The sequence below is a fragment of the Tamandua tetradactyla genome, chromosome 13, assembly GCF_023851605.1.
Source record: "Tamandua tetradactyla isolate mTamTet1 chromosome 13, mTamTet1.pri, whole genome shotgun sequence".
NCBI classification, from domain to species: Eukaryota; Metazoa; Chordata; class Mammalia; order Pilosa; family Myrmecophagidae; genus Tamandua; species Tamandua tetradactyla.
The window spans coordinates 94,764,577-94,905,810 of NC_135339.1; the positions used below are offsets into that span (position 1 = coordinate 94,764,577).

The 141,234-nt window shown below is 54.9% G+C and overlaps 2 protein-coding genes and 1 non-coding gene across 4 annotated transcripts; 2 read left to right on the plus strand and 1 right to left on the minus strand.

The window, feature by feature from the left end:
* The first annotated feature begins 24,574 nt into the window (after positions 1 to 24,574).
* DPYSL4 (dihydropyrimidinase like 4) lies at positions 24,575 to 40,951 on the plus strand. Of its 2 annotated transcripts, XM_077126430.1 has the most exons (14): positions 24,575 to 24,681; positions 27,907 to 27,995; positions 28,590 to 28,774; positions 32,370 to 32,534; positions 33,867 to 33,928; positions 34,011 to 34,091; positions 35,470 to 35,538; positions 35,814 to 35,934; positions 36,533 to 36,689; positions 36,882 to 37,023; positions 37,603 to 37,773; positions 38,364 to 38,543; positions 39,386 to 39,551; positions 40,163 to 40,951. In XM_077126430.1, exons 1-14 carry the CDS (start codon positions 24,643 to 24,645, stop codon positions 40,252 to 40,254), a joined length of 1,719 nt encoding a protein of 572 aa, XP_076982545.1. In that variant the 5' UTR covers positions 24,575 to 24,642; the 3' UTR covers positions 40,255 to 40,951. The 2 variants fall into 2 exon arrangements, with proteins under 2 accessions (XP_076982545.1, XP_076982544.1); XM_077126429.1 differs by lacking the exons at positions 24,575 to 24,681; positions 27,907 to 27,995; positions 28,590 to 28,774 and having other exon boundaries at positions 30,791 to 32,534.
* A 2,465-nt stretch (positions 40,952 to 43,416) lies between these two features.
* STK32C (serine/threonine kinase 32C) lies at positions 43,417 to 112,679 on the minus strand. Its single transcript, XM_077124441.1, has 12 exons — positions 112,457 to 112,679; positions 70,562 to 70,617; positions 55,705 to 55,856; positions 52,001 to 52,174; positions 51,141 to 51,178; positions 50,972 to 51,061; positions 50,405 to 50,508; positions 49,782 to 49,898; positions 48,332 to 48,457; positions 48,130 to 48,261; positions 44,872 to 44,939; positions 43,417 to 43,980 (listed from the first exon to the last, which is right to left on the minus strand). The coding sequence occupies exons 1-12, from the start codon at positions 112,677 to 112,679 to the stop codon at positions 43,848 to 43,850; spliced, it is 1,413 nt and encodes a 470-aa protein (XP_076980556.1). The 3' UTR covers positions 43,417 to 43,847.
* Positions 112,680 to 117,924: 5,245 nt separating this feature from the next.
* LOC143654679 (U7 small nuclear RNA) lies at positions 117,925 to 117,986 on the plus strand. The gene has a single exon (XR_013161875.1). It is a non-coding gene; the product is annotated as a U7 small nuclear RNA (small nuclear RNA).
* The last annotated feature ends 23,248 nt before the right edge of the window (positions 117,987 to 141,234 follow it).

Genomic DNA, 141,234 nt, shown 5'->3' on the forward strand with positions numbered 1-141,234 from the left:
CGGTGCCCCCTGTCCTGCCTGGTACCTCCTGTCTTGCCCGGTGCCCCCTGTCCTGCCCGATACCTTCTGCCCTGCCCAGTGCCCCCTGCCCTGCCCGGTGCCCCCTGTCCTGCCTGGTACCTCCTGCCCTGCCCAATGCCCCCTGCCCTGCCTAGTACCTCCTGCCTTGCCCTGTGCCCCCTATCCTGCCTGGTACCTTCTGCCCTGCCCAGTGCCCCCTGCCCTGCCCGGTGTCCCCTGTCCTGCCTGGTACCTCTTGCCCTGCCTCGTACCTCCTGCCCTGCCCAGCTGCCTGGTCACAGCGGCTTTGTTGGCCTCCATGCCAGCCTCGGGGGCTGTGAGTGGACGTGTGGCCTGTCACATCCCAGCATTTCACTGTCCTCGCCGCCTGTGATTCCTCGTCGCCTGGAGCCTTGGCCGCCACGTTGCATCTGCGTTCAGAGTCGACGACCCGAAGCTGCCTCTGGGTCGCGTGGGAGACATGCATGTCCCCGCAGAGCGGTGCCCTGTTGTTGCCAATCGCAGGAGTTTCCTTCCTCCTGCGCTCCTGGGTCTCAGCTGCACGGATGCAGCCATGCTAACGCCGCCTGGGGCATCTCTGCCTCAGCCTGCGCGCGGCCCCTCGGTCACTTGCGCTGTCATTTCTGGGATGTCGGTGCCGCCGGCAGCCACGACCAGCCCCGCCGTGTGGTCGTCCCCTTGCCCACCCCCACCCCAAGGGAGACGCCACCCTGAGCCCCTGCAAGTGGCTCCCTCTGCACACGGCACACACAGGATGGCCCTAAATAAACAACTGTTGTGGTTGCTGTGATCTTATTTCAACAGGTTCCATCGGTGTGTCTTTTAGCTGCGTGGTTCCACTCGATGCCATCGGGCCGAGATGTCCCACGCCATGGCATCGTCGCAGGCCACTGTGGGTCGTGGTCTTGTGGACTGCCCCTTCCCCGCAGATGGACATTTGGGCTGTTTCCGGATGTGTGTGTGTGTGTGTGTGTGTGTGTGTGTGTGTGTGTGTGTGTGTGTGTGCATGGTGCGTCTGGAACATTCTTTTTCCTTTTTTTCAATATTTTTATTGAGAAATCTTCATACACATATGCCACCGCCCCTTCCATTCCTCAGTCATTGCACCTGTGGCCGCCTCCACCCACTGTGGATTGTGCACACTCCCGCCACAGACGCCGGTGCACACGTGTCTGCTAAGGCCACACTCTCAGCTCCTCCGGCGTGCACAGAACAGCGGGTATCAGTAGCCCATGGCAGCCCCACCCCCGGCCCCCTGTGGAGCCCCCACACTGCCCTCCGAGAGGCTGCGCCTCTCAGTGTCCCTATCAGCAGTGAATAGGTGCATCTCCTTCTCCACATTTCCTCTAACTCTTGGTTCTCTGCTTAGTTTTAAGGAGTTTTATTTGCACATCATACAATCCAACCTAAGAAAATAGCCATGCATTTGCCACCATAATCTGTATGAAGACATTTCCTTTTCTTCTGCAACAAATGCATACCCCTCCTTCATATCCCCCACTTGTTGACATTTAGGGTTTTTTTTGTTTTTCTTTTTTTTTGCATGGGCAGGTTTTGGGAAACGAAGACGTTTAGTTTTTTTTTTTTATTAATTAACGGAAAAAAAGAAATTAACCCAACATTTAGAAATCATACCATTCTACATATGCAATCAGTAATTCTTAACATCATCACATAGATGCATGATCATCGTTTCTTAGTACATTTGCATTGGTTTAGAAGAACTAGCAACACAACAGAAAAAGATATAGAATGTTAATATAGAGAAAAAAATAAAAGTAATAATCATAGTTAAAAAAAAAAACCTATAGCTCAGATGCAGCTTCATTCAGTGTTTTAACATAATTACAATACAATTAGGTATTATTGTGCTGTCCATTTTTGAGTTTTTGTATCTAGTCCTGTTGCACAGTCTGTATCCCTTCAGCTCCAATTGCCCATTATCTTACCCTGTTTCTAACTCCTGCTGGTCTCTGTCACCAATGACATATTCCAAGTTTATTCTCGAATGTCCGTTCACATCAGTGGGACCATACAGTATTTGTCCTTTAGTTTTTGGCTAGACTCACTCAGCATAATGTTCTCTAGGTCCATCCATGTTATTACATGCTTCATAAGTTTATCCTGTCTTAAAGCTGCATAATATTCCATCGTATGTATATACCACAGTTTGTTTAGCCACTCGTCTGTTGATGGACATTTTGGCTGTTTCCATCTCTTTGCAATTGTAAATAACGCTGCTATAAACATTGGTGGCAAATGTCCGTTTGTGTCTTTGCCCTTAAGTCTTTTGAGTAGATACCTAGCAATGGTATTGCTGGGTCGTATGGCAATTCTATATTCAGTTTTTTGAGGAACCGCCAAACTGCCTTCCACAGTGGTTGCACCATTTGACATTCCCACCAACAGTGGATAAGTGTGCCTTTCTCCACATCCTCTCCAGCACTTGTCATTTTCTGTTTTGTTGATAATGGCCATTCTGGTGGGTGTGAGATGATATCTCATTGTGGTTTTGATTTGCATTTCTCTAATGGCCAGGGACATTGAGCATCTCTTCATGTGCCTTTTGGCCATTTGTATTTCCTCTTCTGAGAGGTGTCTGTTCAAGTCTTTTTCCCATTTTGTAATTGGGTTGGCTGTCTTTTTGTTGTTGAGTTGGACAATTTCTTTATAAATTCTGGATACTAGACCTTTGTCTGATGTGTCGTTTCCGAATATTGTCTCCCATTGTGTAGGCTGTCTTTCTACTTTCTTGATGAAGTTCTTTGATGCACAAAAGTGTTTAATTTTGAGGAGCTCCCATTTATTTATTTCTTTCTTCAGTGCTCTTGCTTTAGGTTTAAGGTCCATAAAACCGCCTCCAATTGTAAGTTTCATAAGATATCTCCCTACATTTTCCTCTAACTGTTTTATGGTCTTAGGCCTAATGTTTAGATCTTTGATCCATTTTGAGTTAACTTTTGTATAGGGTGTGAGATGCGGGTTTTCTTTCATTCTTTTGCATATGGATATCCAGTTCTCTAGGCACCATTTATTGAAGAGACTGTTCTGTCCCAGGTGAGTTGGCTTGAATGCCTTATCAAAGATCAAATGTCCATAGATGAGAGGGTCTATATCTGAGCACTCTATTCGATTCCATTGGTCGATATATCTATCTTTATGCCAATACCATGCTGTTTTGACCACTGTGGCTTCATAATATGCCTTAAAGTCCGGCAGCGTGAGACCTCCAGCTTCGTTTTTTTTCCTCAAGATACTTTTAGAAATTCGGGGCGCCCTGCCCTTCCAGATAAATTTGCTTATTGGTTTTTCTATTTCTGAAAAGTAAGTTGTTGGGATTTTGATTGGTATTGCGTTGAATCTGTAAATCAATTTAGGTAGGATTGACATCTTAACTATATTTAGTCTTCCAGTCCGTGAACACGGTATGCCCTTCCGTCTATGTAGATCTTCTGTGATTTCTTTTAACAGTTTTTTGTAGTTTTCTTTGTATAGGTTTTTTGTCTCTTTAGTTAAATTTATTCCTAGGTATTTTATTCTTTTAGATGCAATTGTAAATGGGATTCGTTTCTTGATTTCCCCCTCAGCTTGTTCATTACTAGCGTATAGAAATGCTACAGATTTTTGAATGTTGATCTTGTAACCTGCTCCTTTGCTGTACTCATTTATTAGCTCTAGTAGTTTTGTTGTGGATTTTTCCGGGTTTTCGACGTATAGTATCATATCGTCTGCAAACAGTGATAGTTTTACTTCTTCCTTTCCAATTTTGATGCCTTGTATTTCTTTTTCTTGTCTAATTGCTCTGGCTAGAACCTCCAACACGATGTTGAATAATAGTGGTGATAGTGGACATCCTTGTCTTGTTCCTGATCTTAGGGGGAAAGTTTTCAATTTTTCCCCATTGAGGATGATATTAGCTGTGGGTTTTTCATGTATTCCTTCTATCATTTTAAGGAAGTTCCCTTGTATTCCTATCTTTTGAAGTGTTTTCAACAGGAAAGGATGTTGAATCTTGTCAAATGCCTTCTCTGCATCAACTGAGATGATCATGTGATTTTTCTGCTTTGATTTGTTGATATGGTGTATTACATTAATTGATTTTCTTATGTTGAACCATCCTTGCATACCTGGGATGAATCCTAGTTGGTCATGATGTATAATTCTTTTAATGTGTTGTTGGATTAGATTTGCTAGAATTTTGTTGAGGATTTTTGCATCTATATTCATTAGAGAGATTGGCCTGTAGTTTTCTTTTTTTGTAATATCTTTGCCTGGTTTTGGTATGAGGGTGATGTTGGCTTCATAGAATGAATTAGGTAGCTTTCCCTCCGTTTCAATTTTTTTGAAGAGTTTGAGGAGAGTTGGTACTAATTCTTTCTGGAATGTTTGATAAAATTCACATGTGAAGCCGTCTGGTCCTGGACTTTTCTTTTCAGGAAGCTTTTGAATGACTGATTCAATTTCTTTACTTGTGATTGGTTTGTTGAGGTCATCTATTTCTTCTTGAGTCAAAGTTGGTTGTTCATGTCTTTCAGGAACCCGTCCATTTCATCTAAATTGTATTTATTAGTGTAAAGTTGTTCATAGTATCCTGTTATTACCTCCTTTATTTCTGTGAGGTCAGTGGTTATGTCTCCTCTTCCATTTCTGATCTTATTTATTTGCATCCTCTCTCTTCTTCTTTTTGTCAGTCTTGCTAAGGGCCCATCAATCTTATTGATTTTCTCATAGAACCAACTTCTGGTCTTATTGATTTTCTCTATTGTTTTCATGTTTTCAATTTCATTTATTTCTGCCCTGATCTTTGTTATTTCTTTCCTTTTGCTTGCTTTGGGGTTAGTTTGCTGTTCTTTCTCCAGTTCTTCCAAGTGGACAGTTAATTCCTGAATTTTTGCCTTTTATTCTTTTCTGATATAGGCATTTAGGGCAATAAATTTCCCTCTTAGCACTGCCTTTGCTGCATCCCATAAGTTTTGATATGTTGTGTTTTCGTTTTCATTCGCCTCGAGGTATTTATTAATTTCTCTTGCAATTTCTTCCTTGACCCACTCGTTGTTTAAGAGTGTGTTGTTGAGCCTCCACGTATTTGTGAATTTTCTGGCACTCCGTCTATTATTGATTTCCAACTTCATTCCTTTATGATCTGAGAAAGTGTTGTGTATGATTTCAATCTGTTTAAATTTGTTAAGACTTGCTTTGTGACCCAGCATATGGTCTATCTTTGAGAATGATCCATGAGCACCTGAGAAAAAGGTGTATCCTGCTGTTGTGGGATGTAATGTCCTATAAATGTCTGTTAAGTCTAGCTCATTTATAGTAATATTCAGATTCTCTATTTCTTTATTGATCCTCTGTCTAGATGTTCTGTCCATTGATGAGAGTGGTGAATTGAAGTCTCCAACTATTATGGTAGATGTGTCTATTTCCCTTTTCAGTGTTTGCAGTGTATTCCTCACGTATTTTGGGGCATTCTGGTTCGGTGCATAAATATTTATGATTGTTATGTCTTCCTGTTTAATTGTTCCTTTTATTAGTAGACAGTGTCCTTCTTTGTCTCTTTTAACTGTTTTACATTTGAAGTCTAATTTGTTGAGTATTAGTATAGCCACTCCTGCTCTTTTCTGGTTGTTATTTGCATGAAATATCTTTTCCCAACCTTTCACTTTCAACCTATGTTTATCTTTGGGTCTAAGATGTGTTTCCTGTAGACAGCATATAGAAGGATCCTGTTTTTTAATCCATTCTGCCAGTCTATGTCTTTTGATTGGGGAATTCAGTCCATTAACATTTAGTGTTATTACTGTTTGGATAATATTTTCCTCTACCATTTTGCCTTTTGTATTATATATATCCTATCTGATTTTCCTTCTTTCTACACTCTTCTCCATACCTCTCTCTTCTGTCTTTTTGTATCTGACTCTAGTGCTCCCTTTAGTATTTCTTGCAGAGCTGGTCTCTTGGTCACAAATTCTCTCAGTGACTTTTTGTCTGAGAATGTTTTAATTTCTCCCTCATTTTTGAAGGACAATTTTGCTGGATATATGAGTCTTGGTTGGCAGTTTTTCTCTTTTAGTAACTTAAATATATCATCCCACTGTCTTCTAGCTTCCATGGTTTCTGCTGAGAAATCTACACATAGTCTTATTGGGTTTCCCTTGTATGTGATGGATTGCTTCTCTCTCGCTGCTTTCAAGATCCTCTCTTTCTCTTTGACCTCTGACATTCTAACTAGGAAGTGTCTTGGAGAACACCTATTTGGGTCTATTCTCTTTGGGGTGCGCTGCACTTCTTGGATCTGTAATTTTAGGTCTTTCATAAGAGTTGGGAAATTTTCAGTGATAATTTCTTCCATTAGTTTTTCTCCTCCTTTTCCCTTCTCTTCTCCTTCTGGGACACCCACAACACGTATATTTGTGCGCTTCATATTGTCATTTCAGTTCCCTGATTCCCTTTTCAAATTTTTCCATTCTTTTCCCTATAGTTTCTGTTTCTTTTTGGAATTCAGATGTTCCATCCTCCAATTCACTAATTCTAGCTTCTGTCTCTTTAAATCTACCATTGTAGGTATCCATTGTTTTTTCCAGCTTTTCTACTTTGTCCTTCACTCCCATAAGTTCTGTGATTTGTTTTTTCAGATTTTCTATTTCTTCTTTTTGTTCAGCCCATGTCTTCTTCATGTCCTCCCTCAATTTATTGATTTCGTTTTTGAAGAGGTTTTCCATTTCTGTTCGTATATTCAGCATTAGTTGTCTCAGCTCCTGTATCTCATTTGAACTATTGGTTTGTTCCTTTGACTGGGCCATATTTTCAATTTTCTGAGCATGATCTGTTATCTTCTGCTGGCATCTGGGCATTTAATCAGATTTCCCTGGGTGTAAGACCCCGCAGGTTGAAAGATTTTTCTGTGAAATCTCTGGGCTCTGTTTTTCTTATCCTGTCCAGTAGGTGGCGCTCGTGGCGCTCATCTGTCTGCGGATCCCACCAGTAAAAGATGCTGTGGCCCCTTTAACTTTGGAAAACTCTCGCTGTAGGGGGGGTTCGCGAGCTGAAGCGGCTTGGGAGAGTGCCAGTCCGAATCTCCCAGCCGGCCCGGGGATCTGTGCGCGGGAGGGTCGCTGACCTCCGCAGCTTGGGGGTGCGCCTGACCAAATTTCCCAGCCGGCCCGGGGCACCAAGCGTGGCCGGGGGGCGCCAGCTACCGCGGCTTGGGGAAGTGTCTAACCACCATTCCCAGCCGGACCGGGAAGCCACGTGTTTGGAAGGGACCCCGGTCGCCGTTCTCCACGGCTTGGGGATCTCCGATCCAATTCTCCCAGCTGGTCTGGGGGGCTGCGTGTGGGGGTGGGGGCGCCAGCCGCCACAGCTTGGGGGAGTGCCTGTCCACCGTTCCCAGCCGGACTGGGAAGCCACGTGTTTGGAAGGGACCACAGTCGCTGTTCTCTGGGGCTTGGGGATCTCCGATCCAATTCTCCCAGCTGGTCCGGGGTGGTGCGCGTGGTGAGGGGGCGCCAGCCGCCGCGGCTTGAGGGGACCGCCTGTCCAATTCTCCCAGCCGGCCCGGGAAGCGGGAAAGGAGGGACTGCGGCCGCCTGCCGCCCTGGCCCGGGGAAGCCCGCGCCCCTCAGCGATCTCACCGGAGCGGGTTCTCCCAGCCAGTCAGCCGTTCCAGAATGGGGTACACTGTCCTCTTGGTCTCTGTCGTGGCTCCGGGAGCTGTTCTGTACCGTTTCTACTTCCCTAGTAGCTGTTCTGGAGGAGGAACTTCAGAGGATTCTCCTAGTGAGAGCAAGAAAGCAGTTTTTCTGATCCCATTGTTTATCCCATCTTCAGTGTGCCTGAAATGTATTCATTTCTGCTAATCTTGGGAAAAGGTAGAAACTATGAAGCCAGAGAAGGGGAAGTGTACTGAAATTCTGTCAGTTCATGGTTCTTGGACCACTGATGTTCTCTCCCAACACTGGTTACTGCTGCAGCATTTCTCACGACCCACGCTGAGCACCGCCCCTTCCTCTGCGGAACCCGAGGCGCCACTGCCTTCTGTCACGTTTAGTTTTATCACAATACTTTTCTTACATCAAGTGGAAGCATATTACAATGCTGCTGTCAACTACTGCCCCTAGCTTGTATTAATTGTATTTTCCCTTGTATACCATCCCACTTTTCAACACCTTGCAGTGTTGACATTCACTTGTTCTCCCCCATGCAAAAATACCTTTATATTTGTACGTTTAATCACCATCATTGTCCACTCTGCACCTTCCTAAGTGATACTGTCCCAGTCTCTGTCCTGTATCTGTCCCTCTGGTGTCATACGTGTTCCCAGCCCTTCTCCTTCTATCCTATGCACACTCAGCTTTGTTCAGTGTACTTCCATTGTTGTGCTACCATCAGGTAGTATTGTGCTATCCATTTCTGAATTTTTATAATCAGCCCCATTGAGCATTCTGTATTTCTTCAACACCAAATGCCCAATCTCTACCCTCTTTCCATCTCCTGATAACCTGTGTACTTAACTTTAACTCTCAGAGTTCACTCATTAATATTAGTTCATATTACCGAGACTATACAGTATTTGTCCTTTTGTTTCTGGCTAATTTCACTCAGCATAATGTTCTCAAGGTCCATCCACATTGTTACATGCTTCTGAACTTTATTCAGTCATACAGCTGAATAATATTCCATCGTTATGTATATACCACAACTTGTGTAGCCACTCATCTGTTGATGGACATTTGGGCTGTTTCAATCTCTTGGCAATTGTAAATAATGCTGCTATAATCATTGGTGTGCAAATGTCCGTTTGTGTCCTTGCTCTCAGGTTCTCTGAATATATACCTAGTAATGGGATTTCTGGATCATATGGCAATTGATCTTTCATTTATTTAGGTCTTCCATGATTTCTTTTGGCAATTTCCTATGATTTTCTGTATGTAAATCTTTTGTATCCTTAGTTAAATTTATTCCTAAATATTTTATTCTATTGTTTGCTATCATAAATGGAGTTTTTTTTTCTTGATTTCCTCCTCAGATTGCTTATTACTAGTGTATAAAAACACTACTGATTTTTTTGGTATTTATCTTGTATCCTGGCCCTTTGCTATACTCATTTATTAGGTTTAGTAGCTTTGCTGTAGATTTTTCAGGATTTTCAGCATATAGTATCATGCCATCTGCAAACAGGGAGAGTTTTACTTCTTCCTTTCCAATTTGGATGCCTTTTTGTTTCCTTTTCTTGTCTAATTGCTCTGGTTAGAACTTCCAACACAACATTGAATAACAGTGGTGACAGTGGGCATCCTTGTCTTGTTCCTGATCTTAAGGGGGAAAGCTTCCAATCTTTCCCCATTGAAGATGATGTTAGCTGTGGGTTTTTCACATAGTCCCTTTATCATGTTGAGGAAGTTCCCTTTGATTCCTATCCTTTGAATTGTTTTCATCAAGAAAATTTTGTCAAATACCTTTTCTGCATCAATTGAGATAATCATGTGGTCTTTCCACTTTGACTTCTTGATATGGTGTGTTATATTAGTTGATTTCTTGTGTTGAACCAGCCTTGCATACTTGGAGTAAATCACATTTGGTCATGGTGTATAATTATTTTGATGTGCTGCTGGATTTGATTTGCAAATATTTTGTTGAGGATTTTGCATCTAGACTCATTAAAGAGATTGATCCGTGATTTTCCTTTCCTGTAGTTTCTTTGACTGGCTTTGCAATAGGGTGATGTAGGCTTCACGGAATGAGTTAGATAACTTTCCTTACTCTTCAGTTTGTTTTGAGAGTGTGAACTGGATTGGTACTAATTCTTTCTTGAATGTTTGGTAGAATTCACATGTGAAGCCATCTGGTCCCGTAGTTTTCTGTTTGAGGAGCTTCCTGATGGCTGATTCAATCTTTTTACTTGTTATTGGTTTGCTGAGGTCATCTTCTCCTTCTCGAGTCAATGTTGGTTATTCATGCCTTCCTAGGAAGTTGTCCATTTCATCTATGTTGTCTAGTTTATTAGCATAAAGTGGTTCATAGTATCCTCTCATTACCTCCTTTATTTCTGCAGGATCAGTGGTTATGTCCCGTCTTCCACTTCTGATTTTATTTATTTGCATCCTCTCTCCTTTTTTGTCAGCCTAGCTAAGGGTTCATTGATTTTATTGATTTTCTTAAAGAACCAACTTCTGGTTTGTTGATTTTCTCTGTTGCTTTCATATTCTCATTTTCATTTATTTCTCCTCTAGTCTTCGTTATTTCTTTCCTTTGTTTGTTTTGGGGTTAGTTAGTTCTTCTTTCTCTATTTCTTCCAGGTGAACCGTTAATTCCTTGGTTTTTGCCCTTTCTTCTTTTTTAAATATAGGTATTTAAGGCAACAAATTTCCCTCTCAGCACCACCTTTATTACATCCCATAAATTTTGATATGTTGTGTTTTCATTTTCATTTGTCTTGAGATATTTACTGATTTCTTTTGTAATTTCTTCCTTGACCCACTGGTTTTTTAAGAGTGTGTTATTTAGCCTCCACATATTTGTCAATTTTCTGGCCTTCTGCCTGTTACTGATTTTCAACTTCATTCCATTATGATGTGAGAAAGTGTTTTGTATAATTTCAATCTTTTAAAATTGATTGGACTTGCTTTGTGACCTAGCATATGATCTATCCTTGAGAATGATCCATGAGAACCTGAGAAAAAAGTGTATCCTGCTATTGTAGGGTGTAATGTTCTATAAATGTCTATTGAGTCTGGTTCATTAATTGTATTATTCAAAATCTCAGATTCTTTATTCATCTTCTGTCTGGATATTCTGTCCATTGATGAGAGTGGGGAACTGAAGTCTCCAACTATTATGGTAGAAGTGTCTACTTCATTTTTCAGTGTCGTGAGTGTTTGTCACATGCATTTTGGAGCACTCTCACTCAGTGCATAAATATTTATGATTGTTATGTCTTCTTGTTGAATTGTTCCTTTTATTATACATAATGCCCTTCTTTGTCTCTTTTAATTGTTTTACATTTGAAGTCTAGTATGTCACATATTAGTATAGTTACCCCTGCTCTTTTTGGATTGCTGTTTGCATGAAATATCTTTTTCCACCCTTTCACTTTCAACCTATTTTTGTCCTTAGGTCTAAAGTGAGTCTCCTGTAGACAGCATATAGGGTTCTGTTTTTAAATCCATTCTGCCAGTCTATGCCTTTTGATTGGGGAGTTTAATCCATTAACATTTAATGCTATTACTTCAAAGGCAGAACTTTCTTCTACCATTTTGTCTTTTGGATTTTGTATGTGATATCTAATTGTTTTCTTTTTTCGTCTTTATTGATAGTCTTCATTTCTACACTCTTTTCTCTTCTGTTTTTTCTTATTCTGCCTGTAGTGCTCCCTTTAGTATTTCTTAGAGAGTTGGTCTCTTAGTCAAAATTTCTCTCAGTGACTGTCTAACAATATTTTAGTCTCCCCCTCATTTTTCAAGGATGTTTTTACTGGGTATAGAATTCTTGGTTGGCAGTTTTTCTCTTGCAGAATCTTAAGTATGTCATACCACTGCCTTCTCAACTCCATGGTTTCTGCTGAGAAATCCACACATAGTTTTATTGAGCTTCCCTTGCATGTGATGGATTGCTTTTCTCTGGTTGCTTTCAAGAATTTTTCTTTGTCTTTGACATTTGACAATCTGATTAGTATCTTGGAGTATGTCTATTTGGATCTATTCTGTTTGAGGTATGCTGCACTTCTTGGATCTATAATTTTTTTGTCTTTCATAAGAGATAATAAATTTTCAGTGATTATTTCCTCCATTAGTCTTTCTGCTCCTTTTCTCTTCTCTTCTCCTCCTGGGACCCTCATAACATGTATATTCTTGCACTTCATGTTATCATTCAATTCCCTGAGAACCTGCTCATATTTTTCCATTCTTTTCCCTATGTTTTCTTTTGTGTGTCAGATTTCAGATGTCTTGTCCTCTAGTTCTCTAATACTTTCTTCTACCTGTTCAAATTTATTGTTGTAAATCACAATTGTTTTTTTCATCCCCTTTCATTCCCATAAGTTCTGCAATTGGTTTTTTCAAACTTTCAAGTGCTTTATGTTCACCCAATGTCTTCTTTACATCCTCCCTCAACTCATTAATTTGATTTTTGATGAGATTTTTCATGTCTATTCAAACATCCTGAATTAGTTGTTTCAACTCCTGTTGGGCCATATCTTCAATTTTCCCAGTATGACTCAATACTCTTTGCTGCCATTCAGCATTTGATTTCCTTAATTAGTTTATCCTGGAGGCTGTTTTCCCTCTTTTACCAAAGGTTTTCTTGCTGGATGGCTTTGTCCTCTCTATCTGTTCTTTGGAATTCAGTTCAACTTATTTTAGTCCTCTAGTATAGGCTCTGTTGAACTGATCAGAATTTTTCAGCTCTTGTTTTCTTGTTTCTTGCCCTGTTTGTATGGAGTCTTTTTTTGAGAAGGAAGAGGAGGGTCTCCTCAGATATGATGACCCCAGATTTTCCCAGAGCAGACAGGCCTGTGACTCAGGAGGAGGGAGTAATGAGTATCAAGTTTCCCTGTGTGAGATCCAGCAGGTGGTCAGACTTTTCCTGTGAAACCTCTAGACTCTGGGCTCTTCCTGTTCTGCCAGCAGGTGGCACTTATCACTTATCAGTCTACAGCTCCCCACCAGCATTAAGTGATGTGGTGCTTTTAATTTTAGTAAACTCTCCCTGCTGGAGGTGTGATTGAGACAGAGGTGAGAGAGTAGTGGGCTTTGATTGCTTCTGTTTTCCAGCCCTTGGGTCCTGAGTTCCTTAAAAAAGGGTCATCGCTTGTGCTGGGCCACACACCCCTTTGTTGGAGAAGACAATCCCTTTAGGAAATTCACCCTTTCACTTGTCTAGTTACTTTGTCTCTCAGACCTGCCTTAATTCTGCCCTTGCCTGGGACAGTGCTGGGGCCTGAGAGTGCCTGCAGTTCTGTCTAATGAGCTGTTAAGAAATTGGAAGAAAAAAAAAGCTAAAAACGGCCTTTTCAGAGCTGGACCACCTGCTCCCCGGGCTTGCCAAACAAGAGCTTGAGTTGATATGAGGCTGTGTGTGTTCTTAGGCTCTATGTGTCCCCTTTTCTTTGGGACCTGCCTTTTTCCAGTATTTTATGAAGTCCAGCTCAAAAAGCCTCTGGTTTGTTGTTTTTTTCTGTTAGTCCAGCCTCCTCTCTGCCAGGGCAAAAACTCTGGTTCCTTTCGTGCTTATTCCAGGTTTATCCGTGCTCAGGGCCTGTTTTCAGTAGTCAGACTTTGTTAATTAATTCTGCAATTGGCACTTGGTTTAGCTAACTCCTTGCCACCAGCAAAGTCTGTCTCCTTTTCCTTCAGGGAACCAGCTACTGTGCCTGTTGGCTGTGTGTTGGGGGGGGCAGCTTCCATGGCTTGGGAGACACAACTCTGTGTGGGATCGCCACCATTCCATCTATTCCAGACTGGCTTACACTGTGTTTCCAGTAGCTGACGTCTTCTCAGCAGTCGTTCCACACAGTTCCTGCCCATTTACTAGCTGCTTTGGAGGATGAACTACATTTCACACCTCACTGTGCTGCCGCCTTGTCCCGCCTCCTGGAACATTCTGGCAAAGTCTGTGAATGTGCTCATGCCAGGGCTTCTCTTGGGTGTAGACCTAGGAGGCAGAATGCGGTTTCTCTCGGGTGTAGACCTAGGAACCAGGACAGTGGTTTCTCTTGAATGTAGACCTAGGAGCCAGAATGCTGGTCCTGGGCATATAAGTATTCCCCTTTGCAGGCCATGCCAAATGCTTGTCCACTTACATTGAATTTGGGGCCACTTATTTTTACTCTCTGTTTAGAATCCTCCTGTTTTTAACTTACTACATGATATTTCTTAAATGTTACTGGGTGATTCACCAAAAATGTGAGAGAGGAATTGAGTGATTGGTTTGAAACAAAGAGCACCCTGTCCATTTGGCAGCATGGCTGCCTCATTTCTGCTTTTCAGGCAGAGCTTGTGGCCTGGGGCGGCCATCCAAACTCTGTATGTGACCATCGTGACTAAAGCGGTCCTGGATCATTTTACCAGCAGACCATGAAGCCATTAATAAGAGATGTCATGGGGAAGGCAGCGGTGGGAAGGACAGCTGGACGTCCTCTTGCAGGCTCCTGAGCAGACAGGAGGGCAGCAGAGGCCCACCGGAGATGGGCAGACGTGGCGTGGGCATGGGGGGTGTGCCTGTGCATTGGCTGGGCGTGTGTATGCGTGTGGTCTGTGTGGCTGTGTGTGGTGTGTGGCCATGTGTATGTGCCCGTGTGTGGTGTGTGTAGTGTGTGTGCCTGTGCGTGGTGTTGTGCTTGTGTGTGGTGTGTAGTGTGTGTGCCTGCATGTGTATACCTGTATGTGGTGTGTGCCTGCATGTGTCTGTGTGTGGGTGTGCCTGTGCGTGGTGTTGTGGTGTTGCGCCTGTATGTGTTGTGTGTGTGGTGTGTGTGTCTGCATGTGCGTACCTGTGTGTGGTGTGTGTGTCTGCATGTGCATACCTGTGTGTGGTGTGTGCCTGCATGTGTGTGTCAGTGCATTCAGCTGGATGTGTGCTGTCTGTGTCTGTGCACTCACCAGTACAACTGGAGTGTGTGCATGTGTGTGCCTGTGTGCGTGTGCTCACCTGTGCACCTGGCTGTGTGTACATGTGTGTGCTCACCTATGCACCTGGCTGCATATGTATGTGTGTGCTCACCTGTGCACTTAGCTGTGTGTGCATGTGTGTGTGTGAGTGTTCACTGTGCTCCTGTGTGTGTGTGTATGTGTGCACGTGTGTGTGTATCCTGTATCCCCCACAGAGTACCCGGCTGGGGTGCTGCGGGTGTGGGAGTGAGTGGCCCTTCCACTCAGGGGCGTGGGCTGTGTGGCCTCCCTGGCACGGCCGTGCCTGCCCTGGGGGAGCGTCCCTGGGGCTACCTGCCCCTCCCAGCCCACCCCTCAGCTCAGTGTCCTCTGGGAACCCAGGGCTGTGGGAGCCTTGGGGACAGGACACATTGATACACCCCTCCCACCCCACACATACTCCATGCCAGTGGAGGAAGCAGGCATTCTGCTTTTGCTGCTAGGCTCAGGGGCCAGGAGCTTCCTGGGCCTTAGGGCACATCTGTGTCTCTGCCCACCAGCTCAGGAGCAGGGGCATGAGTTGCCCAGTGGGGTGGGCAGCCTGCCCCCTGTGCCTCTTCTGCAGCACCCCTGCTGGCCACACCCTAGCACCTGGGTGGGCCTGGCTGTGTCCCTTTGCAAGAGGGCTTGCAAGAGGGCTCAGGGGTCATCTGCCTAAGGAGCCAACTGAAGGGCTCTATGGGGGGCAAGAGGCAGAGCCGGGCAGGGGGGCAGGAGGGGTGCAGGGCAGACAGGGGCAAGGAGAGGGGAGGGGCAGGGGAGCAGGTGGGCAAGGAGTGGGTGGGAGGAAGGAGGCTTCAGAGGTCTCTCCCTCGAGAAGGAGCTCCTTTGCCCCCCAGCCCCAGGGCCCTCCTGCCCAAGGGCTCACACCACTCCTTATGGCTGGTGCTCCAGCAGGAGGGGGCAGGATGGACATGCCCTGAAGGCAGAGCTCACGGGAACACTTCCCAGCTGTCCCCAGCCTTCTCTCCTGCCGAGAGCTGTCCCCAGCCTTCCTGGGGTACCAGTGGTCTTGAGGTGCTGCCCAAGGGCAGGCGAATTTGGGGAGCAGTTTGGGAGAGGATGGCTTTCCCAGTGTAGCCCCCTTCCAGACATCAGCCCTCCCCATTTGGCCCTGAGTGGGTAGGCACAGAAGGGAACGTTCTGAGGCATGCAGGGACCCCGGGGATCATGGGGGTCAGGACAGGCCATGAAGTCCAGGAAAGGACACAGTTCTGTGTCAGGACAGGGGGCTGCCATCCAACCAGTCCTGGGAAAAAACTTCCCAGGTGAGCACGGGTGCTGCCAACCGAGCTTCTGTGGCTGGACCCAGGCTGCTTGGCTCCCTCCCAGGGGTTCCTCACTGGGCCACCATGGCTGCAGCTGTACCTACCTGCTCCCAAGCAGCAGCCATCCCACTTCACAGCCAAAGAGGGCACAGCCACGGAGAGAGAAGCTCTGTGCCAGCTTGCGCTCCCCTTGGGGCTGGGTGGGGACCCTTCCAACTCCTTGCTCCATGTCTTGGTGGGTCCAGGTGGAGCTCTGGCCACGGCCACAGGTTGGATGGAGGGCAGGGGAGGGAGGGGCTTGGAGGCTGGAGGCCGGGCAGGGGCGACACCTCCCCTGGTGGACACTGAGTGGGTGTCCTGTGACTTGGAAGAGATAAGTGACCGTTGCAGGAAATCCTCCAGCCTCTAATTCCCAAACCACTGGAGGGAACCAGCAGAGGCCATGAGGTCCATAGTGATGGTCCTCTCTTTAGAAACCGGTCAGGTAAAGAGATTTTGTGGAAACCCAGGAGCACCTCTGTGGTTTGGGGGCATTTGCAGGGCTTTGTGAGGTCGCCGCGGGGGAGCTGGTCGGAGGGGCCGGCCTGGGAACCTGCATTTCTAGCACGTCCCCAGGAGATGCAGGAGCCCCCAGTCCTGGCCCCCGTGAGGAAAGGGCCTCAGCGGGGCTCTTCATCCTCTCTCTGGGGCGCGCGGTCCCTGGAGAGACCCCTTTCAGCTTGGCCAGAATGGCAGGCGTCCTGGGTTTGAACGTCTTTAAAGCCATGTTCTGAAGTGCTGTGGGGCTGGGCCCCCATGCCCCTCTCCAGCTGTGCTTGTCATCTCTGAGAATCTGGGTTGAAACTCGCCGCGGGGGCCGAGGCCGGCAACCAGGACACTGCGGGGAGCCCATCCCTGCCGCCACCGGGCTGCCCTGTCCGCGGTCCTCCTGCTCTGGAAAGGGCCTGGCTGGCCAGACTCCTCGGCACCCCCCCGCCGCCCACCCGGAGAGGCCACTGTGGAGGCCAGCGGGGCCGCTCTGGACCCAGAGCCTGCCCCAGCTCCCCGTGCGCCCCAGGCGCTCTCCCCGGCGGGGGCTGGGTGAGGCACCCCCGAAGGCGGCCCTGGGCGGACACCCCTGAGCCCTGCAGGGCCGAGGGCAGGGGCGACTCAGAGCTCGGGGGAGGCGGGGGCAAAGCCGGGGCCCAGGTGAGGCCATCCACGTCCTGATCTCTCAGAATCATGGCTTTGGGAACAAGCCCCCAGCCCCACGTGGGCTTGGCGCTCCCAGCTGTTTCTGTTTTGTTTGGAGGCTCGCAGAGCTTTGGGAGAAGGGCTTGTCCTCAGGCCCTCCTCACTGCCCCGTAAGCTTGTGATACATATACTTGTGGTGGGTCCTCTTTTGGGGAGTGGGGCTCAGGACGCGGGGGGCAGAGAGCCAGGTGACCCCGCCCCCCACGCATCTGGGTGATCTGAGCTCTGTGACTTCAACCCGGCTCACCCCTTTTGGGAATCTGTCTTCCACACACTTCTAGAAACCCCCAGCGAGGCTGAGATTGGTCCATGGAACTTGCTGGTGCAGTTGGGTTGAGTGTGATGCAAGCAGAGGCTCTTCAGGCTCCGAGGAGGGGGCCTGTGCCCCCCGCCAGTAGTTTTCGGTCTGCAGACATTTGCGGATGTCGGAAGTCCCCCACGCAGCAGGCGCCAGGGGCCGGGCTGGCTGTGCGTCCCTGATGGCACTGTCCTGCCGTGCCCCGTGCTGGCCTGTGGGCGCCCCCGCCCCCCTCCCGCCCCACCCCGTGCCCTCTGGGGAGACCCAATTCCTGATTTTGGTTACGGCGTATTCCCGTCCTTGAGGGTCCCGCTCCAGGCAGCTCATGTAAAGCCACCCCGAGACAGCCCACCCCGAGACAGCCCACCCCGTGACAGGCCACCCACGACAGCCCACCCCGCGACAGCCCACCCCACGACAGGCCACCCCGCGACAGGCCACCTGCGACAGGCCACCCCGCGACAGCCCACCCCGCGACAGTCCACCCGAGACAGCCCGAGACAGCCCACCCCGCGACAGCCCACCCGAGACAGCCCGAGACAGCCCACCCCGCGACAGCCCACCCGAGAGGAAAGGCCGAGCAGCCGGCATCGCGGCTTCCTCCTGGGGACTGGCGAGGCGGGGCCCCCACTCTCCTGGCCCACAGGGCTCGCCCCCCTTTGCAATCAGGCATCTTCCCTGCTGCCTGGAAGCTCCCGGTGAGCCTGCGGGCAGGGCGGGGCCAGCTTGCTCAACCCAATACACACCCGAGTCAGTATTTGCCACGTGAATGACCGAATGAGTGAATGAACAAACCCCTGAGGCCAGGGCTGGCACTTATCCGTTCTGTGACCTCACAGCAGCCCACAGCTCCTGGCACAGTGGAAGCAGGATGTTCCCCAGCTCCCGGGGCCAACCCTACATTTGGGGACTCGGCTGCAGCCATGCCAAGGCCAGGTTTATCGTAGCGAAGCCAATGGCAAGGGGAGACCGTGCACAGGAGCCCTGGTGCGCCGCCCCCCGTAAAGGCTGCAGGGAGCACAGCCTTCCTCCAGGGAAAAAACACAGCCCCAGGTGGGCAGTGTCTCTGCCCAAGGCCGCCCGTTAGAGACTCAGAGCTCAGAGGTTCTACCTGGGGCTACTCAGGTGGGCGCCTCCTGCCCACTGGCATCCTGGACCCCACCGTGGGTCCAGCTTTGAGGAAGCTTTCCCGGCACGGCCTCCTCCCTAGGGACTGTTGCGAAGGCCGGGTTCCCAGAGGCCGGCCTGCTGGCTGGTAGGCAGCCACCGTGTCAGTGTCCCTTCACACGTGTGTGACGTCCACCTCCTGTGGCTTCATGGTCCAGCTCAGAGGAGACCTTGAACTGCGGGTGTGGGGCAGTCAGACGTCAGGCCGGGGCCAGCAGGGATGGGACTAGAGGTGGGGCGGGAGACAGGCTTGGGAAGACAAACCGTGGCGGCAGAGTGCTGCCCCGGGGGTCGTGTGCCCGGGCATGCGCACACGGGTCATCACCACGGATGGGGCAGACAGGTGTCGATCCTGGAAACTGCAGCAGATGGAGTGTTAGCAAAGCGGGGGGATGCCCGGCTCGGGAGAGGGCCAAGGCTACAGATGACAAGATGCCTCTTCAATTTGCAGAGTGATTTTTTTTTAATTATGCAAATCATTTCCAATAAACTTGTGAGTGTGTTTATTTCATACCCATTCGGTGGGTCATGCTGACCAGAAGAAGCCGTGCGTGGCGTGGGCTGGCAGGGAGGACCCCGGCAACCTTGGAAAATGACCTTTCTTCTCTGGGCCTCAGCTTTTCCACCCGCACAGTGAGAGCCCTGGCCTGGGGGCACTGTCATCTCTGACACTCTGAAGTAGGCACGTCTGTGGAGACCTACTTAGAAATGAATCAAATTCAGGAACAGTGTGTTATTTTTAAGTTGCAGCAGAGATATTAATGATGATGTGGAATATGTATAATTTTACCAAATTTAGTTGAGGTAATATCATCTTCCGGAGAAGTTAGGTTTAGGAACATGCCTCTCCTGGATTAGAGAACGGGGGTTTCGGATGCCTGCGGCCACTCCAGCACGTCCATGCTTCCACCCCTGCAGCCCCTCCCCCACCGCGCCGTGCCCCCCCCCCGCTGGTCCCAGGTCCACCTTCCTCATAACGAGAGGCTTAGCAGTTCCTCCATGTTTTCTTGTTCAAAACATTAAACATTTACAAGGTAATAAGGAAAAATGCATACTTAACAGAGGTGCACTTTTTGGGAGGGAGAAAAAATGGAAATTGGATAGAAAAAATCATGGGCGGCTCCTGCAGGCACTGGGCAGCCCAAGGCCGAGGTGCGGTGGCCAAGCTGGGGCACTGGTCAGGGGGCACGGGGGCTCTTGGGAAGGGCGGAGAGCAGCCCCTGGGCAGGAGGTGGGAGCGTGGTGCCTTGGTTGGCGCCAGACCCTCGAGGGAAATGCCCCTGGGAGAGCCTGACCCTCCTCAAAGTTCCCAGCTCACCCACAGGGCGCTTCCTCCCCCCATGCGCCTCCCATAGCCCCACTAAGCAATACTTGTTCCCACTGTTTTTCAGGGAGAAGCTGGAGCACCCATGGAGCCGGTGTGGAGTGAGGTTTCCATCGCCAAGCCCCCAGTCCAGGGACGCCATCATTGGGGCTCCCCCTGCCCCGCTGCTTGGGAGGTGTTGCTGTGCCCACACGCTGTGCTGAGTGCATCACTCTCGATGCAGAATTTACAAGGGGCACGTGTGCACGTGTGCGACCGGAGGACGATGCACAGGAACCCAGCTCTCTCGGGGCCCTGGAGGTCGGCATGCTGGGCAGTTAGACACACAGTGGAGTGTGGATGTGACGGACACAGTATGTGACAGGAAAGCAAACTGCATTAGGTGGTGACTGGAGAGAGGAGGGAGCACGTCGTCTGGAGGTGTCAGGTTCATTTTGTGTTTGTGTCGGAAGAAACGTCAACTCCAGTACAGATGGAAGCGGCTGCTTCCCCAGGTTGAAATCAGGGACAGGCTTACAGGAGCACATAGATCAGCTTTTCTTTGGTGGGCGCAGGATTTTTGCAAGGAAATGCACCATGAAAGCACTTGTCGGAGAAGAGCCGTCCCCTTCTGCTGTCACTGAAGCCACAGTTATATATTCACTTGGACAAGCTGGCCAGTTGAATGCTTCTCTAGCCGAGCCTGATATCAGGGCTTGTGTCTCAAGTCCAAAAGCTTGTTTGATCCTTCATGATTAGTTTTATCTTGTCTTAATGACTGCGTTCTCCTGGCACGTTTGTTGCATCTGGAAGAGTGAACAACAAGCCATCTTCTCTCATCAGAAGCTGCCTCGGGGCTGCGGGTGAGCCGCTGAGCTGAAGTCTGGTGGACTGATCTACGCGGACATCTAGAAACACGCCTTAACTCAACGCCCCTGGAAGCTTCAGGCTCCACCATGTGTGCGGAGCAGCCGCTGCAGGCTGGCCCCAGGGATCTAAAGTCGTGCGTTTGAAGCCAGCTCAAATCGACATCCCTCGTGTTCATCTGCGTCACCCTGATTTTGCAGGTGGTATATACGTGTGGAGTACTTCCTGTGCCCTCCCACACCCCCCAAGGCACACTTAACCATAGCGTTGTAGTTCTGAAAAACACAAACGACACAGGAAAGGGAAGCATGTAAATATGTAGCAATGCTAGGAAGCCATCACCATTTATATGTAAGCATTCATGTACATCAAAAGGGAAAATGGCATCCCATGTACCAAGCCACAGCCATAGCCTGCCATGTTCCAGAAAGCACAGGCTTAGTTGCAATGTCAGTTCCTCTCTGTAGCTATCAGACACTGTTTTTATTCAGGTGTCATATGCATCCTCTTTTCATCTCATTAGAAAATCTAGCACTGCAGGTCTGGAATTTAAACATGAAAAAATAAATAGGCAAATATGAGCCTTTTTAACCGATTAAGACATTCAAATGGCTGAGATCTTCTAGATCCTAGAGTAAACCTTGTTTTCAAAACTGGTGGGCTGGGTTGAATTCCTTGCAGGTTTTTGGGCTCTCTTACTGCTGGCTCTTTAAACTGGCAAGTCTGTGGATACAGGCACCCCTTGCTACTGGGGCATGGGGAGGGGCCCCGAAAAGCTGCCACAATGTTTACTGTGTAACAGAGACGTGGGCATTTGTGTCGCACAGTAATTATCAACATAACCACGCTGTGTGCACGGCCTGCAGAACGAGGCAAGGGCTGGAGTGGGTCTAAAAGGAAAACCCCTATAAACTGCAGATTCCCGTGCGGACACTGACGTGCTGTGCACACCTGCCCCACATGTGGCGGTTGTGTAGATTCTGCCCTCGCTGCATCTGTAGCCTTCAGGATGCCCCGCGTGCCTTACACGGCTTGTGAGCGTCCACACTCGGAGCAGGTGTGTGTGTGTGTGTGTGTGTGTGTGTGCCTGAGAGTGGGTCTGGAGGCATGTTTGCATTAATCGACATTTACCATCACTCCACCACTGAAACCTTTAGATGGGTTGTGTGTTTTAACACAGCAATGGATTTAAATACAGGCTCAGGAAAATCATATTATGAATATATGTATTGAACTATGTATTTGTTTATATTTTTAAAAAGCTTTACTATAAATGTATGCAAAAGCAAATTAGAACTTGTTTCCTCACGGCCATATGCCAGGCAGGATTTGTGCTCTCAGTCCTGAATAATCACATTCTAAACACGTGACGCTCCGCTCCGTGCTGCGCTGTATTCCCAGCCTGAGCTAGGTTTGTATGGTGATTAACTACAAAGTTTTACACTTATTTTTGTATTGTGATTCCTATGATATATTCCAGAGAATTTTTACTCATTTGTAAATTATTGTACAGTTTTAATAAAAAATTGTTTTAAATCTTAGAATACCCATGTTCCTTCCCCCATAAGGTGTGGAAGTGTGACCGCACCATTTGATGGGCCAGCTCTGTGCCCCTCGTTGGTTCTCTGGACAGCAGTGCCCTGTTACACACCAGAAGGGCATTGGGGGTGCACGCCCATGGAAGGGGGCCTCCCTGCAGCCTCATCCCAAAGTCTGTGCAGTCACCAGGGGACAAGCTGAGTCCCGGTTGCGGGCAGCCCCTGGTGAGGTCTCCTCTTGTAGCTGTTTGTCAGATGCGAACCCGAGGAGAAAGAATTGGAATAATTCAGAAAAGTGGAAGCTTTCTGCCATGAGCAGGAACATTTGGTGGCAGATTTCTCATTGCAACAGATCCAGGTGAGTAAAAAGACATTTCACTGATCAGTTTGGGAGAGTGGAATCAAGAGTGGGGTCAGTGTCCACCGTTCGGAGACCGGAAGGCAAGAGAGAGGGCCCCAGCATTGCCAGCCATGACCTCTGCTGCCCACCTGTGTTCCCTTGGGGCTGGCAGTGAGTCTCCCGCGGTCGTGGGGAACTGTGCTGTGGGGTGCCGGCTGAGCTAATGAGAACCAGAGGCTGGGGCATCTGTTGGTAGGCTAAGGCTCTCTGTGCAGCAGAACAGAGTGACAGCATCCTCCTTGATGCCTGGTCCGGCTGAGAGTCCCTTTTGTCTTACCCAGTAGCAGCAGCAGCTCACTGGCACATCCCCCTGGCCCTCCCACTTGACGTGGGGTCTCCCACAGCCAGGACATATGCCTGGATTTCCACAGAGTAGTTACTCGCGCCCTTCCCGCGGGTTGAGCCGAGCTCGGAGCCCAGGAGCGCACTCAGGACACACTGAGGGTCAGCTCCTCCCGGTCACCTGCGCCCTCCGGCCGGGCCTGAAGTGTTCAGCACCCGCTGCGTGACCAGCGCTAGCTCCACGCAGGCCGGGGAGCCGGGGGAGGAGGCGAGGAAGGGGCGAGGCCACCTGATCCCACCCACCGGCCCGCGCAGACCCGAGCGCAGGAGGCCCCACGACGCCCAGAGGTCCGTCCCCGGTGCCGTCCATGGCCACGCGGCAGCCCGAGGAGACGCTGCCCACGGGCCTGGAGCCTCTGCGTGCAGGCAGCCCGCGGGCTCGGCCCAAGCTGGGCAGCGTGTTCCTCTGCGTGGAGGGCGCCTTCGAGAGCAAAACGCTGCAGCTGGGTGCGCCAGACGGCAACCGCGGGGTCCCGGGGTCAGTGAGCCCTGCCACCCGCCGCAGCGACTCGGAGGGACCTGGCGAGTGGGCCGGAGACGGCCAGGAGGCAGCGGCAGAGGCCGAGGCTCGCGGCCCACGACAGGTAGTGGGTGCAGGGCGCGAGGCCGCGGGCGGCGTGGCCGTGTCCGGGGGAAGCGCGGGCCCGGGGCTCCCCAGAGGGGAGGGTGGGCGCTGGGGCGGCGCGGGGGGCGCGGGGGCCCGGCCTCTCCCCACAGCCCTCCCCTCTCCGAGAGAACGCGCGGGCGCGCGAGCTGCGTGGCGGGGCCGGTGAGAACTTTTTCTCGCCCTCGTTTTGGGTCTCTGTGTGTCCCCGTCTCCGGGTGGCTCGCGGCTTTCCGCGTGCGTTTCCGTCTCACTGGCTCCTTGTCTGCGTCTCTCCGGCTTTCTCCCCGCTCCTGCCCCTGAGCTGTGCGCACCGGGCTGTGGAGCGGCTTCGCGGGGAGGCGCTGGGGACGGCGCAGGGGCGCCCCCACCACCTAGTCCTTCGCCCTAGGGCACTGGGCGAGGGATCTGGGCTTTGGCCAGGACCACCTTCCTGGATGGGGGCCGGGGTGCCGGAGAGCCCAGGCCTGGGCCTGAGGCCGGTTTCCATTCCACGGCTCTGGGGGTGCCTGGGGTCTGCACGGGGTGGGCGACGCGCCCGCGGCTGGGCCCGAGGCGCAGGCAGGGCTGGCAGGACAGTGCCAGACCTCTCTCCACTGCACCCGTGCTCTCCTGGGGGCGACAGCCGCACACAGCGGCCCCGACCAGGCCCCAGGCCCCTCCCGCATCCCACCCCAGCCGCTTCCCCAGGTCCACACCCGGGCCTGGCGCGCTGGGATCCCGGCCTGCAGCGGCCCCTAGGGTACAGAGCCGGGGGAGGGGGCAGTGAGGACGGCATGGGGTGGGGCGGGGCAGGGCGGGGCGTGAATGCAAATGAGCGCTGCGGGGGCGGGGCCGGGATCGGGAGCTTCGCGGCCCTGCGCGCTGGATCGCAGACGCCCGGCTCCCCCACGCACCCCTTCCGCCCGCCGCGCTCACGCCGCTGCAGGGCCCGGGAGCTCCGGCTGAGGAGCACGATGGCCTTCCAGGGCAAGAAGAGCCTGCCCCGGACCACGGTGAGCGTCCAGCCCAGCCGCTCTCGGCGGGTCGACCCCCTTTGCCGCCGAACCCCATCACGCCCCAGCCCCCCGACCCACGCGGGCCCTTCCGGCCAGGCTCTCCCCGCGTCGCCGGCGGCCCCGCACACAGGGAGCCGGGCGCACAGGCCGCAGCCCTGCCGGAACCTCTGGGCGCGCGGGGAGGGAGAGCAACGGCGCCGCTCCTCCTCGCCGTGGCCGGGGCCGGCGGGGCGCGCGGCCTCCGCTCTTTGTTCGCCGGTGGGCCCGGCCCCGGCGCCCGAGGCTGCTGGTCCCGGCGCACCCGCGGGCCGCCCTCCCCGGGCTCGCGCCGCCGCCGCCGCTCTTTGTCCGAAACAAAGCACTCGGCCTTCTCAGCGAAGCCGGGGTTCCGAGGGTCCCGGAGCCGGTGGGCACCCCCGCAGCCACAGCCCTGGGGGTAGTTGCAGCGCGGACACCCACACGCTCCGGTGCCGGGAAGTCAGACCGTCCCCAGCGCTGGACAGAAACAAAACCGCAGCCTGGGGTGGCCTGGAGAGTGGAGGGGCTGCAGGCAGGCGCGGGAGGGGGAGGGAGCCCACCGGGTCTGACCTGGCTCTCCTGGGGGGCATTCCCGGAGCTCTCTTCCTGCGCTGCTAGTTCCTTTCTTTCCCAAAACACTCTCAGAGCGGCCACTGCCTTGGACCTAAGTGGGGGCTCAAAGACCCTCCCCTGTGGGTCAGTGGCCAAGGAGCCTCCAGGCCAGTGGGCAGGGCAGGGCTGCTGGTTTCTGGTACTGTCACCTTCATCCTGATAAGCCCCTAAGCCTGGCTTCACACCCACCAGCTGCATTTCCCCCCCTGGTTCCAAACCCTGGAAGCTTCCCCGAGGCTGAGTCCAGGCTGGAAACAAGCAGTGGTAGGAGGGGCAGGCAGGGCCTCTTCTTCCTGGCCCGGCCGCCCTCTGCCGTCCACCAGCCCCAGGGGCGAGATGGGGGCAAGGGGCAGGGTGGGGAGGGGGGCGAACAGGGGTTGAGATGGGGGCGCAGGGAGAAAGGCAACCTGTTCCTAAAGCCTGGGCCAGGTCAGTGGCCTTGATGGGCGGGGCTAAAACTGGTGCCCAGTCAGGGGAGCCCAGGGCCTGGGGACGGGCACTGTTGGGGACCAGGGGTCCCAAACGTGGTAGAGCAGAGGGGAATGGTTTTCAGCTCTGCGGGCCGGTGTTCCCGGCTGCAGCTGCCCACCCAGACCAGGGAAGCAGTCTTCGGTGAGGCGGAAACTGTATTCTATTACAGCTTCATTCAGGGATGCTGAAATCTGAATTTCAAATCATTTTCACAAGTCAGGAAATATTTTCTTGGTTTTTTTCCAACCATGCTTAGCTCTGGGCTGTGTACAAACAGGTGGAAGGCTCGTTGTGGTCGGCGGGCTGTGGTTCACCCCTCCCCCCCCTTAGGCTGTGATAGCTTTGCATTTAATGGATGGAATTCTGAAAATTCCATCCGGTTAGATGCCATTAAGAACAGCAGATAATTACCTTATGTATCTCAGTGGCCTCTCGGAGCTCTAAGTGCACTGCCAGATGGGATGCTCTTGGCATTGGATGATGTGAAGAGCCAGGAGACCAGGCGGTGCTGACCGGGCCTCTGGGTGGCACCCTGGGGACCTGGGCAAACGGCTGGACCTCCGGGTGAGATGCACTCCCCTGAGCCCTGCTCGGCTCCCAGGGTCACGCCGAGACTCGAGCAGAAGGGCAGGGCAGTGCCGAGAGTGCTTACCTGCTCCCCGCTCTCTCCCTCTGCCCTCCCCTTTCTTCTTGAGTGGCTGTCTTCCCTTTCCAGTGGGTCCTGCCACCCCTGGCGGCCACACGAGGCTCGGTGGTTTCCACCCTGCTGTCTACCTGGCTCCTGCCTGCCAGGCCACTTGCTGTTGTTCATAGAAGTGGCCCTACCTGGCCTTATGGCCGCTGGGCATTGCGTCCACCCCCGCCCTCTGCCACACCCCGAGCTGCTGGGAGCCGCCCAGGGATAGCTGGCCTCGCTGTCCAACACCCGTCTTCAAAAGACCCACCACCTTCACCCACCAGGGCTGCCTCCAGGCACCCCAAACCTTGGGCGTCACCTCCCTTGCCCTTCACTCCTGGGCCCTCGCCAGCAAATCCTTCCCAGTCGACTCCCAGGACCTCTGGACTCCCCCCTCATCTGCCCCTCCACAATCCTGGCCCCACCTTCTCCTACCTGGATAACCTCAGAACATGCCTGAACTTTAGCCCCGTTTCCACTGCTGAAAACTTGAGCATGCTTTGAATGCAGCAGCTGATGCGGCCTCTTTGAGAGTATCAGTGAGGCTAAGCTGATAACCCTGCTGGGGGCCCAGGGCCCCCCACCGGCTCCCCTCGGCCCAGGAGCCCCAGCCCTGCCCTGCTCCGGGCCCCTGCCTCTGCCTCTCCCCTCCCTCCGAGGGTCCCCCTTTGTGTCATCTACAATTCAAGCTTTTCCCTGCCTCAGGGCCTTTGCACGGGCAGCTCCCTGGCCTGGAACTGCAACTGTTAACTCCTCGGAGAGGCCCTTCTCTGTCCTGAGGCAGCCCCCATCTGTCACTCTGCTCTCTCTCCCCCCACCCCCACACTCCACGTGTGTCATGGTCAGTGATGACCTTGTGAGTGTATCTGTCCTTTCCTGGCGTGCATCCTCCCTGGGGTGGGACCTCTGCCTGTTGGGGTGCTGTTCTGAACCCCGCCTCCAGAGTGGAGCCTGGTCCCATCATGGGCCTGTAGGAACACAGGCCCAGCAGTCAGCACCTGGCCGCCTGTGGGGGTGAAATGGGGCAGCAGGAAATCAGGGCCTCTGCAGGCAACACAAGAGGCTGTGAGTCTCCTAAAACAGCGTGTTCTCCCCTCTTTCTACAGACTCGGGTTTTTAAGTGAAATGATTCCTTTGAGGGTACAAACGTAACCCGTTCCACTGGTACACTTTCACCGGTGCTCTGGCAAAGTGAGAAGCAGGTTGCCATGTCCCCCCTTTGCCTACTGCGGGGGGCATGGGAGGCACCCCCGGTGGCACCTGCCCAGGGCACCTCCAGCGGCCAGTGCTTGGGGAGTAGTGAGCATGGCAGGTCTGGGGTTGGCTTTTGTGTCTGCAAACTGGGTCTCCACATTGCTTCCACGGCCCCAGAGGAAGAGGTTGTCCTACAGATGTTTGTCAGGTAACTCAGTTCGGAGAAAAATTCTCAGTTTCTTCATTTGCAGAGTGACTGCCTTCTGATCCGAGGAGGGAAGATTGTGAATGACGACCAGTCGTTTCACGCTGACCTGTATGTGGAGGACGGTTTGATAAAGTGAGTTTCTCCCAAAACCACCCAGTGGGTTACACCGGTACACGCCACATGCGCCGTCCAGGCAGTTGACTTCTGCCGCACACTCACGTCAATGCTTTTTTCCTTCTACAAAACCCTGTTCCCTGGAAGTGCCCCTGGATACGCCCAGGTGTGTGGCGTCTTGCCACTGAGACGGTCAGGTCTGGAGAGCAGCCCCATTATTCTGGCCCCACTGTTCTCGTGCCCCAGAACCTCAGGCAGGACTGGACACCCAGCAGCCGCTTAGCCACACTCACTGCTCCCCATTAGCTCCTCTGCTGGTGTCTGTCAAGCAGCACCAGTGCCCTGTTAACCCAGTGGCAAATTCAGACTTTAGCAGCAACCCATAGGGGAGCTGTGCTTGCCCAGGGCTGTCCTTGGCACTGGCCATCTGAGCCGCTCAGTGGCTCACCTGCTCCCCTTAACTATACCAGGTCAGTGCTGCCAGCTGTGTTGCCTTTTTTCTCAAAGACAGGCCCCTGGAACACCTTGTCCAGGCCCGCAGTGTTGTCATAGGAGTGCGTTAGGTTCTCCTCCATGCCCTCCTAACAGTGGGTTTCTCTTCATCGCTTCCAGACAGATCGGGGAAAGCCTCATCGTCCCTGAGAGCGTCAGAACGATCGACGCCCACGGCCTGTTGGTCCTGCCAGGCGGCATCGATGTCCACACGCGGCTGCAGATGCCCACGCTGGGCATGGCCCCAGCCGATGACTTCTACCAGGGCACCAAGGCGGCCTTAGCAGGAGGGACCACCATGATCAGTGAGGACCTGGGTCCCCACCTCTCCCTCACCTGGGTCCCCACCTCCGCCCACATCTGGGTCCCCACCTCCGCCCACACCTGGGTCCCTGCCTCTGCCCACACCTGGGTCCTCACCTCCGCCCACACCTGGGTCCTCACCTCCGCCCACACCTGGGTCCTCACCTCCACCCACACCTGGGTCCTCACCTCCGCCCACACCTGGGTCCCACCTCCACCCACACCTGGGTCCTCACCTCTCCCTCACCTGGGTCCTCACCTCCACCCACACCTGGGTCCCTGCCTCTCCCTCACCTGGGTCCTCACCTCCGCCGACACCTGGGTCCCCACCTCTCCCTCACCTGGGTCCTCACCTCTGCCCACACCTGGGTCCTCACCTCTGCCCACACCTGGGTCTTCACCTCCTCCCACACCTGGGTCCTCACCTCCGCTGACACCTGGGTCCCCACCTCTCCCTCACCTGGGTCCTCACCTCCTCCCACACCTGGGTCCTCACCTCCGCCCACACCTGGGTCCCTGCCTCTGCCCACACCTGGGTCCTCACCTCTGCCCACACCTGGGTCCCCTCCTCTGCCCACACCTGGGTCCCTACCTCTCCCTCACCTGGGTCCTCACCTCCACCCACACCTGGGTCCTCACCTCCACCCACACCTGGGTCCTCACCTCCACCCACACCTGGGTCCTCACCTCCACCCACACCTGGGTCCCTGCCTCTGCCGACACCTGGGTCCTCACCTCTCCCTCACCTGGGTCCTCACCTCCACCCACACCTGGGTCCTCACCTCCACCCACACCTGGGTCCCCACCTCCGCCGACACCTGGGTCCCCACCTCTCCCTCACCTGGGTCCTCACCTCCGCCCACACCTGGGTCCTCACCTCCGCCCACACCTGGGTCCCTGCCTCTGCCGACACCTGGGTCCTCACCTCTCCCTCACCTGGGTCCTCACCTCCACCCACACCTGGGTCCTCACCTCCGCCCACACCTGGGTCCTCACTTCTGCCCACACCTGGGTCCTCACCTCCGCCCACACCTGGGTCCTCACCTCCACCCACACCTGGGTCCTCACCTCTCCCACACCTGGGTCCTCACCTCCGCCGACACCTGGGTCCTCACCTCTCCCTCACCTGGGTCCTCACCTCCGCCCACACCTGGGTCCTCACCTCCGCCCACACCTGGGTCCTCACCTCCACCCACACCTGGGTCCTCACCTCTCCCTCACCTGGGTCCTCACCTCCGCCCACACCTGGGTCCTCACCTCCGCCCACACCTGGGTCCTCACCTCCGCCCACACCTGGGTCCTCACCTCTCCCTCACCTGGGTCCTCACCTCCACCCACACCTGGGTCCTCACCTCCGCCCACACCTGGGTCCTCACCTCCGCCCACACCTGGGTCCTCACCTCTCCCTCACCTGGGTCCTCACCTCCGCTGACACCTGGGTCCCCACCTCCGCCCACACCTGGGTCCTCACCTCCACCCACACCTGGGTCCTCACCTCCGCCCACACCTGGGTCCTCACCTCCACCCACACCTGGGTCCCTGCCTCTGCCCACACCTGGGTCCCCACCTCCGCCGACACCTGGGTCCCCTCCTCTGCCCACACCTGGGTCCTCACCTCTACCCACACCTGGGTCCTCACCTCTACCCACACCTGGGTCCTCACCTCCACCCACACCTGGGTCCCTGCCTCTGCCCACACCTGGGTCCCCACCTCTGCCCACACCTGGGTCCCCACCTCTCCCTCACCTGGATCCCCACCTCTGCCCACACCTGGGTCCTCCGACGGGTTTGCCTGTTACAGGGAGGTGTTTCCGTGGTGCTGGCTTTCTTTTATTATAGGTTGCTCGGGTCACATCTCGACTTCCCTTTTCCTTTCCCTGCTGCTCACCTGGCACTTGGTTGTCTCGGCCAGCTCCAGGCGCTCGCGTCTTTTTGTTGAGGCTGGTGCTGGCCTGGTCATTTATCTCCCGGAAACTGGAGCGGGCGGGGCTGGGGCGTGGGGGACCCAGATGGTCAGGACAAGGACGGGTCGTCCTACACGTCATGCAGGCTGGGCCCTGACCCTCACGCCATGGCAGCTTGATCCCCAGGGAGGCCCAGCCTGTGTGGGGAGCAGTCAGAGGTGGCGGCTCTGGTTTTAGGTAAAGGAAGGCACCTATCGCCATTGCCAACGTCAGCACCGTCATCCATGGTGGCCGCTGCTTTAGCGCTGACCCTGCCAGGCCTGGGGCCTGTCCTCGTTGTGCCTCGGCCCAGGCCTGCTCCTGAAGTCCTCTGGGGTCAGTGCGCCACGTCTCGCAGGCAGACTCTGAAGCTTGTTGAGGTGAAGCCGCTTGTTCACCGTGAGCGTCCAGGGGCCTTGGCAGCCAGTGGATCTTGGACGTGAGGTCGGGGCAGGAGGCTGCACGGGGGCTGCTGCGTCCCGGGCCCCCCGTGGGTGAGCGCCGCAGGCTGTGTGTTAGGACCGTGCTGAGCGAATCTCATTCAACCTCGTTGCTACCATTTCTTAGCTGTGACTTCTGAATATTCGATTAACCCTTGAAAAATCATGCTCCTTTAACCTGTGACGTGGGGAAGTATCAGCGCCCACCTGAGCAGGTCGAGGCCAGGAGGAAGCGAGTTACACACACGCCTTGCCTGGAGCAGGCCCCAGCCACATGGCTGGTCAGTCGGTGCTGCCACTGCTGCCCGCCAGTGGTGGCTCTGGGGACTCAGGTCACTGCTGGGATGACATGAGGCGTGGTTCACTCAGCTGCGAAGTGAAGAAAACCAACGATGCAAGAGCCTGGTCATCTCAGGCCACCCGCCCTTCATGTGCATCCCAAAGGGCTCAGGACAGCTGCAGGGTGGACGCCACCTGTCCCCTGCAGTGCCCAGGTGTCAGATGCCTCACGAAGACACGCACCACTGTCCGCCTTTCTCACCTGTCCATCCCGGCCTGGGGCTGTGATAGCCTGCAGAGAGGACAGGGCCGCCGCTGCCACGGGGTCCTGGTCATGGTCTGAGTGGCTGGAAGGCTCGGGGGCTGCTGGGGGTGTGGGTGGATGCACAAAGCTGTCGGCATCACTGGAGTGGGTGCATCTACCGTGTGGCCACTCCAAGGCCCCCAGGGGATGCTGCTTAGCAGCCAGTGGACCTTGAATGCGTGGTCAGGGCGGGGAGACTGCATGGAGGCTGCTGAGTCCTGGGCTCCCCGAGGAGATGCGTGTGGCTATGGGATGGTCCTGGGGAAGCCAGCCCAGGCGCTGCACCCAGCATCATGGACAGCAGCCTGCACCCACCCCAGGCCCTTCACTGCCACCATGCTCCTGGGAAATGACCATGCACACGGGCATGGGGTGTTGGGACCAGCCTTTCCCCTCTCCCCATGCTGCTGGTCTGCTCTGAGGGGCCACAGAGATGTGGGTGGAATAGCACAGTGGGGCCAGGGCTTGCAGAATTGGGGCCCTGGAGAAACCAAAGTCTCCCCTGACTCCTCAAGTAAGTTCTCCAGTGCCGTGGGAGATGAGGCCAGTTCTCCCTGGAGAGCCTGGGGGTGGGATGGTGCCCAGTGCCCAGGGTGGGACAGAGCTTGGCTGACTGCACTGCCCCCCACAGTGGACCACGTGTTCCCCGAGGCAGGCGGGAGCCTGCTGGCTGCCTACGAGCAGTGGCGGGAGCGAGCCGACGGCCTGGCCTGCTGCGATTATTCTCTGCACGTGGACATTCCCCGCTGGCACGAGAGCATCGAGGAGGAGCTAGAAGTCCTGGCCAAGGACAAGGGTAGGTGGGCGGGGGCAGGGGTGAGAGGGTGGCCGCAGGAGCCCCTGCATGGAAGGGCCTGAGCTCCGTGTCCCAGCCAGACCCTTGCCTACCGTGGCCAGAGGGCAGGTGACCCAGGACCAGGTAGAAGGTACACAAGGGTCACTTGAAGGCCCATTCCACTTTCAAAGAAGCGAGACAGGCCCTGGGTTCCCTTCAGTCCAAACATCCTGTGACTCCTCGTGGGACAGGAGGCAGCTGTAACTACCTGCCAGTGCCGGGTCGCTCTGTCTTTGGAAAACAAACTCCAGGGTGGAGGAAAAGCAGTGGTGCGTTCTCCCAGCTGGCCAGGATCCCCTTAGGAGACTGATTTAAAACCTGCTCCTCTGCGGTACCTCTGCTGAAACAGCCCATAAACAAGGTTTAACTTTGTGCATAAAACTCCCTGTAGTTAAAACCACATCAAATTTTAGAGCGGATTTGGGAGAAGTTAGAAAGTGTTATCACTGGTCTCTTAATCTGGGTTAATCTGGTTCGAGGTTTAGAGCCTCCAGGGGGCATGGCAGGGTCCCAGCCACATGGGCCTGGGAGGCTGGACACAGGCCCTGCGGCTGCAGCCCTAAGGCCCAGGCCGGCCTGGGAGGCCAAGGAGGCTGGAGGGTATGTCCCACTCCTACAGGGGCTCCCGGTGTCCACAGGCCTGAAGGGGTGGGGAGGCCCCCAGAAGGCCGCTTCCTTCTGTGCCCCGTTTTCTGAGGGGGACAGTCCTGATGTCCTGGCATGTCACGCAGGACCCTACTCCCCTCTCAGCCTTGTGGGGTGGCTGACAGGGGGCTGTACTCCCCTCCCCCTGGGGTCCAGTGGGGTGGACTGTCGGCCTCTGGGCAGCAGTTTTGCCACCTTGGGCTGTTCTCTGACCTAGCATCTGCTTCTCCGTTGCCCAGCCAGGCCCAGGCCCCCCCCAGGCTGCCCCTCGGCATGTCCCTGAGCAGGCTGGGACCCAGAGGCCCCCACAGGGAAGTGACGCACTAGATGGCCACAGCTGTGGTTCCTCTGCACCCCCATCCTGGGCCCCACACCTGCCAACGCCGAAGGCCGGCAGCCAGGAGGGCTCTCACCTGTGTCTGCTGAGCGCTGCAGGCCCTGGGCTGGAGCCAGAACTGGGACAAGGGAGCCCTAGCTCCCTGCGTGTTTTCGGGCTCGTCAGCCTGGGGGGCGGTGTCCCCAGAGTGGGGGTGGGTGCTGGGGAGCGGGGGCTCATGGTGGGGCATGCTCCTCCCAGGCCTGGCCCTCCAGTTTGACCCTCCCACCCCTGGGACGTCCCCGTGGTCACCAAGCCTTTGCCCCCCGCAGGTGTGAACTCCTTCCTGGTCTTCATGGCATACAAGGACAGGTGGCAGTGTACCGACGGCCAGGTGAGGGCGGGTGCAGAGGAGGGGGGGCACCTGCTGCGGCCAGGGGCGGCGCAGCCCACGCGGACCGCTGCCCCCTCCCCAGATGTACGAGGTTTTCAGCATCATCCGGGACCTGGGCGCCCTGGCCCAAGTGCACGCCGAGAACGGCGACATCGTGGAGGAGGTACCGGGGCGGGAGAGGGGTCCAGGGGTCCAGAGTGGGGGCGTCGAGCTGACTGGCAGCGTCGGGGAGGGGCTTGGGACAGCCCGCGCTGGCTGGGCCCTGGGCACCGTCTGGCCACGGGGTCCCATGGACGTGGGGGGGCGGGAACGGGAAGAGTATTTGGGTCAGTCTCATCTAGGGTCAGCGGGCGGCCAGCCACTGGGGGGCCACAGGGTGGGCTTTTCCATGACTTCACACCTCTTATCAAAAACATCCCTAAACCAAAGGCCATCTTGGGGAGAAAGGTGGGCCTGCCTTGGCGCCACGTGCCGGGCCCCTCTCGTGGACGGTCTCACTGGGCCCCTGTCGTGTGTGTGAACCTTCTGTGCGTGCACCGCAGGGGTCCAGGGGCCTGGGAGGCGGGCCGGGAGGCTGAGTGCTTCAGGCCCGCATGGTCCAGGGGGCTTGGACCCCTGCCCTGGGCCCTCAGAAGGTCGGATGGACAGGTCCCCTGACGCTGCAGGACACACACACAGGGGTCGGGCTCTGCGCTGTGCCCAGGCTCCACCGGGGGCCTCCCGAAGAGCTCGCAGGGTCCCTGGGCCCCACGCCGCCATGGCCCACCACGGCCAGCGTGGGGGAGCCAGGACCTGTGGGTGCAGCATGTTGGGGACCCCCGCCAGCGTGGGGGAGCCAGGACCTGTGGGTGCAGCATGTTGGGGACCCCCGCCAGCGTGGGGGAGCCAGGACCTGTGGGTGCAGCATGTTGGGGACCCCCGCCAGCGTGGGGGAGCCAGGACCTGTGGGTGCAGCATGTTGGGGACCCCCGCCAGCGTGGGGGAGCCAGGACCTGTGGGTGCAGCATGTTGGGGACCCCCGCCAGCGTGGGGGAGCCAGGACCTGTGGGTGCAGCATGTTGGGGACCCCCGCCAGTGTGGGGCTGTCACTGTAGGTCCAAGGGGTGCACCTCACCTCCCCGCCGAAGCCCAGGTGTTGCTCCTGCAAACAGGAGGGTGCCGGGCGCTGACCGCTGAGGCCCAGTGCTGCCGGCAGAGGTGCAGCTTGCCCGCCCTGCAGGGTGCGCCCCTGGGACCCAACCCTACAGCCCTGTGGCCCCATAGCACCCCCAGGCACCCCCAGGCCCCCACTCCCCCAGCCTCCCACCCCCGAGAAGGAAGCCCTGTGGGAAAGGCTGTGCGGGCAGCATGGTCTGTGGGTCAGTGGCTCTGCGACTGGCCCGCTGCCCCTCGGCCATGTCCCCCACTGTAAAGCAGGGCATTGGGGCCATGCCCCAGGTCCACCCCTGCCCAGCCGTACGGTCGGGGCATCTGTGGGGCGCCTTAGGGCCGACGCTCGGGGCTTCCGGGGTGCCGACCCCACGCGGCCTCGTTGGTCCCAGGAGCAGAAGCGGCTGCTGGACCTTGGTGTCACCGGCCCCGAGGGCCACGTGCTCAGCCACCCCGAGGAGGTGTGTGGGCGCTGCGGGGAGGCCTGGGGGGCACTGCCCAGCACAGGTGTCCCCTTGGCCCTCCTCAGCAGGGGTTGGCGGACAGCTCGGGGTTGATTGTGCCCCCTGGGGGGGAGCGGCTCGGCGAACACCCTCCCACCAGGTGCCCATCCTCCCTTAGCCACAGGTCACCCCAAGGCCTTTACTGGAGACCAAGAGGCCTGTGGGGAGCTCCGGTGGGGGCGCCTCTCCCCAGGCCCCAGATCCCACACATGCCCTGCTGTGCACCCCCACAGGTGGAGGCCGAGGCCGTGTTCCGTGCCATCACCATCGCCAGGCAGGCCAACTGCCCCCTGTATGTGACCAAGGTGATGAGCAAGGGGGCGGCCGACATGCTGGCCCAGGCCAAGCGCAGAGGTGAGTGCCCCCTGTGCCCCCCAGGACTCAGGCTCCTGCGCGGGGCGGGGGCTCGGCTGGCTGAGCTCAGGGGTCACAGGTGGGGAGGTCAGCCCAAGAGCAGGGACCCTGTGGCCCCCACCTGGACTCTGACGGGCAGCCACGTGCCCAGAGACACCGAGGGGGAGGTGCGGGCGCCTGAGTCCCTGCCCAGGGCCCCAGAGCCAGGAGTGGGGCTGCCCTTCCTGCTTCCACGGCGTGAGTGTGGGCGCACGTGCACACCCCAGTTCTCCAGGCAGCATGCCCCAGGAGGGCCTGGAGGTGGGGACTGCTCAGCCGCCACCACCACATTCTCTGAGCTCTTCCTGGGCAGTGGGAACAGGGGTGCTGTCCAGATCTGGGGTGCGCTCTGCCCTCCCAACACCAGCACTCCCGTGGGAGATGTACCCTGGCCTGGGGCGGAGACTTCCAGGCAAGAGCCTCTGGCCGGGTGGGAGGTCCGGGGAAGGGGGCCCCTGTAAAGGCTGTTGGGCAAGCCAGCGGTGGGGGACGTCCTTGGGGGCCGACAGGGGGACACTCTTTGGAGGCTGGCGGGGACCCCGCTCTCCTGGTGCCACAGGGGTGGTCGTCTTTGGGGAGCCCATCACCGCCAGCCTGGGTGCCGACGGCTCGCAGTACTGGAGCAAGAACTGGGCCAAGGCTGCAGCCTTCGTCACGTCACCCCCCATCAGCCCTGACCCCTGCACCGCGGACCACCTCGCCTCCCTGCTGTCCAGGTGAGGAGCCGCCTCCAGCCCAGCAGCCTGCAGGGGCCACCCGCCCAGGAACCCGCAGCGGGGCCCTCGTGGCTCTGCCCTCGCCCTCCCTCCCGTGTGCCCAGGCCCCTCGTGCGCTGTGGCCGCAGTGGTCAGGGGGCTGAGGCTGGCCTGGCGAGCCCCCGTCTGCTGCTGAGTCCCGCTTGTCTGCAGTGGGGACCTGCAGGTGACGGGCAGTGCCCACTGCACCTTCACCACCGCCCAGAAGGCCGTTGGCAAGGACAACTTCACCCTGATCCCCGAGGGCACCAACGGCGTGGAAGAACGGTTGTCCGTAGTGTGGGAGAAATGCGTGGTGGGTGCAAATGGGGGGCCATGCGGTCTGCTCCCCCCAGGTGCCCCCCAGGGTTCTGATGGTATATCAGGAAAGAAACCACATCACTAGCAAAAGCAGGTAAAAGAGAGGCGGGGGACGGGCCTGCAGTGGCTGCAGTCCTGCTGTCCATCTCCCCTCAGACGTCCAGGCCCTGCCAAGAGCCACAGGGCAGCATGTCTCTGCCCTCCCGGACTCTCATGTTTCATTAGGGTCGCCAGTGTGCGCTGGGTCCATCCAGCAAGAGCAGGTGTCCATCCCTGATGACACGACAGCATCTCCACGAGCTTCCGACGTCTCCCTGACGTCCTTCCCCGCAGTCCCCCCTTAGGGCCGAGCCCTGAACACCAAGCCCTGGCTTCCCCCTAGGGGAACACTTATGCGGCTCGCCATCCCATAGCGAGGCAGGGGCTCCGTGCTCGGGAAGACGTGGCACCCCCACCTGGATGAAAGGACCACCAAACCCGGCCTACATGCCCACCCGTGCTCAAGCCCCGAGACAGAGGACCCCCGAGCGGCCACCCTCCCTGCTCAGCACGGCCCCCTCCGCTTGCTTCCCAGGCCTCGGGGAAAATGGACGAGAATGAGTTCGTGGCTGTGACAAGCACAAATGCTGCCAAAATCTTCAACTTTTACCCCCGGAAGGGGCGGGTGGCCGCAGGTTCCGATGCCGACTTGGTCATCTGGAACCCCAAGGCCACGAAGATCATTTCTGCCAAGAGCCACAACCTGGTAAGGGGCCTGGTCCTGGCTTTGGGGCCTGGGGCAGCTGGGGGTCTCGGGGGCCAAGCAGGGCCCAGCCTCGGCACTGGGCTGTGAGGGCAGCTCGGGGCAAGCACAACAGAGGGCAGCTGCTTGCCGCAGGTCCATCCCGCAGAAAGGTCCTCGTGCCCCATGCCCCCTTCACCCGTGGCCCCTTCCCCTGCTTCCCTTTCCCTCATATCCCCTTTCCCGCTGCCCCAATCCCCATGTCCTCTTCTCCATCCCCTGTCCCCCGGCTCCCGCCCGCCCTCCATCAGCTCGTCCTCCCACAACCCTGTGCCCCCTGCACCCCTTCACCCCATGCCCACCCCCCAGTGCCCCCTTCTCTCCATGCCCCCATCCCCCGACCCCATCGCCCGGGCCAAGGAGGAGACGGCAGCAGGAAGTGGAATCCAGGGGCTGCATGGACTCCCTGCCCCCCCCACCTCCTACCCGCTGGTTTACTGGCTCTTCACCCGGCCGTCTTCTGAGCAGCCCTTCCCGGCCGCGGCCCGGCGCTGGGGTCCTGGAGCAGCTGGGCGGGGCTGCGCCGTGGGGCTCTGATCTCTGTCTCTCCCCAGAACGTGGAGTACAACATCTTTGAGGGAGTCGAGTGCCGAGGAGCCCCCACGGTGGTCATCAGCCAGGGTAGGGTCGTGCTGGAGGGCGGTGAGCTGGCTGTCACCCCCGGGGCCGGCCGCTTCATTCCTCGGAAGACCTTCCCCGACTTCGTTTACAAGAGAATCAAGGCGCGCAACAGGGTAAGGCCCGGGCTCCTGGCACCAGGCTGGGGCGGTGGGGGGCTCCCAGGCCCTGGCGGGGTGTCTGCACAGGAGTGGGGGTGTCAGGGGACACGCGGGCTCCGCCCCCAGCCAGCCCTGCCCCTGCGTGCACCCTCAGCTCTGCCCCTGGCTCTGCCTCTGCTCCAGCCCCGCCCCAGCCCCGCTCTGCCCCACCCCCAGCTGGCTGGCCCCTCCGGCCCCCAGGCTCTCAGGAAAGGGGAGCGTTTGCCTGGGAGCCTCCTTGGTGCCGGGACTTCCGGAGGCCCAAGCTCAGCATGCACATGTGCACACTACCCGCTGTACATCGCACACGTGTATGTGCTCACACGTCCCTTACACAGTTCCCCCTTGTCAGAGCTTTGCTCCGGGTTTCCTCAGAGGACGTCGTGGGGAGTGGGTTGGATGCCTGCGAGCAATGGGGGCTAGACTGAGATCCTTGGGGCTCTTGGGGCAGCCTCTCACCTTCGGGGGCCATTATTGGTGAGGGGGGTGACTGGGTCTGGACCACAGGAGGGAGGTTCTGAGGGGCCCGTCACTAATGGGGGGGTCCGCTTCAAGCAGAGGCCTCCTACAGTGCTCCTCCAGCTCAGAGCCACAGCTGCCAGGCACTAGGGCAGGAGGCATGCATGCATGTGTTTGCACGCACACGTGGGTGTGCAGGCAGGGTGGTGTGTGCCAGTAGGTGTGCGTACACAGAGTGTAGTTGGTACAGGCAGGGAGGTGTGTGCACGGGGTGAAGAGGCGTGAGTGTGCACACTAGTGTGTGTGTGCACAGGGCTGTGCCCCCTCGGCCTCACCGCACTCCACCCCTGTGCCTGTAGCTGGCAGAGATCCACGGGGTGCCCCGGGGACTGTACGACGGGCCTGTGCACGAGGTGAGGATGCCTACCAAGCCCGGGGCTGGCACCCAGGCCCGCTCGCCCTGCCCAGGCAAGGTCCCGGCGCCCCCTGTGCGCAACCTCCACCAATCCGGGTTCAGCCTGTCCGGTGAGTGGAGCCAGGGCTCGTGGGGGGCTGCCAGGAAGCATGGGGGCACGAGGGTGCTGTGCTGGGGCATGGGGCTCCAGGGGGTGTGGAGGACTGCTGGGTGCTACTGGGTATCATGAGAGGTGAGCAGCGGGTACCAGGGCCTGTGCCTGTGAGGGCTGGGGAGCCAGGCCAGAGGTGGGAGGGCACACCTGTGCCCACCTGGAAGGCTGACACTGGCTGTGCTTCCTGCCCCAGCGCCTGCCCCCGCCCGCCCCCCAGCGGCTGTGATGACACCCCCAGCCCCATATCTGCACTCGGCACGCGGGAGCCCCTTAGAACACTCGGCCTGGCCCATGCCTTCTGGGAGGGTCCTTCCCAGCTGCTTGGACCCCAGGTTCTCGTTGCAAGCCGAACCCTGATGGGACCACCACATGCCCCGTCCTGCCATCTGGGAGGTGGCCGCGGTCCCTGCCACCCCTGTGAAACCCAGGCTCACTTGGGCGGCATACCCAGCAAGGGCTCAGCTCCTCACAGACATGGCTGCCAGGTTGCCTCCCTCATGGATGAGCCCCCCATGCTCCGTGAGGGGACGAGCCCATACCCACATCCACGTCCTTCCTTCCCTCCAGGGTCCCAGGCTGATGACCACGTCGCCCGGCGCACAGCCCAGAAAATCATGGCGCCCCCCGGCGGCCGTTCCAACATCACCTCCCTCTCCTAGGCGCCGGGTCCCAGGGCGGCTGCCACGGCGCCGGCCCACTCAGCTTATCCCCCAGTAGGTCCCCCCCACCCCCCAGAAGCTCTCCTTTTGGGGTCCCAGGTCCTGCTAGGATGAGGAGGCCAAATTTCACTGCCAGGGCGAGGTAGAGGCAGCAGTAGCCAGTGGCCCGAATGCCCACTTTGTCTGAGCACGGAAGCCAGGTGCCGTCCACCTGAGACTTTGGAAGCTTCCAGATGCTTCGTGCCTGGGAACAGCTGGGCGAGGTTGGACTGTGGCTCCAGGGCAGAAGCTCGGGCCTCTGTCAGGGACGGAGGCCTGCTTGGGGATCCTGGCTGCCCTCTCTCCACTCATCACTGCCACCGCAGCCAGGGGTCCCTCCCGGGTGCGGCCTCTTCCGGTCTGCGCCGGCCGTCCTGCGTGACTTCAGGAATCGCTCCGGAATGTAGACGAGCTGGCTTTCAGACAGGACTTCACAGAGACTTGTTTACACACATTTCCAAGACCAAACCTCAGCGTTCTTCCCTGTCCCCAGGCAGGGTCCAGTTCCTTTAGGCGAGGTGCTTTCCTTTCACTGCCTGACGGGTCTGTAGGCGCGATAGCTGTAGCAGGTCGTGCGGTGTGGACAGCTGTGGCCGGGAACCCGCACGGCCACCCTCCGCCCGGGCATTAAAGACGTGTGCACGGGAGCCCCGGCTTCTCCAGCCCTTGTGTCGGCCCCAGGCAACAAGGCTGCTCTGGCCACCAGGGAAGGGCAGGGAGGGGGTTCTCGTGTCACCCAGGGGACCTGAGGGGTGCTGGTGGGACCCACAGCTGGAGGTGGAAGAGTGGGTGGGCAGGGGGTGTCTCACCACTGGGGAAGGGCCCAGCCACCCCTGGGAGGACTTGGGGTACAGCCCAGCTATGTGGGGTGCCTCCTGGAAAGCACCTGCTCTAGGCCTGGGCCTGGCTGTGCCCACCCTCAGGGCTTCTTGTCCAGCACAGCCAGGGGCGTATGGCCCCCACCCCCCAGAGGTGGCCCCCATCCCCCGGGGTGGCCCCTACCCCCCAGAGGTGGCCGCTGGCTGCCTTGGCTTCTTTCTCCTGAAAGCAGCCCTGGCTCTGTTCTCCAAGTCTAGAGGGTTCCCTGGGCATGTCTGGTTCACGGGGTCCCTCCTGTGAGGGGCCCTGAGGGCAAGACAGAGCGGGCTGGCCTGAGAGGCTCTGCTGGAGCCCGAGGGCAGGGCGGGCAGAGCCAGGCAGGGCCCCCTGCTGTGTCCGTCCTTGCTGCACTCCTGGCACTGTGGTACACCAGGGCGCCCACGGGCTGGGGGTCCCTGCTACCCCCTCCAGCCAGCACCCAGATGTAGGCTGCCTCGTCGCACCCCTCGGGGAGTTTCTCAGGTCCCCAGGACCCTCTGCCCTGCCTCCGCTTGTTTCTGCCACCAGCTGCAGCCTGATGTGGGCTCAGGGCAGGAGGGGGTGCGGGAACTTCCAGGGTGGCTCTCTTGCTCCAGGCCTGCAATTCCCCCAGGGCCCTGACCCCGCGGCGGGGGTGGGAGACCTAGGCTGGCGTCCCCTCCCCAGTCCCCAACCCAGGGTGTGGCCCGTTGCCCCTGGCCGTCATGTCACAGGAGCCCCTGGGTGGCATTTCCCTCGGCTCAGTGCTTCCCCTGCCTCTCCCACTGTGGCTGGTTTCCAGCTACGGATGCAAATGAGCCGTGGCTCCTGGGAAGCGTGGGGGAGCCCCAGGGGCAGGGTGGGGAGCTGGGGGTGGGGAGCTGGTGGAAATGGGCTCTGGGACTTCAGGGGCAAGGATGAGTGATGGCCCGAGGCTGAGCTGCACCCCAGTTGTGGGGGAAACAGCTGAGTAGCCATCTGGGCGTTTGGAAATGTAGGAGACCCAAACTGCAAGGCCATGTTGAGGATCCCAGTGTGACCCTTGGGTGGATAGGGGGGCTCAGTGCCCCCAGATACATGGCATAGCTGCCCTGCTGGCCCAAGTGTGAGCGACAGGCAGGGGTTGGAGTGTGTTCAGGCTGTGGCACCAGCCAAGTGTGCCCCTGTGTCCTGGCCTGTCCTATTCTACTCCCCATTTTTGGCTTGCCTCAGATTCCCCTCAATAGGGGGGCCTAGGGTTCTGCTTTACCTCCACTGCTGCAGGTGCCAAGGCAGGGAGGGTGTGCAGAGTGCCAGGTGCCCGTCTCGGGGCACTGGGGCTGTGGGACTCCACCGACCACGCTCACCCTGGCACTGGCCCCCATGGACAGGGGTGCCATGAAGGCAAGAGCTTGGCTTCGGGGTCACAGGCCTGCGGGAGCCCCTCCCTCAGTCCCTCGGCAAGCCCCTGTGAGGAGGTGGGAAGGAGAGAAAGTGCTGACTGCCTGGTCCCGGCTGCCCTGTCAGGCCTGCTCCGTCCTGGCTGCCCTGTCCTGGCTGCTGTGAGGACAGGCACACGGGGCTCAGAGGCAGCCCCTGTGGGGTGCTCAGTGCTTTCTCCAGCGCCCAAGGCTCATACTGTCTGGGTGGCCCCCAGTCCCGCAGGCAGGGAGGGGAGGTGTTGGCTGGGGTGGAGGGAGGGCTGGCCCAGTGTGCTGACCTGGCAGGGAGCGGAGACCAGGCCTGCTCACCCCAAAGCAAACACAGGCAGAGCCTGGGGGCCTGCGGTGAGCGGGCTGCCAGTCCCTGGGAGAAGTGAGGAGCCGTCTACACGGGAGCTACTGCCGGGGCAACCACAGAACCGCAAGGCGGCAGTGCCAGGGACTCCGGGCGAGAGATAAACCAGAGGGGAGGGGGCCTGGCTCTCGGGCTGCCACCCAGCACCCAAGCCCCTGTGTACTCCCTCCCCCTGACCGCCTTGCACAGCTTGGAGGCCCCCGGAATGCGGCCCTGGCAGCTGCCCTCAGGCCAGGGGAGGGTCCAGCACCCCAGGCGCCTTTACCCGCAGACGCTGCCCTGGGGGAGCCCCACCCACTCCGGCCGCTGCTGACCTCAGCGTCAAACTGCAGGCCGTGTGCAGCGGTGCAGAAACACACAAGACACTCGGCAGTGGATTTTCTAATATTGCAATTATATAAGAGGTGAAAACTATACAGAAGCAGCAGAAACTGCAGGGACGGGTGGAATCTAGAAAACATTGATCTCCCCACCCTTGGCCCTCCCGACCCCTCCCCTTGATACACGAGAACTAAGCAAAAACCGTGGCCACGCCCACATTGGGTACAAGCTCGTGGACTCGGGGCAACCGGCTCCCTGCAAGTCAGCGGCGGCGAGCGCCCTCCCCACACAGCCTTCCCGGTCCTCAGCGGGCCGGGCAGGGCCCCCCGGGGAGGTCCAGGAGGGAGGCCGGTGCTGACCCCGCCCCTGCGTCCGCCCCACGCGGCCACCCACAGCTGAGACGCCTGAGCCCCGAGGCCCCCCGAGTCTCTGGTCCTGGGGCCCAGATGACCTGCAGGAAAGTGTCCAGCTGGCCGCGTGCCCACCAGCCAGGACCCAGGCCCGAACTCACGGACAGTGTGGAGGCTGGGCCTTGGCTTCCCTCCGCAGCCCCCGTGCAGCCTCCAGTCCCCAAGGCCACCGAGGGCGGCTGTCCAGGCTGAGCGCGGCCACCCTGCTGCCTAGCTGCTCCCGGCCGAGGGGCACAGGGCGCCACACGTGGGCAGGGCCACGCGCCCCTCCTCGGGCTCCTCCTCGGCCGCGGTCTCGGGCTCCGGGAGAGGCTCCTGAGTGAGATCTTGGCTCCTCTTCAGCCTGGGGAACACAGGGCAGGGCTGGGCGCGGCCCCCAGGGCTGGCTTTGGCGCCCGCGCCACGGCCCCTCAAGGACATGGCAGGAAGACAGACCAATGGTGCATCTCTGCCTCGCCCGCGCCCGGCTCCAGACACACCAGCTCGGCAGGAAGGGAGAACAGGGTGGGGGTGGAGGCGGTGCCCCCAGCACCCTCGCTCGGGCCCATGGCTGCTGGTCAATGCTCTCGTGGGCCAGGCAGGAGGGCTGGGGGGCTTAGCTCTTTCCTGTCAGGAGCTCACAGAAGCCCCCCTGAGACCAACACGGGAACCAGTCATCCCCAGAGCTTGGCCAAGGCCTGCCCCCATCTAGGCCCGAGACCCTCAGGGGAGTCTAGCACCCACCCACCCTGCTCTTCCTTCCTGCCCAGAGCTCAAGACCACCTCCTCCAGGAAGCCTTCCTGGCCTCCCCAGGGCATCCACTCTCCACTGAGCAATGCCTTTAGCTCCTCGGAGGTCTGCCGGCCCGTTGTGCCTTCTACCCCACAGTGCCCAGCACCCAGTGAAGGCCTGGTGAATGAACGAATGAAGGCCTGGTGAATGAATGAATGAAGGCCTGGTGAATGAACGAATGAAGGCCTGGTGAATGAACGAATGCATCAGAGGGTGGGGAGTGGTAGGACTGGGTGAACAGGAAGCCCTCGGGCTCAATCAGGGCCCCAGGAGACTCTGGCCCTGCAGCCCCAGGGAGAGTCTAGGAGGGCCCCCCATCTCCACCCCAGGCTGCTGCTTGGACCCCTGGAGAGCAGGGCTTAGGCCTCGGGGTGCCCCATGGCTGCTGGGGGCTCAGCGCTGGTGTGGCCCCACCCGGCCAGACCCCTCCCCACCACCGCCCCCTCCCCCAGGTGCACTCACTTCTCTCTGTTAAAAATGACAAAGTCCTGCTGGATGGCCTCCAGGCAGTCCTGGAGGTACTCGTTCTCCTGCCGGCACAAAGAAGCACATGCGGGGGCCTGGACTCCGTCTGGAGCCCCCACCCCCATCTGTCCCTGGAGTCCCTCCGGCAGCTCCAGTTCGCCCTTACTCCCAGTGGCTGCACCTGCAGCTTTCTTAGGAGCCCACCTTCTGCCTTGCGGAGCTCGGGGGCTGGCACCTTGCTGTGGTGACGCCCCGAGTCAATGGCCGAGGGACACCCAGCTCCTGGCCTCGGGTGGCCGCGGGGCAGCCCAGCCACATGCTCATGTCTGGGATTTCACTCCCTGGCCTGGGCCCCTGGACGGGTTCTAACATGCTGCTGGCAGCTCTTGGACAAGAGATGATCCAGACTAATGAATGAGGAGGCCAGAGCAGCCTCAGAAAATTGCTGGGGAAGGGATAAAATCTCAGAGCTCTGGGCAGCTGGAATGGCTCGACATACTCGAGATTAAAGCCCACATCCCTCTGGAGGGACCAGAGGATCCGGTCCCCCTGCCCCCGCCCCGGTGACTTAGCCCAGAGGCAGGGCAGGCAGCAGAGGCAGGGTGGGCAGATGGCTCGGCGGGAGTGGTAGGCAGGGCACCTGAGCCCTAGGACTGGACGGTGATGCGCCCAGAGGCCAGAAGGACACACACAAGGAGGCAAGGGCACATGCACGCACACACTCACGCACAAAGGCCAGGGGTATGCGCGCAGAAGGCTGATGTGATGTCAGCCCCACGATGGAAAGCCGCAGGCCCTTGCTAGGCTGTAGGTCCCAGGCCGACAGCTGACGATGGAAGGAGAGTTTCCCGCAGCCAGGACCCTGCTGGTCTGTACCGTCCACGGCAGGGGCCCCCGGTCCTTCCAGCCCCACCTCTGCCCGTCTCCCTGAGCGCCAGCACCCAGGACAAGGGGCTGCCCTGGTCCCCAAGTGGCTGAGCCTGCACTTGGCCGGAGGGGCCCCCACCCACCCAGGGCATCCCTCGAAGCCGAACACGTGGCCAGCTGGACACAGAAGCACCTGGGAGACATCGGTGGGGCCCCTTCTAATGCTGAGACTCAGCCTCGGACCCCAAGGCCACCTCAAGTGGGGATCGACAGGAGGTCTGGGACATGGGGACCAGTCTCCGATCCTTCCCTTTTCCACAAGCAGACCCGTTGTGGGCTCAGACACAATTCCAAAACTCCGAGTTCCTTAGAGATGCAGGGACCAGAATAGCCACAGCGGTTGGCCCGCCTCGCACGCCCGGAAGCCGCAGGCTGCGGGCAGGTGGGCCCCCAGGTCAGAGAGGCCCGCTGCGGCTCCAGCACAGCCATGAAAGATTGTTTGAAAGAAGTACAGTCGATATGCCAAGAGAGTAGAGGAATCCTAGAAAGTGCTGAATTAGAACAAAGAGAATTCAAAAAAAGAAGAAATGAAAGAACACGTGCAATGAATAGAAACAGTGTCAGACATTGTCGACACTAATCCGACCCCGTCAGTGGTCACTTCAAGTGTGAATCGTCTAAACACACCAACTAAAAGACAGAGGTTAGCAGAGTGGGTTTAGAACAGATAACCCAAGCGAAGACGGACGAAAGACCTGCACAGCCTTTTCTCTAAAGAGGAAATGGCAATGGCCAACAAGGACCTGAAGAGATGCCCAGCAGGACTTGTCCTGAGGACAGGCAAGAGCCACAGTGAGCGCCCACTTCATGCTCACCGGGGCGGCAAGAAGGAGGAGGAGAGGAGGAAGGTGGCAATAACAAAGAGTTTGACACGATGGAGAGGAACTGGAATTCTCACTCATCGCCGGTGGGAAGGTAAAAATGGCGCAGCTGCTCTGGAAAACACTCGCAGTTCTGCAAATGCTAAGCACAGGGTTCGCACCTGACTGAGCAATTTCACTCCTGGGTATACACCCAAGAGAAATGAAAAGCTACGTCCCCCCAAAGACTGCCCCCACTGTTCACAGCAGCAGTACTCAGAGTAGTCAAATGTGGATACAGCCCAAATGCCATCAACAGATGATGGATACACAAAAGGTGGCCCATCCCCACCGCGGAACACTACTCAGCCATCACAGGGAATGAAGCTGTGATACAAGCAACAACACGAATGAATGATGCCGAGGAAGGAAGTCAGACCCGGGAGACCAAGGATTGCATGACCCCAGTTTATGACCTGTCCGGAATGGGCAAATCCACAGGGACAGAAAGCAGGTATGGCTGCGGGGATTAGGGGCTGGGGAATGGGGTGAGAGTGCTAATGGGTAGGGGGCTTCTTTTAGGAGGGATGAAAATGTTCTAAAACCAGATAATGGTGATGTTTGCCCAACCTGTGAATACACTAAAAAGCACTGAATTGCACTTTTCAAATAGGTGAATTGCAAGGCATGTGAATTCTATCCCAATTAAAAAAGAACAACCTCTCTGGGCATCAGGTTGTCATTTTCCCAGGGGTCACTGGCATCTCTGCAGGGCTGACTGCCTTTCAATACAACCCCCTCTCCAGGCAATGCCCGCCCCCCCAGCCCGAGGCAAAGCCCTGGGCCTGGCTTCACCTGCTCCCACATGGGGCTTGGGACACCCCCGACCCCCTTTCTACACCCCAAAGCCCCAGCTCTGGAGACACAGCTACAGTGCCCGCCCCAGCAGGGGGGCACATGAGAGCTCCACGGGCCCCGCACCAGCCGCCTGGGGCCTCTGAGCTGCGCCCTGCCCTGCAACCCTGCAGGAAGCCCCCAGCCCCTGTGGTGGTAATCCCACCTCCAGGTACAGGGGTGGGTGGTCTTAGGTCAGAGCAGGTCCTGAGCAGGGGGGCAGCGGCTCCCTGGGGCCTTTGCTCCATGTGCGCTAGAGGCACCAGGGGTGACACTCCCTGTCAACCCTCTCCCAGCAAGGAGGGCTCCAATGCCCACCATCTGCCAGGGCCTCTGTGCCCTCGTGGGAGACACCGCACCCCCCTCGCATGCACAGGGGATGGGGCAGGGGCACCGGCAGGCGGCAGGCCCCTGCAGCCAACGTGACCCTGTCGCCACCTGCAGCCAGCCCCGAAACCGCGGGGCGGCGACCCCCAGGCAGGGCTCGGTGCCCGCCATGTGCCACCCCAGCCCTCACTCCCAGCCCCCTGCGGCTCGGGTCAGAGCGGGGTGGCGGCCGGCGGTGTGGGGCTTCCATCGGGGAGGCTGTCCCCTGCCTTCGGGACGCGTCCCTGCCCAGCCCCGCCGCACTCACGGACTGGGAGCCGTCTCTGCTCTGGTCCCGGGACTTGCTCTTTGCCAGCCGCTTCTTCTTCTTGTGCAGAGGCCGCGACTCCAGGATCATCTCCTCCAGCTCGAAGGTGGGGTCGCAGTGCAGGCGCCCCTTCTGCAGAGGGAGCAGAGCTGAGCTCGGCGCCCTCCAGGCAGGGCCCCCCGGGCAGGCGGCGCCGACTCACGTTGGGCACGAAGCCGGGCTCCACGGCCTTGCGGCTCAGCTCGTCCCACAGCACGGAGGCCAGCGGGGGCGCCGCCTGCATGTCCTGCAGGCTGGAGAAGCGGTGCTCGGGGTTCACGGTGAGCAGCTGTAGTGAGGCTCGGGTCAGACGGGGCCGGGGTCCCCGCGCCCTGCACCCCCAGCCCAGAGGGGCAGCCACCAGCTGGGTTGCCGCCTGCACGCCCGCCTCAAGGCCCGAGGTCCCGACATCCGGCCACACAAGGGGGACGGCGCCAACTTCAGCTCATGCCTGGTCTGCTCGGCCACGCAGCTGGGGGGGCTGGCCCCAGGGGTTTGGGCCGAGTCCGGAGCCAGGGCAGAGGCAGCAGAGGCCACCCACCGGCCTGCAGGACCCTCTGCCGAGACCCACTCGCAGGGGCACCAGAGGCCCCGCCAGCTGGGCCCATCTACACGGCGACTCTCTTCAGAGAGGGGCCCGAGAGTAACTTATTCTGACATCACTTCCACAACAGTCCACCCCAGGGACCATGAGGGCAGCTGCGTGGGCAGGTGATGTGCTGGTCAGCAGCTGGGAGTGCCCGGCCAGGCCCGGGAAGAGAGGTGTCCATAGGCTGTCACCCTTCCCGTGGGAAACTCTCCTACCCTCGCCCAGGGGCACACTGGGCCTGTCTCGTCCAAAGGGGCCAAGGGGACCAGCCACGCCCTCACTCCGTCCTCAGAGCCAGGGCTCTGGTCTGGGACACGCAGGGAGGTGTGAAGGGACCTCCTCTCAGTCACGGGGCTAGGGAGAGGCGGAGGCCTCACGAGGGGGCCCAGACCTGCCCAAGAGGACCCGGAGGCCAGGAGAGGAGTCAGGGGCCAGCCTCAGTGGACAGGGCTTGGCCTGGGTGTGGCCCCATGACAGCTCCCCTCTGGGGCACATGAGGGAAGCGTGGCCTCCAGGCGGGCGAGCTCAGGCCCTGAGCAGGCAGAGCTTCTGGTGGCTTCTCCACCTGCTCCCAGGGAGGTGTCCAGGAGCTCACAGGGGCAGCGCCGAGCATGCTGACCTGTGACCTGGGCAAGGACCCAGCATCTCTGCGCCTCGCTCTGGGCATCTGGGAAATGGGGTGGTAGGTGGCAGCCCAGACTCAGGCTCATCGGGGAAATTGAGTGAGGGGAGGGGCTCAGCGAGTCACAGCCCACTGGAGCGCTTAGAAAGGACCAGAGAACGGGACCTGCTGGGCGAGGCCTGGGAGCCCGTTGTCCAACGCTGCCCCCTGGAGTGGCTGGACAGAAACAAAATGCCCAAAAGACAAGAGCTGGGGCTCCCATCGTCCGAGCTTGTGGGAGAAAGGGGTGCCCGACCTGCACGGGTGTGGGGCCAGCCCTATGGCAGGCAGGGCACTCCAGGCCCGCATGCCCAGCTGGGAGGAGGGTCGCACCTGCCAGGAGGGCGAGGGATGCAGACTGACCTTCCTCAGCAGAGCCACTGTCTCCTTGGACCAGGTCGGGGCGTACTGGACGCTGACCGTGCTGAAGAGCTGCACCAGGGACTCAACGGCATTGCTCGAGTGGATGTCATAGGGCCTCTGGGGGCAGGGAGGTAGGGCCGTGTCAGCTGCTCTCCTCTTTGTGCCCAGACAAGTGCCAGGCATGAGCTGGGCACGCTGAGATAGCAGCCCTGTCCTCCATGCAGGCACAGCTCTGAGTGCGGCCTCCACCCACTCGGGAGACCCAGGAGGTTGTTGGCACCTGTGCCCCGAGCGCTGTTTGATGGCTAGGGGGACCCCACAGCCAGGGCAACACGGTCAGGGGACACCAATGGCCAGGGCACCCACCATGGCCAGGGCAGCAACCTGACTGGGAAGCACATCTGCCCCCCAGTGCCAGGCAGTCTCCCAGACTGGGAGAGGTCTGCCTTCCTCGGACTTGGGGTCCCTCAGGGGGTGGGGGCCGTGCCATCGATCCAGACACGACATCGCTGAGAACCCAGACTTGGGGGGCCAGGCCCCTCCCCCACAAGGGCCTCAGGCTCCGCCTGAGGAGGGACCCGCTCAGGGTCAGGGGCCCGGGCCTGGCCGCAGAAGCTCCGTACCCATCCACGCAGCAGCTCGTAGGCCATCACGCCCACTGACCACCAGTCCACCTCGAAGGAGTAGCCGGCCCCTCCGTGGACAAAGGAGTGGAAGATCTCCGGAGCTTTCCAGCAGGAGAGAAGGCCATGCTCAGTGTCCAGGTCCTGGCGTCCCTAACCCCAGACCCCAAGGCAGGCGCCTCCTGGCCAGGCGCTCAGACGGCGGCCTCCAGGGCCTCCAGGGCTGGAGGGGCAGCTGGAGGGGGCCAGCTCCCTTCCAGAAGGCCTCGTGGGCAGGCCCGGCAGCCCAGGCACGGTGGCAGGTCCATAATTATGTCAACGTGCCCACAGGCCACGGGGATTCAGAGGCACCTCTGGACATGACGTGTCCATTCTAAAGCCTCACACTGCTGCCCGGGGGCCCCAGGGAAGTGACTGACACCTGCCGCAGGCCCAGCACAGGGACACCCAGGCCAGCCTGATGGGTGGGAGTGAGGACTGGGGTGGGCAGGCGTGATGCAGGGCACAGATGGGCAGGGGCGGGGCTGGGGAGGGGGCAGGGGGACGGGGCCCGGGCGGGGCGCTCACCCATGTAGGGCTTGGTGCCCGCCAAGGCGGTGGCCCGCTCCCCGTCCCTAATGATGGTGGCGATGTTGAAGTCTGTGAGATGCGCGTGTCCTGCCAGGAGGAGAAGCGCCAGTGTCAAAGCCCGTGGGGGCAGGATGCGCCCGCACCCCGGCCCCTCCAGGCAGCTCACCTTGCTCGTCCAGGAGGATATTGTCTGGCTTCACGTCTCTGCAGAAAAAGCAGGAGACGGGTGAATGTCCTGCCCCCCGAGTGCCCACAGACCCGGGAGCTTCCAGAACGTGCCCCCCCAGACACCCCAGGCAGAGTGTGGAGGCCGATCACCGGGTCCTGGGCCAAACACCCTGGGGGTATCAGGAGGTGCCCCCACCCCCACATCCTCCCTCAGAGCTGGGTGAAGACATTCGGGGGGACCCCACTGTGTTTCCTGAGAGGGGCATCTTCCAGCACCCCCACTCCCTGCCCTGGACCTGAGGGGTGCCTGTGCCTCCTCCCGCCTTGTCCCTGGTTCTAGGTATGCAGGCAGCACTCACTAAATGCCCACTGTTTGAATCAGAACCCAGAAACAGAAACCACGGCTGGCTGACCCTGTACCACACAGATTTCCTTGTTTGGTTCTGCAGTGGCAACACCACCTTCCTAATTTCTGTTTTAAACTCATGTTAAAATTAGTTCAAATTCCCCAAAGCCGTGGCAGGTGGGTGAAGGGGAGCCTGCCCTTACACATACCACCTGAAGGTCACCCAGCGTAGCCAGGCTCTGGGGTCCCCTGGAGCCGGTGAGCCTCTGTGCCCAGCCTCAGCTGGGGCTGCTTGGACAGGACCCACCCCCAAGCAGAGGCCAGGGCACACCTTGAAGCCGGTCACAGACTCAAGTCCCAAATGCCCACCTGGGGCAGGTATGTGGGCAAGGGTGGGGCGAGGCACACAGGACCCACCTGGGGCCTCTGCACACGGACTGACCTGAGGCTGTGGCCATTCACGCCTGGCCCAGGCAGCACCCTCCCTCCCACCCCATCAGGTGTGTGCACACCTGTGGATGATATGCTGGCCACGCAGGTAGTCGAGGGCCAGTGCCATCTCACAGACATATAGCCTCACGGTGTCCTCGGAGAACTGGACATTCTGCTGCAGGTGGTAGCGCAGGTCCCCACCCAACAGCAGGTCCACCACCATGAACATGTCCTCCTCGTCCTGGAAGGAGTACCTGGGGGCGTGAGCGAGGCAGGTGCAGGAGTGGGCATATGGCAGGAGGACTGGGCAGATGCCTATCTGGGGAGCCACACTGTGGCTCCTGCCACACCTGGAGAGGCACCCCCATCTAAGGACCATGACCTCCCTACCACAGCTGCCACACTGGACACTCCCTTGGAGCAGGGTCCTGCCCATGGTGCTGGCTGCCCCCCTGCTCAGGACCTGCTCTGACCTAAGACCCTTGGTAAGGGCTAACAGAGGCCTGGTGAGGGATGAACAGAGAGCAGAACTAGAGCACCTGCCTCTGAGTTGACCCAGGGCTGCTCTCAGATAAAAAGTTCTGCCTTGGACGGCTGCTAATGAGTAAAACGAGGTGGTGTGGGGGAAGTGCTTGCACAGTGCTGCGCAAGGGGCTGCATGGAGTGATAAAGAGCTGCCTTCACGATGAGATGGTGGGGATGATGATGATGATGGTGGTGATGGTGGTGATGGTGGTGGTGATGATGATGATGGTGATGAAGGTGATGGTGATGATGGTGATGACGATGGTGATGATGGTGGTGATGGTGGTGATGGTGATGGTGGTGGTGATGATGATGATGGTGATGATGGTGATGATGGTGATGATGATGGTGATGATGATGGTGGTTACGGTGATGATGATGATGGTGATGATGGTGATGAAGGTGATGGTGATGATGATGATGATGGTGATGAAGGTGATGGTGATGATGATGGTGATGATGATGGTGATGATGGTGGTGGTGATGATGGTGATGATGGTGATGAAGGTGATGGTGATGATGGTGATGATGATGGTGATGATGGTGGTGATGATGGTGATGATGGTGGTGATGATGGTGATGATGATGTTGGTGATGATGGTGATGATGGTGATGATGATGGTGATGATGATGGTGGTTATGGTGATGATGATGATGGTGATGATGGTAATGGTGATGATGATGATGGTGGCGATGATGGTGATGATGGTGATGGTGATGAAGATGATGGTGGTGATGGTAGTAATGGTGATGAAGAGGAGGAAGGAGAAGGAGGGAGCGCAGAGGAGAAGGAAGAAGGTAGCACCAAAACAACAGCCTTAAGGAATCCTTCCACCTTGCGATTTCCTTTGTGAGCTCTCAGAGGTCATTTTAAACAACTGGCCCTCTCAAGAACGGGCTTACCAAAAACTAACTCTTCACATAACCTCCATCCCCCTGCCCTCCTCACGCCGCCCCTTGTCCTCATGGAGAAAAGCATGGGGAAGGCAGTGCAGTGCAGGGACAGGGCTGGGACCACAGAGCACAGGGACTCGGGACGTGCTTGCAGACTGAGCCGGACGGCACTCCAGGGTGGGTGCAGGGGTCCCGGACAGCAGTCAGGGGCTCACATTGGGGGAGCTGAGTGGGCCACGTGGCAGAACATGGCAGAGGGAGGCTTTGAGAACAGGACACCAGGAGACGAGGCTGAGGGGTCCCACCCTGTGTGGCCCTGGGATGGCAGGAACTGTCTGTCCCCTGGCAAGCAGGCCTGTAGAGAGGGGGACCCCGATTCTGGCTGCAGCGGCGGAGGGCAGGAGGAAAACCCTAGAAACGGCACAGCTACTCCCTTGTGTCAGCTAGTACGGGCGGCTCTGTTTGCACACACACATGGAACTTCCGGCTCTGCCCGGCGAGGGTGCTGCTGGCTACGCCCAGCCCAACTCACAGAGGGGGGACCTGAGCACAGTGGGGGTGGCAATCCCAGCAGGGTGGAGGGGCCCAGCCAGGCCACCTGGCCCTAGGTCCATGCTCCTGACCCCAGAGAGGCCAGGAGAGGCCCGAGGAGGAGTGTCAATCAAAGACGTCCTGTTCCCTTGGGCCACCCCAGGTCCCAAGCCCCCTCATGGCCAGGCCACCCTGGGGGCTAGGCACCCACTCTGAGAAGGGAGAATGAGCACAGGCAGTGCCGCGGTGCCACCAGCAAGCAGAGACGTGAGCCAGGCCGGCTCTGCTTGGCCATGGGGGCTGGGAGGGTCAGGGGCACACGGGCTCTGGATGCCCGTCCCTGAGGACACCCACAGGGCCATGAAGACAAGGTGCCACCGCCAGCCCTCTGTGCTGCTGGAGACCAGAGCCCAGGATGCCCCTGGACCCTTGCCCACTCCCTCCCAGCAGTCCTGGGTCCCACCTTGATGGCCCTTCCCCTCCCCCAATATACCACCCGACAAGTCCCACCCCAGTGGTCAGGCCAGGCCCCCAGGAGGCCCCATGGCGTGGAGGTGAGCCCAGGGGCTGCAGTGCACGGACCGCAAGGACCGCAGCTGCCTTCCCTTCTGACAGTCCTCCAGTGGGGGACCCACAAGGTCAACTGGGCTGGGGGTGGGCTGGGCCGTGAGCCATCCCAGGAAAGAGCCGGATGCTCTCAGTGACCCCTCCTCCCCCAAGTGGGAGCGGGGCTGCCTCTTCCCGGAAGCTCAGCCACTGGATAGCCGGTCACACGTGGGGGAGAACAACGTAAAGGTTCTGGAGGCTGTCGCAGCCAGGCCAGGAGCTCACTTGTCTTAGGGTGTTCCAGCTGCAACAGGCACCCTGTGCCCGCCCCAGGCTTTTGGGGACAACATCCTGCCTGTGAGCCCTGTGGGGAGCACAGGCACTGGGAGGAGTTGTGTCGGGGGCAGGGCAGGGGTACGGGGTCCCCAGGTGTCTGTCTGGGCACATGGCAAGGAGCACAGTGGGGAGCTTGAAGCCCTGGAAGGCTGTGTCTATAAGCACAGCAGGGGCACAGGACCCTGGGGGGCTGTGTTGGGGGGCACAGCAGGGAGGCAGGACCCCAGGGGGCTGTGTTGGGAGGTACAGCAGGGAGGCAGGACCCGGGGGGGCTGTGTTGGGGGTACAGCAGGGAGGCAGGACCCGGGAGGCTGTGTTGGCGGGCACAGCAGGGAGGCAGGACACCGGGTGGCTGTGTTGGGGGGCACAGCAGGGAGGCAGGACCCCAGGGGCTGTGTTGGGGATACAGCAGGGAGGCAGGATCCCGGGGGGCTGTGTTGGGGGGGCACAGCAGGGAGGCAGGACCCCGGGTGGCTGTGTTGGGGGGCACAGCAGGGAGGCAGGACCCCGGGAGGCTGTGTTGGGTGGCACAGCAGGGAGGCAGGAACCCGGGGGGCTGTGTTGGGGGGCACAGCAGGGAGCGTAAGGTTGCGGGAGTCTGTGTTGGGGAGACTCCCAGAGCAGAAGGAGGCAGATGAGCCTCAGAGCAGCCTGCAGGTGCCACGCCCCCTGGGGCCAGGCTTTGCACCCGTTAAGGGCCCCCTTGGGCTGCTGCCTCCTCTGCAGGTTCCCTCTGCCCCGGGGCAGGTCTGCATCATCCCAGCATGCCCCACCCCGCCTGTGGACCCCAGACCCAGTGGCCCTGAGGCGCTGGACAGCGAGTGGTGCCAGAGGCGCGAGGTGCCCAGGAGCTGCAGGAAGTGGGGGGCACCAGGGGCAAGAGAGGGTACAGCTCCTTGCAGGTGTCGGGGTGGTGGCAGGGCCCAGCCGGTGGGGGTGGCAGAGGTCTCACCAGAGGTTGACCAGGAAGACGTGCTCGACGTCCTGCAGGATCTCCAGCTCGCGGAACACGTTGCGGACCTTGTCGCGCTCGACGCACTGCTGCTTGTTCATGTACTTCATGGCGAACATCTTCCCCGTGTCCCGCTTCTGCACGATGCACACCTGGGGCGGGCGCAGGGGCTCAGCTCCCACCCCGGGCACGATGCACACCTGGGGCGGGCGCAGGGGCTCAGCTCCCACCCCGGGCACGATGCACACCTGGGGCGGGCGCAGGGGCTCAGCTCCCACCCCGGGCCGGGGAGCGGCGCTGCCCGGAGGCCTGCTGGAGAGCGAGCGAGAGGCCGGGGCGCCCCACGAGGGAGGGCCCCTTCTCCCCAGGGCGAGCGGACGTGTGCAAAGGGCCAAGCCCCGTGAGCTCGCTCACTTCCCATGGGCTCCCCGTGCCGCCAGGGACCCCCCCAGATAAGGGGCCCCCTCTGTGCATCGCTCCTCCGGAGGGTTGGGGGTAGGCGGGGGGAGACGTGTGTACTTGCGAGAAGCACATGCCGGGGGCCCTGGGGGCCAAAGGAAGAGCAGAGGCAAGGACAAGGGGTCTCCAAAGGAAAACCAGGATCTGATGCGCCAAATGTGGGCCATGGAGACAGCAGGCGCCCTCCGCTCACAAGGAAGCCCCTCCAGGGCACAGGACCCGTTTCTCAGGGACTCTCACACCTGTCGCCTCCAGGTCTGGCAGGAGCAGGAGATTCCAGAACTCAGGGCGAGCAAGGGGGCATCCCAGGTGTACCACCCAGAGGCAGGTGGCCTGGAACCAACTCGACGGACATCAGTCTTGGGTCCACCCTGCTGGACCGAGCCTTTGGGGGCGATGCACACCCCTGCCCCAGGAACACATCCAAAGAAACGCAGGCGCTCTGTGTCCAAAGATGTTCATTGTGGCATTGCTTATAGCAACAAGACCTTCAAACAACCTTACGGATGGGGATTTGTCGACTCAACGAAATATCAGGCAGCCATTAAAAAAGTTTATACTTTTAATATGTGACAATGCTTATCATGCCTAGCAAAAGTGGAAGCTACACTATCACATACCCAGGAGAGGCAGAAGCTGGGCTGCAGAGGTGAGCAGTGTGCCCAGGTGGGACGGTGCAGGAGGGCCACGTGGGCCCGTGGGGGGCCTCAGGATATGGGGCCGCCAGAGAGAGCCCAGAGCTTCAGAAACAGCCTCAACGGCTATCGCCACCAGGCCTGTTGCAGCTTCTCAGCCAGGCCGCGACCCTGGGGAGCTTTGGCAGCTGGTGCTGCCCCCGAAACTGACCCGAGGTGTGGCAGCTGGTTTTGAGAAGCCCACTAGGCAGCCAGGGACGGGCGCGCCTGGCTGAGCTAGCTGCTTCCTTCCCCACACGGTCACCCGGGCACAGCAGGGGCGACCTCACGGACGTGGGGAAGGGTTCCCAAGGCTGATGTGCAGGCCAGGCACTGAGAGCCCTGCTGCACAAACGCCTCCCAGGGACACAGCCGAGAGACCGCGCACCCACACCGAGCCCCCTTGTCTTCAGGGGAGGCCACCCTGCAGGGCAGAGACCCCAGCCAGGTGCCCCTGGGGCATCATGGGGAAACCAGGCAGTGGGGAGAAAAGGAAACTTCCCATCGGCCCCTCAGAACATTTCCTTGCTGGTGTCCAGGTCCGCCCCCTCTGCACCTGCCCCTCCCACGCCCTTCCCTCCCCCTTCAGGGAGCTCCTTTCACTTTCTAGATGGGTGCTGCCCGAACCACTCAAGAAAAAATGAGATTGTAAACTGTGCAGAAAGTTTTTCTCTTGACAATTTCGGTGACGGTGCAGGGACACAAAAGTGACGGGTGACAACTCTGGAGACAAGGAGGGCAGGTGAAGGCATCCTTGGACTTCTGAGTTCCAAGAGCCATTCTGAGTGCCTCCGGGTTCCAGCACCCGTCTCTGTGTGCAAGCTCTCCCACCTCATCAGCTTTTGTCCAAGATTTTAGCAGGTCTTAACTGACGAGAAGGCTCAAATTTTTAGCCCAGGTGCCTAGCTTTAATGTGCAATTCTCAGTTTCATTTCTGCTACTGCTAGTTGCTTTGTCCTGTGTGCAAGGAAAGAAATGCTTTGTCAGGTTAGTGGGTCAGTTTGATTGATGAGAAGTCTCAAATTTTGAGTCTGAGTTCCCAGCCTCTAATTTAGGCCATAGTTTCATTTTGCTATGCTGGTTTCTTTGTCCTGTGCACAAGCTAAGTAATTAAAATAACAAAGATGTCCTCAAATTCTCTAAAAACATTGCTTCTCCACCCTCTGGCATCCTGGCAAACTCCATGTTAAAAGTTAAGGGGCTGGGAGCCGTGCCTATTTACCAAATAGCAAAATCCCACCAAACACAACTCGAGTTGCGAGGGCTGTCGTGGGGGACTTTCCAGTGAGACACATCTCCTCACTTCAGAGGGGCCCTCAAGCAGGGCGAATGGGAGGTCCATTTTAATCGGTACTCAGAGTCTACCGAGGAGTTATGAGACTAAAATAGCTTACACAAACAGTGAATTTTGTATTTCTATGTTTACCGTGCTTTTATGTCTGACTCATGGCTGAAAAATTTTAAACTGAAACTACAGGCTCTCTATTTGGGTCTCTCTGCATGTGTAATGTATGATATTTTCCTACTTCCAGATGGCTTACCAAATTAACTTGAAAACTCCTTAAAAGAGCTCTACTCAAATTGGCTTAACGATAAATAAACTATATATATTTATAAGGTGATATATCACCCCTAAAGTCCTAGAAATTAAGGAAACAAAACTTCTAATATTTACAATTACAAATTATAGAATTTACAAATGCAAATGCAAAGAGTATTTGTATAACTAAAACCAAATGTTAAACAAAAGGAAGAAAGAAATGCAAGTTGACAGTATTCAGTAAGTCTGACGAATGAGACTCGGTTAATATTAGTTAAATAAAAATAACTATGTCTTCTGAACTATCGATGGTAAGCATAATACAATCACAAATTTATTCCACGTGGATATGTTCCTCCTAAACTTACACAGGTTTACTGATTAAATAAGCTAGCATTTGACCTTTAAGATCATTGTTTTGGTTTGCTAAAGCTGTCAGAATGCAATATACCAGAAATGGGTTGGCTTTTACAATGGGGATTTATTAGTTTGCAAATTTACAATTCCAAGGCAGTGGAAATGTCCAAATTAAGGCATCAGGAGGAAGATGCCTTCTCTGAGGAATGGCTGCTGGCGTCGGGGCCCCTCGAGACGCGGGAAGGCAGCCGGTGGTGTCTGCTGGCCCCCTCTCCTGGGCGCTGCCCTCAGGGGCTCCCTCTCGGCTCCTCCAGAGCCTTTAGTCTCTCAGCGTTCCTCTGAGATCTTTCCGGTTGGTTCTGCCTCTTATCCTCTCATAAAAGACTAAGACCCACCTTGAATGGAGTGGTCACATCTCCATGGAAATGACCTGAGCCAAAGGTCCCACCCACAACAGGGCTGCTCTCGCAAGGATGGATAAGAACACGGCCTTCTCTGGTTACTTAACTGCTCAGACCAGCACAATGGTGAAAAATATAAATTTGTGTTTAACTAAATCAAGTTATTATTTTGACAAACTCTATTCTAAGAATAATTGCGTTTTGTGGGATGTTAGCTGGAAGACAGTTTCAAAGATCTTTTGGGAAACTTAAGGCAGCAGATACATACAGTGCAGGGTTTTCTAAGGAAAACCCGAGTACTGCCCTAAAGTAAAACGGCTGCTTGTCTCAGAACAAGAAGCCGGAGGGTGTCAGGAAAACACCTGGATGGACATAGAGTGCTGTTAAAGGTTTATGGAAAGGAATTTTATTTGTCATGGTCAAGGTTGGCTAAGATTTAACAGGCTGATGATGTTTTTAGGACTTTTTTGTATGACAATATCTTCATGCAACACTAGAATTTCGTTTTCTTTCTGTTAAAATGACCACATTTTCTTGGATTATCAATCTGCTCTTGATTACAAGGTTGTACAAGTTTTGTCTTCACCACCTGAGAAATCTGCCTAGATGGCAGTGATTCCACGTCTTAGAATAATATCCTCAATGACATTTATGTTGACCTTATCATCTTTTAATTTTTTTAGAGAACAAATCCTATTTGAAAAGATCTAAGTCTTTCATTTTTCTCCAAAAACAATTCCTATATACTCTTTCATTGTCACTTTGGTTAGATAGGGAACCAAATATGGTTTCACGGTGACCCATTTTCTATGTAACAAAATGTTCAAACCTGACAACTTTTTTGACATTTTGCCTTCTCAAAAATCAAACCTTAGATGACATCTTACTGATCCCAAACTGTCTTTGGGATTTTCCAGAAAGCCCTGGAAAATCACAAAGGATTTGTTCTTTCACCTTGTAAAAAGAGGTGGTAGAAATACATTTATTTAATATGTTATGAGTTGCATGGGAAATGTCAAATTAAAAGGGATTTGCTAACCATCTGTTGATTAAATTTGTATGGGTAAAATGCTATAAACACTAACATTTCAGAAACTGCATGAAATTCCTAGAGATCTGTCAATGTCTTCACTGACCCTAAGAAGTGCTACCATTATCTGCCCAGCAGTCGACAGCAGCACCACTGGTGTGAAAGACAAATCGAGCCGAGTCTGCAGACTCCGGCATGTTATTCAGGACACCAAACTCCTGCTGCAGGAAAGGAAGCCAGGACGGAAGCTTTGGGACTCCAGGGCTGGCAAAGGACTTTTACAGACTCAGAAAGGAAGTGAGCTTGACTCCTACGATCCGACGAGGGTTTGTCCATCGTATGGGCTGGTTTAGGGCAGGTGGGCTGTGTTTTCTATTCGGTGAAGTGGAATGGACTCAGCGCTTGACTGGCTCTCTGGGTCAGCCGCCTGGGTGGGGATTTCCAATCCCAAAAGATAAAGAGGAAACTCAAGAGGAAGTTCAAAGGGGACGTAGGGCAAGGTCACTGTTTCGTCTTGTTTTTTGTTTTGGGGCTCTGCAAGTTCTCCAGGGCTTTCTCTACACAATTTTATCATTTGTCATAAATTCAGTTATTCTTTAAAAATGTTACATGTCACAGAAACAACCAAAGTTCCTTTTCAAGTGCATTATTTTTGTAATGAACTTCCACTTTTGTAAATGAGTAATAAGTGAGCATGCCCTTCTAAGCCTTTTGCTCCCTGTGTGTAATTTTTATCCTGATGCTTCCTGAAAAGCCTTCTGTCAGCCCCAGCCAGGTGCTTGGTCTTCACCTGCAAGGGCATCTCAGAGACCCACCAACGGGCCACCCAGGGATGTGGGGGCTCAGGCTTCGTGTGACACAGCTTAAATACCAGAATTCCAGGGACGAAGCCGATGGCTCTGAGATAGCTGACACAAGAGTGAGTGTGGAGCAGGGCTCAATACCCAGGACCGAATGAACTGATAAAGAGTGATTGTAGTTCTCTTCGGATTATTGCTGACATTTTAATTCTGTTTTCTAGATACAAGGGATACCTCAGCCTTTTCATGGAAGCTATCTAAAATTGATAAAACATTCATTTTTCATCCCTGCTGGGACCCTCCAGAATTCAGAAACTCTTACTGAATAGTCTTATTTTATGGTGAAATAATTATTTGCATATGTCCAATCAGGGCCTGCCCCCTTATGAGCAGGACATGGCTAGAGACCCTGGTCACGTCCCACGGCTGGCACTGGACCGTCCTGGGGACGAGGATGCCCATCTAATCACAGCTGCTCCCCCCAGAAGGGACTGAAGCCCCGGGGGCAGGACCGGGCACGGGCTGGGGGAGTGGCCGCCCCGGCAGAGAGCTCAGAATAGCCCCGTGAGTCACGGAGCCGCCGCTGGGGAGAGGCTGGCTCGGCGCTGCAGCTTGAGTGACTCACCGAGCGCTTTTCTTTCCAAGTAATTTTTATTCCTCAGAAAGCAAATGCCTGACAACAGGTATTTAAAGCCTCTAGAGGTTATCATGAAACCGCCTCCTATTCCCACCTTGGGCAGCTTCTAAAGCCCCCCAGGAAGAGCAGAAGGTCCACCCGAGGCCCCCAGTGCTGCCCATGCTGGTGGCCACGGCAGGACACAGCCCCTCCTGGGGCCCCTCCCCAGGACGAGCATGGCCCAAAGCAGGGGTCCAGGGCCAGCACCGGCCCAGGGCAGCAGAGGCCCCTGCACTGTTGAGGATGGGGCAACCCCAAGACAGGGCATGGGGGCAGGCTTGTGGGGGCAGTGCCAGGGCACACACACGCTGGAAGCAAGAGGCAAGCGGATGTGCCCAGCCCGGACAGCACCAAGCCCAATGCCTCCTGTCTCCCCACACCCAGAAGCTGCTCCCCAGGCTTCTTTGGACAGCCCCTCTCCTGGTGCTGCCCCTGGGGTCACAAAGGCCCTCACTGGGTGACCAGCCAGACCTCTCTGCTGTCCCCCAATATAGCCAGTTTGACCTGACACCCCTCAATCCCATCCCTTCCCTGCCTATCTCTCCATGGCAGCTGTGGCTGCTGGAGGCCCGTGGGCTGGGGGGGCTTCCAGGAGTCTGCCCACTGGACAAGTGCCCTTTGCCGGAAGCCTCCTGACCCCACAGGCCTGGGCCGTGACCTTGGCGGCTCTAACAGGGCAAGGGGAGAGGGCGGTGAGGGGCGTGGGGAGCAGCGGTCCTGAGGCTGGGCGGCAGCTTCCCAGGCCGGGCCGTAGCTGTGGGGCTGCAGGCGCCTCATGAAGCCGAAGAAGACGGCGCCAGCTCCGTGGGGAGGCCGTGGACACAGAGGGGCCCAAAGGGGTACAGCGGCCACAGGAGGCTGAGTGGGCCTGAGGACAAATGACCGGGCCGTGTGTCCACTGCTGCCAACGGGTCATTTCTCCCAAGAGAAGCCGGAGTGTGCTGCGCTGTCCGGGCAGGGACATTCGGGGGTCCCAGCAGATGTGAACCCTGTGTGGTTTGGAGCTGCGTGAACCCCAGAAAATCATAACCTTCAGCCCCATCCATGCCTGAGGATGCTTCCCTGAAAACACTTCCCCCGTGGCCAGGACCTTTCGATGAGGTGACCCCTGTAAGGCAAGGCTCCCCGCAGTCAGCCGTCAGCCGGGAGGAACACAGAGAGAGCCAGGGAAGTAGGAAGCGGAAATCACCGGCACCCAGAGGTGATGGGAGAGCCGCGCAGATGTGGCCCGGGGCCTGCCAGTCAGCAGCAGGGTCAGGATGGCTGCAGCTGACTGCGGGGAAGAAGGCACCACCTCGAGGCCGCCTTTGGACATCTCCCAGCCTCAAACTGTAAGCAAGTAAATTCCCAGGGTTTAAGACAAACCATCTCATGGAATCTGCTTTGAGCGGTCTAAGAAACTAAAACAGCACAAAATTACTCATGAGCCCAGCGCGCAGATCGCGGGGGGACGGGGGGAGGTGTGCAGCCTCGGGGCCCCCACCCCATCCCTGTCAGATGTGTCAGCCTCCGAGCGGGGCAGCCAGCCTCACCTGGAGCCAGCCTCTTTGTCCTTGAGGACGATCCTCCATGGAGCAGGCCAAGAAGCCCAGCCTGGAGCTGCAGACGGGCACCGGGCAGGTGTCAGGCAGGTGTTGGGCAGGTGCTGGGAAGGGTCTGGGCAGGCGCCAGGCAGATGTCAGGCAGGTTGGGCAGGTTTTGGGCAGAAGCCAGGCAGGTATTGGGCAGGGTAGACATGAGCCAAGTAGGTGCCAGGTAAGCGTCAGGTGCTGGGCAGGTGCTGGGCAGGTACTGGGCAGGTGCACCTCAGTCAGCCTGGCTTCCCGGGCACTGAGCGTGAGGCTGCCAGGGCCTGTGCCCACTTCCCCCTGGCCCTTGGCGCCCACCTAACACTGTCATTTAGTCAGAAAATAACTTCAGGGTCTCAGTCAGGTGATAATTAAGGTTGAAGGGCAGCCGCCTCAACACGGCTCTTGCATCTCACCTGCCTCTGACTGCAGCTGGGGGCTCAGGAACTCGGAGGCCAGGGAGACAGTGGGGGACGTGGTCCCATCCCGTCCTGCCCCGGACGCGGGAGGTTTTTGGAATAGGAGCTCTTGGCTGATATGCTTTGCCTGCCACTTAGATGGGACTCTCCTGAGGCCGAGAAGGCTGGGCCGAGCGCACCTCTCTCCTTTGGGGTGATCTGCTCTTCCCCTGCCCCCCCCTACAGTGCGATCCTTGGGGTTCCGATGCCCCGCAGTGTGCGAGGCCTTCCGTCGGTTCCCCCAGACCTGGGGTGCTCCCAGCTGCAGTGCCCGCCGAGGATCTCTGGCCCAGCTGCCCTGAGCTCTCCTCCCCGGGGCCCCCGCGCCCCTCCTATCCCCACCCCTGTGCCTGGCTGCGCTCCGGGGGGCTCTGCGGAGTCCTGGGGAGATGGGGGAGCTCCAGGAAGCCTCTTACCCTCACCCTCAGACTGCTCCCGGATCCTCAGGTCTTCCCAAGCCCTCGGCTTCCACCCTCCGGGCCCCTTCCGAGCCCCTCTTCCCTGCCCTGGGGGTGCAAAGGGGGCCTGCTCAGCACAGCAGGGTTTATTTATCAGCATATGATGGACCTGCATAAGTGGAAAAGGTCTCCAGCCGACTGAAAAGTGGGCAGAACGTATGACAGGAGCTCCCCAGACAGAGATGGCAGAGGGGCTTCAGGCATTTTAAAAGATGCTTAACCCAGCGTTTCTCTAATGATAAAGTGAAAAGAAGTAACACGGCTTTCCTGCCTGGGGGCTGGCAGGACGCGAACGCTGTGCAACGCTGCTGGGGCAGGGTCCCCGCGGGCCACAGCGCTGGCGGTTTCTACCAGCAGCAGACATGTGTTAACCGTCTAACCTGCCCCCCCTTCTACGACCCTCACCCCAAGGTAAGTGGCAGCCATGTGCGAAGGCGCCCATGGAAGGCGCGACACAACCTGCGGCGGTGGCGGTGGACAGGCGGTGCCCGCTGCTTGCCCTGAACGCGGCCCGGGAGTCGGCAGACAGAAAAGGCAAGAGAAGTGGGTCCCAGCCTCTGCGGGACAGCTCGGCATTGCCCGGGCAGGCCTGCTTGGGGTCTGCGTTGGGGCATCAGAGAGGGCCGATGGACACAGCCCCTGGCGAGCGTCCCGCAGGGAAGGCGCCGCTGCGGTGGGGACGGCGAGATGGCAGATGTGTGTCACGTGAGGATGGACGCCGGCGCCACGCCGCCTTTTATTTAGGAGGCAGGTTATGTGACTAAAAAGAAATCGATGGGAATATAAACCTAAATATTTTTAGAGAGGTGTTTCTAGGAGGAAACGCGGAGGAGGGGTGCTGACAGAAGCTGCGCCCTGTTTCATAGACTTGAATGTGGACCAAGCAAGGGTCTGACAAAATCATCCGATGAACGGAACATAAAGGTGCCCCTAAGAATGGAAACGGGATGTGCGACCTACCGCTGTGTGGCCGGCGGGACAGCCACACGGACAGGGCTCCTGGTGCACGACGCAGCGACGGGCCGGTGCGTCCCTGTGAGGACACCTGCATGGACGCCCAGCCCCACTCACGCCGAGAGCTGGACACAGTGGTCAGCTGGGAGCACCCACGGGCCTGGATTGGGTCCTCACGCTTCACAGGGATGCACAGACAGGGCAGGGGATGCACGGACGGGGCAGGGGATGCACGGAGAGGGCAGGAGATGCACAGAGAGGGCAGGAGACACACAGGTGGGGAAGGGGACCTACGGACAGGGCAGGGGACCCACGGACAGGGCAGGGGACCCACGGATGGGGCAGGGGACACACAGGTGGGGCAGGGGACACACGGACGGGGCAGGGGATGCACAGGTGGGGCAGGGGGCACACAGGTGGGGCAGGGAACACACAGGTGGGGCAGGGGATGCACGGACGGGGCAGGGGACCCACGGACAGGGCAGGGGACCCACAGACGGGGCAGGAGACGCACAGAGAGGGCAGGGGACACACAGGTGGGACAGGGGATGCACGGACAGGGCAAGGGAACCACGGAGAGGGAAGGAAACACACGGACAGGGCAGGGGACGCACGGACGGGGCAGGGGACGCACGGACAGGGCAAGGGAACCACGGAGAGGGAAGGAAACACACGGACGGGGCAGGGGACGCACGGAGAGGGCAGGGGACGCACGGACAGGGCAGGGGATGCACAGAGAGGGCAGGGGAACCACGGAGAGGGAAGGGGGCACACGGACAGGGCAGGGGACGCACAGAGAGGGCAGGGGACACACTGGTGGGGCAGGGGATGCACGGATGGGGCAGGCGACACACAGACGGGGCAGGGGACCCACAGACAGAGCAGGATATGCACGGACAGGGCAGGGAACGCACAGACAGAGCAGGGGATGCACAGACAGGGCAGGGGATGCACGGACGGGGCAAGGGACGCACGGATGAGGTCGTGTGGGAGGACGCGGGAGCCAGTGCACAGTGGCTGGAGACAGGACGGCCAAGCGCCAGTAGAAGTAAAGCCACAGGGCCCGACGGCCAATGTCCACCAGGGCCCACAGGTGCAGCTGGTGCCCCCAGCAGCCGGAAGAGGGGGTGCGGGAGCCAACCCAGCCATTTGGAAACAGACACTTTTGAACACGGCTGCGCCTCCGGCATGTGCCACGTGAGCGTGCAGAGGCGCGTCTTCCAGCGTTCCAGCTGATGCAGGAGAACGAGTGACGCAACGAGACCTCGGGCCACCGCGGCGGCCGCATCGGGCAAGAGGCAGGCGTGCGTCCTGGCGGAGCCCCCGGCGGACCCTCACCCCAAATCAGACCCGGGTCCAAAAATCTTCCTCCAGCTCAGCCACCGACTTCCAGGGACAGCCACGGACAGACGGACATTTGCATGACGCCAACGTGACACCGCTGGCTGTCTACACGGCGGGCGCTTGGGGCGAACCCAGAGCGGGAAGGGCGGGTAGCGTCCGTCACTGAAAGGACTCACAGGAGGTGACGCCACGGCACTGGGTTCTGAGCCAGGCCGGCCATACCAAGTACACAGCAGGCAACAGCGCGCGGGGGCGGGACTGGCACCCACTGCACCCGGGTGGAGGAGCACCGGGGCGACCTTTCCTCGGCTTCTGTCCACGTGGGAAGTCCTGCGCCCAGCACACTCGCAGCCACCGCCTATCACGGGGGTCCTGACCACAGGACAATTCTAAATGCCAGGGTCACCTGCTTAACGCCCACTAAACTCACGTACAAATGGTGGTTGAGAAGCCCGGACCCTTCCTCAGTTTCCCCACTGCTTCACCCCAGCAGGGCTCAGAGGGAGGTCCACAGCCGCCCCCACTGCGTCCAGCCCCAGGGGCCCCGCGCCCACCGTGGGGAACCTTCCCTGCCCGCTCCTGCCACACTTGAGAGAAAATAAACACAACTGAAATGCCCCAGGGGCCGAGTTCCGAGCTGGGAGGTGGCAGTGACCCAGCATCGGCCCCGGGAGGGCCAGGAGGTGGCGACCCTGGCCCAGCACCCCGAGACCACACCTGTGTTCCGGACCCCCCGGCTCTGAGGGGCCCCAGAAGGAAAGTTCCCACTCTGCACAGATGCCCTGGACACTCTGCTTGGCCAGGAGTGTGTTTTGCACAACCACGTGTCAAGTGGGCGGCCCCCCACGGGCCCAGGGTCTCCGGCCAGGTGAGCTGCGCCTGGACTGGTCACCTGCCCAGCCAGTACAAGGGGACAGGTCGCCCACTCATTCAGCCAGCAGGAGGGGACAGGTCATCTGCTCATTCGGCCAGCACGAGGGGACAGGTCACCCACCCGGCCAGCATGAGGGGACAGGTCACCCGCTCATTTGGCCAGCACTAGGGGACAGGTCACCCACCCAGTCAGCACAAGGGGACAGGCCACCCGCCCGGCCAGCATGAGAGGACAGGTCACCCACCCGGTCAGCACGAGGGGACAGGTCACCCGCCCGGCCAGCATGAGAGGACAGGTCACCCACCCGGCCAGCACGAGGGGACAGGTCACCTGCCCAGCCAACATGAGAGGACAGGTCACCCACCCGGCCAGCACGAGGGGACAGGTCACCCACCCGGCCAGCATGAGAGGACAGGTCACCCAACCGGCCAGCACTAGGGGACAGGTCACCCGCTCGCTCAGCCAGCCTGGCCCTTGGTGGGAGTCGCCCACCCAGGGGAAGCCCGGCTCATCTCAACGCTCACCCTCTCTCCCTTGTCACCTGCACGAACTCCCTCCTCGGAAGAGGTACAGGTCCCTCCTGAGGGGCACACGGACACTCTTGGGCCACTGCACAGAGCCTGTGCAGCCCAGGCCGAGCCCGGGGGCCACTTTCTGCAGTACGAGGGTGAGCTGCCGCCGGGGCACAGGTGGGAGGGACGCACGGGCACCTGCAGGCCCAGCAGCCCCCCAGGGCCTCACCCCGTTTCCTGGGGAAACGTGTCCCATTCATCAGGATGGTGCATCCAAACCCACCAGCCTCTGCCCTTACGGGGGTTTCTGCTTGGGGGCAGCCCTGGTGTGGGGGCATAAGTCCTGTCACCCCTCAGAAGGCCAGTGCAGGACGCAGGCTGCTCCTCCTGCCAACTCAGACCATGGGCTGGGCACTGGGGCTGGACACAGGGACTGGGGGACACAGGGACTGGGGGACACAGGGACTGGGTATCCCATCGCCCCTGCACCCGTGCCCTCTGCGGCCCCTGTGCCCACTGTGCCCTTTGCATCTTATCAGCTCCCTGCACCCCCATCCCCCTGTATCCAGTGTCCCCATCCCCCCATATCCTCCGCACCCCCTGTGCCCTGTGTCCCCTACCCTCAGTGCCCTCTGCATCCCCTTGCCCCCATACCTCTGTATCCCGTGGCCCCCACACCCCCTGCACCCCCTGTGCCTTCACAGCCCCTGTGCCCCACTCCCCCGTATCCCGTGTCCCCTGTGTCCCAATCCGTGACCCCTGTTCCCTTTGACCCTCTCTGCCCCCTGCGCCCCATTCCCCATATCCCCTGTGCCCCCTGCATTCCCTACGCCCCCCATGCCCTCTGCATCCCTTGCCTCCCCCCACCTGGTCTCTGCGCCTCTCTTCCCAGGTGCCTCCCCCACCCCATCCTCCTTCCCCCTCCCCCTCCCCCCCGCAAGCGCACACAGGAGGGAGCCCTGGACCCTCCCCGAACAGACGGCGTGAGGAGAGGCGGTGCTGGGTCAGCAGCCCCTGGGGCTGTACGAGGAAGGGGCAGGGAGGGGGCGCTGCAGGGAGGGGCCATCCCTGGGGGAGGGGGGCCACGGGGCAGGGACAGCAAAGGGGCTGCTGGAGGGTGGGTCTCCTGGGAGAAGTCAGCCGTGAGGTCAGAGAAGGGGAAGAGTGGGTGGGGCGGGTGGAAAGAGCCTGTGCCCTCAGTGGACCCCTCACCGGCACCTTCGTTTCTCACCTAGGAGTTCTCAGCCGGCTATGCAATGGCTACAGACACGTGTAGCTGTCACACCTGGGCCTTGGCCACCTTGCCTTTGAGTCCCTTGGGCATTTCTTCCCCTCCACGACCACTCGGCCGCCTCCTGAGAGGCTGCATGGCCTGGCAGGCACTGGAGAGGGGCCCAGCTGTCAAACCCTTTTGCAGAAACTGCACCCCTTCCCAGCAAACTCCGGGCAGCGCCCTGGGAGCTGATTTCAGCTTCTTCCTGCGCCCTTAAGCCTTCTTCCGAGTTACAATTGCCCCAATCTCCGACGAGGCAGCAACTGGGGATCAGATCTGGCCAGGAGAAGGGAAAAGCCAGGCCGTGGCTCCAGGTCCCCACAGCCAGGCCTGCCCGGAGCACACAGCCCGCGGCCCTGACGGATCCGAGAGCACCCGGTGAGTGCGCACTGGGCCGGGCCTACGTGCGGCCTCCCCCCAACAGGCCGGGTCGTCACGCTGGACGCGTGGAACCGAGGCCCGGGGCCCCGGCGAGCAGCCCCAGGGGCATCGCGTGACCTGTGCTTGGCGTGTTCTGCAGTCTGCGGTCTCGATTCCAATGCCGGCCCCGTCAGGCTTATGAACGAAGGAACCTGGACCCGCCGCCCCAACTTCCCCCTCATCGCGCTGCAGGGGGCCAGGCCCAGCCGGCCTGATGTGGCCGCGGCACAAAGCTGAACCCGCGGAGGCCTGGGCCCGGCACCGTGCTGAAGCCACGACACCCCCAGCGTGCTGCCCCCGTCCTCGCGCCCGCCCTCCGAGTGCGGTGCAGCCGTGTGCACTGGCCGCCCGCTGGGCTCTCCAATCTCGTCTTCCTCCACGCTCGCATCCTGAGCTGCCTTTGCCCGGGTGCACACAGCCCTCGGGTCCGGTCTCCAGCTCAGGAGCAGCGCCGATCCCCTCCTCTGGGCCCCCCACCCCGCACCGCACAGGCTGCCGCGGTGCATAGCGGGCAGGGGGTCTGTGTTTCGTGGTCTCGCCGTCGCCCACAGGCCGCGAGGAGTGGGTGCATACACGGCCCCTTGGACGGCATCTGGCCCCCATTCTAGTGACCTTATCATGGTGCCTCCAAGTGCCCCAAGGAGTTGACTTTTGCGGCACCCCAGGGGCTGCCGGTCGGCACCTAAATGCCCCTTTCAAGCTGGGACAACAGGGTTGTGAGGCGGCAGAAGGCGCCCTGCCAGGGACACGGGCCTTGGCGGGAGGCTGAGCCCGCAGCAGGCTCTTGGGGTCTGGACGGTGGCAGGGACCACAGAGCCAGCGGCTGCGGCACTTACCCACAGGCCCTGGAATGTGCCAAGGTCCAAGGGTCCTGGGCCAACCATACCCTCTGGGGACCCCCAGGGTGGCCCATTTGCCCCCCCCCCAGCGATGGGAAGCACCCCCCAGCCTCCCCGCAGACCCCAGAGGCGCGGCCCGGAGGGGCAGCTGCCCTGAGGCCAGCGGAACAGGTGGGCCGAGGGGGCCGGCCCTGCACGCACAGCTCCCCTGGGGCCTTACCTTGCCGAAGCTGCCCTTCCCGATGGCCCGCAAGATCTGGAAGTGGTCGAAGTTCACTGCAGAGTGAAACAAAGGGACCTGGTGAGATGCGTGGGAAGGCCTGTGCCCAGTACGAACCCCCCAATTCAACAGCCCCCACCTCCACAGCTCCCCAGCGCCCACTGCCACCTCTGTGGAAGTCCCCACAGCCCCCACAGTCCTCTGGCCAGAGGGTCAGTTGCGGCCCGGCTAAGGCTGAACCCAGCTCTCCTCCTCCAGGCTCTTAGATCCCTCAGGCTCATTACGGGGTGAAGACAGGCCACCCCAATCCACAGATCAAAGAGGTCATGGGCCTTGTCCTGGAGCAACAGAACCAGCTCAGCTTCAGCCCCAGTCACCCCAGCAGCCCCCGAACTGTAGGCTGCCCCCTCATAAGGACCTACAAACAGGCTGGCCCCAGGGTCCTGGGGAAGCCACCTCAGCACTAACCATCCCCAGCTCTGGCCTGCGGGCAGGGGTCGCACCTGCTGAGAGGCTCGAAGCCGGCACCGAGAGGTGGCTGTGGGCTCCACCTGGGGACCCTGCTAGTCAGGCCTCAGGGGAAATCAGAAAACAGGCCCACTCACGGGCACTGGAGGAAAAGGCCCAGTGATCCATCCATGAATTGGGGATCAATGAATCAGCAATCAGTCTGTGAGTCAGTGCTCAACCGGTGAATCAGTGATCACTGAGCAAACCAGCAACGAATCAGTGACCCATCAATGAATGTGTGATCAATGAACCACCGATCAAGTATGGCTCTGAGTGGCTCTGCCGTCCTCAGAAACTCTCCACGGACTTTCCCACGGGGCCTGTGGGAAACCACACGATAATCATCTCTGTTGACTTTGCCGGCAGAACCCTGCCAGGCGGCGCCTCCTGAGAAAATGAACCCTTAGAAATCACAGCTTTCCTACTTATCACAGCACCCGTGAAAAACTCCCTGCCCCTGCCGAGCACACCAGTGTCCCCAGGAAACGCCAATCCAGGATGAATGGAAGGGGGTTTGCGTGCACTTGTCAGGACCCCCCATTTGGGTTTTTGACCCAGGTCACTCCTGATAGGTAAGAGGGAGATTCCTGCAGTGTCAGCCAGGAGAGGTTCTCATCTCAGCAAGGCCTGGCCTGGCCCCGCCCTCGGCGCCCCCCACCCCCGCCACTAACTTCCAGCCCATCAAGAACCCCAGGCCTGCGTGCCAAGACCCTGCCCTGTGGCAGAGCCACCGCACAGGCCCCAGGCTCAGTGCTATTTCCAGGGGCCCCATCGGGAGGGCCAGCGGTGTCCAGAGGGAGGAAGAGGCCCCAGACCTCATAGCTGGGTGGCGGGGAGAGGGCTGCTAAAGCTCAGGCCCCGCCAGGACCTCCCCCAGCAGCCGCCCCGGCCCCTGCCCATCCTCCCTGCACAGAGGCCAAGGTGACCTGGGTGCCTCCTGGCCAGCTCCGGAGGGGCAGGCTGGGCAGCCCACAGCTGTGCTCAGTCAGCTAGGGGGGCCCAGAGACGGCAACACCATAGTGAAGGATTAAAAAGGAACATTACACAACCACAAAATGCCCAGTTATGGAGATCCTAGGTACTCCATGGGGTTAGGGGGTCATGCAGCCTTCTGTGGGGGCCAGGGGCACTTTGTGGGGTTGCAGTGGCCTGAGTGTTGTGGAGTGGTCAGCAGGATCAGGGAGGTTGCTCTGTTTCTAAAATGCCAAGCCGAGCAGTCTCCAGAAACCCTGGCCTTGGGGGCACATGCTTACACGCCCTTGAAAAATCCTCCCCTCCAAGTCAAAGCCCAGGAACCCTCTTCCTAGAAACAAGCACGTGCCCCAGACAGCCGGGGCCACCCACCAGCACCCAAGGCTTTCAACCAGAAGAAGGTGGAAGAGAAAAGACTGTGGGAAGATGGTGGAGTAAGAAGTAGGAATTGGTCCCTCCAAACAAAACCACCACGGAATGGGCAGGGACTGTCTGAATCAGACACTTTGAAACTGTGGAGTCTGGTGGAACATTGGGCAGCATCCAGGAAGGGGCAGGGGAAGAGGCTGGTAAATGACAGTGGGCACTGGTGAGCGCCCCCGTCCGCAGTAGCTCCATTCTCCACCCCACCCCGGCAGCGGGGAGGACAGCAGCGGGGCTGCAGCTGAGGCTTCTGGCACAGCTGACCGGGGCAGGGCGGGCCACCAGGACCCAGTCCTCTAGACTCCAGAGGTGCAGTCTCACAGCTGGTCTCTACCTTTGTCATCTACTCCACACCTCTGAGAACAGCTGGGAGGGCTCCACTGTTGTGTCAAAGGGAGCAGAAGAGTCTTAAAGGCAGTATCCGTCCTCAAAACGACAGGGGACAGGTGAGGGGCTGCGCTACTGGGCCAGGGTGAGCTAAGAAAATGCAGCTTCAAAAGCCGTAGCAGCTCCCGGTGCCCTTCTGGCCACCCTGCCCTCCACAGCCCAGGCAGCCCGGCTTCTGCTCCCAGAGGGTCCCTGGCCCCTTCTCCTTTCCATCAGGTAGAAGTCGGAGCTATGAGCCGGGGAACCTGGCTCAGCTCACTTTCCCGTTTTTTCCCAAGGCAGAGAAGCCTCTTGTAGACAGTGGGACAGTGTGAGAAAAGGAAGTCTAAGCAGTCTGGGGCAAAGGACTGACTGCCTGCACCCACTCCCGGAGCTGCTCATGCCAAAAGAAGAGAGCACCCCAAGGAGGAAGGGGCCATATCAAAATGGACAGAGGGCATGTTCACTTAATCCTGTAAACCCTAAGCAGGGAATCCTGAGGCCTTGAGGGAGCACAGGCCCAGGAAAATAAGGGGGCTCTGAGGCCCCAGGCAAGCTCGGGTAAGAAAGAAAGGACCCTGAACTGTGCCTTTGCCTCCTGAGCTTCTCGACAGGAGAGTCCAGCTCTGGAGGCGACCACCAGCCAGCGCAGAGCCAGTGTGCAAACACAGCGAAACAGACTTTTGGCCTTGGTTTGTCAGTTTTGATAAGTTCCTGGCATTTAAGAAAATCTCTGTTACATCACTACTTATATACGAGCTTAAGGAACAGATACCTCAGGAACTAAATTCCAGAGTTTACACTTTAAAATATTAGAATGTAGAGTCTGCAACAAAAAAAATATAAGGCAAAGAAACAGGAAAGATGGCTCATCCGAAGGAACAAGATAAAAATCCAAAAACCATCAACAAAGAGTATTAGACGTTGAGCTTACCAGACAGAAACTTTAAAAAAATGATTCTCAATAAGCTCAAGGAGATAAAGGAAAATTTGGAGAAAGAACTAAAGGATATGAGGAAAACAATGAACAGACAATATGGGAATATCTTTGAGATTTTCTGTAGGAACTAAACAGAAATACAGGAGTTGAAGAACACAACAACCAAAATGAAAAATTCCCTAGACAGTTTCAGCAGCAATTTGGAAGTGGCAGGAAAAAGAGTCAGTTAACTCGAAGACAAGACAACAACTGATTCTAGCTAAGGAGCAGAATAAAAAGACTAAAAAGAGCTGAAGAGATCTGTGGGACACCATCAAGCAAAACAACACACACACACATGGGAGTCCAAGGAGACGACAGGAAGAAATGGGGCAGAAGGGATATTCAAAGAAATAATAGCAGGAAACTTTCCAAATTGAACAGAGAACCTAAATATTCTTCTTGAATATTCAAGAAGCCCATGGAAACCCAAACAGAACAAATCCAAAGAGATCCATGCCCAGACACACCGATCAAACTGTCCAAAACTAGGGAAAAGGAGAAAGTGCCGAAAAGCTGCACAACAAGAGCGATGAGTTATGTGTGATATTAAGTTTCAATTTCTCATCAGAAACCATAGAGGCAAGAAGTCAGCGGTACAAAATATGGAAAGTGCTGAAAGAAAATAATTGACAATCCAGAATTTTTTAATGAGACTTTCTTTTAAAGATGAAGGAGGGATCATGGTGATAAATGTACCACCATATGATGATACTGTGAGCCACTGATTATGTACCATATACGGACTGTATGTGTGTGAAGATTTGTCAATAAAAGTACTTTAAAAAATGAGGGAGGGGTATAGGAACAGTATATGTAGTGTGCTATTGAAGATAGGTTGGTATCAAATCAAATGTCATTGCTATAGATTTAGAATGTTACATTTGAACACCATGGTGACTACAAAGAAAATATGTGAAAATATATTCAGAAAGAAACTAGAAGGGGCTTGAAATGGTACACTACAAAAACCAAACAAATGTGTCACACATTAACAGAAGAATTGAGGGTCAAAAAAAAGGTATAAGACTTACAAAGACAAAATAGCAAAACTGTAGAAGAAAATATTGCATTGTAAGTAGTTACTTTAGAGGTGAATGGATTGAACTGTCCAGGCCAAAGGGAGAGATTTGCAAAATGGATAAAAAAGCATTACAAGAGACTTACCTTAAATTCATAGACATAAGTAGATAGAAAGTAAAAGGATGGAAAAAATACATACCATGCAAGCAGTAATTGAAAAAGAGCTGGGGTAGCTATACTAATACTGGATAAAATAGACTTTAAGTCAAAAACTGTTATGAGACACCAAGAAGGTCATTAAATACTGGTAAAGGGATGAAATCAACAAGAAGACATAATGATCATACATATATATATGCACCTAAAAGCAGAGTCCCAAAATATATGAAACGAATATTGGTAAACTGAAGGGAGAAATAGATGGTTCTACATTAATAGTAGGGAATTTCAATACCACACTTACAAATTGATAGAACATCTAGACAGAAGATCATAAGAAAATAGAAGACTGGAATGATTCTCAGTCGACTAGCTACAGAACACTCCACCAAACAGAAAGATAACACAGGTTCTTCTCAGACGCACACAGATCATTCTCTAGGACGAACCACGTTAGCTGGATCACAAAACTAGTCACAGTAAATTAAAAAATACTGAAATCATTCAATGTATCCTCTCCAACCACAATGATATGCAGCAGGAAATCAATAACTGGGGGAGAAATGGAAAATTCACAGATATGTAGAACTTAAGCAACACACTCTTAAACAATCAGTGGGTGAAAGAAGGAATCAGAAAGGAAATTGGGAAATATCATAAGGTGAATGAAAATGAAAGGATTGATACCAAAAGTTATGGGATGCAGCAACGACAGCCCTTAGAGGGAAATTTATAACTCTAAATGTGCACATTAAAAAAGAAGAAATCCTGTAGCTTTGAAAGTAAGCCGCACCCCATACGTCAACTGTTAAAAAACCTGAAAAGTGGTCAGACTTCAACTAGAGACATGAATGGAGCTGCTCTGGATGGGACTAAGGGAAATCAGAACACAGGGTGAGGACGGTATGCTCCACATTTAACACTTCAACTTCTGTGTGAGGCCAAAGGAAGGGATGTTTACTTGGTGCAAAATTTATATTTTGGGAAGTGCATTACCTAATTTAACTTGTATGGTCAGTTTATTTGAACACCATAATTACATGGAATTCTGAATAGGGCGTGAGATCCTGTTGGTTTGCACAGGTTAGTGTAATGCTGCAATATATCCCAGAGTAACTTGGACAGAGAATAAAAAAGTTCCTGTAAAGTGCCCTTGGGGCACTTGGGTGAAAGGAAGAAATACTAAACTTCCTCATCTGGGCAATTCCTGATATTCTTGCAAGCAGTGGGGATAACGAATTCAATAGGCTGAGACTTTTATTTTAGGGTTCAACCCTATGAAACTTACTCCTGCAAAGGAGAAGCTAAGGCTACTTATAATTATGCCTAATAGTCACCCCCAGAGAGCCTCTTTTGTTGCTCAGATGTGGCCTTACTCTCTAAGCTACCTCAGCAGGTGAACTCACGGCCCTCCCCCCTACATGGGTGATGATTCCCAGGGGTGTAAATCTCCCTGACAATGTAGGACAGGACTCCCGGGATGAGCCAGGACCCAGCATCACGGGAATGAAAGCACCTACTTGACCAAAAGGGAAAGAGAAATGAGACAAAGTTTCAGTGGCTGAGAGATTTCAAACAGAGTTGAGAGGCTATCCTGGAGGTTATTCTTATGCATTATATAGGTATCTTTTTTTAGTTTATGGTGTATTGGAGTGGCTGGAGGGAAGTAACTGAAACTGTTGAGCAGTGTTCTAGTAACCTTGATTCTTGAAGATGATTGTATAACTATAAAGCTTACAATATTACTGTGTGATTGTGAACACCTCGTGTCTGATGCTCCTTTTATCCAGGGTATGGAAAGATGAGTAAAAAAATAAGGACAACAAATAAATAAATAATAGTGGGGGATAAAGAGTAAAAAACTGGGTAGCTTGAAATAACTAGTGGTCAATTAGAGGGAGGGGTAAGGGGGATGGGATGTATGAGTTTTTCTCTTTTTTCTTTTACTTTTTCTGGAGTGATGCAAATGTTCTAAAAGAGATCATGGCAAGGAACACATGAGCCATTGACCGTACACCATGTATGGACTGCATGTGTGTGAAGATTCCTTAATAAAAATATTTTTTTCAAAAAGAAGAAAGATTTAAAATCAGAGACCTAATCTCAAAACCAGACAATCTAGAAAAAGTATAATAAACCAAACCCAAAGTGAACAGAAGGAAGGCAATAACAAAATTAAGTAGAGATATATTGAATAGATTTAAAAATAGAGAAAAAATAAACAAAACCAAAAGTTGTTTTTTCAAAAAGATCAATGAAATTGACAAATCACTATCTAGATCAAAGGAAAAGAGAGAGAGGACACTAACAACTAAAATCAGAAATGAAAAGGGGGACATTACTACCGAACCCACAGAAATAAAAAGGACTGTAGGAAGATACTATGAACAACTGGAATACCAGCAAATTAGATAACCTAACTTAAATGAACAGATTCCAAGAAACACACAAACTACCTACACTAACTCAAGAAAAAAATAAAAGATCTCAACAAACCAGTAACAAGTAAAGACATTTAAACAGTCAACAAAAACCTTCCAACAAAGAAAAACCCAGGCCAGTTGACTTCACAGGGGAATTTTACCATACATTCCAAGAAAATTTCACTCCAATTCTGCTCAAATTTTTCCAAAAAATTGAAGAGGAGAGAACCCTCTCTAATTTATTCAACGAGAGCAACATCACTCTCATGTCACAGCCAGATAAACATACCATAAGAAAAAATAACTACAGACCAATATCTCTTATGCACATAGACGCAAAAATCCTCAACAAAATACTAGTAAACAGAATCCAACAGCTTATTAAAGGAATTATACACTATGATCAATTGGGATTTATTCCTGGCATGCCAGGTTTGTTCAAGATAAGAAAATCAATACATATAATACACCGCATTAGCAGAATGAAGGAAAAAAGCACATGCTCATCCCAATTAATGTACAGAAGCTAAATGACAAAATCTCACACTCATACAGTCCATGCATGGTGTACAATCAGCAGCTCAGAAAATATCACATCTTGACCAAAGCACTTAGAACACTAGGAATGGAAGGAAATGTCCTCAGTAGGATAAAGGACATAGATGGAAAACCTACTCCCGACACTGGCCTCAGCAGTGAAACCCTGAGAGCTTTTCTTCTAAGCTCAGGAGCGAGACGAGGATGCTCTCTGCCATCACCGCTATTCCGCACTGCACTGGAAGTTCCAGCTAGAGCAATCAGTCAAGAAAAAGAAATACAGACACCGAAATTGGAAAGGAGGAATAGAAATTTTCCCTATTTGCAGATGATATAATTCTATATACAGAAAGTCCTAAAAAATCCACAACCAAGCTACCAGAGCTATTTAGCACATTCAGCAAAGTGGTGGAACAAAGGCCCACACGTAAAGCCCAGCCGGTCCCCATACTCCACTGTGGAAAAACCCGAAGAAGATCAAGAAAAAAGTTCCAGTTATAACAGCAACTAAAATAACCGAATACCTAGGAATAACTGCAACTGAGACACAGGATTTGCACCCAGAAAACTACAAAATAGTCTCAAGAGACATCAAAGACCTACAAAAATGGAAGGACCTTACATTTTGGGGATTGGAAGACAAAATTTTGTTAAGATGTCAGTTCCACCAAAAGCAATTTAGAGATTCAACAACCCCAATAAAAATTCTAAAAGCCTTTTTTTCCAGAAATGAAAGATTATCAAATTTACATGGAAGGGTAAGGGATCCCAAATAACTAAAGCCATTTTGAAAAAGAAGAACAAAGTTGGAGGACTCACACTTCGGGACCTTAAAACTTATTACAAAGCCACAGCAGTGAGAAGAGCACGGCACTGGCACGATACGGGCACACGGACCGATGGAACTGAGCGCTCAGAAATCAGCCCTCACATCCACTGCCAATGACTTTTACCAAGGGCGCCGAGTGGGGACAGAACAGTCTCGTCAACAACGGCGCTGAGGACACCCACCTCCTTATGCAGAAGGATGAAGGAGGACCCTTACCACACTCTAGATTCAAAAATTCACCCAAAATGGATCAAAAACCGAAATATAAGAACCGGAACTATAAAATGCCTAGAAGAAAACATAAGGAAGCATCTTCAGGACTTTGTGTCAGGCAAAGCACCCAAAGCAATAAAAGAAAACGTAGATAAATGGGACCTCGGGACGGCAGCACCCTACCCCTCCCCAGGCACCAGGCCGGCCCACCCCTCCAAGCACAAGCACCGTCACCCAGAAGGTCACCCAAAGATGCCCCACAGCCCTGACCAGCATGTCACTGGCCTGTCCTCCAGAGTAAGTGAGGCCAGCAATCCCTGAGGCCACGGGTCAGCCTGGCTGGGACCCACGGATGGCAAGAGGCCAGGCACAATGGACAGGACGAGAAGGGAAGCACCAGCAGCCTCCATGGAGCACCCTATCTCCCTCCCGGAATTGGCTTTTATTTTCAAAGCTCCCCCCAGGGTGTAGTATCCCCATTTCATGAGAGGACCCCGCAATTGAGTTAGAGTCCAGTCTCCTGTCTGGACACCTGGCTCCCTCTTGGGTCAGTTTGCAGGAAGTCTGGAGGCCCCTGGGCAGGCAGCTCAAGTGACAGGGACAGGGCAGTGGGCGCCTGCTCTGCTCTCCAATTCTGGAGACTCTGAAGCTGCCCTGCGGTACCCCAGCAGCTGGCCAGGCTGTGACCTGTGGTTCTGTGGTCTTGAAGAACCCAACTAGCCCCCAGCACAGGGTTCTCCCTGGACAAGGGCCTGCAGCCACCCTGGAGCCTGGCGCCCCAGCTCGGCCTCTCCGATGCTGAGAACAGCGTCTCCACTTTCCTGGCACTGTTGCCAGCAGGCGCGTGGGGGGAGCTGAGCAGGGCCTCTGGAGCCAGCCCCTCCCCGGGCCTCCCCCGTGCTGGCCTCTCCAGCTGGAACAGCCCCCCTTCCTCAACCTTGTGCCCTGCTCCCTTCTCCGGGAAGCTTCTGCAGAATCCAAGCCTGGGCCCAGGGCCTCCCTGCTCCCCCGGCACGCTCATCCACCCAGTTGGGGGCTCGTCTCTGACTCCTAACTGTGGGCACCCCCTTTTCACAGACGGCTGGGGTTTGGCAACAAGGAAGAGCAGAGCCGAGGGCTCTGGAGCCCCTGAGTTCCAGGACATTCCTGGTGCTCCCAGAACCAGGGCCTGCGTGGCCTGAGATCAGAGTTGCAGGCTTGTGCCCCTGCCCCCCAGCGTCCAGTGAGTAGGCTCTGTCGGGGGGCAGCATCTGGCGTCTCCCAACCCTCTCACTGAGTACGAGCCACAGCGTATAAACCCACCCGCTGGCAGCCCCCCCAAGTGCCATGGCTCATCTGAAGTCGCCCGGCCTAGAACACTCTGGAGCTGGGTCCCACAGTCTCCTACTGACGTCTCAGGTGGCACCAGGCGTCCCTGAATTAGTGATGGGCAGCAGCCTGGCCAATACAGCAGCTCCCTCTGCCTTGGCCCTGGGCGACCACCCTGGGGGCCTCACCGGCAGACTTGGCCCTCCCCTCACAGGATCCTGCCCGGGTTTGCAGCAGCTTCCACCGGGGGCCAGGCCCCAAGGCTGCACACCTGTGCCCCCCACGTGGCGGGGGCGGGGCCAAAGACTGCACCTGCCCTGGTGGCCCAGCACCCACCCCCCCCCCGCAAACCGAGAGGGTGCCCCACAGGGCCCCAACCCACCGTAGCGCCCTGCCTCCACCATGGGCTCTCCACACCACGGGGCACCCTGCCATGGTGTCCCCTCCACCATAGCGCCCCTGCCCCCACCTGACGGTGGAGAGCCCACCCTCTGGCATTCCCCCATGCTCCACTCCTGCACACCTCCCAGCTCTGGCCTCTGCGGCTGCAGGGTGGGAAAGGGGTCTGGCTCTGAGGGTCTCCAGGGCAAGACGGTCTCCTCTGGGAGTCTTCCGGAGCTGCTGTGGAGGCGGGGGCCTGGACAGAGGGGAAGGGGCAGCAGCTCTGGGCCGCGGCTCTGGTCCCCAAAGCCACACCCGCGTGTGCAGGCAGCCAAGGTGCGGGCTCCGGGCAGACGGGCAGGTGGGGCAGGGAGGCCAGAGGCGCCGCTGGGGAAGGTTCTGGGCCCTCCAGCTCGGAGACCCCAACCCCGGCAGCCCCTATCTCATCTCCACTGCCGGGTGCCTGCTCCCCACTCAGGCCTCCCCACCTGCCAGGCCATGGGGCCCCTGCACCCTGAAACTTCCTGCCCCTCACCCGGCCTTCCCCCAGCACAGGAGAGCCTGCATCTGGGGTGCAGCGTGGCCCCCCTGGGTGCTTGCAGTCGGAACCCAGCTATGGGCTCCCAGTGAGAACTGCCTCAGGGTGTGGACCCCCAGGGCAGGGCCCACACCCACCAACCTGCAGCCCCCTCCTTCCGAAGGGGCTCCATGGATGGCAGGGCAGGCCCTGTCCAGAGCCACGGCAGGAGGGGCGGCAGCTGTGCAGCTCGGTTACTGCCCGGAGCCTCTGCCCCATGCCGGGCTCCCAAGGACAGGCAGGTTCCTGGATACTGGTCCCGAGGCCAACACCTGGCAGAGCAGCCTGGCCAGGCCGAAGGGCTGGAGAAAGCCCGTTTGTCCGTCTGTCCTTCCCTCTGCCTGTCCACAGCCTCTGCCCCTCCACGTGTACCATGCTGACCGCGGGCACAGAGGTACCACCCAGGCCCAGGCAGAGGCTGTGGCTGGCCGCTCCGCTCAGAGCTGTGGGCCCGGGGGCTGGGGGCTCACGAAGGTCCCACTCGTACTGGCCCTCAGCCACTGCCACCTCGGAGCCCGGGCCACACGGAGAGGCCGCATCGCCTGCGCTGCTCTCCCCCCTGCAGCGGTCACTACACCGCCCTGCACACGGGTCCAGGACCCACTAGGGGAAATCTCCCATTTCCCCCTTAATCAGCACACCCCAAGACAGGGCGCCCAGCCAGAGGGGAAACACCAGCCAAGCCCACCCAGGCTAAGCCCACGTCGGCCAAGCCAATGCCAGCAGAGCCCACTGCACCCAGCCCAGACCTCCAGGCCCACCCCACAGAGCCCACCCGCCCGAGCCCTCTGCTGCCCCCCGGCAGGCAGCCCGCCGCGCTGAGGGCAGGCCCAGTGCGGTGGCCGGGTGGCCGGAGGCCGGCTGTGGAGGCTGTGTTCTCCCCTGGCACAGCGAAGGCCTTGCCCGCACAGCAGGCAGCAGCCCCCTCCAGGAGGGAGTGTGAACCCAAGTCTAATTTGCACACACATTAGCACTTCTGCAAAGTCAAACACCTTTCCCAAAGCTGCAAATAACATGCAAAGTGGTGCCAGAGCCCCCCTTTCCCCAAAGAAGTGCCCGCTCCTGGCCCTGGGCCGAGCGGACAAGGAGGGCCTGTCCACCTGCCAGAGAGAATAAACGAGAATGAATGGAGCCCCTGCTGGGGGCCCCCCAGCACAGACCTGGTTCCAGGACCCAGCAGCCCCGTCCCCGGACGCTGTGCCCAGGCAGGGATGACAGACCCGGGTGCTGAGAACGGCACGGTCACCTGAGAATTCTCCTCCAGAGACACTGGCGATCCACGTTAGAAAATCCTGCGTCGTCTCAGCACTCGCGCCACGCTGACTTACGGGGAGCCAGGGCTGAGCCGGGGCTGGGCGCCAGGCCCCTGGCAGTGTGGTGGACGGACATGTCACCCCCACCCATGCAGGACACAGGCCCGGCAGGGGCAGGGCCCAGGGGGCCGCAGGCAGGGCCCAGCACGGCACAGGCTGCCCCTACCCCACAAACCACCCCCTTCAGCGGCCCTTCCTGCCTCCAGGTGGGCAGGGCCCCCAGGCCAGAGCGGGTGCCAGCTGGGGAGGGGCCCCTGCCAGGCCTGGAGAGCCCCAACCCGCCCCCGCCCCCACCGTGAGGTTCACCGCCAGGGACGAGGCAGCTTCCCACGGCTCACGGACGTCGCTCTGGAGGCAGCCTCCAGGGTGTCCAGGTGGGCGCAAGTGGCACACACACTCACAGCAGCACGTGGTGTTCACACACTCACAGGTACACAACCACACACAACTCACACATTCACACATACTCAGAAATGCCCATACGTTCACACATATACACACTCATACACTCATGTGCACTCACACAGGCACACACCCGGTCACATACACCTTCATGCACACATGTGCACACTCACATGCATGAACTCACACACACATATGCTCACGTGCTTACACTCACCTGCTCACCCTCACGTATGCACACTCAGCGGGTCTCAGTCCTTCCCCACCCCCTAACTCGGGACTTGGGGTACAGCCCCCACTCACCCACTGCAGGGGCCTGACCTGACCCCCACCCTGACCCCAGTGCCCGCGGCCACCCTCCCCTGCCCTCTGCGGGTCTGGTTCCTGCCAGGGAGGAAGCTGCCCCCAGCAGAGACGCAGCAAAGGTACAGGGACCCCACTCGCGGGCCGGCCCCAGGCGCCCGACACCCATGCAGCCCTCATCCCCCATGGTGGGGAGACCTGGGCAGAGCACATCACTCTCAGTGGATGACCCCCGCCCTGGGCACACGTGTGGCCGTGTCCTGGAGCGTGTGGGCGTGTCCTAAACGATGTGGGCATGGCCTGGAGCGTGTGGGCGTGGCCTGGAGCGTGTGGGCGTGGCCTGGGACACTGGGTGTGTGCTTTCTGGACCGTGTGGGCAGTCAAGCACTGACCTGCCTCCAGCAGTGACCATCACATGTGTTTCCTGTGCCCATGATGTGGTTGGTCACTGCCCTATAGGGGACACAGCCTTTGCCAAGTGACATCCACATGCCCGCCGTGGTGGGCTGGACCTTGGAGGCAGGCCCAGGTGCCCAGGACCCCAGACAATCGAGGAGCCCACGCTGAATTCCCTTGAACCGGCGCAGGAGACAGGAGCGCCTGGCGGCCTCTCCGGGAAGCTCAAACCGAGGACGCAGAGTCCAGGAGGCATGTGAGGGAGGTGGCGAGCCAGGGAGGTGTCAGATCACCCCAGGCCGACAGCACTTCGGACTGGCCAAGGGGCGGGTGCCATGTGCTGTCCTGTGTCCTCAGGGCTGTGGGTGTTGGTCAGTTAAAGGACAGAACAACGCGTACTTTCAAAGACAGAAGGCGCATTTCAGCAAGCGCAGGAGACGCCAGCCCCGGGGGCTTCCCGGGTGAGGAGAGCCGTGCGGGCAGGTAGTCACCACGCAGGCTCTGCAAGGACAGACGGCCCTGCAAGGACAGACGGCCCCGCTGGTGGGGACAGTGGGAAGCAGGCTTTGGGGGTCCTCCGTGTGGGGGTGGGGCTGATAGAGCCCAGGGACCCTCTTGAGGGAAGGTATCTCCAGTGTCGTCAGGACCCCTGCCGGGCCAAGGCAGCTGAAGGGAAGCCCCTGAGGGAGGAGGCTCTGGCAGGGACCCCAGCGCCCACCCCAGGAAGGCTGGAGAGGGAGGGGGCCTGGGGAGGCCACTCCGGCCGGCAGGACGGGCTCAGGCACGGCTGCGGGGCCCCAGCATGTCCCAGCGAGCATGCACGGGGGCCGTCCCAGGGACGCGGAGCAGCTGCTAGGCACGTTTAATTTGTTCAAGGGAAAAATAAGAAGTGACCATTCGGTTCAGGTCGCTTTGTCCTGCCTCTTTTCCTCATGGAGGACGTGAGACTGTCGAAATCCCCAAAGCGCAGGCCCGGGCTTTACTTATGCTCGGCCTGGCTTCGAGGTGCAGGGCCACGCGTCTTGGGGCCACCAGAAGGGTAGGTTCCGCTCAGAGGGTCCGGCCTCGTGGGACGCCCGGAGCCACTCGGGCCAGCGCAGGGAGGCAGAAGAGGTGACTGCAGGGCACATCCGCTCCCCTCCTCCCCACCGCAGCCCCGCTGCCCACGGGGTACTAGCGGCCTGCGTGCAGCCAGGCCAGGCCCGTCACGGCCAGATCCAGGGAGGGTCAGCCTGGCCTTCTGGGACCAGGTGTCCACCGGGGGAGGACGTCAGCCTGGGGGAGCCGTGGGGTGTCCACCGCACTCTGGGTGGGGGGCTGTGATGCAAGCAGAAGGGACAGCGGCTAGAGACGGAGGCAGCACCTGCTCAGCCTGGGGCTACAGCCCCGTGGCCCATTCTTTCCCAGCCTGTGCCACCCTGTCTCCAGAAGCCTCGGCGCGGCCGGAGCCTGGTGGTCCCCAGCGGGGCCGCATGCACGGGGGCTCTGCTCTTGTGGGGCCGGAGCCCACTGCCCCCACCCTGCAGGCCGCCCTGCTCACCGCCCACTCCTCCACAGGGCCCAGCCCTCCCGGGAATCTCGGGACCTCGGCAGTGCTGTCCCCTCTCTGTGGGGACGTTTTCCATCCACCCCTTGGGACATTCTCCAGCTCCCGCCGTGTCGATGGCATTTAACAGCCTTGTCGTGGAGGAGGCGGCCACGAGGCAACGCGCATGTTCGGGCCGCGAGAAGAACGGCTCTGCCGCCTCCGCAGTGGAGAGCTGCTGGCTGTAGGGGTCACACGGCGAGGCCAGGCCCCTGCTCGCACCTGCCACACACATCCCGGCCCCCTGGGAGGGACGGGCAGCGAGAGCGCCAGGAAAGGATTTCCAGAGTCAAAATGGCCTGGCAGCCAGTCCCCACCTCGGCACACTGGAAATAGGCTGTGTGGGACTGAAGTGCCACAGGCGTAAACCGAAACTTTCCAACCGTTAGAGGGGCAGGGGAACACAGACGGAGAATTTGCCGCCTCCAAGGCAGGCAGGGCGCCTCCAGAAAGCAAAGCCATGAGCCCTTAGCAGCTCTGACGACTGGAGGATTTGTGCAACCAAAGACGCCAAGTGCAAGCCAGGCGTGGGAGCGGAGACTCGCACCAGAGGGTCAGAACACCTGGAAGCACCAGGGAAAGGCCGGCCGTGGGAGGATACACACGGGCACCGGGAAGGGCGCTGCCCGGGGGAGAGGCCCCATCCAGGACAGAGCCCCGCTCCAGGCCTTCCGCCTTGATGATGGGGTCTGGGTGGCCGGCAGGCACCGGCCGCACTGGGGATGGCCCCCAAAAGGCTCGGAGGGAGCCCATAAGCAGCCGGGGGGGGACGGCTCCCGAGAGGCCGACACCGGGCCCACACCTGACTCCCAGCACCGCCAGACCCTTCCCGGCTGGCACCATGGCCACACTTGCCCAGATGTGGCCAACCCTCGGGAGGTGTCAGCCCCCACGGCCCAGGCATGCATCTCGCCCAGAGGGTGGTGCTGGGGGAGAGGAGGGTGGGCCCCGCGCCTGCCTGGCACCTGCACCCTGGTGCCCGCACCCTGCCCGTCCGGGTCCCCATGAGGAGCTTCAAGCCGGGCCCCTCCTGACACAATGTGTCCCATGGCCATGTCCTCTCGGCCCAGCACAGGACTGCAGGCAGCCCCCAGCGCTTCCAGAGTCCAGCCCCTTCCTGCCTCCACCACCACCCCAGCACGGAGGGTCACAGTGGACCCCTGGCTCTACGTGCAGCCTACAGTCTGGCCAGGGCCCTGCTCGCATCCAGCTCTCATGTGCCACGACCCCTGTCCTCCCCGCCCCATCTCCACCCTCCCCCTGGCTGACTCCCTCCCTGCCCCAGCCTCCAACACCTAACTCGCAGCCCCAGGAGCTGCACCTTTACTTAATCGCCTTCCCATCGAGACCTTCTCTGACGTGGCAGGTGTCACAATGGGTGCTTTGTGCTTACTGCACCCCCCGCAAATCCGTCCCAGCGCCCCCCTCCCGGCAGCTGTCAGAGGAATCGGTGGGACAGTGCCAGCTTCCCGTGTCCCTGAGCTGACCTCACTCGAGTGAGCCACATGGAGGGAGGGGCCGCCACGCTAGGCATCTGGGGGTGCCCTTTAAGTGCCCCAGCAGGGCCCCCGGTGGTGCCATGCCCCAGTCTCCGCACCAGTAGTGGTCTGAGGAACGAGAAGGGGCAGGCAGGAGGCAAGGCGCGCACGGCCAGGGTACCACCGACGGGCGCAGGAGGGACGCTGGGGCTCGGTTGGCTTTCCAGTCGACAAAGCACTCGAGGGACTCAGTCCAGGCGAGGCGAGCCTGGAAGTGTGTGCAGGAGGCAGGGGTCCCGTCGGCAGAGCCCGCGGGGTTACTGCACAGAGGCAAGACCAGCCCCTCGCGGGGCACAGCTGGCATTGCAGGCAGAGGCGGCTTCTGCATGGTGGTGGGTGGGCTTCGCAGGCTGCGGCAGCAGCACCACACTCCAGGCACTGGTGCTGCCCCCTCCGACACCTCCTGGGGACTCTCCCTGGCTCCTCCCAGCCACGGAGGCCACTCCCCATGGCACTCTGTGGAGCTCCATGGCACTTGTGGCTGGCTATATCTCCCAGACCTGCTGTCTACCTCCTCTGCTCTACCTCCTCTGCTTCTTGTAGAGACACAGCAAGCCAGGGGACGCAGTGTGACCTCACTAACTAACCACTTGTGCAAAGACCTAATTTCCAAATAAGGTCACGTTCTGCGGCTCCAGGCAGATTGGAATTTGGGGGATCAGCCTTCACCCCAGTACAAGGGGCAAGCACCCTGCATGCCAGAGCTGCCTTCCACAGAACAGCCTGTCCTTCCGCAGTGGGCACCCGTCCACCCCTGGGTGTGCTCGGCCTGAGGCCAGCCAGCTGGCTCAGAGGAGGGCAGAGCCACGGGGTGCCGCGCACAGGCAGGGGGGTAGCTCTGAACAGGGGCAGGGGGCTGTCTGGAGAACCCGAGCTGGCAGCTGAGCCTCTGCTCTCCTGGTCGAGCTCTCCCCAGAGGGCAGGGGGCGTCACGGCCACCTTTAAACCCACAGAAGCAGTGCATTCTTGCTAAGGAAAATTTGCTATTTTAAAATTAATCTTGCAGTTAAGTGCATGGTTTTATTTCAGACTTGTTCTTTGAATAGAAATCCACGTGCTCTTGGTGGGAAGTCGATACTGAACGATGAGTAACCCACAGGCTGTCTGTCTCACAGGAGTGTGTGCTGACCAAGCTGTGGCCAGGCTGGGGGGGCCACTGTGCCAGGAGCCACCTGCCCAGGGCTTGGAAATCAGGGAGTTTGGTCATGAAGGTTCCCCGGCCCCTGTCCAGACGGCAGCCTCGCCCCTCAGACCCTTGGGCTGCCTCGATCTCCCTTGATCCCTCGGTGCTTGCCCAGCTGCAGAACAAGGCTTGGGGGGGATGCCAATAGAGCTGGAAGGGCCCGAGCCCCGCCAAGCCCCCAGGCGGCTCATTTACAGCGCCCACGTGTGAGGCCTGGCCGGGGTGCCCGCACCCTCCCCAGCTCATCACTGCCCTGCAGAGAGAATATCTTAGCCCTCCACTCTCCGTGTCCTGGGCAGCACCAGCTCTGGGGAGGGGGCAGCGCAGGGACCCAGCACCACACGCGCCAGGGCCACCCACGGCACAGCAGCCTCCGGGCGCTGAGGATGGGTGTGCTAGAGGAGTGCGTGCCACCCATCCTGGGGAGGCCAAGAGCAGGAGCCGGCAGGAGCTGTCCCTGGTGCTGCCCCGGCAGTGGTCAGAGCCCTGGGGCGGGGCTCATGTCCGCCCACAAACTGTGCTCCCACCCACCCATACGTACACTTGGGTGGGAGGAGCAGGGTGTGCAGAGCTGGCCGCGCGGGCCAGGCAGACTTGCCCTCTGACGGGGGCCGCGTGCTATTCTGGCCGCGGAGAACCAGGCTGCGAGCCACGCAGGAATGCTGGGAAACAGGAGGCAGCGGGGGGGCCCCTCGGGTCCCGAGTCCAGATCCCAGCAGCTGGCGCCTCCTCCCTTCCTTTGCCTCGCCTGCAGCGCAGCTCCTCCAAGCACGCCGCGGGGCTCGTCCTCTGCACCCGCAGCCCACAGCGGCTCCACACCCCGCTCTGCTCCGACACCACCGCCTCCTGCCCCGAGGCCAACCCAGCGCCGCAGGGTCTTCGCGGAGGAAAAGGAAGGCTTGTCGGGCACACGAGGGAAGAATCCACTCCAATGAGTGCCCAAATGCAGTCACACAAGTTTCGTGGTGCAAACCATACGGGCTCTTTCTCACTTGCTTCAGTCAGAGTGAACACAGACAATTGTGTATTTAATCAACTCTAAATGCACATTTTCCCACTTTTTTTAGCATCTCTGAAATTGGGATGTCTTATAATAGTTGCTTTAGATTTCATGAAATATGAAAACTCAAGTGTTTGCACACTAAATTGTCTCACCTATCTACCCACTAACAGCGATCTAGAAGGGCATTTTATTGTTAATTGGTAAAGGTTCGTTTTTGTGGTGGCTCTGTGTGGTTTGCCAGAGCCGCTGTGCAAAATGCTGCAGACTCGCAGCTCCGGAGCACAGGAGGTCACTGGCTGCAGCTTGGTGTTGGCAGGTGAGGCCTCCCAGGGCTGCAGCATTTTGGTGGAAGAGGAGACCACCGGGTGGGTGATGGTTTCCATGGTGACCAGATGGCTTCCTGCCCCTCTTCTAATGGGCTCAGTCTATTTTCCCACAGTTGCCTCATGATCCCCACTCCACTAGGGAAACTGGAATATCAACCTCCAACCAGACTCTCCTTGGTGCCTTGGTTTTCCCACCTCACCACACCTCCCAGCATCTCTGTGAGGAAGCAATGACATTCTCAGGCGACCCAGGCCCTCCCGACAGGTGCCGGACGTCAGCCGGACGGTAGAGTGTCATAGGGTTGTGGACGCCGGCACAAGTGGCTCCCAAGGTGTCCCGCGTGCACACATAGTTTCCTCCTTATCCATCCTCCTTCCAGCTCAAGAAATTAAATCACGGAGGAAAAGGGTGGGTCTATTTTTGGCCAAACTGAACTGAATTAAAGGAAGGCATTATTTCAAGACTGAGCATAAGACTTCTGTTCTCTTTGATGTTTCCAAAAATAAGAATAAGCAGAACGGAGCAGTGCTGGGGGGAGCCTGCGTTTTTGCGGGTGACCAGTTTCCGTCGACCGGGGTCGTGGTCTTGGCCAGGACACACAAATCATCTGGCAGTGCTCCCCCCGAAAGCCCCAGAGAGAGGAAACCTGCCCAGGTTGGCAGGGGAATGGTGTTCCAGAAGCTTCCAGAGCCTTCGCCCCGGCTGCCTCACCACAGGCGAAACAGCGTTGCGTTTTCTGACCGCCACTGGGCCCCGGTCATGGAGCCACTGCGTGGGGCCCGCCCGGGCTCTCTCCAGGGGCTCTCCGTATTCAACTTCTCTGGACTGTTTTAATTTTTAAAGCTGGTGCAACATTTCATGCCAGCAGGGGCTATCTGCGTGTGATATCATGAGCGGTTTTGTTTTCTTGTTTATGCTTCCCTGTGTATTAACACAAACCTGCTCAGTATGACAGAAAATTAAAACAGAGGGTCTCAGGCATTTCCAATTTACCAGACTCCTTCCACTGGGTAAAAGAAATCAGTCTCTTTTGCCACCTCTTAAGGGGCTCAGACCAAAGGTTTCCCGAGTTTAATAACAGATTTTTTTAAAAGGGAAAAAACATTCCCAGCTACCCCAAGCATACATTCATAGAACCCGGTCTGGGAAATACTATCCTAAGAAATTAAACTCCTATTATGAGAAAATGTCTTTCAACTGAGAATTATCCCTGCAAAGGATCAATGTCCACTTTGCAGCCAGTAAAATTCTTTTTTAGAGGCAGCATCACCTGACAACATCAAACTCAAAACCGTCCGTGGTTCTTGCAGGCATCGGGACCGGCCTCTGGACGCGCGGCCGGCGGGAGAGAGGCCGCGGTAAGTGGGGGCTCCCCAGCAGCTCCTAGGGGCCAGGCGGCGAAGGGCTTCCCGGGGGCCTGGGGAAGGGCGCGCGCGGCGCGGTTCCACGTGAGGAACCTCAGGAGCGCGGCGCTCGGGGCGCACGGGGCGCCAAGAGGGTGCGTGCTGCCTGGGCACCTCGAGCCAAACCTCGGGAGCGCCGGGGGCTGCGCAGAGGCCGCGGCCCAGCAGAAGCGCCTGGGCCCTTCCCGGGGTTCCCGACGGGGCCCTCCTCGCGGCGGAGCCTGCGCACCCCCTCCCAGTGGCGTTCAGGGCTGCAGAAGGGGGCGCCGCCGGCCCGCACATTCCCGCACGCTGTTTATTTAACTGATGGCCCCCAGGTTCGATGCGGGCATCAGTTTACAGAAGAGCTCGCTGAAGCCCCTCCCCTGAGGCGTAAGTGACAAGGTAACAGCTGGAAAACGCCACCCGTTGCCCCGCCCAGCCTTGACCCGGCCGCCGCACCCCAGGCCCTGAGGCTTTCCTCTTTGTGCGGGAGTGGAGGGCAGCTCAGGGACACCCAGCCCCCTGGACGCTGGGCCTGAAGGTGGCCGCCTGCCTCAGAGTAAGTGGGAGCTCCTGACACCATGGGAAAGTGCCCCCCAGGAGGGCAGCCTGTGCCCTGGGCCGAGGAAGCAGGCCGGGGGGACAGTTTTCTCCCTGGGGCGGGTGTGGGCTGAGTCGGGAAGAGGCGAGTCTCCCCACAAGCTGCATCAGCTGAGGCCCCACTCGCCCCTGCCTGGTGCACCTGCTGCAGAGCTGGGGGCTGGGCCACCCCAGCCACACTGCCCCCCAGGGGGGCAGGGTTCAGACCGAGGCTGTCAAGACTGTCGTGGGGGTGACAGCGACAGGTGTGAGGTCCACGATAGAACGGTTTGGCTCTGCCCGTGCGGAGACTCGGGACCGCGAGCAGCTGTCCCCTCCCACCACTCCTGTTTCGCGGGCCAGATGGCTTGTGCAGCCCACTCCCCGTTCGCTACGCTGGGGAGGCTCCCAGATGGCCAGCCCCTGCACCCCCTCCCCACCTGCGCAGCACCCAAAGCCAGGCGTCCTGAGGGGGAAAGACACAGCCCTCTCCCCGTCGGAAGCAGCGAGGGGAGCGAGCACAGCCAGACACAGCAAACCACACAGAATCGGCACCTGTCTGGCTGCAAAACGGGCCAAACTTTGCTGAAGATTTTACAAATTCCTGGGCTTGCTGCTGAGGTCGGTGATGGTGCTTGCAGCCTCTGAAAACCACTGCATCCGTGAGAAACCGCCCATGGATGCCAGGGCAAAGGTGTGAGAAAGGAAACTTTGGGCCAAAACCAGCTCCCCAAGACCACCAGACAGCGAGCCTGATGGGAGGGTCCACAGGGGGCTTGCTGGGCAGCGCCGGCTTGGGGATGCACCCTCCAGAGTGCGAGCCCCAGGGCAGGAACATGAGAAGAGGCAGGCCTAGAGGGAAGTAGGGCTTCCCCAAGGACACCGCTGGCCTCAACTTCCACAGAGCCACCCGTAGCCGCTGCAGAGGCCTCGTCACCTGGACAAGCATCCCCAACACCAGGGGTGAGCTCAGTACGTGTGCACAGCTATGAGGTGTTGGGGTCAGCAGTGAACCGAATTTCCCTGCCTTCGAGGCATTTATAGTCTGTGCTAGTTTGAAAGGATTGATGTACCCTAGAAAACTCATGTTTTCATCCTAATCAATCTTGTGGGAGCAACTTTCTTTTAATCCCTATTCAATAATGTAGGTTGGAAACTTGATTAGGTTATCTCCATGGAGATGTGGCTCACCCATGTGAGAGTATTTACATTTCATTAGAGGGAGATGTGACTCCACCCATTCCAGGTGGGGCTTGATTAGTTTACTGGAATTCTTTAAAAGAGGAAGCATTTTGGAAAAGGCTTGAGAATGAAGGGAGAGCAACAAGGCAGAGTCACACAAATGATGAGAGCCAGAGCCCACACAGCCAGAGACGTTTGGAGATGAAGAAGAAATACGCCTCTGGGAGATCTTCATGAAACAAGAAGCCTGGAGAGAAAGCTAGCAGATGTCGCCATGTTCACCATGTGCCCTTCTAGCTGAGAGAGAAACCCTGAATGTCATCGGCCTTCTTGAACTAAGGTATCTTTCCCTAGGTGCCTTAGATCAGACATTTCTATAGACTTCATTTAAGTTGGCCATTTCCATGGTCTTAGAACTGTAAACTAGCAACTTAATAAGTTCCCCTTCTTAAACGCTGTTCCATTTCTGGTATATTGCATTCCGGCAGCCACCAAAGTAGAGCATAGTCTAACATGGGGAACTGGTGAGAAAAAAGCAAAAACAAAGAAGAGATGGGAAAACATAAAAAAAAAATAGCAATAATGTAGGCTTAAGCCCAAACACATAAATAATCCATTAAATGTAAATGGGCTAAATATTCCAATTAAAAAGCAGAACTTATCAGATTGGATTTTAAAAAGCAAGACAAGTTTATGGTGTTTATAAAAGGCCCACTTCAAGGGGTACAAGGGTAGTTCAGTGGTAGAATTCTCGCCTGCCATGTGGGAGACCTGGGTTCAATTCCTGGCCCATGCACTTCCCACCAAAAAAACAAGCAAACAAACAAAATATCAACCAGACAAAAATTCAACAAATGGTTTATTGAATCCTGCAATAATGGGTTACTCACATGGGAAAAGAAAGAAATGTGACCCCACCATATGGCACACACAAAAAAGTTCACCCCCTTCCTAAAGACACAGAGAAGTTAAAATGCAAAAGGGTGGAAAATGATAAACCAAGCAAACACTAACCATTACAAAACTGTAGTGGCTGCAAGAATGCCAAAGCAGACTTTAGGACATGCCATGGCACAGTGATGAAGAGGGACAGCCCATAATTATAGAAGGTTCAATGCATCGAGAAGCAGAGTGTCTCATATGTGTCTGCACCCCAACACCAATCAGAACACATGAAGCAAAGCCAAAAAGAACTAAGAGAAATACAGACTCACTGGCAGACACTGCTGCTGAGTACCATTCCTCTCTTGTTATAATGGAAAAGAAAAGGAGAGGAATAAAAAAGACAACCACACATACAAAAAAAGATAATCACAGACATTAGAAGGAAAATAGCAACTTTATGATAACAAACTTGACAACTGAGGTGAGAGGGACAAATTCCATTCATTGAATGACCAACACTAACACAAGAAGGAATATAAAATCTGAATAATCCTATAGCTTTTAAAGAATTTGAATATGTGATTAAAACCTCCCTGCGAAGAAAATCCAGGCTCAAATGGCTTCACTGGTGTTCTAGTTTGGTAGCTGCTGGAATGCAACACACCAGAGATGAATTGGCTTTTAATAAAAGGGGATTTATTTCATTAGTTCTTCAGAGGAAAGGCTCAACTGAGGTTCTTTCTTACATGGGAAGGCACGGGGTGATCTCTGCTGGCCTTCTCTCCAGGCCTCTGGGTTCCAACAGCTTTCCCCAGGGTGATTATTTTCTGCATCTCCAAAGGCCTGGGCTGAGCTGCGAGTGCTGAGATGAGGTGTGCTGAGCTGCTTGGGCTGTGCTACGTTGCCCTCTCTCATTTAAGCACCAGCCAATTAAATCAAACGTCATTCACTGCAGCAGACACGCTTCCTAGCCGACTGAAGATGTAATCAACAACAGATGAGGTTCACATGCCATCGGCTCATGTCCACAGCAACAGAACTAGGTGCCTTCACCTGGCCAAGTTGACAACTGAATCGAACTACCGCAGATGGTGAATTCCATCAAACATTTAAGGAAGTGATGACACCAATATTCCACAATTCTTTCAGAAAATGCAGGGGAAGGCCTCCCAACTCCTTTTATGAGGCCACTATAAACGTGATACCAAAACCATCCGGGGACATTATGAGAGAAGAAAATTTAGAACGATGTCCCTCCTGAATACAGTCACAAAAATCACGAAGGAACTATCAGCAAGTTGAGTTCAGCAACATATAAAAACTCACCTCCAAGTGCAAGGTCAGCTTAATATTCAAGACGCAATCAATATACTGAACCGCATTGACAGAATAAAGGGGAAAATCCTATTATCATCTGCCCAGACAGAAAAACATTTGACAAAACCCAAAAAACATTTAAAAAACTCAGAAAACCAGGAAAGGGCAACTTCTTCCAGCCACTGAAGGGCATCTCTGCGCAAGTGCACAGGACGTTACCTTGCCGGCGAGGCACTGACCACTCTGCCTGCAAAGCAGAAGCAAGGCCAGGCGGCCTGCTCTCCCTGCCTGGACTGAGCGTGCTGGAAGCCCTAGGTGGGGCACTGAGGCAAGGACAAGGACAGCTGTCTGCACGACAGATGGCATGACCGTGACACAGAAAACTGGGACGTCTGCAGATAAGATCTTAGAAAGACTACCTGAGGTTCAGCAAGGTTGCAGGATTCACAGTCAATAAACAATTATTAATTTTGCTTCAAAATATATAACATATGCATGATAAATTTAACAAAAGATGTGCAATGCCTACACACTGAAAACTAGAAAAGAACACTGACAGATGAAAGGACACCAGAACTAACAGGATGGCCTGCCATGTTTGTAGATGGAAAAACTCCAACTTCGAGCGGTCCATTCTCCCCGAACTAAGCTCTAGTTTCAACACAAGCCCAATCAACATTCCAGCCAGCTTATCTGTAATAATTGGCAAGCTAATTCTAAAATAGCATGAAAAGGCAAACAATCTCTATAGCCAAAACAGTTCTGAAAAAGAACTAAGTTGGAGAGCTACACACATGCTTTCAAGACTTATGATAAAGCCACAGAAATCAATACATGTGGCCTTGCTGTAGGGAAAGACATACAGATCAGCGGGACAGACGACAGCCCAGAAATAGATTCATAACTATAATTTCAGTTGATTTTCAAGAAAGATGTCAAGGTAACTCAGTAGGGAAAAGAAAGTCATCTCAACAAGTAGTACTGGAACAAATAAGACATTCACCTGCAGAAAGAAAAGAAAAGAAAGGAAAATAGGGAGAGAGAAATGGGGGGGAGGGGGAGGGAAGGAGAAAGAGAGAGAGAACGAATCTTGGCCCTTAACTCAAACCAATGCAAAAATTAACTTGAAGTTTAACACAAACAAAAAGTAAGAGCTAAAACTATGAAACTTCTGGAAGAAAATGAGAGAAAATCTCCTTTGCCATGAATTGGGCAAAGAGTTCTTAGAAAGGGTGCAAAAAGAACCACAAAAGGAAGGAATTGATGAAAACTGGACTTCATCAAAATTAAAACCTTCTCTTTTTCCAAAAGCACCACTAGGTTCTGAAAAGGATGAACCAGATTAAGAGAAAATATTGCAAGGCACGTTTCTGACAAAAGACTTGCATCCATAATAGATAAAGAGCTCTAGGAACGTAATACTAAGACAAACATCTCCGTAAAGGGAAACGGGCAAAAGGAATCAACAAACACTTCACCAAAGAAAATACATGAATAGGAAAAAGCTGCTGGAAAGATGTACATCCTTAGTCTTCAGGGAAATTCAAACTAAAACCACAAGGTGACGTCAATGCATCCACTTGAAATTAAAGAGTGACAACAGCAATCAGCAAGGGGGCGGGATGGCTGGGCCTCTCCCATGTTGCTTGTGCAAATGCAACATGATAGAGCCATTCTGGAAGACAGTTTGGCCATTTCTCATGAAGTTACCAGATGACCCAGCAATGTCACTCCTAAGGATTTACCGAAGAGGAATAAAACCTATGTGTGTCCACAGCCCTTTTCGCAAATGGTCATAGCAGCTCTATTCACAGTTGTCAAAACCAGAAACAACCCAAATGTCCATCAGCTGATTAATGGACAATCCCATTTTGATAAAACCTGGAACACTACCCAGCAGTACAAGGGCACGTGCCACAACCTCTATGAAACTCAAAAGCACTGTGCTCGTGAAAGTGGCCAGACATAAAGACGACATACTGTGTGATTCTGCTTTCATGACTTCCTGGAAATGGCAAACCTATAGTGTTGGAAAGCAAATTAGTGGTTGCAAAGAGCTGGAGGCGAGGGCAGGAATTTACTCAGTGGTGTGTTGGTAAACAGGCTCTTTCACTTTAAAAAAATGAACACAAAACTAATCTGTAGCATTTGCTGATTTCCACAGTGGAAGTACCCCTCCGTGGCCAATTTAAGCCACCAACATGACGTCACTGACTGTGGAGTTGGGAAGGAAATGTAGAATTGGCCGCCATGAGGCCATATGATCAGCTGCAGTACGTCACTGGACGGATGGGAAAGGATCAACAGGAAACTTTCTGGGGTGATAGAAATAGGGATTGCGGTGGTGGTTACAGGACTGCACACATTTGTCAAATGTATACCCATTGAACTGTATTATTAGAATGAATGGAATTTTACTTTACATAAGTTACACTTCAAAATGATGTTAAAAATTAACTGCATTTCTATATATCAGCCATGAAATAATAATAAAACTAAAATGAAAAAATGATAGCACCTACAATTGCATCAAAAAACATAAAATGCTTGGGGATAAATGTAAAGAAAGACATGCAATATCTGTATACTGAAAATAACAAAGCATCACTGAGAGATATTAAAGAAGACCTAGAACAGCCTTCCACCTTAAAAAAAATGAACACAAAACTAATTTGTAGCGTTTATGTAGAGACATACCATGTTCAGGGATAGGAAAACTCAATATTATTATAATGTCCATTCTCCATAAAATTCATTTATAGATTTAATGCAGTCCCAATCAAAATCTCAGCAGGCTTTTGCTGTAGAGCTTGACCAGCTGGTTTAAACTTTACAGAGAAATTCAAAGAACTAAAATTGCCAAAACAACTTTGGGAAATTTGAATAAAGTTAGAGGAATTACACTGCCTTCCTTCAAGTTTTACTACAAAGTCATATTAATCCAGACAGTGTGTCACTGGTGTAAAGAAAGACAAAAAGATTCAGAAATACACCCAACATATGGATGAACTGATTTCTGACAAAGATGCCAGGGTAATCCAGTGGGGAAAGGAATGCCTTTTCAATGAACAGCGTTGGAACAACTGGACATCCACACAGAAAAAGAAACGTACCTCAACTCCTACCTCACTCTGCCACAAAATTCATTGGAAATGGATCCTGGCTGTGAAAGGACTGGTCATGAGGGGTCAGCCTGGAGAAAATTAACGGACCAGCAGAAGACCGGGGGAAAATATTCACAATGCACAGATCCGTCAAAGATCTTGAATCTAGAGTAGGGGAAGGACCCCTACAACTCAATAAAAGATGCACACACAAAATGAACTGGGCAAGAGACTAGGACACACTTCACAAAACAGTCTGTACACTGCCAATAGGTATATGAAGAGACGGTCAAAGTCATCAGTCATCAGGGAAATGCGAGCGCTCCTGACACCACTGTTTCTCATTAGGCATCGCCTTTGGGAGTGCCGAGACGCCAACATGGAAAGCGCACCTTTCTTGCTCATGAAACCTGCATGCCCACTTCCAGCAGCAATCCCATTTGCCCAGCCCAAGGCTGCCAAAGAGATTCTGCAGTGCCTCCCAGATGCCAGCCAGCTGCGCGGTGGGCGAGCAGATGCTTTCAGCCCAGAAAGGACAGCCAGGCCCTGGGCAGATGTTCCCTCAAGAGACCCGGCATTCCTGACACTCCCCTCGTCGAGGAGCCTGGCTTTCTGGTGCCCTTTCCCAGCCGAGGCTGTCCGAGCACTTCCACACCCGCTGGTCCATTTTCTTTCTAGCCAAGCTTAGTTAAATTCAACAAGCATTTATTGAGCACCTTTTGTGTGCAAAGCCCTGTTTTACTCCTTCCCAGTCCTCTCCTTCATTCTGATAACGACTTGCTTTGTTGTGCTAGCTCCTTATTTGTTCACTGAAAAAATGAAACCATAGGACACTTGCACTTGGGAGAAAAGAAAGTGTGAAATGGCAAGTGTAATTAAAGGAAACTCTGAACCTTTCCAATTAACTCAGTCTGCAGATGAGTAACTTCTACTCTCTGGAGCACTGCTTCTCTTTTTCTTCTTTAATTAAAGGAAATTTGAGTTCACTTCAGTAAAATGAGTCCATTTCACCACTGCATCAGTGGCCCTGGACATACCCACATTGGCCCAAAGCCTGGACGGGCTCCCACCTCAGGTGGCACGTGCGGGGCCTGACAGTGAGGGCAAAGGGCTGGGTTCCAAGGCCAAGTGACCCTCAGGCCGGAAACAACTTGCCACCCTTGGTGTGAGCCTGAGCCAAGCCTAAGTGCCCAGCCCCAGGCAGAGCACTGCGACCTGAGCAAGGCAGCCCCCCGGCAGGAAAGAGAGGCCCCATCCCCACGTGGTCCCAGCTAGCTGCTGGCCAAGGCAGGCCCGGAATCTTCTGGAAGATCCCTCTGCAGGTCTGAGTAGCACTGTGCAAGGCAACATCCCCTCCCTCACTCTTTTCCAGACTCCGAGGTGGACACCAAGACGGAAGTGTGCTGGGAGCAAAGTGCTCATCACAGACACAACAGCACACACGGGCCACCGGGGCACATACAGGACACACACGGGCCACCGGGGCACACACGGGACACACACGGGCCACCGGGGCACACACAGGACACACACGGGCCACCGGGGCACACACGGGACACACACGGGCCACCGGGGCACACACGGGCCACACATGGGCCGCCGGGGCACACACAGGACACACACGGGCCACCGGGGCACACACGGGACACACACGGGCCACCGGGGCATACACAGGACACACACGGACCACCGGGGCACACACAGGACACACACGGACCACCGGGGGCACACACGGGACACACACGGACCACCTGGGCACACACGGGACACACACGGGCCACCGGGGCACACACAGGACACACACGGGCCGCCGGGGCACACACGGGACACACACGGGCCACCGGGGCACACACGGGACACACACGGGCCACCGGGACACACACGGGCCACCGGGGCACACACGGGACACACACGGGCCGCCGGGGCACACACAGGACACACACAGGCCACCGGGGCACACACGGGACACACACGGGCCACCGGGGCACACACGGGACACACACGGGCCACCGGGACACACACGGGCCACCGGGGCACACACGGGACACACACGGGCCGCCGGGGCACACACAGGACACACACAGGCCACCGGGGCACACACGGGACACACACGGGCCACCGGGGCACACACGGGACACACACGGGCCACCGGGGCACACACAGGACACACACGGGCCACCGGGGCACACACGGGACACACACGGGCCACCGGGGCACACACGGGACACACAGACTAACAGGCAGAAGCACCTGCCCGGGAAGGCACCTCCCAGCGGCCCAGGGCAGGGAGGAGACGAGGAGCAGGACGTGTGGTCAGTGGATGGCGCTCCTACGTGGCGGGAACAAGAGAAGCAAAGCGGGCGCGGGGCGAGGACACGGTACACACCTGGGGGAGACGTGGTGTCGCTCACGTATATACACACACTCATGGACACACATGCAAACGTACATACACACACTCACGCACATGCACTCCCCACGTGTGCACACCCAGTGCTGGGTGGGCTCGCCCCACCTGGCCTCCGGGCTTGCGCAGGACCTGTGACCACGCCCACCTATGGGCGTGGGCGGGGCATCTGGGGCATCTGGGCCACACCACGCTCTCCGCTGGCGCTCGCTGGGCTGGTGGCCGCCCCTCGGTTGGGGCAAGGACGGGCCTTGCCAGGAGCCCTGAACCCAGAGCTTCTAGCCCCACTCTCCAGGGAAAGGGCCCCTGGGCGCAGCGGCGAGTCCAGGGCTGGGCCAGGGAAGAGACGGGACGAGCTGAAAGTGTGGAAGTGCCAAGCACCCCCCATGGCGCAGGGCCGTCCAGGTGCTCAGGAGCCTCCGAGGGAGCTTCCCACCTCCCACCCCAGCGGGCACAGTGAGCACAGCAGGCAGAGGCGCGCTGGGCACAACCCAAAGTGAAGAGCAAGTACCCACGAGCCCATGCCGCCATCAACACGTGACCGAATCGTGAAACAGTGGGGAGAAGAGACGAACGCTGCAGGGGAGAATTCCAAGCAATGTGCATGGACCCCTCACTGCCTAGGACGGACTGACCCGCTCCCCCGGGGGGTGTGCACAGGGCCCATCCCGGAGGTCAGCAGGGGAGAGAGACCCCAGGTGAGCCAGGCCAGCACGCGCTCGATAGGTGGGCGGGAAGGTGCCAGGCGGCTCCCACGGAAGGGCAGTCTAGAAAATGCCCGCACCAGCCCCTCACGTGGCCACCACATGGGGCATCGAGATGTCACATGGAGCCCGGGGGGGGGGGGTGGTTCTGGGACGGAGAAGGGACATCAGGGAGAGGCCGGGGGCAGTGCACTTCAGCTGACCGTAAGGTCTCCTGCATGACACATGACAGAAGAGGCCAGCCTGGGGGTAAAAGGCCTCTCTGTGCTGTCTTCACCGCTCCTCTATACACCTAAGATATCCTAAAATCAGTTCATCAGACAAAGGCCAGGAAGTGACGTATATTTTGCATGCATTCAAATAAGGGCTGGAAGGGCACGATGAAATCTGCACAGGTTGCGTTACTGCTGAGGTTACATAAGAGAATGGGTTTTCAATATTCTTCTTCCCCTTTTCATTATGTAATAAAAGGCTGTAAAGGAGTGAAGACCGCTGTGGCGTCAGGGACGGCCTCGTTCATCACCCAAACCAGGACACGCTCCAGGCCACAGGCGACACTATTACCAGTGAGCCCGGTCAGCTGGTGTGGACGCACAGGCCGGGCCCCTGGGGGGTCCCTCGAGCTGTGGGGACCCAGGAAGGGGCCCCTGGGTAGGGGGGGCAGGGGCAGCCTGGAAGCAAGAAGAGCGGCCATCCCCATGGGGGCGAGCAGGAAAGGATGGTGGGGGGGGCTTCCAAGATTCTCTCCCTGCAAAGGGTTAATAATAGGGAAGACTGAGAGGGGAGGGGGTGACGGGAACCCACCGCGGGAGCCGTGCACCCAAGTCTGGCCCTTTCTGAGCACGCACGTTCTCTCCTTCACCCCATTTCTTCTCACCCCCTTCCTTTCTGTTTTCTCTTTCCCACCGTCCCCACTCAATCGTGTACTAACTTTACAAACTGCCCCTTCTCCTCGTAAGGTAAAGTATGATTTCAGACACTTGACCTTCATACCTGGAGAAAAAGAAACGAAGCAAAAAGGAGGAAATTTGGGGGCAAAACAAGCCAGGGGTCCTGCAAGCGCATCTCCCCGCCACGCTCTGAGCCGCGGTGGAGAAGGGGGGCAGCAGCCACCCCCCGCAAAGGCACATTCCCTCCGGGACCCTCCCTCCAAGGTGATGGTGCCGTGTGGCCCCTGGTGCTCCAGGGAACTGGCAGCAAGCCCGGGTCTGGTGCTGCCACATGGGCCAAGCCAGCCTGCCGGGTCCCCAGCTCCGGGCCGGAGGGGAGCGGCTGGGGACCGCGAGTTGGACGTACTCTGAACAGCTGCGCAGCAGCCCTAGTTGAGGCCCCTTGGAGTTCTGCCCAGGCCCGCGGCCGCCCTCGGTCCTGCCCGACAGCACCCAGGCCAGTGCGAGGCGCCAGCTGGGCTGTGTGGCCACCTGCAGTCACCTACGTGGTGGAATGGATGCCAGGTCCCTGCGGGCCAGGCCCAGGGAAGGTGCCTCCCACCTTGGCCGCCTTGGGGGCCCTGGACGACACGGGCACAGCCTGGGAAGCTGCGGCCTGAAACGGCCACACGTCCTCCGAGGTGCCCGCCCCAGGGTGGAGGCTGATCCCCCAAGTGGGAGCCGGACTCAGGGGCTGCGGGGGACGGCCGAGTGAGGGAGACAGTGGTCAGCGACTCCCGGGGCAGCTCGTAAAGCCCACTGCGGCCTCGCCCCTCTCTGGCTCGCGGGGGCACCGGGGGCACCAGCCGCACGTGCGAGGGGCCGGCGTGGAGACAGAGATGTCCAGACCAGGAGCTCGCGAGGACCTGGAACCGCCTCCCCGAGTCCTGAGCCAACGGCAGGTGCCCGCCGCGGACCCACCCTGCTCTGGACGACGTGTGCGCAGCGGAGTCGCCACTGGTCCCTGGCCTCAGCCCCCAGCCCGGGCGCCCAGCGGGGGGGGGGTCGCGGGGCCATGAGCAAACCTAAAGTGGTTGTCGTGGCTGAGCCATGGTTCTGGGGCGGTTGATCACCAGCAACGAGTCACGGAAACGATGGGATCCCAGGGCACACACGGCACCCCGGTCTGAGAGATGTGGCCGGGCCACGGCCCCGTCAAAAGGCGTGACACCGCGGGAACAGCCTCTGCGCTGGGACACGGGCCAGTCACAGCCTCCAGGGAGAAGGCACCGAAGCCAACCCCTTTCTCACCCCCAAGCCAAGGGCAAGAGAGTGGAGGGCACCCGGGAGGCCCCGAGCCCTGACCTGCCGCGGCCGCGCCTGCGCCCCAAGAGTCCCAGGGCGAGCTCGACGAGCACACAGCCCTTCTCTAGAGAACTCTCTCACTCACTCGGAGGAACAGCATGTGCTGGGGTCCCGCTTCTAATAAACTGGGTCCTGGGCTCGGCGCCCGAGCACATCAGGAGCCGTTTCCCTCCAGGCGCACGGCCCTGGGCCCCTGGACACCCCATGAAGGGGCGGGGAAGGAGCCGTCTCCTCGCTGGACAGGCAGCAGACCATGTCTCAGGCCACACTCAGCTCCATCGGCTGCCTTGGGTTTTAAGATAATCAATGAGAAGAAAAACCCCAAGGCAGGAACCCCAGTTTTTAGTTATTTCATTAGTGATGCCACCCCCAAATCCTCTCAAAATTTGATCATTCAATGACGTGTTGCATCCCCTGTGTACTTTGGAAGGGATGGACACAGCAGAGAACAGGAAGGGCCTGGTGGGGGTGCTTAACTGGAAACAGGAGGGCGCAGGAAGCACCTGGCAGGGCCCACCTACCTGGACACAGGAGGGCGCAGGAAGCCTGGGATCCACCTGCCTCCCAGGGCAAGGACCACCCTGCCTTCCTGCATTTCCTGCAGAAATAATCCTGAAACCCACCTTCGGAGGCTCTCTGGCCTCTGCCTCCATGGAGACCTTGGCGACTTGGGGGCTCCAGAAATCATCCCGGCATGCACCTGCAGGGAGGGGGTGGGGGTTCCCCTTCGGGCTAGGGCTGGCGCCCCCCTCCACCACCTGCAGCCACAGCCAGGGGGAGAACGGAAGGTGAGGAGAGGAGGAGGGCAGCGTGCTGGGGAGGCCACAGCGGTCAGCGGAGGGGCCTGGGAGGACGAGGTACGCAAGCCCCAGGCCCCCTCCCAGCCATCGTGGACCCACATTCCGGGCTTGGGGTGACAGGGCTTGGAGAACGTGGATGCTTAACCCATCCGGGGTGGACAGTGTGTGTCTCGTAAACAGCCTTCAGGAGAAAGAAGGCGTCAGTGGCAGAGAGAGTCAAACAGAGCTGAGAGGCTACTCCGGAGGTCACACAAGCTTCAGGTAGACCTTGCTACCTGTCATAACCTGCCAATACAGGACCATTCCAGCCAATCCCAAAGAACACCTAAGGCAGTATATAAGATTCCACAAGGGTTCAAGGCATAGAGTAAGTTTCCAGAAACCTACAACCTCCAGATGGGTCCCCTGGCCCAGATACGTCCTGAAACCTAGAGGGAGGGCCCAGCCTCTCCCGAACATCAGCCAGTTCCATCCCCCTACCCCATATTAGTGACAGACCCTTCCAACATGAAAAAGTTAGAATGGACATAGCCCAAATAACCCCAAACACTGGGATGAAGAGGAGTTATAACAGAGAAGATGGGCTTTACAAATGAACATGACTGCTGAATCATTATATTGATATTCCTTTTAGTCTCGAGTGTCTCAGAGTAGCCAGAAATAAAAATCTGAAATGGAGGAACTGTAACCCATCCCAAACTCTGAAATCTGTTCCACAACTAATTATCACAATGTACTCAGAAATTTATTGCTTTTTTGTATGTATGTTATATATAATATAAACACAATAAAATGCTAATAATAGTAATAATAATAATAAAATTAAAACTTTTAAAAAAAGCCTTCAACAGGGCGTGAGGGGGGCCCAGGTGGGCCAGACCCCCGGCCATGAGGTGGACGGCAGGCACACTGGGGGCCACCGAGCCCACGTGCAGTCACATGCCAGACCACAGGACCAGACCACGGGGTTGGCACTGGGGCCTGCGGGCTCCATGGCCCGGGAGAGTGGCAGCCAGCTGCAGTGGAGACCACCAGACGAGGCATGGGACTCGGGGAGCAGGCAAGAGGGCAGGGCGGTCCCAGACCTGGGGTCAGAAAGGCCTGGAAGGTGGGCCAGCTCTCATTCCCTGGGTCCCCCCACAGCCCTCACCTCCCAACACGCACTGCCTCCTGCTGTGACCCCCCCGGTCATGGAGAAGCACAGGCCATGTGGCCCAGGTGTGTAGAAATAGCCCCACCCACCCCCTGAAACAAATCCCCAAGCCCAGAGGCAGAGCCATGACTGACCCAGGCATCCTGCAAGCCTCCAGGGCCCAGAGGTCGGAGGGTGAGCTGCTCTGTGCAGCCGGGCCCCTGAGCTCCCCGCCTCCCTCCTCAGGTGACGCAGGTGGGCAGGGCGGGCAGTCCTGAATGACAGCCACAAGGCCCTTGGGGGCATCTCACAGACACAGTGGCAGGGATGCCCAGCAGCCTGAGGCCCGGGCGACGGGGCGTCTGTGCTCAGCCCGCAGCCCAGGGCGAACCTGGGGTCACCCCGCCCAGCTGTCCAGCCCAGACCTGCCCTAAAGGCCCTGGAGCTGCTCCTCCACAGCAGCTGGCAGTGCCCACCCACTCCAGAGGGGCCCCAGCTCTGATAGCCCCCAGGGGCAACCATGCCCACCCCCACAGCATGGCTAAGAAAAGGGGCTGGGCAGAGCCCACCTGCCCACATCTGGGAGAACAGACGTGAAACCCATGGTCTATTCAGCAAGAAGTGGAATGAGCAAACTTGATTTCCTCCACCATTATGCAGAGGCGGCACAGGGAGCACGGTACAAAGAAGCGCAGCTCCGCACAGCTGAAGTCCAGAAGGAAAAGGACACCTGGTGCAGGCCTGGTGGCTCACTACAGGTGAATGCCAAAGTCACCCCGAGCTTCCCGATAAGCAGAGCAAGGACGGAAAGCGGGCCCCAAGGAACAAAACCCAGGGGGCTCCGTAAAGCCCTGGGTGGGTCCTGCCCAATGTGCAGAGCCCCCTCCCCACCCCACTCCCCCATCACGCTCTCAGCACAGGCCAGCTGGAAGGCGAGTTCTGAGACCCCCACACAAGCCCCTCCTAGAGCCAGCTCTGGGCAGTCTGGCCTAACCTGAGACAAAGGAAACACCCAAAACATTCCTGCAGCAGCCTGAGCTGGCAGCACTGGGACGGGAGCCAGAGAAAGAGGCTGAATCCCAGCTCAGCTAGGAGAAGCGGGTGCAAGCGAGTTAAGTGAGGACGCAGGACACAGAATCCTGGTCACAAGTTGAAGCCACAGAGGACCAAATCAAACGAAACAAAACTGGAAGACGCACCACTGCTGACAAGTCCTGGCACCAGCGCAGTAACTGGCGAACTTGCAGCAAGTGCCAGCTTCCCTGCAAACACCAGACAGGAGTCTGAGCTCTCCCCAGCCAAGGCCCCTCCCTCGGCAGGGAGCCTGGGTGGGTGGCACAGAAGCTGTCCCTGTTGACGCCAGGGGTAGCGCAAAGGAGCCGGTGCCCATGGGCTTCCTGGCCTCACTAGGACGCATCTGCTGTTAGGTGGACATGCATCCCCAAAAGATATGCTGGCATCCTAACCCCGGTGCCTGGACACGCCACCTTCTTTGGAAATGGGGTCCATGTAGATGCCAAGTTCAGATGAGGCCACACGGCAGCAGAGTGGCCCTAACCCACTGGGACTGGTGTCCTTAGAAGAGGAGACAGACAGACAGACACATGGACAAATAGAGACAGTGACCAGAGAGCTGCAGATGGAGCCTGGTGTCATGGCAGCTTGAGGGCAAGAAGGGCCCCTGCCTCCAGGCTGGGAGGGGCCATATTTCTGCTGTCCGAAGCCCCCTGTCTAGGGAGCTGGGGAGAGGGGCTGGCCTGCTACCCTCACGCCGAGCCCTTGGACTCGCGGCCTGCCTGGACCAGCTGCGCTGGCGGATAGAAATGCACACTCTCAGGCCACCCCAGGCCACCGGTCAACATCTGCATTTTCACAAATTCCCAGGGTGATTCCAGGGCTGCAGGGCTTAGGAAGCCGCCCAGAGCCTTGCTGCTTCTGCTCCTAATGCTTCTCCAGGCGCTGCCTCCCTCAGGCCATCTTGAGTCTCCACAGCTTCGACCTCAGAGAGAAGCCTGGAAAAAATTACCCCCAATGCTTTCTCACATTATTTTTCAACTGGAAAGCTGGGTGGTTAAATTTTTTAAAGCAAAGCCAGCTTATTTTTAGCACTTTAAAATGCACAAGCAGATGGGTAGACATGGCAGAGCTGACATTTGTTACATAAAAACCTACAGTACTAGGTCCCAAGTCCATTCTAGACCCAACCTCAGCCACAGGAGAGAAATGCACTGAGCTCAGCGGCTGCCCAAAGGCCCCTGTCCCAGGACACTGGGCCGGCCACGGGATCCAGGGACCTCAGGAATGATAGGCCAAGGGGCTTTCAAAGGGAGCATGTGCCTTCCCACCCGTGGGAGGCCAAACCCTGCCCCCCAGCACTGCCTCTGGCCTGCTCATGACCAGCTGCCCACAGGCCTCTGGCCCCCAAAGCCCCTCATGAGGTGGGGGGGCGGGTGACTCACCATCAGCCCAAAGCTGGGTCACGGAGAGGGCAACCCCCTCCCCTCTCATCACTTCCTCCTTCAGGCCCAGGAGGAGGCGGAGAAAAGGGCGCACGCTAAGACCCGAGCCCACACCTGACCTGATCAGGACTGGAAACCGGGGAGGCTCACCCCGTGCACCCCAACAAGCACGGGTGGTCACCAGAGGCCTCAGCACCTACCCTCAGCACCGCCACCCTCGCCCAGTAAGTATGGGCAGCATGATAGGAGAAGTGTGCAAGCCTCATCAGGTAACAGAAGAGTCATTCTTGGCAGGTGACACACCTAGCTACCAGAAAACCCGAGGAAACCAACCCAGACACTGCGGGAGCTAAGAGTGCCTTCGTACCGACACTGTGCGCAAACCGAACATTTTTCAAAGTACGGTCTCCTTTACTCCAGCACTTACCAGTGTGGAAATGATGGGGAAAAGGCCCACACGGCTCAAACACAACAACCAACGTGCGATAAAGGACACGTTCTAAAACCGGGAACATCCCAAGGTGCCTCAACTTCAAGCACAGAGCTCACGGCAGGAACGCTTTTCGTCTCCTCTGCCAAGTTCGATTCCAATAGGATTAAAATTTTCAATATAAAAAAACAGAACACAGAAGCACAAGAAGCGTGCATAAAGGCAGGCTTACACACTGAGTCACTACCACGTGTGCCTGGGCAGGACTTTCGAGAGATGACTTCAAGGCAGGAAGTTGTCACAAAGGGAGATAGTGGTGGGTCTGACCACACAGAAATCCAGCACGTCCGCACAGAGAAACTACCAACGTCAAAAGATAAATGGAGGCGGGCCGCGGTGGCTCAGCGGGCAAAGTGCTTGCCTGCTATGCCGGAGGACCTCGGTTCGATTCCCGGCCCCAGCCCATGTAACAAAAACGGAGAAACAGAATACAATAAAACCAGAAAATGTTTAAAGATGTTTCCCTTTCTTCCTTCCTTCCTTCCTTCTATCCTTCCTTCCTTCTCTCTGTCTTTCCTTTAAAAAAAAAAAAAGATAAATGGAAAAAAAACAGGATGAGGGGCCATTGAAGATTAAGCTTTTATATATAAGAACAGTCGTCAAAAAAAAACAGGACTACAGCATTCTAGTGAAACATTCGTAAAGGGGACCAGCCAACAATGCACAAAAGAAGAAATGCAAATGTCCCAAACATAAAAAGTAAGAGATTACTAACCTCAGGACTAACCAAAGGAACTCAAAGTATTAATGCAATTATTTCATCTCTTGGATGGCAAAAACAAAGAAAGAAAAATGAAAACATTTCAAATACCCCAAGGTGGTGAGGATTCAGGGGAGAAGAGCTTGCATGCATTCCTAGAGCACTCACTTTAAAGCAGGTCTCCTGGATACCCCCCGCCCCAGGCCTCCCGCTATGCAGTTTATCTGCTCATGCGTTTCCTTGCTCGCTGTCCTGCCACTGTCCCCCACTGTCCCCTCTGTCCAGTTGTCCCAGGACAGCACCACGGCCAGCGCCTGGTTCCTAGAAGACGCTGCGCCCTAAGGGAACTGGGCATGCATATCCGGTAGGCGACACACATGCCTCTTGACCTGGCGCTGTCAGTCTAGGACTTTACCTTAGGAAATGATGTCGAGTGCATGGAGATGAATGAGCAAGGCAGTCGTTGGGGAATTGTTCAAAATATTTACAAAACATCCTAGAACGGGAAACTAAGTAAAGAAGGTCCTACCGAGGAAGGCCGTAAAGGGTGGCCTCAACCCTGCCTGCACCTCGATGTCAGCCGGGCGCCTTAAGGACATCTTGACACACAAGTCCCATCCCTCCCCAGTCCCCCCCACCCTGACAGCTCAGCCCCAGTGTCTGGGAGCAGGGAGCAGGCCCCTGGGTCTGTGAAGCATGGCCAGACTGCACAGCCAGGGCTGAGAACTGCTTCTTTATGCTTTGGACATATATCAAAGGACAGCGACATACTGTTAAATGAAAGAGCAGGTGACAGCACAACGGAATATAGGGCATGAACCCATTTTAGTTAAAAAAAATAAAAAGCTTGTGTTTCTATGGGTTGGAAGTGTGATACATTCCCAGAAAAGGGCTGGAAGCCATGAGGCGGTCCCCAAGCAGAGCTCAGGCTGCTGAAATCACAGTATCTGTGTTTTTTAGGAAAATATCAGGGAAGTAAATTTAAAAAAAAAAATTCATACATTTTGAAGCTTTTAAAATTAGGAAATAGCCGAAGGCTTTTTAACTTGAGAAAACATAATGCGGGTCTGGCAGTATCTCCCGCACCTGCCCCATCAGGTCTCGGGGCAAGTGCGGCAGGGGCTCAGTGAGTGGGACCACATTCGGTTTTAGGGCACAGCAACAGGCCCCCAAGAGCAACCAGGATCCCCTGAGGTGGTGGCAGCACATGACAGAGCTGCTCGGACGCACAGCGCTGCTCCCCTTCCCCCGCAGCTGCCTTAGCCCCTGCTCCACATGGGCCCCCAGCCCCAAGAGGGCAGCCCGGCCCCCACGGCCCCAGGGCGGGGCCTGGACTCCCGCCAGTCCAAGCCTCAGGTCTGCTTCCCCGCGGAAGGCAGCGACGGGGCGGCAGGCGGGGACGAGGAGGGGGCCTGGCTCTGGAGGAGGAGGCGGAGGAGGAGGAGGCGCTGAGCCTTCGGGGCCTGCCCCCACCCTGCCCACTCCCTGAACACGGAGAGGCTCTAGGCTCCCGAAGGACTAACGGGAACTGAGGGTATTTAGGATCTTTTATGTCACAATTACGGTTTTCTCGTTGAAATTTACCTGGCACTTTGTTAAATTGCCCTCTCATTTTCTTTCCCTCTTCTCTGCATACCCAATTTGATATATTAATTGGGTGTTTGAATCTAAAAAATTCATCAGAAGGTCTCACATCGCCATAGCAACCGTGCAGTTCCAGTCAATGCAAGTCCCCAGCTGAACACGGTCACCCCTTAAACCTGCCCCGCAGCAGGATGAGAAGGGAAAGGGGCCCCACTCGGGAGGGGCTGCGCACGGCTGACCTGAAAGGGGCTGAGGGTCTCAGGGCCCATTCCCTTCCCTCCTTTCCAACACCACCCTTCCCACCCCAGCAGCCCTCACAGCTGTCACCCTCTGAGCTGGGGACCGCTCCTCCTGCAAAACTGCAGGGACGCTGAGGCCGGAGCCGCAGGTGCCCAGCGGTGTGACCTGCACAAGCGGGGTGGAGGGGCCGGCGCCCCAGAGAACACCCGGGCCATGGGGCCTGGGGCCAGCCCTGGCCGCCTGGCTCACACAGCAAAGCCCCATTAAGTCCCCGCCATGTGCCCGGTTTAGGGACGGGCCACCCTGCCCAGGCAGGGGTGAGCAGGGGTGACCACATTCTATAAAGAACAGACACCTGTCGGCAAAGTCTAAAAACGGCCACAAGTCCGGGACACCACGCCAGCAGGGAAGGGCGGCCTTTCAAATGCCCCCTGAATTCTGAGGGCAGCACCTAGAAGCAAGGAGGCCACGGCTTCCTCACAAAGCCGAAAGGAAAACTAAAGCAGCTGAAAGCAGCGTCCACCTTGTCAGTGCCCCTGAGTCCACAGTGGCGCCGCAGAGCACAGTGCAAGGAGAGACAAGCATTCAGCTGGCACCAGCATGGGCTTCCAGTGGGAATACGTCTCAGATGTTTCCTCATTCTGCAGCCCAAGACTGCATGCAAATGGTTTTCCAACTAACTCATCATTTGCTCCAGCCTTTTTATGCTGTAGCGATAATAAACATTTAACAGGTGGGAAAAGCCTAGCAGTGAGTTCTGCTGTCGGGAAGTCCAGACCGCAGTGCCAGGCCCTGACCACACGCGGGCCCCTCTGCTGCCCAGTGCCCCGCAGCTCCCCCAGCGGACCTCAGCCCCTCGTGATTTCCTGTAATGCTCCAACTATTCATTAGAAATAAATAGCCCAGGCTCTTCCACGGAGCCAAAATTATAAAACATCCATCATACCTCTGTGCTCCAAAATTATAAAAGGTCCATCATCCCCCTGCAGGCTGCCTACAAACGAAAACTGCATATTTCAACTATTTTAAGAAAATGTCAAAAGAAACATTTATCAAATGTCATCATAGTACCATTTAAATTGTCTGCCTGGAATGTGGGGAAAAGAGCTGCGAGCTCGCATATGCATTTACCACAACACCCCAAAGGCTAACATGGCACAGCTACTTCCTCGTGTCCCAAACCAAAGTCCCCGGGTGCCCGCCTGGGCCCCAGGTGCTCCTGCTGCTTGCCACCGGCGCTTCCCGACTTTTCGCGGCGCCCAGCTCAGGCCGGGCCAGGGATAGACACCCAGCCTCGGGGTGACAACTTCACCTGCGGGAGAACCACGTCCGAAGCACCTGCAGCGCGCGTTCCAGCGTTAAGGCTGGGCAGGCCGCGGGCACCGGCTGCGTTCCCCGGGGAGGCTGGAGCACTGGGCGGTGGGGTGGGGGGATGGGCAGGGCCGCACCCGCCCACCTGTGGTGGAGGCACGTCCCTCCCGAAAGTCGGCACACCGCGGGTGGGCGCCTCCCGGCATCGCAGAGCAGGGAGGAGCCGGCACACCGCCCCTAAAAGGAAAAACAAAGCCTAGCGTCTCCCCAAGCGGGCGGCACCCACTCGCGGACCCTCATTCCGCGTGCTGGTCCGAGTCTGCTCCGCGCCGCGCCTCCCCGGCTGGCGGCTCTGGGGACCGCGTGGGGACGGCAGACACGGTCGGCCGCGGGTTTCCTCGGAAACCGAGACGTCCGGGACGCGGGTCCCCGAGCACCGCAGAGGAGCCGCGCGATCCCGGCCGACCCCACCTGCCCGCGGCCCCCAGCAGCCGGCCGGGCGGACCCCAGCGCGGGCGGGTCCCGCGGCCCCGGGGCGGACGCAGCGCAGTTCGGGCGACAGCCCGCGGGGTGGCGCGGCCGTCCGGAGCGCGGCCCGAGTTCCCGCCGCCGAGGCCCCGGCGCGCACTCACCATCCTCCTTGTCGTCAAACACCGGCCTCCGCGCCGAGGCCGCCGACATGGACGAGCTCATCCTCTTCTTCCACTTGCTCCACTGAAACAAGGGGCGCGGCGGCGCGCGGGCCTCGCCCGGTTCGCGTGCCCGGGGCTGGCCGGCGGCGGGCTGCGGGCCGGGGGGCGGCGAGCCCGGGGGCGCCGCGGCGCTGCTGCCTCTGCGCTCCGCGCCGCTCCTCATGGCCGGGCCAGGGAGCGCGCGGCGGCGGGAGCCGGGTGCATGGCCCGGAGCGGGCGGAGGCGTGCAGGAGGGAGGCAGGGAGCGGGGCCGGGCAGCGCCCGCCGTGCGCCGGGAGCCTCGCGCTCTCCCCGGCAGCCGAGCCCGCCCCGCTGACAGCCAGCGCCGGGCGGGAGGGGCGGAGCCGGCGGGGAAGGGGTGGGACCTGGGGTGGGATCCGGGGCGGGGCGGGGGCCACCGCCCACGGTCGCCCCCAGCCTCGCCGGCACAGGAACCGCTGCACCCACCGGCGACGAGGGAGGAAAGGTGAGGGCCCCCCATTCCCGGGCCTCCTGCTGCTCCCGATAGCGCAGGGTCCCGGGAAGGACTCGGCCCTGGCGGCGGGGATTTTCTCAGGGACTCGGCCGAGTGTCGTGAACTCGGGGGCTCCCCCAGGGTCGTCGCAGCCCCGCGCGCTCCCGCCGCCGGGACGGACCCCGGGGAGGCTTCGGCTTCTGCTCGGGCTTTCCGCTGCGCAAGGCCGCACTCGGGCTTGGGCCGTGGGTCGGGGCGGCGGGAAACCGATGCGCCGGGTCCTGGCTCGCGAGCGCGGCGTGGGGCTCCCTGCTGGCCCCGGGACGCGGGGGGCCTGCTCCGACCGCCGCTGGGCGGCGCTGACCCCGCGCTCTGCCGCCGTGGGTCCTCCTCGGCGCGGCCCAGTTGGAGGAGTGGAGCCCGGGCGCAGAGCCACTGCCCCGACCAGCCCGGGGTCCGGGGATCCGAGTGGACCCGCGTTCCCACCCCGCTCCCCTAGATGCCTTGGACCTCCTCATCCCGCGGGAAGAACCCAAGCTCGGCCCTCGGACGCCCCAGGGTGGTCGCCCGCCTTCCTGCCCCTAAGGCGGGGTCACAGAAGAGCCGTGGTGTTTGTTACTCGGTCGCTTTAGGTGGACAGGGGAAGCGTCCCTCCTTGGGGCCCGCGCTGGGGCCGGGCTCACAGCCGCCCTGCGCTCCTACCGGAGAAGCTCCGCAGGGAGGAGGATGCGGGCGCACGCGCACCCGCCGGCTGCACAGCCCGCCCCGCGACGCCTCCGCTCCCCGCACGCGCTCCCGCGTCCCTCCGCGGCGTCCCGGCCCCGCCCCGAGTGCGCAGAGCAGGGCCGAGGCCACGCCCTCAGCCTCGCCCTCCTACAGCAACTTTCCACTTTACGGAGTATTAACTTAAAAAAAAACTCCACTAATGCTCTTCCGCTTCCTTTCTGTCCGCAGGTGGGGAGGTCACACCGTTTTATTCCCTTTCACTTTGCGGGGTCTGAGAAAGGAGACCCAGGGGCCCACCCGCAAGCGCGCCTCAGTGGCTGCCCTGGGTGGGTTCCAGGGACGCCCGCGGGGTCCCGCTGTGCCGTCCGAGGAGCAGGGCTCACTTGTGGTTTCTGTCCGTACCAGCTCAGTGGCCGGCTGCATGGCGGCCTCCACCTGCTTGCTGGAGAGTTGGCCAAGTCCCGAGGGCTGCAGTGCTCTGAGCGATGCTGAGCACAGGCTTTGATCTGGAATGTTCCCCCATGCAGGTGATGGATGCAGGTAAGTCTGCCGGGTAAGAAGAAGGCGTCTCTAAATAATGGGACTGGCCAACCTGGGTTATGCTGCAAGGAGAAATAGTCCCAGGTCTCAGTGGCTTAACACAGCAGCTGGTTTCACCTTGTGCAACAGAGCCAAGGTGGTCCCCAATGATAAGGGCTGCCTCTCAGCAAGAGGTACAGTGGCCAGTCGGACACTAACCCCTAAAGCGTCGGTCCACATCACCTCTGACCCCATGAAATTGGTCAAATCACACAGCCCCTAAGTGGGCAAAGCCACAGTGGACATGGGGCCGGGGAAGGGGTCAGGCCAAGAGTCTGCAGCTACAGCAGGTTCGTTGGGTGCAGAGGACCAGATGGGGATGGGTGAGAGCCACAGGTGACCCAGACGGGGCCTGAGGCTGAGAAGAGGGTGGGAGCACGTGCAGACGAAGTCACTGTGCCCCCACCCCCACCCCACAAGGCTATAACCCCTGGGAAATTGGGGCACTCGGGCCAAAGTAGAGTTCAGCAGAGTTTCTCAGCATCCCTGGGTGCCTGGCTCGGATCAGGAACGGCAGCTCCATGAGTGCAGGGACCAGGTCTGCCCTGGTCCGGGGACAGGGATGAGCAATGACTCAGTAAGCGGATAGGTTCATCCACAGCGTCCAGCACTGAGAGGACACGCAGGACTGTGGGCAGCACCTGATCTGCAGAAGGGAGCACTGCAGACTGCAGGCAGGTATCTCAGAGGAGGTGGCCTGTGGCTGACACGGGTACATGACCAAGCAGCCTACAGAGACCAGACGGAGGGATCCCACACTGCAAGGAGGGCCTGGAGATAAAAATGAGCTTGTCTGCAAGGACAGGAAGGGGTCAGGGCTGCTGGAAGACAGGACAGGGAGAGGGGTGGGGGACAAGGGCAGGGACCAAAGGAGCCCACCGCGCAGGGCCTTGCAGAACCTTGGGTATGAGTTGGGCGAGATGGTGGCACCAAAGACACCAGGCCATCATCCCTGGACCCAGGAACATGACCTTCTATGGCAAACACTTTGCAGGTGTGACTGAGTTAAGTGTATAAATGTGGGGGTGATCTCAGACTCTCTGGGCCCCTCTAAATGCCATCACATGTGGCCTTATAAGAGGGGGTCAGGGGAGAGTGAACACACAGCAAAGGAGGGGCCCTCTGACCATGGGAGCAGAGATGGGACGAGGCCACAAGCCGAGGACTGTGGCAGCCACCAGAGGCTGGGAGAGGCTGGTGGACCCTCCCCTGGAGCTTTCTGGGGGAATGCAGCCCTGCCAACAGCCAAATCTCAGCCCAGCAACACTGATTCCAGATGTCTAGTCTACAGACTTACTCCAGAAAGAGTAAGTGTGTTATTTAACGCCACGAAGTTTTAGATAATTTGTTACAGCAGCTGCACAAACTAATACATGGAGGAATTGCATTTTTGCTTTATCCCAAGGTTCCCTTTTAACAAGGGAACCTTTGAAGAAACAGTGGAATGTGCTAGGGTTGTTTAGACTAGAAGGATGGGAGTTGGTCCAGGGTCTTGGTTTGCCAGGCTGCTATGAGAAATATTACGTACAGGTTGGTTTAAACAACATGAATATGCACATACAAGCTCCACGAACCCCAACAGATCCTTAAAGAGCACCATGCCGAGACACATAGTAATCAAACTCTCCAATGCTAAGGACATGGAGAGAGTTCTGAAAGCTGCTAAAGAAAAGCAATGAGTTATGTGCAAGGGAATAATATTACGTACTGGAGGCAAGAAGGCAGTGGTGTGAACTTTTACAGTGCTGGAAGAAGCAGTTGACAGCTACAAATTTTATATCCAGCAACTTTCTTTCAAAAATAAGGGAGATGGGTCCCTGGTCCAGATACGTCCTGAAACCTAGCCCAGCTTCTCCAGAATATCAGAACCCCATATTAGTGACAGACCCTTCCAATATCAAAAATTTAGAATTGTCATAGCCCAAACACCCCTAAAGAGAGGGACGGAAAGATCAAAGGTGATGGTGGAGTTGTACAGAAAAAATAGGATTTGACAAATGAAAATGACTGCTGAATCATTAAATTGGTTTCTCTTTTAGTCTCCAGTATTCTAGAGCAGCTAGAAGTAAAAACCTAAAATTGTGAACTTGTAACCCCTGTCAAAGTCTGAAATATGTTCTACAACTAAATGTGGTGCTGTGCTTTGAAATTTATAGCTTTTTTGTATATATGTTATTGTTCACAAAAAAAGAAGAAAAAAAAGTCAGTTGTGATGATAAAGTGTTTAAGCCCTGTAGCCTCCTATATGCTGGAGCAGCTGGAAGGAAAAATACGAGAGGATCGTATGGTAGCCCATGACAAACTCTGGGATCTGTCCTGTAATCACTTTTTGAAGACTGCTTTGAAAACTATTGGCTTTTTATTTCTTTGCTTTGTATATATGTTATACTATACAATTGAAAAAAAAAGAGGGAGAAACTAAAGCATTCCCAGACAAACGAAAACTCAGGGAGTTCGTTGCCACTTGCCCTGTCCTACAAGCAGTGCTAAAGGTGGTTCTGTAGACTGAAGGGAAAGGATACGAGACAGTGGATTGAAACAGCATAAAGGAATAAGGACCTCTGGTAAAGGTAGCCATATGGGTCCTTATAAATGCCAGTACTATTATATCTTATTTTTTGACATGTAACTTGTGTTCGTTTGAAAGCTGCCAGAATGCAATATACCAGAACTGGAATGGCTTTTACAAAAGGGGAATTTATTAAGTTACAAGTTTACAATTCAAAGTCCAATGAAAATGTCCAAATTAAGGCACTCAGTTCCGGCTGATGCTGTCCAGAACAGCCCTTCATTTGGGAACTCATGTGGCTGACATCTTCTGGAGTCTTTGGCTTCTGGGCAGCTCTCTCGGCTGGGCGGGCGCACAGCAGCGTCTGCCAGCTTCTCTCCTCATTTCCAGTGGCTTCCCCGGGGCACCTTCTGTCTGCACTTCCAAAGATATCTGGCTGTGTGGGTTCTCTCTGCTCTGTTGTTTCTGTCGTTTCTCCAAAATGTCTCCCCTTCTAAAGACCCCAGTAATCTAGTCAAAATCCACCTAGAATGGGTGGTGTCACATCTCTAATCAAAAGATTGTACCCACAATTGGGCGCCTCACATCTCCATGGAGACAATCCACTTGAAACTTTCCAACCTGCAGTACTGAATCAGGATTGAAGGAAATGGCTGCTTCCAGAGGACTGGATCAGGGTTAAAACATGGCTTTTCCTTGAAACTGGCACATAACTCCACTTACTGCAGGTACTGACATGCAAATGCCTAAAAACTAGTAATAAACCTATGGTTTTGGAAGTAAGCTGTACAAAGATATAGTATGTAACAAGTACAAACAAAAAAGGTGGGGAGGACAGAGATATAAGAACAGTATATGTGTATGCTTTTGAAAATAAGTTTGTAAAGTCAAATATAATTGGTTTAGATGCAGTATGTTAAATTTTAGCCCACAAATTAAAAAAAAGTATATGAAAACTATATTCACAAAGAAATGGGACAGGACTTAAAATTGTAGAATACAAAACATCAAATACATGTGAAATTAGGCATTAATAGGAAGAATTGAGGATCAGAAAAGACTATAAGACTTAAAAAGACTAAATAGCAAAATGGCACAAGAAAGTCCTGCATTATCAATAGATACTTTAAATGTAAATGGAGGTGTTGCAGCTCTTTTAGAATTTGTCTAGTAGGTTTTCTGGCTTTAGCCGGAAAACCCTCGTAAAAAAAAAAAAAAAAAATGTAAATGGATTGAACTCTCCAGTCAAAATGCAGACATTGGCAGTATAGATTTGAAAAAAAAAAAGCGTGACCCAGCTATACGTTGAAAGTGAACGAATGGAAAAAATATATACGCCATGCAAGAAGTAACCAAAAGAGAGCTGGGGTAGCTATATTACTATCAGATAAAATAGATTTTACATCAAAAATGTTACAAGGAATAAAGACGGACACTGTACATTGATAAAGGGGTCAATTCAGCAATAAGAGATGGAACATCCTGACAGAAGATCAATAAGGAAACAGAAACTTGAATGCCATAAACCGATCAGACCCAGCAGACATGTGCAGAGCACTCGCCCAGCAGCAGCACAGCACATGTCCTTCCCTGGTGCTCGTGGGTCACTGTCCAAGACAGACCGTGTAGACACAAAACAAGTCTCAGTAAGTTAGAATATAATGAAATCACAAAATGTCTCTTTTCTAACCACAGTGGAATGTAGCTAGAAATCAATAACAGAGGGAGAACTGGAAAACTCACAAATATGTGGAGATTAAGCAATCATACTCTTCAACTGCTAATGAATCAAAGAAGAAATTATAAGGTAAATTAGGAAGTATCTTGAGGAAAATGAAGATGAAAACACAACAAATTTATATGGAGAGAGCCCGAAGAGCCAAAGCCATCTTAAAGGAGAAGAGCAAAGCTCTTTACGTCTTACACTTCCTGACCTTAAAGCTTACTGCAAAACCACAGTAATGAAAACAGCATGGAACTGGCACAAGGCATATAGATGAATGGAACAGAAATGAGAGCTCCAAAATCAAACTCACATTTATGGCCACCTGAATTTTTTTTTTAACTTTTTTTTATAGTATAGCACATGTACAAAGCAAAGAAAGAAAAAAGCAATCGTTTTCAAAACATTCTTCAACAAGTGGTTACAGGGCAGATCCCAGAGTTTGTCATGGGCTACCATACCATCCTCTCGTCTTTTCCTTCTAGCTGCTAGAGAACATTGGAGACAGAAGGAGTAAAGACTTTTTTATCATCACAATCAACTTTTTTGTGTGTGAAAAATAACGTATATACAAAAAAGCAATAAATTTCAAGGCATAGTACAACAATTAGCAAGACCCATATGGCTACCTTTACCAGAGGTCCTTATTCCTTATTTCAGAATTTGGTGTGGGTTACAATTCCACAGTTATAGGTTTTTATTTCTAGCTGCTCTAAGATACTGGCAACTAAAAGAGATATCAATATAATGATTCAGCAATCATACTCATTTGTCAAACCCTATCTTCTCTGTGTAACTCCACTATCACCTTTGATCTTTCTCCCACTCTTTAGAGGTATTTAAGCTATGCCCATTCTAACTTTTTCATGTTGGAAGGGGCTATCAGTAATATGGGGTGGGAAGGTGGAACTAGCTGATGTTCTGGAGAGGCTGGGCCCTCTAGGTTTCAGGACTTATCTGGTCCAGAGACCCATCTGGAGATTGTAGGTTTCTGGAAGGTTACTCTAGTGCATAGAGGCTTGTGTAAGAGCAACCTCTAGAGTAGCCTCTCGGCTCATTTGAACTCTCTCTCTGCCACTGATACCTTATGGCCACCTGACTTTTGATAAGGGTGCCAAGTTCACCCAATTGGGGAAGAATAGTCTCTTCAACAAATAGTGCTGGGGAAACTGGATATCCATATTCAAAAGAATGAAAGAGGGCCCTTTCCTTACACCATATACAAAAATCAACTCAAAATGGATCAAAGACCTAAATATAAGAACCAGAACTATAAAACTCCTGGAAGAAATCATAGAAAAGTATCTTCAGAAAGTTTCTCAGACTTTACACCCAAAGTACAAGCAACAAAAGAAAAAATAAGTAAATGGAGCCTCCTCAAAATTAAAAACTTGTGTATCAGAAGACTTTATCATGAAAGTAAAAAGACAAACATATTGGGAGAAAATATTTGGAAACCACATATACAATAAGGGGTTAATATCCACATACGTAAAGAAACCCAACTGTTTTTTTCAAGCTGCCAGAATGCAATATACAGGAACTGGAATGCCTTTTATAAAGGGTAATTTAGTAAGTTACAAGGTTGCAATTCTAAGCCTTTGGCAGTGTTCAAACTAAGGCATCCAGGGAAAGATACCTTATTTGAAGAAAGGCTGATGTGTAAGGTACAGGTCTGTCTACTGGGAAGATACCCTGGTCCCTTGTTCCTGGGCTCCATTGCTTTCAGCCTCTGTTCCCGTGGGGGTTCCTCACTTTGCTTCTCTGGGGCTGGCTTTCACCTCTTGGCTTCCTTTGGCTCTCTCCAGGTTCTGGCTTGCTTAACATCTCATGGGAATGTCTGCTGGGCTCTAAGCATCTCCAAACATCTGTATCTCTGTTCTCCGAAGTTGGCATCTCTGTCAGCTCTGCTCTGAAGTTTCTGCTGGCTCTCCCTGTCAGCTCTGAGGTTTCTATCCTTTCTCCAAAATGCTTCCCCTTAAAAAGATTCTAGAAATCTCATCAAGACCCACCTAGAATAGGTGGAGTCACAATTCCCACAATTGGGCATGCCACATCTCCATGGAGATAATCTAATTGAAATTTAGATTAGATTATCTAATATTGTGCACTATTGAATCGGGATTAGCAGAAACGGCTGCCTCCACAAGACTGAATCAGGATTAAAACATGGCCTTTCTGGGGTACATAATATTTTCAAACTAGCACACCAGCTTAACAACAAAAAGACAAACAATCCAATTTTAAAATGGGCAAAAGACTTGAATAGACATCTCTCCACAAAGACATGCACGTGGCCAAAAAGCCCATGAAAAGAAGTTCAGCATCGTTACCCATTAGGGAAATGCAAATTACAACCACAGTGAGATACCATTTCACACCCACCAGAATTGCCACTATTAAAAAAATGAAAAATTTGCAAGTGTTGGAGAGGATGTGGAGAAATAGGAAGACTCATTCATGATGGGAATGTAAACTGTGCAGCCACTGGGGCAGACTGTTTGGCAGTTCCTCAGAGAATTAGATACAGAATTACCATACCACCCAGCATCCCACTTCTAAGTATATAGCTAAAATAATTGAAGGGAGGGACTCAAACGAATATTCATAGTGGCATTATTCAGAATTGCCAAAAGATGGAAGCAACCCAAGTGTCCATCAGCCAATGAATGGATAATAAAATGTGGTCCATACATAGAATGGAATAGTATTCAGCCATGAAAAGGAATGAAGTTCTGATGCAGATGACAACATGGATGAATCTTGTGGATATCATATTGAGTGAAATAAGCCATATATGAAAGGACAAATATTGTACATGTCTCAGTCGTGTGAGATACTTAGAATAAGCAAACTCAGAGTCAGAAACTGGACTAGAGGTTCAAGGGGCTGGGGGGTGTGGAGGACAGGAATGGGCAGCTAAGGCTCACGTTGTACAGTGTGTCTGTCCAGGTTGATGGGTAAGTTTTGGCCATGGGTGTGGTGATGGCAGCCCGGCATTGTGAATGGGATTCACAGCACCGGGTTATATAATTGAAAGAAGCTAAAAGGGGTAATTTTAGGTTCTATACATTTTACTAGAATAAAAATTTTTTTTAAGATGTAGAACTGTACAGCACAATCGGTGAACCCTGTTGTAAACAATGGGCTGTAGTTAATAGTATAATTATTAAAATGTGCTTTCATCAATTGTAACAGATTTGCCACATTGCTGCAAGGTGTTAATCACAGGGTGCTGCCTGGGAACCCTGTACCCTGTGCGTTCTATTTCAGTCCATACAGCTTCTCTAGTAGAAAGAAGCCCTGGCAAGGCTTGCTTTGACTCGGAAGTCTGCACCCCTGGGGTCCGGAGTGGCTTCCCTGCCACCCCACCCCCTACCCCACCCCCACCCCGGCGCCTGGCCTCGCCCTCCCGGTGTGGGCCTCTCGGCCTTGCGCTGCTCTCGGGCCTCTGCCTGCGCCTTGCTCCTTCCGGTCTCCAGTCGCCTCCCCTCGAAGGCCCCCCAGGAAGCTGCACCAAGGGCCCCCTCGTTCAGCGGGCCGCGCTTTAGCTGAGGATTACACCTTCACCAGGTCCTGTTTCCGAGGGCTGCCCCCAGGAATGTGGACTGGGGTTGAGAACGCGGTGGGCCCGCCGTGGAGCGCTCCCTCCTCGGGCGCACGCGAGCCCCCAGCACCAGCTCTGGCGCAGACACTTTCCCTCCGCGAGGAGGAGGCCGGGGCGGGTCAGGGGACCCGGGAGGAGTGCGGACGCCCCAACTGCCTCGCCCAGCTCAGCCTCGCACCCCCACGGCCCGCAGTAGCCGCTTCACTGTGGAAACCAGACAGGCAGGCAGTGAGTGCCCAGAACAGAGCGAGGCGTCACCACAGCCCCAGAGAGCCCCCCCACGCCGGGGTCTCTGCTGGCGGACTCGTTTTCCTGTTGGCGCGGGGAGGACCTTGCCTTGCCCTTCCCAGCCTCCGGGGCCCCCGCTCCTTGGCTCGCGGCCGCCTCCCTCCCACCTCTTGGACCCCCACCTCTTACCTCCTCATCCCCAGAGCCCTCACCTAATCCCCTCTTCAGATTCCCCTTCCCACGTGTGACGATACATCCACAGGTTCCAGCGACTGGCACGCAGAGGTCTTTGGGTGCCGTGGTGAAAGGAAGATTCCGGCCAGAAGCCAAAGCCTTGGGAACCCCCCGGGGCAGGACGCAGTAGAGCCGCGCACCGCGCCAGCAGCAGCGCCGTGTTTGTAATGTAGTTCCCCTTTTGCTGTGCACATCGATGGTGTCTGAGGGGCCAGCTGACTGCCTCGTGGGGTCAGGTGTTCCCCGGAGCTGCACCCTGGGGTCACTTCAGCTCGTGGGCAGAGGGCAGAGGTTGCCTGGCAAGGTGCAGGCACACCCTGAGAGTTTCCCAGCCCAGCAGATAGCTGGGCCGGGCCCTGCGCGGGCAGAAACCGGATCCGGCCCCATATTCATCGGGAAAGAACCACCGGCCCTGCCAGCGGGCACTTGCCGGGGCCCTGCATAGCCCGGTCCTCAGCCTGCAACACCTGACCCTAACGCGGGGACTTCCCCACAGTCCCCCCTCACCTTTCTAAAGGGTCCTTAGACTAAAGTCTCCTCCAGTGACTCAGCATGACAAGTGTCCTGCTAGGAGACATTCCCTTGCAGACCCCAAAACACAGAAAACAGGCACATAGGTGCGCCCCAGTCCCAGGGAGCCCCTCCTGGGGGTCAGAAAGTGGGTAGCCCTGGCCTGGGGCTGCAGCCAGGTCATCCTGGTGGGAGGTGAGAGCTTAGGCGAGCTCAGCCCCCCATCCCACCCACACACACACCCGCACTTGGTTGCTATGGTAACAGTATTGATGATAAAGGTCATGGGGTCCCCTGGATTCCTCTGAGGACCTGAGAGAGCCAGACAGATAAAAAGGGAACTTCGAGCTGTGAATCCACCATGCGCTGTGTGGGTGGGGGGGGAAGCTGCACAGCTGCTTTGAGGGGGCTACAGCAGCAGGGCGGGGTCAGCCCCTGGGAGGAGGGGACCTTGAGACCGGCTGTGGAACGCCCCTTACTGGGAGAAGCAGCCCTCCCCACTGAAGGACTAAGGCGCCCTTTGAGCTAAAGCCTCTCCGTGAGGGCACGTGGGGTAGTTTCTGGTCAGCTTGATGCCAGTTCCCTTCAGGAGCCCCCACCCACTCGTCTCCAGGCCACACAGTCTGACGCTAAGGCTCCTGCCGGAGTTGGGGGAGGGGGCAGCCTTTTCACAAAAAGAGAAGCAAGAGCCACCTGCCTGTGTGGGTGCAGGTGTGGGCTGGGCTCTGGCCGCGCTGGCACAGGGAGGCGAATACACCAGGGAGGGCCAAATCCGTCCACGGGGTGCATGCAGGGTCTGGGTGCCACGCTTCCTGGAGCACCCCAAGCGCGCTGTCAGCCGGGTGCGAGGAGCGAGGCTGGACTCCAGTGCATGAGGCCGAAGCACAGCAAGTCCTGGCCTCCTGCAGAGACCCAGGAGCCTGAACCCAGAGGAACCTGCCAGGAATGCAGAGGCTCAGGCCCCCCAGACCCACAGGACCCAACAGGCATCTTCACACGCCCACAGGTGCGTGCTGGGACACTGAGGTTGGAGACAATGCTGAAAGGAGCCAGAGTGGAAGTGTGGAGCTACCCCGTGCAAGCCGCTGGGCCCTCCCCACCCCCCTTCCCCGAGCAGAGCAGCCCCTCCACCCCTCAGTCCTTTCTGCCTGTCCTCCCGGGACTGGAGGTGACCCTGCAGCGCAGCCGTGGAAGTGGGCCGTCAGCAGGAGCACGGAGACCCAGAGGACAGGGCAGGGGCAGCGGGCAGCAGTCCCCGCCCTCCACCGTCCAGGTCAGAGGTGTGACCTGAGCCTTAGACCCCCAGGGATCCATAGCCCGCCCGATGGACCACGTGTCCTCAGCAATGGGCTTGACAAGTGTCGCTAGCACACCGCGTCCTGCCTCGTTCGCAGGCTGAGGCCAGTGCACAGCCCAGAGCTGGTCCTGAAGGAGCTTGTAATGCAGCTGTGGGGTTACACTGTGAACCTCCCCAAAACCTCCCCCAGGGGGACAGGACACCGTTGGTCCAGGGACTGAGGACTGGGGAGGGTCTTGCCCAGACTTCAGGCTCAGACAAGTGTCCTCTGTTCCGTGGACCCCATGCTTCTGTGACAGGAGCTCAAATGAGAAGTCTTCTGAGACCCCAAAGGCCTACAAGTCAACAAAGGTTCCAGTTACCCTCATGCTCCAAGGAAGCTGCTCGACCACTATGCACAACTGACATTCGGAGGTCAAACCAGCCTTATAGCCTTTCTCTACCACTTCTCATGGGAATGAAAGGCCTAAACTGAAGGGGAAGGCATTCCCTTGGAAAGAATTTTTGGAGTGTGGGGCATTTTCCCATGGAACTGTGGGGGATTCCCCTTATTTAAGCCAATGTGAAAGACTTTTAAGAAAACCATTCGAGTTTGACTTGTACCCCCAGAGTTTGTGACACATATAAGATAGCTCCACCCCATTGCTCCTATGGTAACTGGAAGAAATAACCAGATAAAACAAAAATCATAATTTCCTGTGGGTTTATCAGAGAATGATGGATGCAATAAAACTTGATAAATGAAATTCCAGAGGGGCATGAGGAGCTAAGGTATCTTTTTATGGACATCTTAGTTTGGACATTTTCACAACCTTAGAAATATAAACTTGCAACTTAATACGTTCCCTTTTTAAAAGCCATTCCGCTTCTGGTATATTACATTCTGGCAGGTTCTACAAACTAAAACAGTTTTAAAAATAGTTATCTTAAATTTAAATTTAAATTTACATGTACAAATTAAAAAGTGTTTTTGCATGAGGAAGAACAAAGGAATATCAATATTGCAGGGTGTTAAAATAGATGGTAATTCATATTTTAAAACTTTAACTTATGTGTAAGACTAAAGCAAAAAATGTTAATTTGGGACAAAATTTATAATTTGACTACTGCATTTCCTAATATAACTTGTGTGGACAGTTTAATTGAACACCGTAAGTACATGGAACCTTGAGTAGGGCATGAGAGTTTGTAGGTTTGTCCAGAGTGATGCCCAGATAAATCCCAGAGTGATTTGAACAATGAATAAAAAAGTATTTGCAAAGTCGCCTTGGGGGAATGGCTAGAAAGGGGGAAAATTCAACTTCCCACGTGGAGAGTTCCTGATATTCTCACAAGCAGTGGGGACAACCAAAGCAATAGGCCAAGCCCTCAATCTCAGGGTTTGTTCATATGGAACTTAACCCCGCAACGGATAGACTAAGCCTACTTAAAATTAGGCCTAAGAGTCACCCCCAAAAGAGATGTGGCCTCTCTCTCTCAGCCAACACAATAAACAAACTTACTGCCCTCCTCCCCATCTCATGGGACATGACTCCCAGGGCTGTGAACCTTCCTGGCAACATGGGACAGAAATCCTAGAATGAGCTGGGACTCAGCACTAAGGGATTGAGAAAACCTTCTTGACCAAAAGGGGGAAGAGTGAAATGAGACAAAATAAAATGTCAATGGCTCAGAGATTCCAACCTGGAGGTTATTCTTACACATTAAATAGATATCACCTTGTTAGTCGACATGTAATGGAGAGGCTGGAGGGAAGTGCCTGAAAATGTAGAGCTGTGTTCCAGTAGCCATGTTTCTTGAAGATGATCGTATAATGATATAACTTTCACAGTGTGACTGTGTGATTGTGAAAACCTTGTGTCTGATGCCCCTTTTATCTACCTTATCAACAGACGAGTAGAACATATGGAATAAAAATAAATAGGGGGAACAAATGTAAAGATTAAAAAAAATAATTAAAAATTTAAAAGTAAAAAGGTGGGGAAGAAATGAAAAATTCACAAATACCTGGAAATTAAACACCATAGTCTTAAACAACCAATGGATTAAAGAGAAAACCAAAAGACAAATAAGGAAATATCTTGGGGAAAATGAAAATACAACATACCAAACGTATGGGATATAGCAAAGGCAGTAATGAGGGAGATGTGGGCATTAACAGAAGAAGAGAGACTTCAAATCAGATTCCTAAACTTAAAACTAGAAGAACTAGAAAAAGAGCAAACTAAACCCAAAGTAAGCAGAAAGAAGGAAATAACAAAGATTAAAGTGCAGATAGATGAAATAGAAAAGGAAAAAACAATAGAATAAACAAAATCAAAAGTTGGTTATTTGAAAAGATCAACAAAATTGACAAATTTTAGCTAGACTGATGAAGAAAAAAAGAGGATAAAATAACAAAAATCAGAAATGAAAAGGACATTACTACCAATCCTACTGAAATAGACTATAAGTAGATATTATGAACGACTGCATACCAATAAACTAGTGTTCTAGTTTGCTAGCTGCCGGACTGCAATATACCAGAAACAGAATGGCTTTTAAAATGGGGAATTTAATAAGTTTTTAGTTTATACTTCTAAAGCTGAGAAAATGTCCCAACAATTAAAACAAGTCTACAGAAATGTCCAATCAAAGGCATCCATCCAGGGAAAGATACCTTGGATCAAGAAGGTCGATGAAGTTTAGGGTTTCTCTCTCAAGTAAGAAGGCACATGGTGAACACAGTTATGGTTTCTCTCTCATCTGGAAAGGCATGTGGCAAACACGGCATCATCTGCTAGCTTTCTATCCTGGCTTCCTGTTTCATGAAGTTCCCCGGGAGGCGTTTTCCTTCTTCATCTCCAAAGGTCGCTGGCTGGTGGACTCTGCTTCTCATGGCTACGTCATTCTCCCCTCTCAGAAATCTCTCATTCTCCAAAATGTTTCCTCTTCTATCAGGCTCCAGTAAACCAATCAAAACCCACCCAAATGGGTGGAGACACATCTCCCCCAATCCATCTTAACAACCACTCTTGATTGGGTTACATCTCCAGGGAAATGATCTAATTACATACGGTATTGAATAAGGATTATTCTGACTTTATGAAATGGGATTTTGATTAAAACATAGCCTTTCAAGAGTACATACATCCTTTCAAACCAGCACAACTAGTAACATAGATGAAATGGACAAATTCTTAGAAACACACAAACTGCCTACATTGACTCAAGAAAAAACAGAAGATCTCAACAAACCAATTATATTAGTCAAGAGATTGAATCAGTAATCAAAATTCTCCTAACAAAGAAAAGCCTAGGACCAGATGGCTTCACAAGGGGGATTCTACTAAACATTTCAAAAAGTTTTAACTCCATCTGCTCAAACTCTTCCAAAAATTTGAAGAAGAGTATTCTAGTTTGCTAGCTACTGGAATGCAATATACCAAAAATGGAATGGCTTTTAAAAGAGGGAATTTAATAAGTTGCTTGTTTACAACTCTAAGGCCATGGAAAGTCCCAATTAAAGCAAGTCTATAAAAATGTCCAAATTAAGGTACTAACAAGAGGTTACCTTCACTCAAGAAGGGCCAATGAAGTTCATGGTTTCTCTCCCAACTGGAAAGGCACATGGTGAACATGGTGACATCTGCTAGCTTTCTCTCCAGATCACTTGTTTCATGAAGCTCCCTCCCAGGGATGTATTCCTTCCTCATCTCTAAAGGTCTCTGGCCGTGTGGGTTCTGGTAATTCACATGGATATCTTGTGCTCTGAAGCTTTTTTAAAGAATGCTTCCTCTTTTAAAAGAATCCTATAAACTCATCAAGACCCACTTGGAATGAATGGAATCACATCTCCCTCTAATCCAAGGTTAGTACCCACAATTGGATATGTCACATCTCTGTGGAGATAACCTAATCAAGTTTCCAACCTACATTATTGAATAGGGATTAAGAGAAACAGTTGCTCCCACAAAATTGGATTAGGATTAAAACGTCTTTTTCCTAAGGTACATAAATCCTTTCAGTCCAGCACATCCCACAATCTGGACCCTAAAAATCACATGTTTTTCCCATATACAAAATACATTCATTCCATAACAATATCAGAGAACCTTAAACATTCAGTAACAATACAAATACAACACAAGGTTAAAGTACAGAGTTGGTTACAGGCATGGACAGTCCCAAGGCAAAATTCTCCTCCAGCTCTGGACCTGTAAAACTCAGAACAAGTTATTTGCTGCCAACACAGGAGGAACAGTCATAGGATACATGTACCCATTTCCATAGGGAGGAATTGGAAGGAACACAGGGGTCACAGGACTCAAGCAGTTTCGAAAACCTGCAGGGCAAAGTCCATTAGATTTCAAGGTCTGAGAGTCATTTATCTTCGGGGCTTTAGGAAGCGGCAGTCCCACCCTTTCCAGAGGGTGTGCTGCACCCTGCCTCTCTCTAAATGCAACCTTGGGGGACACTGGGGAGACCACCCTTTCTCAGCTCCACCCTCTCCAAGCATCAGGGCTGCACCCCGACTCCCTGCCTTCTCCGGGGCACGTGCTCAACCCTTCCAGGTGGTGGCAGCCAGGCTCTCCCCAAACCCCGAGGAATGTGCTCCGCCCTCTCCACGGCCTGAGGCGGCATGACTCTGCCACTGCGAGGAGGTGGGAGGCCCACCTTCTGCCTTTGGGGTAAACTCACCCTCTCCATGGGCTTGGGTGGGTCCACTCTCCTGGCCTGAGGCTTCTTTACTCTAGAATTTAGCTTCCATAGTTCTGCTTCTGAAGTTATTTTTCCACTAATGTGTCCTTTTTCTGTCCCTCTCAGTCCAGACTGGCAGTGGTTCTGCTTATACAGATGCTGCAACACTCTTGTTGGCTTTCTGTGTAGGGTGCGAGGATTATAGCCATCAGACAACAGGAGTTTCCACAGACCCTTCCTGGATGACTCCACCTCCAATCCTGGCTTTCTCTGAAATGACTGACTGGTTCCACATTTAGCCAAATCCTCACATGGGGCACTATTCTCTGGGGTTTCCCTTCCTGGAAGCCCAGAGTTTTCCAGAACAACAATTTCTGCTTTCATTGTACCCAAGAGTTCAGGTTTCAGCTTATCTCTTTCCTATTACATTTCACTATAAACTGGGAGGAGACACCAGGCTGCACCTTCCACATTTAATTTGGAAATCTCTGCTGCTACATATCCATATTCATGGCTTTTAAAATCTGCCTTCCAGCCAAAGCCACTAGTCAATTTTGCCAGATGACCTGCCATTTTAGAACAAAGATCGCCTTCCTTCCAGTTTGCAATAACACATGCCTCATTTCTGTCTAAGACCTTGTCAGAGTTATCTTTAGAGTCCACATTTCTACTAACAGTCTCTTCAAAGCATTTTAGGCCTTCTCTATCAGCTGCTGACAACTCCACCAGAATCTTCCCCTTATCCATTTAAAAAGCCATTCCAACATGTTTGGTATTTGCAGACTGCAACAGCACCCCACTTGTCTGGTACCAAAATCTATTCTTGTTTGCTAGCTGCCAGAATGCAATATCCCAGAAATGGAATGGCTTTTAAAAGGGGAAATTTAATAAGTTGCTAGTTTACAGTTCTAAGGCATAGAAATGTCCCCATTGAGGCGAGTCTATAAAAATGTCCAAATTAAGGTACCAACAAGAGGTTACCTTCACTCATAAAAGGCCAGTGACGTCCAGCGTTTCTCTCTCAACTGGAAAGGCACGTAGTGAACATGGCGACATCTGCTAGCTTTCTCTCCAGGCTTCTTGTTTCATGAAGCTCCTCTGGGGGTGTTTATCTTTTACATCGCCAAAGGTCTCTGGTTATATGAGCTGTGGTTGCTCTCATGGATCTCATTATTCTGGAGCTTTTTCTAATATGCTTCCTCTTAAAAGAATCCAGTAAACTAATCAAGACCCACCTGGAATGGATGGAGTCACATCTCCCTCTAATCCAAGGTGATTAAAAACCTTCCCACAAAGACAACTCCAGGTTTATCATCCATATGTGAACAAGGAACTTAGACCCTTACCTCACACCACACACAAATATTAATTCAAAATGGAACCAAGGCCTAAATGTGAGTCCTAATGCTAAATAATTTCTAGAAGAAAACATGCAGGTAAATCCCTATGTTTAGTGTTAGATAGAGACTTTCTAGGTGCTACACCAAAATCATGGGCCATAAAAAATTTCATAAATTTAATTTCATTAAAATTAGAAACATTTGTTCTTTAAGAGATTCTGTCAAGAAAACAAAAAGATGAGCCACAGACTGGGAGAAGATGTTGCAAATCATATATCTGGTACAGGACTTGTATCTAGAACAAGTAAAAAACTCCTACCACTCAATTATAAGAAAACAAACAATCCCATTTAAAAGTAGACAAAATAATGCAGTATAGATCTCATCAAAGAAGGCATGCAGATGCTGGACACATGCATAAAAACATGCTCCACATCATTATTACTTAGGCAGATGCAAATTTATACTACTATGCATACAATAGAGTGGTAATAATAATTATAAAATGATATAATATAAATATATACAGTATTTGATATAAATAATTATTGTTATAATAAACAGGCAGCACCAAGTGTTGGTGAGGACGTGGCAAAATTGGAGCCCTCATATTTTGCTAGTAGAAATGTGAAATGGTCCAGCCACCAGTGGCCCAATGGAGAAGAGTTTGGTCATTTCTTACAAATTTATACATAAATTTCCCACATGGTGCAGTGATTCCACTTCTAGGAATCCACCCCCAAAGTAGACTAGGAGTCAACTCTAAGATCTTTACCCCAGGCTCATGGCAGCGTTATTCTCAGTAGCCCCAACTGGAAATAATGCCAGTGCCACCAGCTGAGAAGGCATAGGAGTGGCACATGCCCACAGTGACAGCACTGTGCTCTCCAGCAGGGCTGCAGTGTGGCACATCACAGCAGATCCCTCTGCACAATCCAGAGGAAGGATCAGTGATGCCTGCTGCATGGATGCATCATAAAATCATTACACTAAGTGAAAAAAGCCAGATGCAAGAGACTACATATTGTGTGATTCCATTATATAAACTCTCCAGAAAAGGAAGATGTCTACCGACAGAAAACGTGTTGGTGCTTGCTGGGGCTGGGGGTCAGGCCCGAGCGGCACGGATATTTGTGGGGACATTGGGGGATGATGGAACTGTCCAGCGGGCAGCTCTAAAAGTGTCCTAAAGGCTACTGAATTGTCTTTACAATGGGTTGTGGTGAAGGGTCTTTTATTTTTTCAGTTTACCACCTGCATCTTTATTAAAGTATAATTTACATGCTACAACATCTGCCCTTGCACCTCAAAAAGAATTGTTTGGGGCTATTACAGAGGTGGGGGTGGCTGATGCTGCTCACAGCAGCTCCCCTGCCCGGGACTGCCTGGCGCCTGCTCCAGGGAGCTGGTTTTTGGGTCATCTTGGACGTGTGGAGGGCCAAAGGGGTGCTGTTCCCGCACTGACTGCTCCACCTAACAGGGCAGCCCCAGGCTCCACCTAATAGGGAACCCCCAGGCTCCTGACAGGGCAGCCCCCCCAGCCACACAGGTGCCCAGCCCGGCCGCACGCAGCTGCAAGGGTGCCACAGGGCAGCCCTGGTGCTGACCCGCGGGCGAGGCTCCGCCACAGCCGCTGCCACCCCCCACCAAACCCACTGCACGGCCAAGCCGGGGATGAAGGCGGCAAAGCGCGCAGGTCCAGATGCCACCAGAGGCTGTGACTAGGCAGGGGCTTGAGGACAGAGAGCATCACCGTGGTGGGTAGGGGGTGGCTTTGCCCAGTGAGGGACTTGCCGTGGGGTCCCCCAAAATAGCATGCACCCCCAAGACTGGGTGCTGGTCAAGCCAGCTCTCCCCCACTTCCCTCCCACCCCAGCCTGAGGGGAGTTAGAGGAGGGGAGGGGGCAGAGAAGGGTTTGCGGCTGTCCCCAAGGCCCCCTCCGGTCCCCAGTGCCCCCTCCGGCCACACAGCCCAAGCTCGCCTGTGCAGGGAATTGTCAGCCCCGACGGCACATTTGAATCCAACACTGAAATGAAAAGGATCTTATGACACATTCAGGGGGATTTTTATAAACCAGAGGGACCTGGAAAGTTATGGGAACTGACCAAGGTTCCATCCGGGGGTCAGGAGGTCCCCCTGGGGTGCCCGGGTGGATTTGAGAAGGCAGGAGCTGCTCCCCGCCAACCTCGGTGGAGCTCAGCCCCCGGCACACACCCGGCAGCAGGCTGCGCAGCACAGAGCTGCGTCCTGGGGGAGAGCAGACCTGGTCCCATGAGGTCGCTGGGGATCCCTCGCTGCTGTGAGTGTCCTGCAAACAGGGAGAAGAGGGAGAACTGGAAGCGCAGGGCCCCCAGGAAAGGTGTGGCCAAGGCCCACGACGGGGCTCGGGAAACTCCCAGGAGAAGGTGGGTCAAGAGGACCTGGGAGTGTTCTGGTTTGCTCGCTGCCAAAATGCAATATACCAGAAACAGAATGGCTTTTAAAAAGGGGAGTTTAATAAGTTGCAAGTTTACAGTTCTAAGGCTGAGAAAATGTCCCAATTAAAGCAAGTCTATAGAAATGTCCAATCAAAGGCATCCAGGAAAAGATACCTTGATTCAAGAAGGCTGACGAGCAGCCGGCCCGCCCGCCCTCCTCTCCCCTCTTTGTCCTCCGGCCCGGCGTGCAGCGCCCACGCCCCGCAGCAGCCGGCCGCCCGCCCTCCTCTCCCCTCTTCCCCCTTCTGCTCTGGCGGCTCTCCAACCACCACTGTGCCCTCTTCCGCCTTTACTGGCTCCTCCGCCACCGGCCTCGACAGCCTTGCCACCCTCACCTTTCCTCCTCCAGAACAGCTACTGGGGGAGTGGAGACAATACAGAGCAGCTCCCGGAGCCACGACGGAGATCAAAGGGACTGCGTACCCCATCCTGGAACGGCTGACTGTCTGGGAGAACCAGCTCCGGTGAGATCACCGAGGGGCGCAGGCTTTCCCGGGCGGGACGGCAAGCGGCCGGAGTCCCTCCCTTCCTCCTTCCCAGGCCAGCTGGCAGAATTGGGCAGGCGGTCCCCTTGGGCCATGGCGGCTGGCGCCCCCACCACGCGAGGCTCCCCAGACCAACTGAGAGAATTGGGTCGGAAATCCCCAGACTGCGGAGAACGGTGACCGGGGGGTCCCTTCCAAACAAGTGACTCCCCGGTCCGGCTGGGAACAGTGCACTCTCCTGGGCTGTGACAGCTGGTGCCCTCCCGCCACGCTTGGCGCCCCGGGCCGACTAGGAAATTCGGTCGGGTGCTCTCCCGGGCTGTGGCGGCCGGTGACCCTCCCCACGTTCAGACCCCCGGGCCGGCTGGCACTGTTCCAAGACGCTTCGGCTGGCGAACCTCCCCTATGGCGAGAGTTTTCCAGAGTTAAAGTACCCACAGCACCTTTTACTGGTGGAACCCGGAGACAAACGTGTGCCACGAGCACCACCTACTGGGCAGAATAAGAAAAACAGAACCCAGAGATTTCACAGAAAAATCTTTCAACCTGTGGGGTCCAACACCCAGGGAAATCTGACTAAATGCCCAGACGCCAGCAGAAGATAACGGATCACGCTCAGAAAATTAAAAATATGGCCCAGTCAAAGGAACAAACCAATAGTTCAAATGAGATACAGGAGCTGAGACAACTAATGCTGAATATACGAACAGAAATGGTAAACCTCTTCAAAAACGAAATCGATAAATTGAGGGAGGACACGAAGAAGACATGGGCTGAACAAAAAGAAGAAATAGAAAAACTGAAAAAACAAATCACAGAACTTATGGAAGTGAAGGATAAAGTAGAAAAGATGGAAAAAACAACTACAATGACAGATTTAAAGAGACAGAAGATAGAATTAGTGATTTGGAGGATACAACATCTGAATTCCAAAAAGAAACAGAAACTATCCGGAAAAGAATGGAAAAATTCGAACAGGGTATCAGGGAACTCAAGGACAATATGAACCACACAAATATACGTGTTGTGGGTGTCCCAGAAGGAGAAGAGAAGGGAAAAGGAGGAGAAAAACTAATGGAAGAAATTATCACTGAAAATTTCCCAACTCTTATGAAAGACCTAAAATTACAGATCCAAGAAGTGCAGCGCACCCCAAAGAGATTAGACCCAAATAGGCGTTCCCCAAGACACTTATTAGTTAGAATGTCAGAGGTCAAACAGAAAGAGAGGATCTTGAAAGCAGCGAGAGAGAAGCAATCCATCACATACAAGGGAAACCCAATAAGACTATGTGTAGATTTCTCAGGAGAAACCATGGAAGCTAGAAGACAGTGGGATGATATATTTAAGTTACTAAAAGAGAAAAACTGCTAACCAAGACTCCTATATCCAGCAAAATTGTCCTTCAAAAATGAGGGAGAAATTAAAACATTCTCAGACAAAAAGTCACTGAGAGAATCTGTGACCAAGAGACCAGCTCTGCAAGAAATACTAAAGGGAGCACTAGAGTCAGATACAAAAAGACAGAAGAGAGAGATATGGAGAAGAGTGTAGAAAGAAGGAAAGTCAGATATGATACATATAATACAAAAGGCAAAATGGTAGAGGAAAATATTATCCAAACAGTAATAACTCTACATGTTAGTGGACTGAATTCCCCAATCAAAAGACATAGATTGGCAGAATGGATTAAAAAACAGGATCCTTCTATATGCTGTCTACAGGAAACGCATCTTAGACCCAAAGATAAATATAGATTGAAAGTGAGAGGTTGGAAAAGATATTTCATGCAAATAACAACCAGAAAAGAGCAGGAGTGGCTATACTAATATCCAACAAATTAGACTTCAAATGTAAAACAGTTAAAAGAGACAAAGAAGGACACTATATACTAATAAAAGGAACAATTAAACAAGAAGACATACAAATCAGAAATATTTATGCACCGAACCAGAATGCCCCAAAATACGTGAGGAATACACTGCAAACACTGAAAAGGGAAATAGACACATATACCATAATAGTTGGAGACTTCAATTCACCACTCTCATCAATGGACAGAACATCTAGACAGAGGATCAATAAAGAAATAGAGAATCTGAATATTACTATAAATGAGCTAGACTTAACAGACATTTATAGGACATTACATCCCACAACAGCAGGATACACCTTTTTTTCAAGTGCTCATGGATCTTTCTCAAAGATAGACCATATGCTGGGTCACAAAGCAAGTCTTAACAAATTTAAAAAGATTGAAATCATACACAACACTTTCTCAGATCATAAAGGAATGAAGTTGGAAATCAATAATAGGCGGAGTGCCAGAAAATTCACAAATACATGGAGGCTCAACAACACACTCTTAAACAACAAGTGGGTCAAAGAAGAAATTGCAAGAGAAATTAGTAAATACCTAGAGGCGAATGAAAATGAAAACACAACATATCAAAACTTATGGGATGCAGCAAAGGCAGTGCTAAGAGGGAAATTTATTGCTCTAAATGCCTATATCAGAAAAGAAGAAAAGGCAAAAATTCAGGAATTAACTGTCCACTTGGAAGAACTGGAGAAAGAACAGCAAACTAATCCCAAAGCAACCAAAAGGAAAGAAATAACAAAGATTAGAGCAGAAATAAATGAAATTGAAAACATGAAAACAATAGAGAAAATCAATAAGACCAGAAGTTGGTTCTATGAGAAAATCAATAAGATTGATGGGCCCTTAGCAAGATTGACAAAAAGAAGAAGAGAGAGGATGCAAATAAATAAGATCAGAAATGGAAGAGGAGACATAACTACTGACCTCACAGAAATAAAGGAGGTAATAACAGGATACTATGAACAACTTTACGCTAATAAATACAACAATTTAGATGAAATGGACGCGTTCCTGGAAAGACATGAACAACCAACTTTGACTCAAGAAGAAATAGATGACCTCAACAAACCAATCACAAGTAAAGAGATTGAATTAGTCATTCAAAAGCTCCCTAAAAAGAAAAGTCCAGGACCAGACGGCTTCACATGTGAATTCTATCAAACATTCCAGAAAGAATTAGTACCAACTCTCCTCAAACTCTTCAAAATAATCGAAGTGGAGGGAAAACTACCTAATTCATTCTATGAAGCCAACATCACCCTCATACCAAAACCAGGCAAAGATATTACAAAAAAAGAAAACTACAGACCAATCTCTCTAATGAATATAGATGCAAAAATCCTCAATAAAATTCTAGCAAATCGTATCCAACAACACATTAAAAGAATTATACATCATGACCAAGTAGGATTCATCCCAGGTATGCAAGGATGGTTCAACATAAGAAAATCAATTAATGTAATACACCATATCAACAAATCAAAGCAGAAAAATCACATGATCATCTCAATTGATGCAGAGAAGGCATTTGACAAGATTCAACATCCTTTCCTGTTGAAAACACTTCAAAAGATAGGAATACAAGTGAACTTCCTTAAAATGATAGAGGGAATATATGAAAAACCCACAGCTAATATCATCCTCAATGGGGAAAAATTGAAAACTTTCCCCCTAAGATCAGGAACAAGACAAGGATGTCCACTATCACCACTATTATTCAACATTGTGTTAGAAGTTCTAGCCAAAGCAATTAGACAAGAAAAAGAAATACAAGGCATCAAAATTGAAAAGGAAGAAGTAAAACTATCACTGTTTGCAGACGATATGATACTATACATCGAAAACCCGGAAAAATCCACAACAAAACTACTAGAGCTAATAAATGAGTACAGCAAAGTAGCAGGCTACAAGATCAACATTCAAAAATCTGTAGTTTTTCTATACACTAGTAATGAACAAGCTGAGGGGGAAATCAAGAAACGAATCCCATTTACAATCGCAACTAAAAGAATAAAATACCTAGGAATAAATTTAACTAAAGAGACAAAAAACCTATATAAAGAAAACTACAAAAAACTGCTAAAAGAAATCACAGAAGACCTAAATAGATGGAAGGGCATACCGTGTTCATGGATTGGAAGACTAAATATAATTAAGATGTCAATCCTACCTAAACTGATCTACAGATTCAATGCAATACCAATCAAAATCCCAACAACTTATTTTTCAGAATTAGAAAAACCAATAAGCAAATTTATCGGAAGGGCAGGGTGCCCCGAATTGCTAAAAACCTCTTGAGGAAAAAAAACGAAGCTGGAGGTCTCGCGATGCCGGACTTTAAGGCATATTATGAAGCCACAGTGGTCAAAACAGCATGGTATTGGCATAAAGATAGATATATCGACCAATGGAATCGAATAGAGTGCTCAGATATAGACCCTCTCATCTATGGACATTTGATCTTTGATAAGGCAGTCAAGCCAACTCACCTGGGACAGAACAGTCTCTTCAATAAATGGTGCCTAGAGAACTGGATATCCATATGCAAAAGAATGAAAGAAGACCCATATCTCACACCCTATACAAAAGTTAACTCAAAATGGATCAAAGATCTAAACATTAGGTCTAAGACCATAAAACAGTTAGAGGAAAATGTAGGGAGATATCTTATGAATCTTACAACTGGAGGTGGTTTTATGGACCTTAAACCTAAAGCAAGAGCACTGAAGAAAGAAAGAAATAAATGGGAGCTCCTCAAAATCAAACACTTTTGTGCATCAAAGAACTTCATCAAGAAAGTAGAAAGACAGCCTACACAATGGGAGACAATATTTGGAAATGACATATCAGATAAAGGTCTAGTATCCAGAATATATAAAGAGATTGTTCAACTCAACAACAAAAAGACAGCCAACCCAATTACAAAATGGGAAAAAGACTTGAACAGACACCTACCAGAAGAGGAAATACAGATGGCCAAGAGGCACATGAAGAAATGCTCAATGTCCCTGGCCATTAGAGAAATGCAAATCAAAACCACAATGAGATATCATCTCACACCCACCAGAATGGCCATTATCAACAAAACAGAAAATGACAAGTGCTGGAGAGGATGCGGAGAAAGAGGCACACTTATCCACTGTTCGTGGGAATGTCAAATGGTGCAACCACTGTGGAAGGCAGTTTGGCGGTTCCTCAGAAAGCTGAATATAGAATTGCCATATGACCCAGCAATACCATTGCTAGGTATCTACTCAAAGGACTTAAGGGCAAAGACACAAACGGACATTTGCACACCAATGTTTATAGCAGCGTTATTTACAATTGCAAAGAGATGGAAACAGCCAAAATGTCCATCAACAGAAGAATGGCTAAATAAACTGTGGTATATACATACGATGGAATATTATGCAGCTTTAAGACAAGATAAACTTATGAAGCATGTAATAACATGGATGGACCTAGAGAACATTATGCTGAGTGAGTCCAGCCAAAAACTAAAGGACAAATACTGTATGGTCCCACTGATGTGAACGGACATTCGAGAATAAACTTGAAATATGTCATTGGTAACAGAGTCCAGCAGGAGTTAGAAACAGGGTAAGATAATGGGTAATTGGAGCGGAAGGGATACAGACTGTGCAACAGGACTAGATACAAAAACTCAAAAATGGACAGCACAATAATACCTAATCGTAAAGTAATCATGTTAAAACACTGAATGAAGTTGCATCTGACCTATAGGGTTTTTTTTTTTTTTTTTACTATTATTACTACTTTTATTTCTTTTCTCTATATTAACATTTTATATCTTTTTGTGTTGTGTTGCTAGTTCCTCTAAACCGATGCAAATGTACTAAGAAATGGTGATCATGCATCTATGTGATGATGCTAAGAATTACTGAGTGCATATGTAGAATGGTATGATTCCTAAATGTTGTGTTAATTTTTTTTTTCTTTCCATTAATAAAAAAAAATAAAAATTAAAAAAAGATGAAAAAAAAAAAAAAAGAAGGCTGACGACATTCAGGGTTTCTCTCTCAGCCGGAAAGGCACGTGGCAAACACGGCGTCATCTGCTAGTTTTGTCTCCTGGCTTCCTGTTTCATGAAGTTCCTGGAAGGCATTTTCCTTCTTCATCTCCAAAGATCTCTGGCTGGTGGACTCTCTGCTTCTCGTGGCCATGTCGTTCTGCAGCATTCTGTCATCCTTCTCTGCTCTTTCTGAATCTCTTACATTCACCAAAATGTTCCCACTTTTATAGGATTCCCCCCAAATGGGGTGGAGACACGTCTTCACCTAATCCAGTTTAACAACCACTCTTGATTGAGTCACATCTCCAGGGACATGATCTGATTGCAGTTTCAAACATACAGTACTGAATAGGGATTAGAAGAAACAGCTGCCTTTACAAAATGGGATTGGGATTAAAGCATGGCTTTTCTAGGGTACATATGTCCTTTCAGACTGGCACAGGGAGTAAGGAGGAATCACATTCCCAGGCAAGGAACAGCAGGTGCCCAGACAAGGAACAGGATATGCACAGACAAGGAACTGCATGTGCCCAGACAAGGAACAGCAGGTGCACAGACAAGGAACAGGATATGCACAGACAAGGAACTGCATGTGCATGGAGAAGGAACAGCACGTGCACAGACAAGGAACAGCAGGTGCACAGACAAGGAACTGCATGTGCATGGAGAAGGAACTGCATGTGCCCAGACAAGGAACAGGATATGCACAGACAAGGAACTGCATGTGCATGGAGAAGGAACAGCACGTGCACAGACAAGGAACTGCATGTGCAAAGGCACAGAAGCAGGAAGGGCCTGAGCTGTAACTGGCTGGCTGAAGAAGAGTGACGTGGGGGGAGAGGAGGGTCCAAATGTCAGATGTCCATGTCCCCAAGGAGCAGGAAGTCCATGGCGTCCCTGCCACCCAGAAGTCCTGCTGGCCCTGTGCTTTCCAAGCTCATCTCACAGTTGTCCACAGATGGAATGGAGGCGCCTAAACCAGAACTGGAAGATGACACTTTCACACCTGTGACATTTTTTTTTCCTTTTTAGAACTTTCTTATTCACATCTGCAATTTATCATTTACTTTCCCTTGGCTTTAAAATTCATATAAACATTTTTATACTGTATGAGGTCTCTTGCAACTTGCTTTTTTCTGCCCATGGCTATTTGGAAGAGTCACTCCTGTTGCAAGTGGCTGTTGGTCACCCATTCTCGCTGTGCTGAAATGTCCCACTGGCTTCACTGTGAGTAATGCTTTCCCTAGTTGCAGCTTTTGAGTTCTTTCCAGATTTTTGCTAAAACAAGTGGCCCCAGCATGACAGCTCTTGCACGCATCTGCAGGTGCACGGCTCAGCTCATCCTCCAGAGCAGAAGCTGGAGGGGCTGTGGGTGGCTGCTGGGAGAGCGCAGCTCCATGATGGGGAGCCAGTGGGCCCCCGAGCTGCACAGGGCTGAGGCTCCCGGCAGCTGTCCCCTCCCCTCATACTCCACGTTTCTTGCCGCCTGAGCGAGCGTACAACGGGTCTGCTCCTATAAGCTGCATTCCCCTAATTGCTAGTAAAGTGGGGCAATGTTTTATACCTTTATTAGCCATTTCTTCTTTCTCTTCTGTGACTTGTCGGTTCATATATTTTTCTTTTTATCTAAATTTACCGTTGTTTTTATCTTTTCTCATTGAATTATAGGAGTTCTTTATATATTCTGGATATTAATCTTTATTGGATATATGAAATGCCATTCTCTTCTCTTTTTTGGCTTGATTTTAATTTTCTTTATGGTATCTTTTAAGAAGCAGTTGTTTCTTTAATGTAGTGAGTTTATCAGTATTTGATTTATGGTTAGTGCTTTTATATCTTGTTTAAGAAATCCTCTCTTGGTGTAAGAACAAAATAAAATTCATCCATATCTTCCTGTAAAAATTTATACCAGATAAAGTCCTGCCAATCACAGCACAGCACACATGTGGGCAG

What these genes read in the sequence shown, in the direction of transcription:
- DPYSL4 (XM_077126429.1), top strand. Translation starts at nt 31,817, where the DNA reads ATGCACAAAGCTGTCGGCATCACTGGAGTGGGTGCATCTACCGTGTGG. An exon ending in AGTCCTGGCCAAGGACAAGG is followed by an intron (nt 32,535 to 33,866) that starts GTAGGTGGGCGG and finishes TGCCCCCCGCAG; the next exon opens with GTGTGAACTCCTTCCTGGTC. An exon ending in TAGTGTGGGAGAAATGCGTG is followed by an intron (nt 37,024 to 37,602) that starts GTGGGTGCAAAT and finishes CTTGCTTCCCAG; the next exon opens with GCCTCGGGGAAAATGGACGA.
- STK32C (XM_077124441.1), bottom strand. Translation starts at nt 112,679, where the DNA reads ATGAGGAGCGGCGCGGAGCGCAGAGGCAGCAGCGCCGCGGCGCCCCCG. An exon ending in CAGTGGCTCTGCTGAGGAAG is followed by an intron (nt 48,458 to 49,781) that starts GTCAGTCTGCAT and finishes GCCTCACTACAG; the next exon opens with CTGCTCACCGTGAACCCCGA. An exon ending in AGCCCGGCTTCGTGCCCAAC is followed by an intron (nt 48,262 to 48,331) that starts GTGAGTCGGCGC and finishes CTCCCTCTGCAG; the next exon opens with AAGGGGCGCCTGCACTGCGA.